The sequence below is a fragment of the Arvicanthis niloticus genome, chromosome 18 (genome assembly GCF_011762505.2).
Source record: "Arvicanthis niloticus isolate mArvNil1 chromosome 18, mArvNil1.pat.X, whole genome shotgun sequence".
NCBI lineage: Eukaryota > Metazoa > Chordata > Mammalia > Rodentia > Muridae > Arvicanthis > Arvicanthis niloticus.
This window is the reverse complement of record NC_047675.1, coordinates 20,637,173-20,781,351: the sequence shown is the minus strand read 5'-3', so window position 1 is coordinate 20,781,351 and position 144,179 is coordinate 20,637,173. Positions and strand designations below refer to the sequence as shown.

The 144,179-nt window shown below is 41.5% G+C and overlaps 2 protein-coding genes across 5 annotated transcripts; both read left to right on the top strand.

Annotated features, from left to right (window-relative positions):
* Positions 1–74,419: 74,419 nt before the first annotated feature.
* LOC117723036 (carboxylesterase 1E-like) lies at positions 74,420–99,673 on the top strand. Of its 3 annotated transcripts, none has more exons than XM_034522399.2 (14): positions 74,421–74,630; positions 77,813–78,017; positions 80,271–80,418; positions 82,647–82,780; positions 85,912–86,065; positions 87,953–88,057; positions 88,722–88,826; positions 89,979–90,017; positions 92,734–92,874; positions 94,121–94,201; positions 94,463–94,610; positions 98,066–98,197; positions 99,067–99,139; positions 99,318–99,673. In XM_034522399.2, exons 1-14 carry the CDS (start codon positions 74,579–74,581, stop codon positions 99,487–99,489), a joined length of 1,689 nt encoding a protein of 562 aa, XP_034378290.2. In that variant the 5' UTR covers positions 74,421–74,578; the 3' UTR covers positions 99,490–99,673. The 3 variants fall into 3 exon arrangements, with proteins under 3 accessions (XP_076771740.1, XP_034378290.2, XP_034378289.2); XM_034522398.2 differs by having other exon boundaries at positions 74,423–74,630; positions 77,810–78,017; XM_076915625.1 differs by lacking the exon at positions 92,734–92,874 and having other exon boundaries at positions 74,420–74,630; positions 77,810–78,017.
* A 5,828-nt stretch (positions 99,674–105,501) lies between these two features.
* LOC117723035 (liver carboxylesterase 1) lies at positions 105,502–143,405 on the top strand. Of its 2 annotated transcripts, XM_034522397.2 has the most exons (14): positions 105,502–105,658; positions 108,928–109,132; positions 110,395–110,539; positions 112,825–112,958; positions 114,616–114,769; positions 116,276–116,380; positions 117,074–117,178; positions 119,418–119,456; positions 122,758–122,898; positions 124,618–124,698; positions 125,646–125,793; positions 135,713–135,844; positions 137,218–137,290; positions 139,936–143,405. In XM_034522397.2, exons 1-14 carry the CDS (start codon positions 105,604–105,606, stop codon positions 140,117–140,119), a joined length of 1,701 nt encoding a protein of 566 aa, XP_034378288.1. In that variant the 5' UTR covers positions 105,502–105,603; the 3' UTR covers positions 140,120–143,405. The 2 variants fall into 2 exon arrangements, with proteins under 2 accessions (XP_034378288.1, XP_076771739.1); XM_076915624.1 differs by lacking the exon at positions 119,418–119,456.
* The last annotated feature ends 774 nt before the right edge of the window (positions 143,406–144,179 follow it).

Sequence of the window (144,179 nt, the reverse complement as noted above, 5' to 3'; positions counted from 1 at the left end):
AAAAGCTACCAGAGGCAGAGAGCATTGGAGTAGGACTCAGGAGGTTCCAGGAGACAGAAGAATAGGGTCAGAGAACCAAGAGAGAAGAGAAGACCGTTGGTGACAGTTGAGATGGGGGAAGCTGAGAGGAGCTACAGAAGATAGTTAGGAGACAGAAGAAGAATCCACAAAGAATGTAGTGAAACGAAGGAAAAAAAAAATCAGAAAACCTACATTTAGAGCTCAACATGGCAGGGTATTTTTAGGAAGAAGAAACATTAAAAAACAAGTGGCTACCGAAGTGGCTAAGCAGAGTGGGAGGCTTGATTTCAAGTCACAAGAGAGGAGGGATGGATACTTGGTTTCAAAAAGCTGACAGGGTGTTTGCTGAGTCTCTCGTGACGTAGTCTTATGGTTTTTAGCTGCAATTTTTTTTTCCTTCCTTCACTTCATTTTGGTTATTTGGTTTATAAAAGACTCGTGGAACAACTAAAAAAAAAATGTGAGTAGAATTAGTGATGCTTGGGACTACTATTACTAACTACTACTACTAATAATAATAAAACAAGAATAACATTAAGAAAAAAGAGAACAAATAGGTTCATTCCCAGTGACTGAACCAGAGAGAGGGAGTTTCCCCAGGTAGAAAGAGGGCAAGGACCTGTGTTCAAGGGCAGACAAGTCAAAGAAATGAAAAGGCAGGGGATGATCCAGATGAGACAACCCTTTACAGGAGCCAGGGCTAAACTCACAGCGCCCTTTGAGGACAGGCAGTCCTGGGGCACAAAATCACCGACATTAGTTTTACAGCCTATGCCTGCTAATGGAGATAACCCACAGGGTTATGATGAAGTAGGATGGCGATCTGTAGAAATGACGATGCTAAGATGTTTTAAAGAGGTGATGACATCTTATGGGGGTACCTTATGTGGAGAAAAACAAACTCTGAATAAATGGGCTACTTAAAATAGAACTATTACCCAAGACTAAGGAGGTTGGGAGCAGCTATATTAGAGGACTGCCTCAGGTACAATGATTGTCATGGTGGAGAGAAGAAGCCAGGAGTTTGGAACAGTGCAATAGAGTCAGGGGGACTCTTATGAGGGATCAGTTGATGGGTGAAGGTGTAGGACCATGAAAGGACAACATGGTTTCTGGTCAAGCACTGGCTAGAAATCGCCTGACACCCCAGGTGATTGCTAAGGGTGGCATGCATTTCACCATGTTCCCAGACTCTAGGCTCCTGACAGGAGACAGCAGACCTCCATAAATGTGTGCCTTCCAGTCATGTAGGACAAAGCCCTCTAGCTCCTCCACAGGTAGAGGGCATGACTACAGGACAAGGAGCCTCAAGACAGATCTCCATATTAATGAGGTACCTAAAGGCCAGAGGGGCAAAGCCAATTAATCATTCCTTCCCCGACCCTCCTCCTTGCAAAAGGTATTTATTTAACCTCAGGCCCATCTTGAAAATAAGGGGTTAAGTCTCATCCAGTCTCTGCCATGACAAAAAATATCTTAAGACCATAGCTTATTTCTCTTCTTTGGTACCTGCTGTGGGGATAGTGGAGAACCTTTCCAACTACTGGTCTGCTGCCTAATCTCCCACAGAAGACCGCTGCATGTTCTCAGCCATAGAGACCACCAGCCACCCAACCCAAGCAAGCAATTCCAGCCAGCCATGACCCAGCCAAGGGAGTCACAAGTGGAGTCCCCACAGCTTTACATAGCCCAGTTTTCACCCAGTGCCATCATGGAGTAAACACAGTCAAATTTCTGCATCTCTCTCCCCAGGAGAGGCCCTAGCCATGTGCCAAGACAGAGGCAGAACCCACACATCAAACCACATGCACACTATAATCCAACATGAAGGTTGTTATGCTGTTATACAAAAGAACAGGTTCAGTTTGAAAGCTGTCATTTAGCAGCTTTAAGAGCTTAGGACAAAGTTGAGGAGTCAGGAAAAAATTTCACCACCTCAACAAAAGTTGTATACAAGGCTCAGGGGAAGTGTTCATTGATATTTTTTCCTTCCTTCCTTCCTTCCTTCCTTCCTTCCTTCCTTCCTTCCTTCCTTCCTTCCTTCCTTCCTTCCTTCCTTCCTTCCTTTTAAAACAAAGATTGATCTCAGCAGTAATTAAAACCATATCCAACCCTGTAGCAAGGAGCTGTTCAGAGAGACTCTTGTATTCGAAAATACAAATTCAGAGTGTAAAAATGTTATTAGGTTGCTAAAGGCATAGATATCATTCATGGATGAATGAATAGAGAATACAATATTGGCTCTAACACATACCATGCTAATATGTCAAGTTATAGCTAGAGGTCTTCAATATTAAAAGTCCTGGTGTTTTAATTTTGGGAAACATGGACTTTTGAAGCAAAAATGTGAACAAGGCACCTCTAAGGGCAATAGTTTTCCTAAATATAAACCAGGAAGAAGACCTAGGCTTCCAGGGGTGTGCAGTTGATGTGGCAAGGGTTAGCTACTTGCCGAATGAGTGAAGAGTTATTCAAAACAATTTCTAACCATCAGGAAAGAAAACTGGGGGCCTACCTTGAGGCCCTGCAGCAAAAAGTACATGCAGTTTCCCACTTGTCAGCTAGGAAACAACAAGCAGGCAGAAAAGCCTCAACCAAGTGTTGCAGATCTAATGCACGCTAATGCAGGGAGTGCTGTTCCAGATATGGCCATAGATACACATCGTACATTGTCCCCCCAATTCTAATGTTATAAAATAATTACTAAAGTCTATGGTCCTTTGCCCTCAGGGACAGTAGAAATGACCCCGGGAAGGAGCAGTTTGACTTCCTGAAGATTCATTGTGCATCCAGGAATTATAGATGAAGTTTGTAAAGGAGAAATTAAAATAATGGCTTATGTAAGAAGAGAGATGCAGTTTAACAAAGGTGATAGGGTTGCTGGGCTGTTGCTGTTTCCCTACATCAAAGGCAAAGCTGCTCCAGTAGAAAGACCAGGAGGGTTTGGAAATGCTGGAAAATGTGTTCTAGAAAACAATTGTTAAAGATCAGAGGCCAAAACTAAAGCTGCAAGTGAGCAACCTTAAAATAGGTCTGGTGGATACAGGAGCTGATGTAACTAGTGTCTCCCCAAAATCTTGGAATTTAGAATGGCCACTTTAAAAGGTTGATACCCAATTTGTAGGGATTGGAAAGTTATCTCAGATGAAACAAAGTGTGGGATGGCTTAAATGTGTGGGACCAGAAGGTCAAATAGGAAAGTTAAGGCCTTAGGAGGTGGACATAGCCATTACCTTATGGGGATGATTACAGCAGGGGAGAAGTGAGATATTTCTTCAATACCAAGGACAATCCCTTAAGTAAGGGGTGAGATGGAAGATGCTTCTGGGAAAGGTATTGGAAAATGGCGTCTATGCAGCCTATCCCAAAACAGGACAGACTATTCTGAATACCACATCCTGCATGCCCAAGTGAGAGTGGCAAGCCAAAGGTTCACAGACCTGGAGTGGAGATTAAGAGACTTCAACAAAGAACTCCAGAACATAAGATGCTAGAAGATTTGAAAGTCCAGGATTGTAAAGATTCAAGAAGCAGTATCCAAGTCACAGGAAAGAGAAGCATTGCTGTTAGGTTTTTATTGCAGTTGTGCATATGCTACTGGGAGAGGAACAGAAAGATCACATCAGACACCTGAGAACTCTGGAGAAGCCATTGGAAAGAATGGGGAAGCAGCTTCAAAACTGCATAATTAGTAGCTAAAACAAATGGATATGGGGTAAGATTTATTTTATGTGCCCTTCTATTTAAAGGACTCTGTGCCCTTCATTGTCAGTTGCCTCGTGGAATTCTGGGAACAGGCAAGGATTTATAAAGGCAGCAGATGCTGAGAGTTAAGGGTGGGATTCAGGAGGTTCCAGGAGACAGAAGAATAGGGTCAGAGAACAAAGTGAGAAGAGAAGACAGTTGGTGACAGTTGAGATGGGAAAGCTGAGATGAGCCACAGAAGATATTATTAGACAGGAGAAGAGCCCATGAATTACCCCCAAAGAAAGGAATAAAAAGAGAAAAAACAAAACAAAACCTACACATTATCAATTGTCATTTAGTCACTAGGTTTCCCTGAAAACAAAAATATTTTAAATGCTATAATTACTTTGATTCAGTAAGGCAAATATAAAAATGGAGCTATACTGACTATATATTGGGTCATTTTTACAGGAGAAAAGTGGATGCTTTTGCAACCATTTTAAGAAACTCTTGCTTCGTGACTGGAAGCTCCTCGGAGTCACCTCAACAGAAGGGATTGTGGGTTTGCACGTGGAACCATTAGAAACTTACTTTTAAGACAAGACCTTAAAAGTAAGTCATGGTAAGTCTTGTCATGGCGAGGAGTGACACTCTCTTTACCTCAGGAGATGGGATTAGATGGCTGCATCATTATGTCTCAGCCACAGTGTAGATATTTGTTGAAAGAATTTAATTTTAATGGTTCATGTGGTCAGAGTGTTCAGTTATGAGAGAAAGGAAACAGCTATGTAGGCAGTGCTTGTGTCAAAGGAAACATAGCTTAGCTTTTCTCTTGATGGCTTTGATCTGTGATAAACACACACAGAGTGTCAAAAATATAAAAGCAGCCACTCTTGTGACTGTCTTCCCCAGATGTTGTAACAACTAATCTTCTGCATATGTTGTGTGTTTACGTTTGCCTTTCAATGATGGGACACAAGCAAGTCGTAATAATTCCCCCCTCCCCCCCGTTGCTGTGATAAAGCCCTGATCTTTCAAAAGCAACTGATAAATGAGAGCTTCCGTTTGGGTTGCATGTGACAGTCCCTCATTCAGTGAAACCAAGGCAGGACCTGGAGTCAGGAGCCAAAGTAAAAACTCTGAAGGATCTCTGCTTGCTATCTTTCTCCCCATGGCTAGTCAGTTGGACTCTATACTCCTCAAAACTTAATTTTTTAGTTAAAATATACTTATATCCTTTATCCCCTTCCTTCCTCCTACTCTGTCCATCCACTCAAAAATTCATGTCCCCTTCTGCTTTTCTCTCTCTGCATATATGTATGTACATATATATACACATATATATAATATATACATATTATGAAAAATATGTAGCTAAAACCTTCTGGATCCATTTAGTGTTGCTTGTATGTATATGTTTTTAGAGCTAACTCAAAAGCATTGGATATTGGATAATGAATCAGGGAGTTCAAGTCTAGGGAAGACTAATTCCCTCTCTTTCTGCAATCCTTGAACACTGCAACATTTCATCTCTGGCCCAGGGTTTGTGTTGCACAATCTGTTATATTGTGCTTTTCTACATCACACATCAAGGAAATGTCCCCATAGTCTTACCCACAAGCTAATGTGATGAAGGCGATTTCCAAACAAGCAAACAAACAAACAAACCAAAAAAAAATTCTCTTCACTCAAGCTTGTATTAAATTGAAAAAGATAAGCCAGGACCTGAATGAATGCTACAAAAAGAAAGCAAGACCCATTAGCTTACAAATTCGGGGAAGAAAGACTTATCTGCGCTCATAAAGGGTTCTAAGGTCTCAGTCCATCTTTAGCTACCTGGAGCCAGTTCCTGACTGTTTACTAGGAAGTGGAGGCAGAGAGCCCTACAGGAAGCAGGCATAGATAATATACTGCCAAGAAATATCCTCTCAGCTCCTACCTTCCGATTGACAGAAGCTCCTTAAACAGTGGCCTTGTTCAAGGGCTAAGATTCACTATCCAGATAGACACTGTAGGAAACATCAATTCAAACGACGGGACTTCAGATCAGAAAGAAGCATCTCTGGGGTTCTCTTATCTCTTCTACAAAACATACACTGACTTCCAAAAGAGGTGCATTTAAATAAACAACACAGGAAGACAAGTATGCTTCTGACCCGTAAAGAAAAATGAATAATCTGTATCTTGTAAAGTGTCAAAGACAAGAAACTAATGTTCCTGAAGACAAAGTGCAGAGTTCACCAGAAATACATCAAAAGCGCCAAGTATCTAGCCCCCTTATTAAAGGGATTGCTCACCACAGCAAGCTCATCCTATCTGCTTTAAGTCTGTCCTTGAATACCCTGTCACCTCCCTGTTCTGTGTCATGGGTGGTTCAGTGGAACCTTCAGGCATTATCTGTGTTCTGAATTACTGGAGAAAGAACTTATGAAAGCTGTGGAATGGATTATGGAACATTCAGGCCACTTTGAGGTTGAACAAAAATACTCATCAACTTATTCTAGCTCTGTACCAGTAGGTAGGGCATGGCAGGTTTTGACACAGTAGGTAGTGTATCTCCATAGTAACCTCGCATGCCCACTGTAGGAAGCTGTCTACAAAAATATTAGAGTTAATATTACTTAAAAGTTTCCAGGATTTGTAATGGTTGTTTTATGATGCCTAGTGTAGCAGTTGAAAATACTCTGAGGCTGCTGATATTGAATATTGAGGTACAGAGAAGATTCTATGGGTGTTTCAGTTTCTCCTATCCAAAAGCAAAAAATTGAGTCAGGAAAGATTGATTTTCAGGAAAATTTTAAGTTCAAAAGAGTGAGAGGGGACAAGGAGAGAGCAAGATAGACTTTAGCAATTCTAATGGCCCCAGGGTACAAAGGATGGGGTACAATCAGATTTGGGGTTCATTGGCAGATCTCTCTCTCTCTCTCTCTCTCTCTCTCTCTCTTTCTCTCTTTCTCTCTCTCTCTCTCTCTGTTTGTGTGTGTAGAACTGTCTTGCCGACACATGTGCATTCCAGAGATCTGTGTCCAGATTCACATTACACCACAAGGTTATACATACCTGTGATTCTTCAGGGTGCCACTCTGTCCTGCAATCTTGAGCTTCCCTTACAATCCAGGATCGAGGAGGCTTCCTCACTAAAGTGTTCTGTCTTTGTGTCATGGGCTCAGAAGATAAGAGCAGTCATTGACTGGCAGATGTATGAAATGTTCCCAGCTCCACTGAGGAATTGTGTCCTGGGTATCTGCTTGCCAGGACTCTCAGAAAGCCACGTGATACAATGTAAGCAACATCAGGAAGAAGATCATGCAAAGTATGTTCAAACAGCATAAAACCTCATTAAATAAAAATTTCATGAACACAAATGTAAGGTTATAGAAAATTAAATTCAAAATTTTTTTTATCTAAAATATATTATTTTATACTTGGCAATACTGACACTAAATATCATTAAATCCATATTAATTGTGTGCATAGAATAGGAGAACATTAATGATGAAATAATATAATTTCAGCTCAATATATACAAATAAATTACATTTTAATTAAAGAGAGCTTTCAATGGATTTCCTTTAGAAGAAACAGTCAATAAAGCACTCAAAAGGCTGAGGCTTATGTTCAAGGAGTCCTGGGTGGAAAATGCACACTTAGCATGATCTTTTTAGTTCTAGTTAATGATGGGACTTGAAATGGCTGACATGTAATACTCCTGGCTGGAGTCAGTCCCAGGTCACATGGTCAGAGCTCAATGATACTGGAAAACTCCTGTAGTGCCCCACATTGGGCAAACAGCCTGGCTTGCTATAGAGAGTGGCACTGGAAGTGACATTCCCTTCAAACAAGCTGTAGAAAATTAAACATTAAAAAGAGCTATAAAAAAAAAACCAGTTACTGACAATTAGCTAAATCGTATACAAGAACAGCAAAATTACAAAAGAAAAAGGGAAAGACTGAAAGAAGAATCCAACATTGATCTTACTCACAACTAAACTACTTACAGCAGGATGCTCGTGACCATGTTTTGCTGTGTGAGTTGCATAGTTTCTACCTTTGGGGGGGGTCCACATATATCTTATAGACTCTTCAGATGGGGCCCTTCCTTGCTCCACATTAGCACTGCATAGAGGAGGGTGTGGCACCATCCACTTTTTGCGGACCAGAACCTGTTTCAAAGCTCTTCCACCCACCCAGCCTGAAGTCCTTGGCCACAGCCATGAAAGACTGCGGAACAGCCTCAGCATCCAGGTGGGTACTGCTACAGTAAGGGCTTATGCAGGATTCCCATACCATCTTCTCCCTAAACAGAGGCGTGTACTATGGAGAGGTGGTGAAGGGTTGGCATCTAGAAATATAATCTGCATAGTGACAGGTAAATATTCCACAATTATCCCATTCGGTGGTGGAGGAATCTCCTCTGCTGTTATGCTGTATTATAGAAAATATTTAATCTCAAATCGGTGTTTCTACCCTGCCTCCGATTGTTCAGTTCCCAGGTAAAAGACACACAAGTTTTATATTTATAATAAGCCTTAATCAGCACTACAGCTGGGCAGATATCTACCCTCTAAGCTATTAGTATCTACTTCCCCACCAATCACCCCGAGTTTAACTAGCTATAGTCCATTTGGGCTGCCCTTAACTTCAATTGGCTAGCCCACATGGCCGTGTTTTCATGACTCACCTAACCATAGTGTCTTCTCCCCTTTCAATCTTCTTCCTCCTCCTGTTTCTCTTCCTCCTCCTTCTCCTCCTTCTCACCTCCCCTCAGACCCCAAGCCCAGGAACCCAAACTTCTGCCCAGCTATGGCTGTAGGTATGAGTGATCATCATGCGGGATAACTTTGGGAGCAAGGACACATAACATCACTCGTATATGTGCAGATTCTCTCATTCCTGGGAAGGGGGCAAGCAGGCCTTGGTGTTGGTTTAGCATCACAATACATAGCAAAAGGACCAAACCTTTTCATCACTGTACTGCTTCCTCTTCAAAGGGTTCTGCTCCACATTCCTTCTCGATTTGCTCTCATCCTGCAGACAGTGGAAAATCATCTGATGGACATCAGGCCATTTCTGTCCCATAGAATCCAGGTAGACAATACTCTTCTTCTGCAGATCAATCCCAGCAGGCTCCAGTAAGCATCCAGGTGAGTGGGCACCAGAAAAAGTTCCTTGAGTTTGATGTCTTTCCATGAGATTCATGTAAAAATTGATGACCTCATCATTGAGCCACTGGGAGTCCTGTGTCCGCACGTCTCCTCACATAATTCACGGTTTGAAAGCACAGCTCAAGATCTCATCTTGTGGCCCTGGCCTGGTGCATTTCTATTCTCTTTTTCCATATCTGTTGTGACATCAGAACTGTGGTCCAGCCCTCCTCTCCTTGATCTGAGGACACCATTGCTAACACTGTAGAGATTTGGGTCTGGCTTATTCCAGAAAGTCAGCCTGGCGATGGTGTCTTCCCTTTCTCCTTCTTGATGTTTGTTTTAACTCTCTGTTCTGGATGACAAATTTTCTGTTCTGTATACCTCTATTTTTGGTTGGTAACTGATCTTCTCTTGGGACATCACAGTCTGTTTTGAATAAAACTGATTTGGTTCAAAACTGTGACTCTGACCTTCCACACAGCCTTTAGTGTTCTTTGAGGTGTCCACAAGGCTTGAGCGAATGCTACAAAGGTCACACCTCACAGGATCACTGGGTTGAAAGTGTTCTGATAACCTTTGGCATTTTTCGTTGTTTCTGAACACCTTCCTCATGTTGTAGGTTTGCTTGCTTCCAGTGGATGTTCTTTGTTTGATGTCCTCTTGATGGCAGGATCATGTGGAGATGTCTTATCCATACTGGACATGTTTGTTCCAGGTCAAAGAATTCAGGCTGAAGACCTCAGAATTTCTCTTTATCAGAATAGGTCACCTTTGGCATTGGTGTCAGTTGGGATATAAAGATAGCTGGACTATGAAGACAGACGAAGATGACAGTACCAAAGTGTTCCTCTCAGCTAATATTTTTCAATCTAGTATTTTTTTTTAAGGTGGCAGTGCCCAAACTTCACAGAGTTTTCTACAGTTCAGCCTCTGTAGACTCTGAAATTGTAGAAACCACAATCCATGTTGGAGACAGTCCCCTGAAGCCACCAGACGTTGACAGCACAGCCAACACACTGGGGGCAAGCCTGCAGTGTGTCTCAGCTGTTGCCCTGTCTCTGGGCTTTCAGGTTCTGGAGCTGGTTATGATGCAGTTTGATACATCATAATATATAGGTGAGTAGAAACCCCTCCCACCTTCATCCTGGTCAAAAGCTCTTAAGGCTTATTTTTATATCTTTCAGGCTCCTGTTCATCTATGCCTGTTCCAAATGTTGAAGCAAACCCATAGTCAATCAGAATTCAATGGGGCTGCAGTGTAGCTCAGTCTTTAGAAAGGGAGAACGTATTGGGAACAGTAAATTCACTACATTTGTCTGAAACACAAAGCCTAGGGTAAAAGGGTTGGATACTTTGAAGGATTTAGACAAGTCTCTTTTCTCTTCAGCTGAACAAAGTAAGATTAGGCTAAGATCTACCTGTAGATGGATCTAGCTTTGTGATTTACTTTAGCAAAATTATAACACAGGCAGTACAGGTTCGTCTAGGCAGCACCTAAGGGACAATGTCCAATTCATCTTATACCCTCTTTCTAGCTCCTCGGAGGACAGACACCGAATCAAGGTGAACCCCAGTCAGCTCCACTCTGTGTGATCATCGGCCCTGATGATATCAGTGGAAACTAAGGTGATACACTTTTGATTAGTTGGGTCCGTTGATGCCTCATGGCAACCTACCCCATCCCATGACTCTTGACTGTGAGGGAAGCATCTCCTTTCTGTCCAGTATGTTTAATTGTAGCAAACAAAACATCACTACTTTTCCATGACTTGAGTTTCAGGATTTCTAGCTTTAATAGATAGATGAAACTTGCCTGAAAAGAAGATGTACCTGGTGTCAATGTAGCTCTTCCCGATATCCTTAGTAATAACTAGAAGGTTACAGCTCTAAGACCTAGTTGATACATGATCTTAATCAACAACCAATTATATAACAATAATGGGGTAACTCATTATTGGATATCGTAAGCTTTGTTGAGAAAGAAAAAAATGATTTTTGACTATACTGAAAATCACAAACCATGAATGCAATCCCTTGGAAAAATTCAGTCAAAGGAAATTACTTAAAACACAAAGCTGGTGTGGTGAAGCCTGTGATGTACTGATCAGGCTGAGGTAGAAAGATTTTCTTCAGAGTAGTCTCAAGTAGACAAACAAGAGAAGTATTAGGTGGTAAGCAACACTGATGCATTGCAGTTTTTGGAGGACAATGCTTTTTAAACCCTCTTCTCAGAATTCTGTAATCTAGAGATGATACATGCTGTAGTTTGGCTTGGTGTTTTGGAGGTGCTCCTGACAGTGGGAGTGGGTGTGTATCTGACTGCTTGCCTGCTCTTGGGACATCTTCCCTCCTACTGGGTTGTCTTGCCCAGCCTTAATGTGAAAGTCTGTGCCTGCTATTACTGTATCTTGCTGTGCAGTGTTTGGTTGATTTCCCTGGGAATCCTGCTCTGTCCTGGAAGGAGATGGGTGTGGGGAGTGGATCTGGAGGATAGGGATGCTGTAGGGATCTGGGAGGAGTGGAGGGAAGTATAGCTGCTGTCAGGATGTACTGTGTGAGAGAAGAATAAATCATTTTTCCCCAAAATGTAATAATGTTCCTGGGACAGTTTCCATATTGGAAAAGTGACATTATGCCACACATCACAATATAATTAAAAGAAAAACCACAGAGGCTGAAGTTGTACTTCACTTGTAGTACACTTTGACAAAATGTAATGTTTTTGTGTTTAGCATGTAAATGCCACATGCAATCTCTGGCATCATCAACTCTCAAGAAAGGGCCCAACTTTATGACTGGAGCATGACTTAGTGATATAGAGTTCTCCTCACATACAGAGAAGAAAGGATTCACACCCTAGTGTGAAATATTGGAACTTCCAAAGAGAATGGATATGTGAGTGGGCACATACACATACACACACATGTGTGCACACATGTGCACATATGAACACATACACAATCAGTGCCCTCTCACCACACACACACTGATCAGAAGACATCAGAAAGAAGGGAACAACCAACCATAAACAGGAAATTTCAGAGTGACTTGGCTTGAAATTACTTGGCAGTCACACTTGATTCAAAACTAAAATTAAATGCACAAGAAAGAGCAAAAATAATAGCAATTGATCGCCTGGAGGAAAAAGACAATCGGGCACAAACTCCTCAGGGGGCGGAAGGCTCACAGCCTGCCCGTCCTGCTGATTTTCAGGAGTCTAGATTTGAACATGAAGGGAATCATGTTCCATAGCTTATGTTCCAATATTGCATCCAGTCAGTAAACATCTGATGAACACCCACCAATACAGATCGTTCTTACGCGACATAACTGTACAAGTTTCAAAACAGGAGCAGGTCTGGCTGAGATGAAAGGAAAAATTCAGAGCCAAGTGTTTGCTGTGACTGGGCTGTAAGGGGCACCCCTGTAGTTGGAGCTTTCTCAGTAGCAAAGACTCTGGGCTGCATTTCCTCTTCCTACCAAAGTATGTGGATCCATGCTCCAAGAGGTCTCCATCCCGCCTACATCGCTGCCATTGAACTGTTTCTAAAATAAGACAAGGCAGGCAAGCTGGGCTCCTCTCTTACCCTAGAACCATAAAGGCTGAGGCTGGAGGTTGCTGAGTCAGATGCTAGCTTGGGCTATGGAGCAAGTTCAAGGCCAGCCTGGATTACATAATGAAATCCTATTTCAAAATTAGTAGATAATGAAAGAAAGGAAGCTGGATCAATTTTCTTCGTGTATACATTGAACTCATCAGAAGTGAGTGAGGTCTTGTGTAGGAATGGCAATTACAATTGCTGACACCCTCAGTTACTTATGAAAGAGTCTCCTGCAAATACCATTGTGTTACAGGTGAATGTCTATTCATCCCACTGCCATCGACTGGATACCATGTATTCCCTGTAAGATCCTGAACTCCATCTTTCCTGGATGCCCTGAAGCTCTGATTTTCCATTGTGAAGATGCTTGGTGATAGACTTACAAGGTTATCTTCACCTACTTTGTTAGCCTGTGACCAATGTTTGATCTCACTTGGAACACAGAGGGCTTATATCTGTTTCCTCTCACTGAGGGACATTTGTAAATCTCTCAAGGCAAAGAAACTCTCAGAAAACAGTGCATTAGAAGGCATGTGCTGTTTATTTTCTTATTGAAAGATGAGCCTAGGGTTCTATCAACCTGAAATCTCACTCATTTATTTTAAACCTGTGTTCATGGGATTTCAATAAAACATGTGTTTTATGGAGTATGGAATAGAGGTTACCCTTTAGAGAAACTGGTGAGTATCTATTTCTCATTTCACAATCTACTGCATAGATTTTAGTGTTTAAATCTCAGTTATTATATGGTTTTTACACTATGTATGTATTTTAAAAAGTTATTATAAAAATTAGTCCTATGTTGGCTCTATCTAATGAGTAATAAAAGGAGCAGAGCTGTGATTTCCTCCATATTATATTCCCCAATATAATTCTAGTTTTAATAAATTTATTTGAGCATTTAGAAAATAACAAAATGACATGGCAAAGGATGGGAAGAGGAAGAAGAGAGGGAGCAAGAGACGGTGAGGAAAGGACTATCGCCCTGACAATAAAGGCTGGGACAGTGGCTTTAAGGGTGTTCATCAGGTAAAGGTACCTATAATCTGAGTTTACTACCTGGTACCCACCCACATGGTGGAAGGAGATAACTGACCCCTGGGGATTGACTTCTGACCTCCAAGTTCATGCTTTGGCATATGTTTGCCCACAAGTAGACACGTATACATCCACACAAAAGAAATATATGTAAAATATATTTCATGGTAAATCAGGAGAGGTGACCCAGTGCTTAAAAGTGCTGCTCTTTCAGAGGACCCCAATGTGATTTTTAGCTTCAACTTGGCAGCTTAGAACCACCTTTTCTAGGAAACCTGGACCTCTCTTATGGATTGAGCAGAAAGCCTGCCCCCTATATTTTTATTTATGCAGGTAAAATATTCATAAACATAAAATTAAACCTTAAAATAAATAAAAGCTGGGATTTGTCTAAGCCAATATTCTTTCTCAAAACAAAACGAAACTGTGCATCATAGAACTAAGTAAAAAAAAAATCAGTATTTAAAAAATGTTTTAAAATTCATAAAACAAAGTCAGGAAAAATATAATAAATAAAAGTTTAGTTGTCCTTTGAGAGAGGCTTTTAGAAATGTTTTAATAAACTTCCTTGCTTGCAAAACTTGCATGACAGAACAAACTTGCAAACCCCATGTCTTTAAACGTGCTTGTCGATGCTTTTATCACTTTTCAAAACCTAGATACATGACTATGTATATATAAAAGCTACATAACATATAGCTTATAAGTGTTGAAACTTCATATACTAAGCATAGTTTGATAATTGCAAATCAAATTGTAGGACCATTGAGATGGTTCAGGCTGCTCACTGGCAAACTCACCCACCCCAGTGCAATCCCTGGGTCCTACAAGAGAAGAGGAGAGAACAACGTCTCCCAGGATGTCCTCTGACTTCCACATGTGTGCAGTCACTGCACACCTAACACACAAATACAGGAATGAACTGCAATAAACTCTTGAAATTGAAGCAACCCTTTTAATATTTTATGCACCATTGAGCTGCAGTACCTCTCATTATGCAAATCAGGCTGGATCCACAAGAGGGCGCATTGGTACCACCAGAGAAGAGCCAGGCCTGTCAGCTTTTCCTGCCTTCCTCTGTGACCCAAAGGGAGCTTCTTAAAGCAGAAACTACAAATGCTGTCTGGACCAGTGGGCTTAGCAATGAGAATCCTCCCTCCCTCTTCAGCCTTAGGAGGCTTGTATACAAGATTGTGGTGATATTCTTGTAAGTATTCCTTTCTTCTTAGAGCTGGTGAGAATAGTATGTATTGCTTACTGAAAAGTGCATCTGTGTCATCAACATTTGATTACCACATGGACAGCGACACAAAGCAGGGGGCATTTGTCACAGTCATGGGCAAGTGTCTCAGCCCTTCAGTAGTTTAACTATTTAAGCAACAATTGTAATTAAGTGAAAACAGTTGGTACTGCATTCACTACCACACATTGATTAGATCTTTATGTAAATGGATTGGAAGTCGCTTCATTTTAATTGTCATATTTAACAGATGAAGACCTTAAGGCTCTGGTGACGTTTTCCCATGAGGCATTATGCTGAGCAAGTCAGGCCCGTCTCTCTCACACTGTTCCACATCTTCCAGGCACTGAAAGGAAACTTTCATCATTTGATGACAAACTGCCATCAACAGAAGTACATTCATGTGGACCTTTAGCCAACTGCATGTTAAAGTTAAAAGAAGGTGTGGTTTTAGGCTCCTTGGATTGGTGAAACATAAAGTTCAGTTGGTAAGGTTGGACAGTAGGTGTCTTCAAGCTCTGCTTTGGAGCCTGAGGTAGGAGAACCACACTGGAAAATAACTCAGTACGTGCAGTGAAGGGAATGAGCCGTGCTCCCTGCAATCCCCAATGTGGTTCCCTTCAAGGGGTACCTGGGAGCCCTGAGCCTCCTTATCCCAACCAGCTATCAACTTCCCAAACAGCTATCAACTTCCCAAACAGCTATCAACTTCCCCTCCTGTTAGAAGCTCTGCCTATGCACAGAAGGCAGCAAAAGGGAACGTAGCCCCAGCAGCATCCTGTGAACCAGCAAGACTGGCAGTAACATAGTGGTACCCAGCAGGATGGAGGACAAGGTGATATTGCCATTAGTAGACAACAAAGGAAGGTGGCCAGCGTACACAGCAGCGTAACCAAATCCCCCCCCCCCCCCCGTCATTCTGAGAACAGGTAAAGAATCCAAGGGTGTTCTACATAGGAGGAACAGTGAACTAAACACAGGTTTAATCTTATCCAGACCTCTAAAGCAGCAATTTTTAAATTGCTACAAGGGCAGTGGCTTCAAACACAAATTCATTAACTTAATTTTCAGAGATCAGCAGTTCACAGTGAGAGACAGTGGGTCAAGGCAGATTGTGACCAGGGCTGGGTGTCCGTGGGAGAGCCAGCCCATATCTTCCTGTTTCCAGCTCTTAGTGGTCTTGACTTCCACATGCAACCTCAATACCCCTTGACCTCACAAGAGAACACATTCTCAGTGTGAGGCAAGACATTTTCCCTCCTTCCTTTTAGGACAAACTTGCAAAATAAAATGGGACAGGTGAGCAGGGAGAAAGAGCAGAATTTCTAGTTCTTAGATGTTTTGTATGGAATAGTGGTGGATAGGCTTCTCCTAGAAAGGGAAAATGACCATGCTATTGTGTTCGAAGAGGCATTTGCATGGGAGCTATTGTACCACCCAAAGGTTTGTAGAGTTGTAGGAGAAGCAAGGAGACACAGTGAGAAGCTGTGGGGAATTCTAAGAAAGCTTTGGGGATGTGGAGTGAAGTGTGAAGGCCGGTGTTGGGTGAGAACTTCTTTGTCCTGTTGTGTGTGTTTCTCAAATGCTCACTGTCCTCCCAAAGTGCTCCTTCACTGAGCCACATTTGTGAGAGACACACAAAGAAATCTTGTTAAAATCCAATTTCCACAAGTGTACATGTGTGTATGTGTACACAAGTGAGTGAATCCTTGTTGTAAGTGACTTTAGATCTATGCATTCTAAGTCTTACCAGTGTTAATGATACCCAAAGGTTAGACTTGCCAAGGGTTTTATGCACATGATTTCACTGTCACTGTCTTATCCTAGGGAAAATGTCTTGTGGGCAGGGGCCACCCAAGCCACAGGAGGAAGAGGGTGGCAGCTGTCTCTTGTGACTTTAGTACATGTTCACATTCTGAGCTCAACTGACCAAGTCTTTCAGTTGCTGCCCCCCAGGCTAAGTGTCCTAGCCAGGCCTAGAACTTAACAGGGAACTGTTAAATCACAGCTCAGCTCAGCTGTCTGAATAGAAGTGAGGGTTATCTTGTTGCTCTTGTGCAATGCACTAATTCTCTCTCACACACCCACTTCATCTAAGAATTTCAGATCTTCTAGACCTGATTCTGATCTCTTAAGTTGCAATCAGAGAGCCATCTGGGGGTCCCCCAAAGGCTGACTAAACAAAGATTTCAGATTGTTAAGTGTGTCCTGAAGCAAAAGCTCTAAGATCTAAGGATATCATGTGCTCTGCACTTGACCTCCTCTGCCTATCCAGAATGGTCTACAGCTGAGGACTGGCTCCACTAATGGAGTCTGGGAGCAGATGGGAGATGGGCAGTCCTGTAACTGAACTACAGCCAAGCCAAGCAGCCATTCATTCAGAGGCAAAGGTTTGTGAGGGGAAGATGTTAGGACTCCTCGGAGAAGAGTGATGTTAACAGTGACATCTAATTCACAACCGACCACTCCAGTCCCACTCTTCTCTCTCTCTTTCACTGCATTACTCTACCAGTGCCCAATTCCCTTTACTGAGAACACTGGAGGGAAGGGCCTAGAACTGCACACGTATGCCATTGTATGCCAGTAGACATGATAGAAATGTGCAGCTAAATGCCAATATAAATGACACATATGATCACTTTTTACGTGTGTGAATGTGTGCACGTGTACTCGTGAGTGTGTGTGCAAATGTCTTTGTGAATATACAGGCCTGGCGATCCTCAGGAACGGTTCCTCAGAAAGTTTCCACTGTCCGGAGAAAGCCATTGTTGTAATAGTCAGACCACAGTCTGTGAACCACTCCAAAAAGTCCCTTAAAAGCACATCTATAATCTACTTTATCATAACTATTACATATCTATGTATGTATGTATGTATGTATGTATGTATGTATCTATCTATCTATCTATCTATCTATCTATGTATGTATGCATTTGTCTATCTTCTTCATTCCATATTTCTTGTGCTCTTCCCAGCCTTGAGTAGTCTGAACAGACCTTGTTTGCCACACAGGACCTTAACACCTAGGTGAAGTCACTGCTTTGTTTACACTTGCAACTTCCTGCAAGAACTTGGAAGAGACTGCCAGCCAGCCTGCTTTGCAGCTGGAACAAAGGGTGGGTTCCGTGGGGCTTTCCCTATATAAATGCAGTGCTGAATATTAAACTTTGAGCCTTGATCAGAAAACTGTCTTGGCTCCGTGTTTCTCTCACCCCTCTGTCTCCTTTTCATTTCCAGCCCCCCTTTCAGATGAACCCAGGTTGTTCATGGCCACAGGCGCCTATGATTTCTGTTTCATTAGAGAACCCTGACTAGTACAGTAGCCTAGGCTGGCCACTGACCCAGGCAATCCCTCTACCTTGCCACTCTCAACTTTAGAGATTATGGGTGCAAGCCAAGCACATCTCCATCTTCTTACTAATTTACATCAGGGACTGAAATTTCCTTTTAGCAAGACTGCAAATCCACCTCCAAATCCTAGTAAGCATGTATGTTTTATATTCCATGTGTTCTTCCATGATGAAAATGAGATGTCTCAGGATGTATAAAACGAGGAATGAAATCACTGAAAGCGTCCTGTGTTATGCTGACACTAAACACTTGTGAATACCTGTGGCGTATACAACATGCAATCCAGTGTAGCTCCAATCAATATTAATGCTAGTGGTGGTCAGGGCTCTGGGTCAAGTGCATTCAGGTTCTTGGTCTCTTCTTCAAGAATGAAATACAGGCAAAGGAGCAAAGATTCTTTACTGGAAAGTCCAGTGACAACATAAACCAGAAGGAAACATGCTGTCGGCAGTGACAGCAGGCTACAGGAGCCAGGGTCCTCAAACACCCCAGTTATGCTTTGGGGCTTCTCTGAAGGGGTTCAGGAGGAAGAGTTTATGCTCTCTTTAACAACCTCACGTTTCCTCACAGGGCACATATCTGTGCACAACTGAAGTCTCACACCACACCTTGTGTCTCTTAGGAAAGGGAAATGCAGAAGCAAAAGAAAGCCAAGGCTGCCTTCACTTCCTAAACATGAGACTCATGTGGCAAAGAGACCCACATGTGCTAAGGAGCCGTCTGTCACAGTTTGCTCTGGGTTCTTACTATTCCATCTCTCATTCTGACCATTGAATTGCAGCTGACATTTCTGGCCTGACCTAATTCTTGCTTGTTTCCTTTGAGAGTGAATACCATCTTTTAAAGCCAAGAGATGAGATTTAATAAATTTCCATCTTATGGGCTCCTGGATCGTAAAATATTCTGACTATGCTGTGCTGCAGACACATGGAAGCCATGGTAGGATACTAAGAGCAGAAAATGACTGTCCTTGTGAGAGGCTCACAGGTGCAGATGTGGGGAAGTTACACATATGAGATGGGAGAAGGCAGGTCTGCTTTAATTGTGAACCGTGCAGCAGGGAAACAGCTGATTCTGAGCACACTCCTGAATCCCTGACAGAGCAGCTTCTAGTCACACGAAACGAGGCTTAAAATCCTGGGCATTTTAGGCACCTGATTTAGATACCTACGTTATACCTGATGTAAACCTATTTCCTCCCCATGTACAAATGCATATGTATCCAATGTTCACGAAAGTGCCTTTGGCTCCTGGTGGTTTGCACATGCATACCCTCCCAGGAACTATCTGGATTCATGAATGGAACACACACACACACACACACACACACACACACACACACCAGTTAATTTTAATATGCCTTGTCTAGCTCAAAGGCTGGGCAGTTCCAATCCTCCTCATAGCTAACACACATTTCCCTCCTGTAATCCTGGCTTAATGCCCTCTAATTCTATATTTTATCTTTGTTGTCCTGGCTCCTTCTGAGTGGCTTCATAGTCTTTGCTACCCAAGATGCTTCTGGGCAGCCCTTCCAGGGACCGCATTCCTTCTCACCTAGATTTTGGATGATTTTCCATCTACAGCTCTAAATCCCAGGATACCCTTCCTTCAGAGCAGAAAAACAATACTGCCCTAATTTTGAGGGCAACTGGGCCACATAGCAAGACTCTTAATATTACAAGACCAATAACAGCCTAACTAACTAGAACAGGTTATAATAATGATAGTATGCACTTGCTGTGTGCAGAAGCTGCTGTTGCTATTGCATGCCAGTGCTGACTCTGGTACTGAGGGTGGTCTCGACTCCTGGGAGGAAGCAATCATTCTTTCTTAACCTCTAGACAGCTTCAACTATAGGCCTGTGGTGGTTTGAATGAGAATGGTCCCTATAGGCATTTCCTCTTGAATGATTAGTTCTCTCTCTCTCTCTCTCTCTCTCTCTCTCTCTCTCTCTCTCTGTGTGTGTGTGTATGGATTCAATGGATTCATGTTGTCTCAACCTGTAAGCTCTCAGCTGCTGCTCCAGCCTCACATCTTCCTGTTGCATGTTTGCTGGGGGCCAACACTGGCATGGGTGAAGGGGAAGAGCTGCTTCTTCTTTCTTTTCCTCCTGTCGGTTCTTCTTGAGGCAGCCCCTATGCTACTGTAGCTGACCTGCAGTCAGTGATCCTGTGGCCAGAAACTGGCACTTGCATCCCAGCCCTAAGACCAGGAAGGGGTTAAGTAAATAGCCTTGTACTATCCTAAAAACTTCTGAGGGTAAGAGACTGCAGGCTAGGGTGATTAATACCTGCAGCCTAACAGCAGAGAATTAGTCAATGTGGCCTTTGTTCTATCTCAGCAGGAACTGCTGGGCTCTAACTTGCTTCTGCTAGTCTGAGGTTGCAGGAAGAAAAGACACTTTTAAAAGTTGCTATAGAAAACTTATAGTCTCATAGCCAATCCTGGCTATTTACTTTGAGAGAAAAGATTTGAGTGGATGGTTTTCAGGTGACATTCATTCTAAAGCCAAGAAAAAAGCCAAGTTCAGAACTAAGTGTTTTAGTTAGGAGAGATGACAGAGGTTCTGGTTAGTTAACAATCAAAACAAGGACTATCTTGTACCTCAAATTTGGTACAAATTGTTATAATTATGCTCTAATTGTATTTTTGAGAGAAAAGTTTTATTTTAACAGGAAGGGTGATATGTAGGAGGAGCTAAGATGAGAGAAAGAGAAGGAGTAAGGAGAGGAGGAGAAGAAGGAGAGGAGAAGCTAGGTGAAGAGAGAGAGAGAGAAAGAGAGAGAGAGAGAGAGAGAGAGACCCCCGCCTCTCTGCATGGAGGCAGATGTTCACGTGTCTCCACCAGTCAAAGATAGTTGATATATCTAGGTTGGGTATTGAGTTACACTTCTGATTGAGCATTATCAAACTTATAAAGCCTTTGATTAACATTTTAAAAAATTGTATAAAAGCAAAAAGGAAAAGGGTCATGGGATAGGAGTTTTCTAGGGAGGGGAGTTGGGGAAAGGGGATGGCATCTGAAATGTAAATAAAATATCCAATAAAAAAAAAAAGAAAAGAAAGTTGCTATAGATTTATTTAAGTGTAAAAGGTATCCTATGCAGCTATCTGAGGGGAAAGGTGGGGAAGTCCTGAGTGGGGAAAAGGAAAAGATGCTAGCAAAGGAAGAATTCTAAGGGAGAAAAATTCTAGGCAGGAGGAAAAGAAAAGGAAAGGACAACCGGCTCCTAACTAACTAACTAACTAACTCTTTGTCTTTGTTTTCAGTACTTATGCATCTTTCAGAGTACCTGGTCACATGTTACAAAGTTCATCACAAGTTCACACCAAAATTCAAATCATAAATTGAAATAAAAGTCTACAATGCAGAATGTTTACATGAATATCCATTAGGAGTAATTATCTAGCTAGACATCCATCACCTGTCTAGTTACACAGGTTCACTGAAAGTTTGAAACTATAACTTAAGAAATTAGTGAAGGACAAACCCAGGCAATATTTTCTCTTCTGTCCTGGTACCTATAATAAATCATTAATTCCCTTTTAGTGACCCTTAGTTAATTGTTTTACAACTTCTTGGAATGTGCTCTGAGCAGGAGAAAGTCTGGTTACTATCTCTCTTGGGCAATTAACTGATGACACTAAGGAGACTGGCAGAGTTCTCATTGCAGTTTTGACTATGTGTGAGCGATTTAATAGCAGTCCCATTATAAAAGAGCTTAATAATTATTGATATAATTTTAGGAATTCTTATAGGATCATCATTAAGACTTAAGAAGTCATCTATTTGTCTACATAGTATCACTGCAAGACAGTACATCTTCATGGATCTGCAGAGATCTGCTCCAAAGGGGTATGCTATTGTGTAGTGATTGTTGTATAATAATAATAATAATAATGGGAAAAGCATATTAATAGCAGGAATCTTTCCTAAAATCAAGTCTCCACAGCCTTGCTGGATGGAGCACACTCGTCGCAGATTATATAATAATCTGAGGCAAGCATTTTAGGATTATCATCTGCTAATTATTAGCTTGTCCCATTATGGCTGCTGATTCATTTTCATCATCAGAGTGGCCATGGCCTCACCTTCTTGACTCTGTAAGCAAGCTCCCAGTTAAATGCTTTCTTTAATAAGTAGCTTTAGTCCCATATTCATAGAATAGAACAGCAACTAAGATAAAGCCTAAACCAGAGGCCCTTCACAACCCAATGTTCAGTCTTTCTCCTGGTATCTAACATCTTTGAGTCTATTAGGCTAACCTTGGCAACCATTGGAAAAGAGCCTGGTCAGAGCCCACACAGAAAGCATGTACTCTCAAGTTCAGTTGGGTCTCCCAGTGTAGGCCCCTTAGAGAGCCCCAGAGGAGCAAGGGGGACTTATGTCCAGGGCATGTGCTGCAGGGTGCATGTGGGGAGAGTGGGTGGTGGAGTGAGTGGGGAGTGGTGTTGTGTTTGGATTGGCCACAAATGGCACACATTTCCAGGAGGAGTCAAGAGTGGTAACCAGGGTGAGGGCAGAGACGGGATCAGCTCTGAAGCGCTGTCTCCTCTGCCCATAAGGCCCCACCTTGCCTAAGTCCTTCTGGCCAGCAGCAGCCATTATCCCCCTGCCAGAGAGTCCAGCACGTTCCCCCAGCACTGAGCAGCCAAGGGGTGGGGGAGGGGGGGGAGCCGTTCCAGGTGCAAATGTCGTTGAGGCCACCATGGAGAAGCAGCGGCCATTGCATGGCTAAGAAAGAGCCCTGGTGCCTGGCAACAGAGGATGCCCCTAGCTCAGGCTCTATAAACAATAATTCCACAGGGACTGAACCTGGCACGTCCAAGCGCTGCTGCCCTTCGAGTCCTGTCGAGCGGACTTGCGTGGTAACTGCCATCCCGTTGGTCTACCGAGCGTTGACAGAGGTGGTAGCATCCCAGTCAGATAGCAGGCAAGATGGAAGGTGGAGGCGGGTGATGAGGCGCCGTCTTCTGGGGGGGGGGGGTCCTCAACTATGGTGCGCATTGCTGGCTGGATCCCATTATTTGCCCGGCAGCCATAGAGTAGGCATTCTGGAGACATGGCCACCACTCTCTGGCCAACTTTGCATTGCTGTACTCCTGGGCTGGAGCTCCGCTCACCAGTGTCCATGGGGGCTCAGCCTGGAGCATGGTGCTAACACCTGGCTTTCTGTAACTGTTCCTCTTCCTCCTCCTAACCTTCTTGCCCCTACCAGGAGTACTGTCTCTGGCTTCTGGGCAAGAGGAAGTACAACTGTCTGTCTCTCCAAGGAGATTTGCTGGTGAGTGCCTGAGAGAACTCGCCCATTGAAATCAAGTCCGGAACAGCTGGAGAATGTCCACCCCAAGCTGATTTAAAAAAAAAAAAAAACAAAAAAAAAAACAAAACCCAACAGGAAAGCTGTAGGAAAGTCAAGACAAAGGTAAGGGTGGGAGCAGCTGCCTTGCTTCTTTCTGTGCTTGCTTGTTATTGTGCTCCTGGAGTTTAGTGTGCGACTTGCTGTCTGTTTTGGCTGAAGGTGGAAAGGGGAAGGCTCCGCTCTAGCCGGGTCCCCAGGGCAATTATAAGCCACTCCTAACCTGATCAGACCCACCGGGCCAGGACCTCAGGATGCTTCCCAAGGCTGGATCTCCTATCTCTCTACCAGTGGGACAACTGGCTGGAACTTAATTGCCTTCAGCTGATGATTTACTGGGGAAGGAAGGCAGAGCCCAGAGTTCAGTTCCTGCCCAGTCGGCATCATTAAAGTCGTCCATCATTGACATCATCCTGTTAACGGGAAAATACTGTCACAGTCTATTTAGCTGTGGAGTTCTTTTGAAAGTTTGAACACTGAGTGGTCAGGTGCCTCGTTGTGAAGGCTGTTTCAGACGTGCACGCTTTTCACTGTTACATTATTAGTAGAGCCAGTCCCTTTTTATAAGAAGAGACTTTCTGAATAAGTTTCTGAATAAGACTTTTCTGGCATAAGTTAAACCTATTGTGACCGCTGGCATCTGGCACCCCCTTTATAGCTGGAATCCTTCACACCATCAGGAAGAGAATGCTGTATGATGGCCTGGTGAGCACCTGTATCTGAAGTCAAGGTTGAATACGTGAGTAAGTTCGTTCAGTCCTTTCACATAGTAGCTAGCGAAGGAAACCTAATTAAGGTAGATTAAGCCTTTTACTTTCTGTGCTTCTTTTTAAGAAGTTTTTTTTCCCCTCTAATTCAAGTGTTTCATTTTGCACTGGAGTTTTTAATAACCATCAATGTGTTTGCTGACACGCCCTCCTGGTGGACGCACATTAGTCTGCTTGCTTGTTCGTTTGTTTTCCTTTGAGTTTGGCTAGCGGGATGGGGATTTTTCTGAAATATTCATGGAGGTCACAGAATATGGTAATTAGAGTAAAGGAATTACAATTAATTAAAGGAATTAGAGTAAGCAGAGCCGTGAGTATCAGATGTTGCCAGTGTCTTAGAAATTCCCACACTTGTCTCTCTGGGGGACATACCTCTTCTTTTCCCACCTTTACCCAACAGTTTAGAGCTTAGTATTAATCATTTGTTTTCTTTAAAGGTTCGATATGGTTTTGATAGATTTTTTTTTGTGCCTTTGATACATAACATGTTGATATATGAAGCATATGGAGTCCTTTAAATGTGTACTATTACATCAGTGTCCTGATCCATCTTCCTCACGCATGCTCATGTGATCTCTCTGATACTGTTTTCTGGTTGTTCTTATTACAGAGAAGGCTAACCACATGAGTCACACAACTGTAATTTCTGCAGTTGGGAGCCTAAGTCAGGGTATTGTTAGTTTGAAGCCATTCTGTGTCACATATCCAGACCCTCCAAACCCAGGGAGAACAAGAAAAGGATGTTGACTTTGTATTATTAATCTCATATTTGGCCACTTTGTCAGTCTATTGCTATTTTGCTGGGACTCAGAAAATGATACCCCCAAGTATGGCCACCTTGGATTCTGATAATCATCCATTTTAAGTGTAGAGAAAGGCCTTCTGACTGAGAGAAGACACCTTCCCAGCAGGACTGATGATGGAATCCATCAGCTAGGCAAGACTGGATTTCTAGAAAGAGGCTGGAAAGCTGTCCTCTCAGATGCCCATTCAGATTTCTCATCTGGTCCTGAGGACTTTCCAACAGACTTTGTCTACATGAGAGGACGATATTTGTTCATCCCTGTATTCCTTTCTTCATGTTACCCATAGCTTGTAGTGACCTTCCACTTCCCCAATCTTTAATTCCTGTCTGTTACCATAGATTACTTTGTTTATTCAATCTTTCTTAAATGCATAGATTTTGTTTATAATTTCCATGCTATGTTTTTTTCCTTAAGTATATTAAATTCTGTTACAGCCATGTGTCACCCATTGTTTGATGCTGGCCAAGTAAGCATTAGATGAATTAAACTATAACCCCAGGCTTCAGAATAAACATGTAAAAATTTTGTCACTCAATGCAGACTGCCTTCACTTTTTAGAAACAGAGATTCTGATAATATATATATATATATATATATATAATATATATATATATATATATATATATATATATATATCTCTTTAAGGTACTGGAACCATTTCTATAACAGTACAACTTTTGAAAACTGACTTGAAGAAATAGAAAGTATAAATAATCTTATCACAATTATAGTAGATTTTGTTGCCCAAGTGAAATGCCCCCATGCTGGGTATTTTATGAAGAATAAACAGTTATTAAGCTCACAATTGTGAGGGCTCAAGAATATTTCCTCCAGTGAGGAATTCATGAGGAATACATCAGCATAAGGAAACAGAGAAATCTGTACAACAAGACATCACACTGTTAGATAGACAGACAGGATTTCCCATCTTTGTTATAACCCTCTCTTAGGCACCAACTCAAGGCAGGTCCCATATAAAAGGCTCTAGTGATCTCTCAGTTCTAACACCTCTGTGAGACACACGGCCACAGTGGGAAGCACCTTTGCCTTCTGTATCTCATCCATGCAGCTCTCATGACTTTTCTTGTAAGCCTTTTCATAGGCTTAGGTTTGACTGCTCCTTTATGTTCCTCTACAGCATTACAGACAGTGGGTGGCTTCTGACTGGTGATGTGGTACAGAAAGTGGTATGTTTATAGACATGGAGAAGATACTCCTACATTTTTGTGCCCCTTCAAAGGTCCTATGCCCAAGCAATGCAGAGTATGGAAAAGAGCCTCCTCTTGGCTGCCTGAGGAAGGGAGTCTCCTCCTGGTGACTTCAGGTCAAGATGTAGAACTCTCAGCTCCTTCTCCAGCACCATGTCTGACTGGACACTGCCATGCTTCCCACCATGATGATAATGGACTGAAGCCCTGAAACCGTAAGCCAGCCCCAATTAAATGTTGTCCTACATAAAAGTTTTCTTGGTCATGGTGTCTCTTCACAGTAGTGAAAACCCTAACTAAGAGGGGTGCCTATGCTCAGATATGGTAGGACGCCCTACAGGAAGGAAATTTAACCAGGTTTATACATGTTTAGTGGAGTGTAGTAGCTCAGACCACAGGCTTAGGAGTTAGATGTCTAGGGTGGGCCAGTTACTTTGCAGTTATTTAACTTTGGTTAATGTACCTAATCTGATTTTGCCCCATTTTCTCTGTCATTAAATTCATGAGAATAATACCTTTTTTTTTCCAGAGTATTTTTGTAAGAACAGTGTTAACAACAAACTGGTTAAGTACACAAAATATGTGACTGCCTTATGAGCTAACTAACCCTGGTCCTGGAAGCAAAGGTAACATTCTTAAAGCTACATAAAGCTCTGTGAGAGAGGAACTTGGGGATAGGACTAGAGTATCTATCCTCTATGCTGGATGAGGTGGTGGGGCAGGAATGAACGGATTGACTCCAGTGAAGAGATGGCCTTAGTATAGATGTTCTCAAACTGAAGAAATGTGAAGTCTGTTCTATCCTGTCTCATGTGTGTAACAAGTTTAACCTCTTTTCTTTCATCTCCTTCCCTTTCCCTCCTTCCCTCTTCCTTTCCCTCTGTCTTCCATTTCCTCTCCCTGCCTTGCTTCATTTCCTCTCTTCTTCCAGCCTCCCTAATAAGAAAACCAGAAAAAAAAATTTAAAATGTCCTCACCTTTGTTTATGTTAGTATATTCTTATATTTAAATTTATGTTTTACTTTGACAGCTTTAAAACTACAAATGATCTTTTTCAGGCAGTAAAAAATTTCTACTACAGAAAATGAGTGAGGGCTAAGATTGATTTTTCATTAAAGCCGCTATGAATAGCGGTATCGAAGCAGTTAATTCTGACATACATATTTGATCCAGAAAATGGCTTAAAATTTCATAGTTTGTTAACCATGGTATCTAGGACACCATCAACACTATCCAAACCCTCTATAAAGACAGATAATGAGTTAAATTTCAAATAAGAATTAGTTTTCCATACATTACCACCCGAGATTCAGTCTCTGTACTTGTTGACTTGGAAACTGAACTAAAATATTTAAATGCTATACTTACCTTGATTCAGTAGGACAAGGATACAAAAAATGGAGTAATACTGGCTATCCTGAGTCATTTTCTGCAGGAGAAACATGGACACTGTGTACCCAACTTCCTCGGAGAGTGTGGAACGTGGATTGAGACGTGGGAAGATCATCAGAGCCTTAATTTTAAGACGAGGTGTTCATGTGTAGCTTGGAATGCCCTATAGATGTGGCACTGTTACCTTCAGACCAGAGAGGTGGGGTTATGGACCTGCAGCACTACATCTAAGCCACAGTGAGGAGGACTTAATTAAGTGAAATGACTTAATCGCAATGGTTCACATTGCTGTGCTGCTCAGAGTAATAGAAGAAAGGAAACAGGTGTGTAAGCTGTGCATGTTCCTAATGGAACATGGCTTAGCTTTCCCACTGATGGCTTTGATATGTGCTGCATATACATAGAGGATCAAAACAAACAAACAAACAATCAGAACCTGATAGCTGTGTCTTCTACTGGTTTCGAAACAACCCATCTTTTGCATATGCTGTAGTGATTATTTTTTGCATGTCAATGACAGGATGTATACAGAAGCAGATTGTATTAATTTGTTTCTCTGTTGTCATGATAAAACTGACTACAAACAATGGGAGAAGGAGAGCTTTTATTCGGTTACAGGTGACAGTTCATCAACCACAGAAACCAAGGCAGGAGTCTGGAGGTGGGACCTGAAGGAAAGGCAGGACTGGTGCTTGAGGTCTTGTGCCATATGGCTTGCTCCAGTTGCTACTCTCTGTTTTGTTTTTTTTTTTTTAAACAATTTTATTTTTAATTAAAATATACTTACATTTTTTTTTTTTATCCCAGTCTCCCTCCAACCTTTCTCATCCACTCTCCCTGCATTCACATCCCCTGGCATTTTATTAACACTGCACATGCACACATACATGCATATATGCATGCATGCATGCACACATGCAGCACACACATACATTAATATGAGAAAATTATGTAAATAAATCTGTCTGGGTTCATTTAGTGCTGCTTGTATATGTATGTTTTTAGAGCTAACGAAGAAACACTGGATACTGAATGACCAATTAAAGTGTTCATTTCGAGGGAAAACTAATTCTTGTTTTGATTGATTGACTATAGTCCTTGATTGGCTATAGTTTTCCCCTCTATAACCCAGGAATAAACTGCCGAAGGTTACTATTGCTCAGTGCACTGTGCTTTCCCACATGAGTTATCAAGGAAATGCTCGCACAGACTTTCCCACAGGCTAATCTGATGGGGGCAGTTTCTCAATCGAGTTTCCCTCTCTACATAGGAGACTAACCTGTGTTAAACTAAAAAAAGAACTTCAAAACCTCAAGTGAATGGTGAACAGGAAAGCAAATCTAACCAGCTCAGCAGTTCAGGGATGAATGGCTTACCTGGGTTCACAGGGTTCTAAGGTCCATTCTGACCTGAGACTTCAATTACAACGGTTGACTTTGAAATGGACCAGGAGGCAGAGATGCACACAGGATCTAGGCATGGGTAGTGTATTCCTAACATACGTTACCAGGGGTGTACGTTCTACACCTCGCCTCTATTTCCCAATGTTGTGAGAAGCTTTGAACCTAGTGCCACTCTTTCATGACTAAGCGTGCGCTACTCAGACAGATCCTATTGGAAACATCACATATTGAGAGGACAGGGTTTTAAATCCTGAACGGAAAACTGTGGCATTCCCTCATCACGTTGACAAACAACACACTGGCTTCCAATAGTGGTGCGTTTCAATAGCAACACAGGAAGACATGTTTGAACCTGACCTTGAAAGAAAAACATAAAGGCTGTGCCATGTACACTGTCATTGACAAAAGGGAAATGACCCTGAGCACAAAGCAGTGCAGGGATCCCCCACCTGACTCACAAAATGCTCTAAGTAGCTGGGCTCCTTTAGGAAAAAGGGCTGCCTCATCAGAGCAAGCTCATCCTATTTGCTTCTAGTCTGCTCTTGAATAACCAGTCACCTCCACCTTCTTTCTCACAGGTGTCCCACCGGAAGCTTCAGGCTCATCTCAAGGATGGCTGATATTTGTTGTACTGTCGAAGCAGGCAGACAATGCTCCTTTTCTTTTTTACATAGGTCTATTACCACCAGATTCCAGTGCACATCCAGATGAATCGGTATCAGAGTAAGTTCCTTTGCAAAGCGTTTTACTGCCTGGGTCAAACAGGCTCTTCATGCTCTTGTCGCTTTACCGTCTCTCTCGGGTTTCCAAATGTCTCCTGCCAGTCTGGGCTTGCCAGCAGCCCCCCACACTTTAATCTTGTGTAAAAGAAGGCTTTAAACATGTGAATTGCTGGGTATCCCGATTTTTATTAGTCTCTATGAGAAGATTCATGTGAAAATTGTGGAACTCATGTTTAAGCCATTGGGTGTCTTTGAGTGTCTGCATGTCTCCTTGAGTGATTTGAATTTGAAGGCAGAACATAAGTTCTCATCTTGTGGTCCAGGGCCTCCAGAGCTTCGGACTTTCTTTCTGTATGTGCTGTGACATTTTTTTTTTTTCCTTTGAAAAAATCTGTTGGTCCTCAATAGCCTTTTCCTTGGTCTCAAGTAGTGGTTTTGAGAGGTTTTTGAGGAGGCCATTGCTGACACTGTCTATGCAGATTGTGCCTGTGCTTTCCTACAAAGATGGGCTATGGGCAGTGTCCCCTTATTTTCACAGTTTGTCTTCACTATCTTCTCAGTATGAGAATTGTTCTCTTCTGAATTCCTGGTTTCACTTTTGACTGCCTTGTGTAGCATTCTTGTGACATCCCTGGCAGATTGTTTTGTCTTGAATGGTATTGTTTCTAACCTATGAGACTGCCACACAGTCTTTGATATTTCTGTTAGGATCCCCCATGATGATGAGAATTGTTATTATTAATTTTGAGATATGTGGTGGTCAGGGTTCATATGATCACCAGTTTAATCAACCTTAGTAACTTCTCCTGGGGTGTGACTGAAGACCCTCCTCTGTGTTGTGGTAGAGGCACTTGTGACCATGCACAAATGTCACCTCATTGCAGCATCTCCCTGAGGGGCTCACCATGCTTTTGGTGCTTTAGTATCTCTCTCTGGTTTCCACGTGTCTCCTGCCAGGCACTTTGCAACCAAGATCTATTTCACCTTGTTCCTATTTCACCATTGTACAAAGTTCACCCGACTTTTCAGGCTGCACACAGGCTCCTCCCTCATCTTGGAATTTCACTTTCCCTGAATTTTTTGGCTCAGGGATCCATGCTGCTGGTTGCAGTTGCCGTGTAGAGTGACTACTTGGGCTGCCTCTGTTCACATGCCAGCCGACTCTTCTGGTACAGCCTTCTGATTTCATATCCAAAGTGAAGGCCAACTGGAATCTTGGTTGGTGTTCTTGTGTTATTATCCTATGATGGCCAAAGGATCTCTTAGTCCAGTAGGATATCTCTTATCCACAATGGATGTGATGATTCAAGGTCAAGGTCATAAACCACTGGATCAAGAGCTCAGATTTCCTCTTTATCAGTGGAATTTGCTCTTGGCATTAGGTTTAGTCAGAACCCGAAGTCAATTGGAGATGACGAATCAATGAGGATTTGTCCAGTAGTGAATTCATCAATCTAACCTTATCTTCACGACTAATCCTACAGTAAAATTCTCCATAAAGTTCAAGTGTTACTTTTTCTGTTGGGGGAAGAAATGAGGTTCCAGAACACAAGGAACCTCTGTAGACACCAAAAATGTGGAAAACACACTGATCTTTTGGGCTAGTATTCTGAAGACACCTCAGATTGGCATTGTGCCTAGTTGCAAGGGAGGCCAGACTGCTGCCCGATTCAGCTGATGTCCTGGCTATGGGCTTTCAGTTTTCATAGCTGTTTTTGATGCAGTCCGATGCACCATTGCAACATTCTATGAGGCCGTGCTCACTGTCATCCAAATCAACGGTTTGTTTCCATATGTGGAGTTACTGTTGGCCTCTTTCTGTTCTAAAGGCTAAGGAAAACCCACAGTCTATCAGAAATCAAGGGGAGAGACATGTAGCTCTGTCTCCAGGAAAGTATAAACTATTGTATAAATAGTTTTATACAATATAATAAAATATTTTTACTTTATATTAATGTATAAAGTAAAAACATCTCATTTTCCTCAACTGTAGAGAGTAAAAAATACATCCTGGGAGGAATTTATACTCATGACCCTTCCCCATTGCTGAACAGAAAATTATCTCAAGTTACATGTTTTCTTTTTTCTTTTCAATTTTTTATTTTTGTTGAAAATAGACTCTTTCCTAGTAATCTTAAAATAACGACTGTTGCAAAAAATATTTCATTGCCTCAGCCATTCGTAGAAGGTAATGGCTCCCAACATTAAGCAGAAGCAGGCTAACCACTAAGCTCTTTGTATGAAACACTTGTTTGCTTGAATGGCTGAGGCGCCTGCTGCTCGTCCTGTATAAAGTCAACCCTTGCCCACACCCAGACAGCACATGAGTTAATGTAACTCCTCAACATTATAACTTTGTGGATTTTCATCTTTATAGTTCTTGAGCTAACAATAACGGGGGGCTTATCTAGAATATTCTCTCTGATTTGGCCCTAGCCAGTCTCTTTTTAATTAAAAAAAAAGTCTCTAATTTATTAAAACCGATACTTGAGTCAGACTGGAAACTCTGTAACCTACCCCAGACCTTCAACATTTGGAAATGCCAGTGAGATCTGGGCATTGGTACAGAAACTGCCAGGTTTTTTTGTTTGTTTTGTTTGTTTGTTTTCTGATCAGCCTTGGCTCCCCTTACACTCTTGGCCTGAGGGCCAATAAATTGGAGAGGCTTAGTCCTTGTGGGACTTACATGGATGTACCCATTGCCTTGCCTTTAAAATCTCCACAGAGTTCAGGTATTGCTTTTTTTGTTGGGAACCTCTACAGAGGTTTTAAAGCCCCCTTGAAGGCTTCCAACCTGGGGGCCAAAACTTAGATCGGAGAGGCCCAGTCCTTTGGGAAGGGACTGGTAAGTTCCCTTTCTTGGGGCAAAGGAATCTGAGAGGCTCAGTGTTTAGGTGATCCATTGAGAGATTTTTCAACTCCAAAAATTGTGAAAAGATGCATCTGAAAGCCTCTAGAGCTATAGGTAAGGATTTTGTCTCCTGTAGCATTCAGTAATGAGACTTGTAGCAAGCTGGGTGCAGTGTTACTTCCTGAGGCCAAAGAACCTCTAGGATGCTGGGGACACTGGGTCTTCCATACCCAATTCTCGAGGAAAGGGAGGGTACCAAGTCCTAGTACACTGTCTGCTATTTTTCTGTTCTGTTTGTTGCATCATTTACATTTTTTTGAATTTGAAGTTGTGGGTCAAAAGTCTTCCAACCATGACAACCAATGAACCTGATGGAGTCTCATTTTAAGGACTTCCAGAGAAAAGCTTAGGAGACTGGAGAACAGTTCTATGTTAGGAAACTACTTGCTTTTCTCTGTCTTGATTGGTCTTCATTCCAGGTAGGCTGGCTAGCCCTAGTCTTCTTTAAACTTTCTTTTATTTCCAGAGTGCAACATATAATACCATTATTAGTAAACCAGGGCATCTGGACATACTTCCCTTCCTTCTAGCCTGGACATTCCTGGTAGAGGAGTCCTCTCTCTTGATAAGGAAGTAGCAGCCAAATTCTCCCCCTAATGCCAGCATTTTAACTTCAGAAGAAACAAATGAAACCAGGGCTCAGGACAAAATCTGGCTTCAAGGCTTGTCAGCCCTGTCAGATGCAAAGGAAATGCCGCCACCCTGCTTGCGCGTACTGTAGGTCAGAAAGTGGGACTGGCACTGGTGATACTCCTTAGCCTGGCTCCCTTCTCCCTGGGTCAGTCACCCTACACATGGAGGTCACTGATTAAATGGGAAATTTTCCCTCTGGAGACAATGCTAAGGACTGCCCACACTGGAGCAGGTTTCTTCATCATTCCCTGTCTCCTGGTCATTTTCTTGTACTTCCTCTGGCCCCCCAGTCTCCCTCCAATTTTCTTTCAGAAACCTCATCCCCACCCACTCTCACAGAAAGAGTAATAGAGTTCCCCAGGACTTCCTCTTCAGAGGCACAATCTGTCAACCACAGAACTGACCTCAGTAGGACATGTTTCACTTGTTGCTCCCCAACATGCTTCTCCAACATCTCTTGCTACAGGTGTTTTTCCCCTTGAGAGAGGCTCTCTCGTGTGGAGAAAGCCCAGTGGGATTAGGATGACATGGGAGAAACTTGCTAGCTGTTTATGATATATTTTTCTTTCTCTATTAGTGAAGACCTATATAATTGGAAAAACCAAATTCTCCGTCTCAGAAGAGCCCCAGCGGTGGTTTATTATTATTATTATTATTATTATTATTATTATTATTATTATTATTATTAATGAGAAATAGTGTTTTACAAACACAAGCCTACTTGGGCAGCCTGTCAGCAGCTACTTCATCCCTGAACCCCCAACAAAGAAGAGGAACAGAGTTCAATGGGAACCCCAGAAACAAGTCCTGGGATGTGATGGAAGACCAACCAGTGACCTATGGTTATCTAAGAAGTTTTCCCTGCCAAACAGCAGGATTGGGACCTGAATTCTGGTGAAGGTAGGGAGTCTCTCAACCACTTTTGCCAGACTTTGTTGGAGGGGGGTTTGGGGTAACAGCCAGACAGTCTACAAATTTCTCTAAGGTAAACCAGATAACCCAGAGTTCAGAAGAGTCACCATCCGATTTTTCTGCAGCGCCCCCTAGAGGCCTATGGGACTTACAGCCAGATTGACCTGGAGGCCACAGAAAAACCAGAGGCTATTAACGTGGCTTTTGTTTCCCAGGTTGCATTAGATAGATATTAGGAAGAAAATTCAGAAAATAGAAGGAGCTAAAGAACCAGTATTGACAAAGTTAGTTATGTTATTGTTTCATGCATAAACAATAATAGGAATACCCCAGAGGACCCAGACTAGGAAACTAGCTGGGATTATGTTGGCAGCAAACCGTGGAGAAGGAGCTCGGCTTTTAGGGTCTGCAAAGGAAGGCCAAAAACCGAGGGAAGCAGACATAAGAAGTAACATTTTTAGGAAAAACTAGAGTGCACAGTGCAAATAGATAGGACATTGGAAAGACCAGTGCTCAAGATGTAACTGACGTGTGCACTCTGCTGTGAAATGGGCCACCGCAAAAATGAATGCCCAAGTCTAGAGCACAGGTCCACATCTATGCTTAAACTAGGCCCAAGCTGATGTGTTGCAGACTCTGACACCACACCCAGAGCCCAGGGTTACTGTGAAAGTGGAGAGAGGTGGGCTTCCCGAGAGGTGAGCTCCCGGAGAGGTGGGTTCCCAAAAAGTTTCTGGTGGATGTGTGAGACATCTATTTATATCTAAAGTGGTAGGCATGTGAATAAGAGAAAAATCGTCAGTAAAATGAGGAGATGGCAGTTCTCAGATCTGCTCCTGGACCACCAAAACAACAACCTCCAAAACAAATCCCCCCTCCAAAAAAACCCCAAACGTGTTGACTTGGGAAAAATGACAGTTGTCCACTCTTTGATGGTAAAGCTTGCATGTCCAAACCCTCTACTGGAATGTGATCTGTGCCACAAACCAAGGGTAGAAATACATTTGGAAAAGAATGGTGTTATAAAGAGTACTAAATTAACATGAAATTCTGACAATCATCCCACTGGAGGAAGAATATATCCTACTAAACAGCCCTACTCTGGAGAAAGGGTCAGACTTGTTAAAAGACTTACAATAAAAATTTTCTTCTGTCTGGGCTGAAACAAACCCACCGGTACTAGCAGCCCACCAGCTCTGCCATGTGGCCCTGAAAGGCTACATTACCCCTGTCAAGGTAAACCAATGTCCTATGACATGATGAGTAGAACAGGCACTCAAAGACCACATTGCTGAAGTGGCTTGAAGCTGGCACACAGGTCCTTTGCTACTCCCATTGGAATACTCCATTGCTGCCCATCAGAAAGCCTGGATTAGGTAATAGTTGGCCAGTCCAAGACCTTTTGGAGATGAACAAGAGATTGTAAGACATTTATTCAATAGTGCTAAACTTGGATACACTTCTGAGTTCACCCACCAGAAGGCGTGTCTATATTGTGCTAGATTGCAAGGATGCCTTTTCTTACATGCTTCTGGCCAATTGATATTTGCCAATTGACATACGGAAAAAAAAGACCAATGGCCAGTTGAAAGAGACTAGATTGCTTCAGGGTTTTAAAAATTGATCAACTTTGTTGGATGAAGCCCTCCACAGAAACTTGCAAACATTGACTGACTGTCATACTCCTGCAATAAGTGAATGACCTCCTTCTGGTAACGGAATCTGTGAAAAGTTATCTTCACACCACAGAACAAATATTGGAAACAGTGCAACAACAGGGATAACAGGTCTATGCAAAGAAGGTTCAGCTCTACACCTGTGAGACACCATACCTGAGGTATGAACTGTAAGAAAATAAGGTTACTATCACCCTCAGAATCCAGGCAATTACTCAGCTCCTTAGCCCGAGACAGAAACACAACTCTGGGAGTTCTTTGGGTCTTCAGAATATTGTGAGCTTTGGATACATAGATTTGCTGAGCTGACCAAGCCACTATGCTTGACTACCTGGGGCACTGAGCAAGACTTTGGCCCATGTCCAAAAGAGAAGCAGGTTTTCCCAGTGTTGAAGTAGACTCTGGGTTTGGCTCCAGAATTAGCACTGTTTGACATTACCAAACCATTCCACTGTTTGTAGATGAGAGGAAAGCCATGGCCTGGGGGTCTTAACACACAAAAAATGAGGACCCTGGAAGCAGCTTGTTGCCTATCTCTCTAAGAAGTCGAATCAATCTGATGTAAGCACCATGACAAGCATGTCTGAGACCTATAGCTTCCAAGTCTTTCTAACACAGAAAGCAGACAAGGTGACTCTGAGGCAAGATCTGTTGATCATGGCTGCATAGGAGGTGGAAGCTCTCTTTGGAAGCACGCTGAACAAATGGATGACTAATTCTCCTATAACCCTTTACCAAAGGCCTTGCTTCTAGACCAGCCAATGTCATCAATCAAATGTCATCACACAGCTAACCTGAATCCAGCCACTTTACTGCCACAAGCAATGATGCCACAGTCCAACATCACCGCTTCCAGGTCCCCACCACATTTCAGGGATAGAGGCAGGGTGTGACTGCAATGTTCCATGGACGTGACCATACATGGTAATGTCTTCATGTGGTAGTAGTTTCATCCAGGAAGACACAAGTAATGCCAGGGCAGCTGAAGTGACTATGAGCTATTATTCCCTTTGAGTGGAGTCCCTTCCTCTAGGGACTTCAGCTCAGACAGCAGAACTTAGTGCACTCACTGTGGCTCTCAAACTGGGAAGAAGAAACTATAAGTATATATACTGACATAGAAATAACTTTCCACTGCACATATGCATGGGACCATTTACCTGGAGAGTGTCCTCTTAATAGCAGAGGGAAAGATACCAAAATAAGACTAAGATACTGGACCTGTTAGCTGCAATCTGGGGACCAAGAAGGATGGCTATCATCCATCGTCTTGTTCATTATAAAGGATATCCATTAGGGACAACTAGAAACAGGATGGAGGACAAATTAGCCAGAAAGGCTGCCTTAAAAGGAGCAAATGCCTGCTGTCCCAGAACTCATCCTGCCAAGGTTGTCTTAAACTAATTGATGAAAGGATAATGCATCCATGAGCACGGGAGAGACATTTGGTGCATTGGCTCCATGAAGGGACTTACCTGGGAAAAGCAGGTCAACTGACCCTGTAAGGAAAGGATTTTTTCCCCCACAGGAATGAACCTAATGATACAGGAGACTGTCTGCAAACACCAAGCCTGTAAACAGACAAATGCTTCTGCTGGTAAGGTGCCAGCCACCCCAGGGATTAGGAAACAAGGCTTAGGACCAGGAAGATAGTGGAATGTAGGTCTTACCGAAGTCAGGCCGGGACTATACAGATACAGTTATTTACTTGTCTTTGTGAATACATTTTCTGGATGGGTAAAGATCTTTCTCATCAAGACAGAGACTGTTCACATCACAGCTAAAACTTTGTAGTTAGATAATCCAGAGGTTTGGACTACCATTGTTCATATGAGAGGACAGAGTTAGCCAGAGCCAGGCTGACTCCATGACAGGCTTCAAACAGGCAGTTTGGGAGACTAGACCTAAGTTTCTTTTTCCCAGAAATGAGAATCTGGATCCAGGGACCTGTAGTTGGCCAATCATAGCCACGGGCAACTTATCTGAGGACACCTTGTCATCTGGCCTGAAGTAAGAATAGGTAGCTAGAATGAATAAGCAACCCCTAGGAAGTCTCCAGAGCCTAACCAGTTGTAGAATCAGTCAGACCCCCTAGAGATAGAGCCAACCAGACAAGGTAAAATGGCACATACCCCTCCCTGGAATTCCCCTAACTGATAGTAAAAGCTGGGCCTGCGAGTCTTCTAGGAGTCTCCATTCCCAAATGAGCAGACCCCTGCATACAGGAAATTCAGCTGAATAAGTGCTCTTTGCTTTTGCATACTATTTGAGTCTGGGGTCTCCCTTCAGTAACTTTTAGACCCTAACACATAGTGTCAGACAACAGGCCAGCCTTTATATCTAATGTTACTGAAAGTATTTCTGGGAATCAATTGGAAATTACATTGTGCTTATCATTCTCAATGTTTAGGACAGGATATATGGGATCATAAGGAGACTTTGACTAAGTTAACCTTAGAGACTGGCAAAAGATGGGTGGGGCTCCTTCCCTTTGGCCTCCCTAGGGTTTGATATACTCCTCATGTAAAAGAACTGAGTCCACTGGAAATTCTTGTTGGGAGGCCTCCTCCCATCTTCCCTCAGATAGCACTGGAAGCAGCTGCAGAAATCACTAATCATCAATAGCATCAACCTGTGGAGGCCTTGCAGCAGACTCAGGAGGCTGTAGCCTTCTCAGTTAAGGCTTCTTTCCAGAGCAGCCTCATCTACACCCCTTCCATCCAGGAGAAAAGGGGTGGATCAATAGACACTGACTTCGGCATTAGGACGTTGCTGGAGGGGACCCTATCTAGTCATTATGCACACCCCCACTGCTGTCAAGGCAGACGGCATCTGCACCTGGATCCAGCCCTCGAAAATCAAGTTCATCATGGGGTGGAGGTTGGGGGGAAGGTGGCTTAGTCCAGAGGAAGCCAACAGTCCAGCTCCAGAGAGCTAGGCCTTCGCCAGGACCTGAGGGGATCCACTAAAGATAAGACTGACACAGGTTTTAATCTAATTATGTTATAATGTCTAATCGTTGCCTTCTGTACTGTCCTGGGATCAAACTGGAAAGCCCCTCTATCCCTTCAGATGCCTGTACCCCTCATAGTAAGTTTACAATTAGAAACAGCTGGAGCCACTCTCCCTGAAACCAACACAGTGGCAGACACTAACTACAGAACTTAGGAAAGCAGATATCCCAGAAAAGTTTATCTGTATTGGATAACCTTTGTAAAGGCTGTTTGTATTGGAAAGGTCTATTGCAAAGCTAGAGGAACATTAGACTCTTCAGCTGAGGTAGTATTGCAACATGGTAAGGCACTTGATCTGCTTTCTGCAGACTAGGGGAGTTACAGTGTGACCTTGCTTCCATGCAAACCATTCAGGGATTGTGGGAGATAATTTGGCGATGCTTGGGAAATGTCTTATAGAATGGGTAAAGACTCTGCATGGAGGAAATGAAGGGCCCCCGATTTTATTCTCAGGTTCCTCCTGGCTGATACCTCTGTTGTCAGCTGTTGTACGGCCTTTAGCCCTTTCGGTTCCTACAGATTACTGTTGGTCCCTTTAATACCATAATTAGATATATAAATTCACACTTAGGAGGCGTTACACTAATCATTATCAAATCCCAATATGGACAGGTACCCACTGCAGAGTCAGTCAATCCACTGTTTAAGGGGGAGGTAGAATATGATGGTGAAAATTATGCAGAGAAGTTAAATTTAATGTGCCATGCTTGTAGAACAAAATTGTTGTTAGCTTGTACAAGACATGAGGAAATTGTTCTGACCTTGAATGCACTCTGTCAGTTGGCCAGAGATGGAGCACTTTCTAGTACTGCTGGGTCTGTATATTTTAGTAAGTCATTTTTTTTGAACATCTGAGTAATATCCAATTCTGTAAATCCACCTCATTGTCTCTGTCCAGTCTTCAGGTTAGGGTCATTCCTAGTCCAACTGAGTAATTTAGAGTTTAAGATTAAAAAAAGACCTGGAAAACAACAACTCTCAATTAGCTAAAACTTGTGACCAAGTACAGCAAAAAATTAAAATGAAAACCCGATGACTGAATCCAATCCAATGTTCCCACTGTTTTCAATGCTTCTCATATTGACAAAGAAATAAAACTTTAAGACAACACATTGGTGAACTTGTCTTATTGCATAGGTTGAACAGGTTCTAGTTCATAGTAAATGCATACATCTCACAAATGGCATCTTACAGAATGCAGCATAATTGACCAAAATGTGTATCCCAAAACACTTGACACTCATGATAAAGCACAAATGCTTTCTCGGACAAAGCAATCATTGCTTTTTTAGTGCCCGATATCAAGGCCAGACCTTTTCACTCTAGGACTGTGATTCACCCACACCTGGCAATGAATTTTAATCAGCCATATACGATATCTCTTCATTGCACATCCACATCAAAACTAGCAGAGTAAAAACATGGCGAGTGGTCTACACTGAAGGACTTTGTTTAACACTGCTGTGTTTGGCATCCTCCAAACTTATTTGCCCATTAAGGAGAGGGGCCACATATAGATAGGTGATCAAGTGTCCATTACAAACACCGAGGAAATCCAGGCATCATATGTGTTTCAATAAGACAATGATGCTATAGTTTATCTTCTACTTATCAATGAATCCAGTGGTCAACAAAGGAGGCTGTGTGTTTTAGTCAGACTTTTTTTTTATTGAAACCAAGAAAAAGGTATTAGCAAAGGGTAAAAAAATGTATTACGATATCTTCCTTAAACCATAGTGACGGTGCTACAGTGAACTAGTACAGTATATTTTACATTGCTTTTGCATGATTTCCTTCTTCACACCAACTTACCCATGTTAGCTTTGCCCCAGGTTTGGGGGATTGGGCCAGCTTGTGGATTCCCACCATGGTAAGAAACAGCCTGAGGTCATGAGCTCATCCTTAGCCAAGTAGGATGATGAGAAACAGTGCATCCTGGGATGTTGGACCTGAGTGGTGCCTCATCCCTGAGTCCCACTGCTGGCTAGCTTCCATGCACAGAACTCAGGCTCCAACCTCAGCCTGCCCCAGCCCTCCCAGTCTCAGCTGCTGCCTCATACCCTGGCATAAGGATGCAGGCTCCATCCCCACACAGCCTTTCTCAGGTTTCACTGCATCCCCTATAGCCTTACATCTTCTTCACTGGGAAGGCCCCTGATAAGGACATTTAAACCCACATTTAGAGAACCACAAACTTGCATTTCTGGACTAAGGTCCTGCAGAATGAAGCCTAGTTCTGCTTGGGGACACTTCCTGACACAGGTCCAACCTTATGCCCTCATGCTCCACCTAGCACAGCTACAACATACTTCGACTTAACCCCCTTAGCTATCTCTGCTCAGATTTGACTTATGGCCACTCACCACCATAGGCACATGTACCACCATCCAAGACACAAGCTCTCTCTGATCAAGTACCTGGAGCCTTGCACAACGAAGGCCTTCTACATACTCATACACACTGTACCTAGTCCCTGGAAGAACTAACCAGACTTAAACCTAGGCACAGCCTCTAGGATATTCTGGACCCCATTCTCTATAGATCCACCTAAGATCCAGCTCTCTAGGCAGCCTCCAACAAAGGCCTGCCCCTCTCTCTGTCTCTCACACAGGATTCTCCAAATAGGGCAGGTTTGTTGAACTCAAGCTAGCTCCAAGTATAAGTTCCTGTTTTGGGGACCCTGAAGATCTTGCCAGCCTTAGGGTGTGAGAATGTGGATTAGAAGTGAAACTTCCACCATACAAGTCACCCCAAGGGAGACCTGAAGATCATCTCTCTGATCGCTGCATCTTGCAATTTTGACTGCCTTCCCCATCCATATAGACTTGCATGGTAGCAGTGAGAACAGTACTCCTCATGGTTCCTGAAGGCACAAACCTCGTAATTTTGTTCAACACAGAATCCCCAGTGCCTGAGGACAAGACCTACTCATTCAAGGGAGGAGTGAATGTGAACATTCTTTAAACAAACTTAAGGTACCATGATTAGGAAACATGTTGGACACCATGAATGTCACCTAGTGACACAGACATAAGTACATACCTCAGACTAAAAAATATTTAAAAAATTAACTGTGTGTCTATGTGTGTGTGTGTGATTTATGTATATGCGTGTTTGTGTGTATGTGTGTAGTGTGTATATGTTTTGTGTGTGTGTGTGTGTTTTATTGTGTGTATCTGCTTGCTTTCCACCTTAATTTTTTAAGACAAATTCTCTCCCTGAACATGGAGTTCAGCAACATGGTCGGTCTGTCTGTCAGCAAGATCCAGGCCTGCTCCTCCTATGCACTAGGATTCCAAGAGGATGAGCCTTTGTTTTTATTTTTATTATTTTTTTTTATGAGAGCTAAGAGTCTGCACTCAGGTCTTCATGCATAAAGAGCAAGCACATCACTGCCTGAAGCACCCCCCCAGGCATCAAACATTGTTTTTGCTGCTTGTGTGGGCCACAGGGTCTTTGTCAGAACGAGCAGCAACATTCGATGCTGTTGCTTCACTTAGGCCTGTGTGGCTGGGCTACTCTTTCTTGTGAGTCCAGTTTGCAGTTGCTCTTCAAGTTGTGGGGTGGTCCTCGCAACGAAGAGTTTGTGGACATGAGGACGCTTTCTACCCCCAAAGTAGAGTCCTCAGTGTTTTTCACCAAGTTTCCAACCTTTGATAGCAAACCATACGTTCCCTGAACATGCTTTCAGGTCCAGTGCTGACCTCCGGATGACAACTAGCCCCTTGATAATGAGAATTATGTAAATGGAGGGAAATTTAGGTATAGAAACAAGTGATGGACCAAAGTCACAGACTTTGTCCTGGGCTAAGCTTGAATGAAATCCCTGTGTTAGTAATGGATTCTGTGCCCTTCCCATTACAATTGTTATCACTGGGCTCCTATAGCCTTATTGACATTAGCTGCATACACTAACCAGATGACTTGACTCTGACTCTCGTTGTTTCTCATATGAAGGGCATTAAAGAGTGCAGCTGTGGCACTGACAAGGCTTTTGTTTTTAGATGTGATAGTTATTAAAGGCAGATTAAAGAAACCCCTACAGCATCAGCCATCAAGGAAATGCCCCACAGACATGTCCAACAGGCTAGTCTGATGGAGGCAATTCCTCAAGGGAGGAGGCTCCCTCTTCACAGATGACTCTAAACTGTACTAAGTTGAAAAAAGAAAGAAAAACCTGAATGAACACTGAACAAGAGAACCAAACTCATTATCTTACAAATTCAGGGAAGAAAGACTTACTTAGGCCCACAGCGGTCTGAGGTCTCAGTTCATCCTTGCCTGGGAGCTCAATTTCTGACTGTTGACCTTAAAGTGAACCATAAGGCAGAGATCCCTACCGAAAGCAGGCATGGATAATACACTGTCAAGAAACATCCCCAGGGATATAATTTTCCACTTAGGCCCTATCTTGCATTGTTGTCAGAAGTTCCCAAAATAGTGTCACTGTTTAAAGGCTAAGATTCACTATCCAGATAGACCCTAGTGGAAACATGATATATTCAAATGACAGGATTTAAAACCCTAAAGAGACATCTGTGGCATTTCCTTATCATTTCTACAAACATACATTGACTTCCAAAAGTGGTGCATTTAAATAAACAACATAGGAAGGTAAGTATTCTTCTGACAAAAAAAAAAAAAAAGAACACCCTATAAACTGTCAAAGACAAGAAAGGAATGACCCTGAAGACCAGAAATTCATCCACAGTGCTAAGTAGTATCTGGCCTTCTTATTAAAGGTATTGTTCATCAAAGCAAGTTCATCCTATCTGCTTCAAGTCTGTCCTTGAATACTCGGTCATCTTCATGTTCTGCAGCAGAGGTGGTTCAGTGGAACCTTCAGCCAGCAGCTGTATTCTGAATTACTGCAGAAAGAACTTATGAAAGCTTTGGAACAGATTATGGGACATTCAGGCAACTTTGAATTTGCAAAGAAAGCACTCACCAACATATTTTGCTTTTGAGCCAGTAGGTACTGCATAGTAGGTTTTGACCCAGTAAGTTGTGCGTTACCATAGTAACATTGCAGGCCCATTGAAGGCAGCTGTGTTCAGATTCTAGAATTAATATTGGTTGGAAGTTTCTGATGTCTGTAAAGCTTTAAAATACTTACATGTAGCTCTTGAAAATAGTCTAACACTGCTGATACCTGAATATTGAGGTAGAGAGAAGATTCTTTGGGTGTTCCAGGTTGCCTTGCACAAAAGCAAGTAATTGAGTGGAGACAGATTGATTAGAAACTGGGGAAACTAATTCAGAGAAAAGGGAGAGGAGAGAATAGCAAGATGGACTTTTTGTAACTTTAATGGCCTCAGAGTACTAAGGATAAGGACTCTTGTGTCACACCATTCATTAGCTTTTGGGTTCATTGGCAGATGTGATCCCCTCTAGTGTGTGTGTGTGTGTGTGTGTGTGTGTGTGTGTGTGTGTGGTATACTTGCATGGGTGTGCTTACCCATGCATGAGGATTCCAGAGATCTGTGTCCATATTCACATTACATTGAGATCATACATCCCTGAAACTCTTTACAGTGTTTGTGTTCTGCAATATCAAGCTTCTTCTACAATCCAGTATAGAGGAGGGGTCCTCACAAAAGTGTTTGTCTTTGCATCAAAGGCTCAGAACAAAAGAACAGTCACTGACATGTGGCTGTATAAAGAGTTTCCAGCTACACTGAGGAACTGTGTCCTGGGTATCTGCCTGCCAGTTCTTTCAGAAAACTTTGTGACACCATGTAAGCATCATCAGGGACAAGATCATGCAGCGTATGTTCAAACAACATTAAACATTAAATAAAATCTTCATGAACACAAATGTAAGAACTACAATAAACAGAAAATTAAATCCAAACTTCCTTGTGTAAAATATATTATTTTATAATTGGCAATATTAACACTAAGTATCATTAAATCTATATTGTGTGCATAGGGTGGGAGAATATAAATATTAATGATGAAGATAATTTCAGCTTAATATATACAAGGAAAGCATATTAAAAAAATAGCTTTGAACTGACCAGTTTTTGGAAGATAGAGTTTAGTACAATACTCACAAGACTGTACAAGGAGACCTGAGTTAAAAATCCACACTTAACTTTCTAGTTACTTCACTTGACTTCAAAGAGTAATATAGATCGTTTTAGTTCTAGGCAATGATATGTCTTGAAATGTCTGACACTTAACACTCTTAGCCGGACCCAGACCCAGGTCACATGCTCAGAGTTCAATAATACTGTGAAACTCCTGTAGTGCCCCACATGAGGCAACCAGCCTGACTTGCTGTGGAGCCTGGCACTGGAACTGACATTCCCTTCAAACAAGCAGTAGAAAATTCAACTCTAAAAAAGAACTGGAAAACAGCTACTGACAATTAGCTAAAACATATCCAAGAACAGCAACATTATAAAATAAAAAAGAGAAAGTCTGAAAGAAGAATCTAACATTGACCTCAGTCACAAAGTCCTTAAAGCAGGATGCGTGGGAGCATGTTTTGTTGTGTGGGTTGAAAGCTTCTAACGTGTGGGGGACACATATATCTTATGGATTGCTTCAGATGAGGCTCTTCCTTGTTCCAGGTTTGTACTACATAGCAGACCGTGGGGCATCACCCACTCTTTATAGCCCAAAACCTGTTTCAAAGTTCTTCCACCCACCCAGCCTGAAGTCCTTGGCCACAGCCATGAAAGACTGCAGAACAGCCTCAGCATCCAGATGGGTACTGCTACAGTAAGGGCTTGTGCAGGATTCCCACACCATCTTCTCCCTGAACAGAGGTGTATGCTGCTGAGAGAAGGTGATGCGTTAGTCTCTAGAAATATAATCTGTATATTTACCAGTAAACATTCCACATTCGCTCCCATTTAGCTGTGGAGGAATCTCCTCTGCTGTCACGCTGTATTGATTCCACCCCAAAGGGTTCAGATCCATATTCCTTCTTAATTTTCTCTTATTCTGAAGATACTGGAAAATCATCTGAAGGATGTCAGGTCCTTTCTGTCCCATCGAATCCAGGTAGACAATACTATTCTTCTGTAGATCTATCACACCAGGCTCCAGTGAGCATCCAGGTGACTGGGCACCAGACTAAGTTCCTTTGCAAAGAGGTTAACTGCATGGGTCCATTTTTTTGACTGACCTGTAGTCGCCACACTTTAATTTTGTATAAAAGAAGGTATTAAATGCATGCCGTACAGGGTGACCTTGAGTTTGATTTCTTTCCATGAGATCCATGTAAAAATTGATGACTTTGTCCCTGAACCATTGGGTGTCCTTTAGTGTCTGCCTGTCTCCTTGAGTCATTTGCAGTTGAAGGCAGAACTTAAGAACTCATCTTGTGGCCCTGGGCCTAGCTAAATTCTGATTTCCTTTTCCATGTCTGCTGTGACATCAGGGTTGTGGTCTAGTCCTCTGCCCTCCTCTTGGTCTGCAAGAGCCTTTTCCTTGACCCCAGGTATTGAGATGCTGTTGATGCTACCATTGTTGTTAGTGTATACTCAGATTTGGATTTGGGCTTCTCCAGAAAGTCAGGCTGGGGGTGGTGTCCCCCCCCTACCTCTTTTGTGTTTTGTTTTATTGTTGTTGCCCTTTTTTTTTAATGTTCATTCCTAATCTCTTGGGTTTTAAGATGTTCCTCCTCTGAACATCTCTTTACTTTTGGCTGGTAAGTGTTTGGCTCTTGTGACAACATGGGCAGTTTGTTTTGCCTGGGGCTGAGTTGCATCAATTCATCTGCCATTCCACACAGCCTTTCATGTTCTTTGTGGTGTCCACAGGGCTTGTGTGAATGCTGTGAGGGTCAGAGTCCACAGAATCACCAGGTTAAAAGTGTTCTAACAACCTTTGGCATTTTTGGTTGCTGTGCTTCTGAGCACCCACCGTCTTCTATGTGGCAGTATGGGTGCCTGTTAACCTTGCCATCATGCAAACACTTCACCGCAGTCACAGACTCTTCTTGGAGGGCCTTTGGCACTCTTACTGTTCTACCTGTAATCAATCCTTTTCCTGGGATTTTCATATCTGACCCTTGCCAGGCTCTTCACACCTAGGCTCTATTTCACCCTTCAACCTGCCATTTCCTCTTTTGACCTTTAGCTAGATATTCAGAGCTCATTGTGTGCCGTGCTGCTGATGAGGTCGCCATGTCTATTTGTTAGGCACCATAAGAACCTCGCCCCAAGATGGCGATGGCCACCCGAGGGCCGAGTGATAAACAAGTCCTTATTAGGTGTGAAGGCTGTGCTTCAAGGTGGCCTGATCACGAGCCTATGGAGAGATGATACGTGGCATGAGTTCATGGGCTCCTGACAGGGTTTATAAGCTGCGCCCGGGAAGGGATTGCGGGCTCGCCATCTTGACTACCAACTGCTAAGCATCCTGAGTAAACTGCTGTGAGAAGGAACCAGTTGTTCCGTGTCTTAATTCCTGCTGGACAGGGTTGGCACGGCACATCTATTTGGATTGCATTTCCTCAGGTACCTGCTATTTGCTGTGTGGTACGGTCTTCTGACTTCTGAATCAAAGTACATCTCAGCAGGACTCTCAGTGGATGCTCTTGGATTGCTGTCTTGATGGCTAAAGGATAATTTAGTCCCCATGGAGGTGTTTTATATACACTGGATATGTTGGTCCAACCTGGATCACTGGATGATCACGAACTCAGATTTCCTCTTTCTCAGTGGAGGTCACCTTTGGCATTGGGGTCAGGCAGAATGTGAAGCCAGATGGCCATGGCAGCTTCACAGAGTACTTGGCACTTGACAAATCAATCAATCAATCTAATCACGTGTGTAAGGAGGCAGTTCGCCAGTCCACCTACAGAAAACTCCGTAGAGTTCAAGCACTGCCTTTTATGTTGGGGGAGAAATGGGATTCCAGGGTACAGTGAACTTCTGTAGACCCTGAAATTGTGGAAACTGGGGCTGAGTTGCTAGTAACCTTTATAGCCAGTTGCCCAAAGAAAGTAGACTTTGGCAGTGCAACCAAGCACTGGAAGCAAGACAACTGCATGCCCTGGCTGTTGCCCTGGCTACATACAATTTGAGGGACTCATCATGACAACATCCTATGCTTAGTGGTGACCTTGTTCATCATTATCCAAGTTAACGGTCTTAAAGTTCCTTTCCATCTCCTAAGTTCTTGTTGGTCTGTGGTTCCAAAGGTTGAAGCAAACTCAAAGTCAATCAGAAGGGAAGAAGTATTGGGAAGAACTGTAGATTCACTACATTTCATTTTTTTTCCCCTGAAACAAAGTCTAGGAGAGAATTTTGAATCCTTGGCAGGATTTATACACATGTCCCTTCCCCTCTACCAAACAGAGGATTATATTCAATGATACATTTTATCTTTCTTTATTTTTTGTTGCCTGGTTTTTTTTTTTGAAAAGAGAGTCTTGGGATCTTAAAAATTGTTGCAAAGTATCCAAGTATTTCATTGCCTCAACTATTCCTACATGGCAATGAATCACAAGATTAAACAGGCTAACTCCTTAGCTCTGCCTTTGTATTAAATGTTTGCTTGCTTGGATGGCTGAGACACCTGTTGGACATGTTACAAAACAGAGCCTTGCCTGCATCCAGGCAGGATATGAGTTAATTTGACTCCTCAAATTTATTACTTTGTGGCTTTTGCCTTTATAATCCTTGGGCTAACAATAGCCTGGACCTTGCCTAGAAAACTTTCTGGTTTGGTCCTGGCTAGTTTCTTTTTAATAAAGGGCTTCTAATTTACTAACACCAGAACTTGAGTCAGACTGTTGAATCTCTGAATGTCCCCAGATCCACAACATATATAGATCATAACAGAATCCCAGAGCCCTAGCATGATTCTTTGAAGTGGTCCCTCCCAACAGGTCACAAGACACTGGAATAGTTGTAAAGAAAAATACCAGAGAGGCTGGGGTCAGCCATTGCAGGTTTGGAGCAGCAGGGTTCTAGTGGAAGAATGAAGCAGCTCACAGGGGAACCAACAGAAGGCGGTATTAAGTGGTCAGAGTCTCCTAGAGGAGAGGAACTTACGTGATGTATGTACCATCTCCCATCTGCACATGACCAAGGATTGCTTTATGAACCCCTTTTCGTAAAATGTCCAGTAGGTGTTGCAGCCATCCAAGCAAGCAAGCATTTGATACAAAAGCAGAGCTTAGGAGTTGGCCTGTTTAATATGCAGACAAGATGAGCAGCCTAGAGACTGCACGTACAGAAAGCACATTTGTATATTGGTATTTAATAAGCGGAATGACTATGAATGCAGAACCTCCTGCAGGCTAGGAATGCAGTATCAAAGCCCTATATACCAAGCCCTTTGATAGCAGTGTGAAATAAAAAATAGTGCTTTAAATAGAACCCTCCCCACAAACATTTTAAATCTCATTCATTTAAAGCACTGAGTCATCTGTGAATTTCTCACAGTCCAGCAGGTGGCAGAAAAACAACAGAGAAAATTTACAAATTTCCTGCACTCCTGGTGATAACCTCGCTGAACTTAGAATAGAAATTTTTGTAAATATCTCAACACACACACACACACACACACACACACACACACACACACACACACACAGAGCCTTTCCTCTGTAGCATTTGAAAAGGGAAACTTTATAGTCTATAACCTGAAAATTGATGGACAGAATAGAAGCTAGGGGCTGCAATTTTGTTTTTTATTTAATTTTTGTACTTCATGGTGAAGTTCTTGAAGAGGCCCAGCTAAAGACAGAGAAGAGTTTGTCTAAGGTTGTCAGTTCCCGCTCTTTTCCTGATATCCTTTGGTCTGTGGATCCTTTGCCTAGTTCTGTAACTTAATTCTCCACTCTTGGTTACTAGTCTGAGCCAAAGCCTCTACTTTCTCCTTTGCTTTCTCGTGGGGAGAGGTGGAGAGAACTGGCTCATGCTTGGACCCTACACCTGTGACACTGCCCTTCCTGGTGATGTTGATGTAAATAACCCAGCTTCATGATGAACTACTTTCCCCAAATCTGAGACAGAGCCATTCAGACATGGTAGCTGTGTCCTGATAAATGTGTGTTCTATATGTGCCTGCTCTTTTTTACCCTAGAAAGGGGAGGACTGGAGTAGAAACCATATCATAACACTTGGTTGTGTCAAAATATGATAGGCTGAATATGTAGTCTAGTGGCAGAGTGTTTGCCTAACATATGCAAGGGCTAAATTCAATTCTTAGATGAACTATTCACCTAGCTTTATGAATGGGCTGGGGTTCGATGCTGTATGTAAGGTATGCATAGGACGAATGCTGATCAAAAACAGTGTGGTGGAAATACAGCCATAAATATACAGGGTAGTGAGGGTCAGTGCAGCTGCCGGCATGCTTTGTTCTGTTAACATTATCGAAGGATAGTCAAGGACAAGGAGTGGGGCAGCTTTTATACATTGACCACCCGGAAATACCTCTCCTATTCCTCCTTCCTCTATTTCTTCTTTTAAAAATAGGAGACATTAATGGCGTTTTTATTCTTTGAGAATTTCATACCAAATATTTTTGACATATTGGTTCTTTTCTCCCAGCTTCTCCCACCTCCTTACTGTCCACTCCAATTTCTTTGTCTTTCTTAAAACCATGGACTTGAATTTCTGTTGACTGACTACTAACCCTGGGGCCAGTCTAGGAGTGTAGTTGATATACCTAGTAATTGCTCTATATCAGTTACTATTCTGTTGCTGTAATAAAGAAATGCAAGTAAGGAATCTTGTAGTAGAGTGTATTTGGGGCTACAGTTCCCGAGGGTTAGAATCTATCATGGTAGAGAGGTAATGGCAGCAGTGAGCTCACACCCTCAATCACAAGCACAAAGCAAACTGGGTGAGTCTTTAAATTCTCAAAGCCTTTCAGTGCCATGCATCTTTTTAAAATGTCATGCCTATTCAACCTCCTCCCAAACACCAATGAGCAAAAAAGTGTTCAGATGCCTGTCTTAGGAGAATATTTCTTAGTTACAGCATCACAAACTTCATTAAGGATAACTGATTTTCTGTTTCCAAGAAAAGATCAATTATGAATAGCTTTTTGGCTAGGAATGGGACTTCACGCCCACCTCCCACCCCTTCTGTGCTGGGATTCTTGTCTAATTTGAGTCTGTGTAGGTCTTGCCTATGTAGCGGGCTCTATTTGAAAAAGTGGCAGCACAGCTTGGCTAGCTCCCTGGCTGCTGCCATGTTCCTGCTCTAGATTCCCATACTAATGGCTCAGAGATGCAGATTGGGAGTGCCAGCCTGAGACCCATGAGACATTAGCGTGGCTGCTGTCTCCGCAAGTCAGCTCTGTGGACCCCATGGTTCTAATCACAGCTCTTGGGTCAACTCCACCACCCTCATGCTTCTTATCTTAGAGCAGAAAATAACAGCTATCCTCTCGGTACCCAGTAGAAGTAAGACTCTTAATGCTTAAAGATTATCCAATGCTTTATATATCAGCAAATACTCAATATACAAGATGCCCACACAATTAGAATTGTTAACCCAATATCTAACATTTTGATATGAGTAGCTACCCAAGACTGCTAGAGACCTGTATGTCTTCCTCCATTTTGCTTCCCCTCCTTCTCCCCTCATCCTCTTTTCCTCCTCTCCTTCCTCTTTCCTTTCTCTTTCCAACTCCCAGCTCCACCTCCTCATCTACTGCCCAATCACTGAGCTCCACTGCAAATACAATGGGCAGGAAAAATTTCTGCCACATGCCTATGCTGTCATAGTCCCTGTGAGTTCATATGTGCATCTGCCCTGTTGTGTCTAGAGAACGCTCTTCCCTTGAAGGTGTCTACAATATTTAGCTCTCGAAATCTCTTCCTGCTTCTGTAATCATCCTCGAGTTTTGAGAGGGGGAGTATGATATGGATATCCCAGTCAGGACTGAACATTCCAAAGTCTTTTATTCTATGCATAGTGACCAGTTGTGGATCTATGTGCCAATTACAATCTACTTCAAGGAGAACCTTTTCCAATGAGGGCTGAGTGACGCACTTGTCAATGGGAGTTATTTTATTGCTATGTTCCTATAGCAGAATAGTTTTCTTCTGTGGCCCTTTATTATTGATCCTCAAGTTCTTGACCTCACTGATACTGTCATGTATGGGCTGCATACTGTGGAGCAGGATGGGGACACACACACACACACACACACACACACACACACATTGTTGTATACTCCATAACGTTTGTGCCACTATTGTACCAGTAGAATATCTTGCTGGATAGTTGTTGTTATAGATTGCAGGGCTTGTGGCTGGATGAGCTTAATAATTACTTGTCTATTAACGTGTAGGGCACTATTTAACACGATTAATGCCAGACAGTAGGAGTGAAGCTTTCGGTTGAATATCATCTATATTTCTTCATCTTCTATGATGTAAGTATGGGATATATTCAGCGATAGGGTTTTGCTATCAAATTTTAGAAGATAACTAACAAGTATTGGTAATAGTTTATGAAGTTTGTGAGGCCTATGAGACCCCATTGACAAACAACTCAATGTAAGCCATCTATAAACTGGATTTTTAAATTGGTAGCCTATGGTGTCTAGTTGGAGAATTTTCCACACATTATATGTTAACTCCACTTGAATACCTTTTATATATGTATACATTTTAGGAAGCATCTACAGTGGTAGGTTTCCATAGAGATACTTCAAACAGCCTTTAGTTACCTCTCCTCATATTTTCTTCTCTACTATGTCCTCCCACTCAACTTCTAGAAGATCTAGGTTCAATTCTCACCACCCACATGCTGTTTCACAGCCATCTGTAACTCCAGTTCCTGGTTATCTGATGCCCTTTTCTGGGCGTTACAAACATGAGGCAGGCATACACATGGTGTATAAAAATATAGGCAGGCAAAAATCCCACACATGTACATTAAAAAATTTAAAAACCAGTAACTTAATTACTTGAGGATTTCATCCATAAATACTGTATTAATACCATTTCCATTCCTTCCCCCAACTCCTTGACTGTTCTCCAACTCCCTCTCAAATGCATAACCTCTTCTTTAATCATTATTGTCATATACACTCATTGATTTGTGTGTGTGTGTGTGTGTGTGTGTGTGTGTGCACATGCACAAACCCTCCTAAGTTCATTATCTGTTGCTCATGTCATAATGGGCGATCACTTGGGATTAGATAACCATCAGGGGAGCTGATCCCTGAAAAAAACACATTCTCCCTCTCTCAGCGACCTGTAGCTCTTCATCTAGGGGTGGGGCACTATAAAAATTTCCCCATGTATATATGTATGTTCACTGGTATGGCTATCTGGTATGGTTAACTGGTATGTTCTAGACATGGCAGAACTTTTCTGTCATGTCTAGAAGATGAGATCTTATAGTTTTTGTTCTTAACTTCTGGTCCTTATAATTTTCCTGTCCCTCCTCTGTGATGTTTCCTGAGTTTTACATTGGGAGTTGTGCTGTAGATTTAGATGCATTGATGGTTGGGCTCTTAAGTCATCTGTTCTTTGTACTTTTCCCAGTTGTAGATCTCTATAGTAGCCTCTGTCTGCTTCAAATAAAGAAGCTTTGGTGATGGGTAAGAGCCATGTGTATCTATTGGTATGAGGATACAGATTTAGAACACAGTTAGGAACTATATGAATTTAGAAAAATGGCAATAGTAGGTTGTCTTCTTGGGTATATGACCTCTTTATCCCTGGGTATTTGGCTAGTTTTATAGTAGCAGGCATGGATTACCACAACCTGAACAGGCCTTAAGACCAATTAGAAAGTTGTTTGTTATTTCTAACATATGTGTCCCGATAGCACCATTGGGATATCTTACCAGGCCAGACATTGTCATATTTCTCAAGCTTTGTAAGGAGGCAGGACTACTGATTGCTTTTATCCCTTGACAACTTACATAGCACCTTCTATTTCTATAAGAGATAGTGAGGGCTTCTGGGATAGTTCCAGATAAAACCTTCTAACTCCTTTGTAGTAAGTGTATGGTGTATTTAACAACAGATTTTTACCTTCAAGTTCTGGAAGGCAATGATAATACCCTATATTGTTGTTGTAGCCTCTTTTTCCTGTTATTATAACAGGAATAACTATTTCAGGCTATGATCTTCATGAAGAAAAGAGGTATTGGACTCACAGTTTCCAAGGTTCAAAAGCATGTCAATGTTACCTGGTGGTATCTTCAGAATACCTCATAGCATATAGTGTTTTAAGGGTGGAGGCATGTTCAGAAGAAACTAAACAATAGAATAGGAAGTCAGAGACATGGGAGCAGTTAGACTTACAGTAGCAATGTCTTATAAGACTTGCATTACTCTCTTCCAAGGATGGTATTCCCAGTGACCAAATTACGTCACATTGATTCCACCTCTCAATAAACCATCTTGGGTTTGAGCCTCCAGCAGTGAACATCTGGGGGAACATATTCAATCCAGGTGCAACCAACAGCAAGCATGATATGACAAAAGGCAAGTGCATATATTTGACTTTCATATATAATAACCAGTCCATGTCTCTTTTTATAATTATACTTGAATCTCTATTTACCACCTGGATTCTTTATGCATAAGAAGTAATTTATCTAACAGATGCTTTTAGGTAAATTGAAGTTGTATTTCTGTCAATGCATATGCTAGAGCCTCAATTTAAATAATTTCTATATTTTATAATTTATATTTTATCCTATAAATATAATTTATATGGCTGACAATAATTTTATCTTTATCCATCTAATTTTCTTTACTGGCTCATAAGTTTTTAATGCTTGCCAGAAATGTATCAGCTTTTAAATAAAACATATGCACATACATAATATTTATTGCATGTCTTGATGGATTCTCCCAACTATTCACCCTTGTATAATTAGCATTTGGGTCAAGGAATAGTGTGTGAGGTGGGACAAAATGTCTCAGTAAAGATACCAGCATTCACTTGTTTCCCTAAGGGATAAAGAAATGGGTGTGTAACTGCATGGTGAGATGAGTGGCCAGAAAAGAATCCTGGAAGTCAAGAACAGAGAGATGGAGGCTGGTGAAATGTGAAGAGCTGATATACCAGCATAGAAAAAGAAAGAAACAGGGTGACACAGTGCCACCATGGTCAAGGGAACAAAAGGGGTGTCTCTCCTGAAGGGTGTGCTGATTAAAGAGTGGGGTTCTCAGACAACTTGCAATTAAATATATATCCTAAACAAACAGGAGACATAATGTTTGCATGGCAGGCTGGCATGCAAAGAGAAGCAATCTTTTCAGCATGATGCACCCAGGAATCACCATTCATTCATTTATTCATTCATTTTTTTTAAATTAAAAATTTACATTTATGTTTGCTTGTTTAGTGTGTGTGTCTGTGTGTGTGTGTTGCACAAACATGACTATGTGAGTACATATGGTTATGTATGTTTGCATTGAGGCCAGGATCATCTTTCCCTATCACTCTCCATGCTATGACCTTGAGGCAGCATATTTTAATGAATTGGTAGCCCACTGTCTCAGTATCACCATTTCTCAGTGTTAGGGTGGGTCACAGGCATGCACAGGCACACCCAATTTCATGTGAGTGCGAGGAATTAAAACTCCAGTCCTCTTGCACACAGAGGCCTTGCATGCAATATCCTCTGCATATTGACCATCTCCCAGCCCCACTGGAGGACATCTTGAGAAATAGCCATTGTTTAAGTAAGTATGGCTCTAGGTATCAGAAATCCCCACAGATTCATGTCTTGGGACTTGAGAGCCATTGTATTGCCTTATGTCGGTGGATGACTGACTACCTTGCAAAACATCTTTGGCATGCAGTGATGACTCAGATTTACTTGCTGAGAATTTGATAGTATGAGGGAACCCAAGTAACATAGAGAAAAGGAGAAGGCAATATCCTTTAGAAGCACTAGGTCCTGAGTCATGCAGTCTAGACCAGAAGCATGACAAATTGAATGTAGTTTTGAGCTATGTCAGGATGAAGGGTGCCATTGTGACTTTCGGCTGCTTCTGTTCCAGTGTAGCACTTTGTGGTCCAACTACACCCCATTGACCCTTACTCAGCAGTGCCTCGAGACCTGCTATGACTCCAGACTTTTCTCCTCTAAGGTACACAATCTAACAGGCTTCAGAGAGAATCCATGCCTAGAATAATCACCATCCTATGGTACCTCATCCCAGCAACAACTAGAGAGGGCTTTCTGCTAGCTTTATCCATGGCTTACTGCCACCCAAAACCTGTTTGGTACCATAATAAAATGAGGAGTGAAAACGTCTGGCTTAGAAATCTGGGGAAACGGGATGGTATCTGAAGTGTAAATGAAAGATCTAATAAAAAAAAAAAAAAAAAAAAAAAAAAGAAATCTGAAGAAAAGTTTCGTTCCTCACAGGCTATGCTCATCTTTTGTTTATTCAACATCTACATTGAGGGCATCGCTTTCTATATAATTTAAAAGGTGTTATTTGTTTAGTTCTGTACATCATTTTGAATTGGGTTATTCAGGTTGTTGGTGTCTAACTTCTTAAAATCTTTGTACATTTTGGATATTAGCCCTCCGTTAGAGGGCTGGTAGTGTTGGGGGAGGATCCTTTCTCAATCTGTGGGCTGCTGACTGGTTTTATTGACAGTGTCCTTTGCCTTACAAAAGCTTTGCAGTTTCATGAAGTCCTATTTATCAATTGTTGGTCTTAGAGCCTGAGCCATTGGTGTTCTGTTTAGGAACTTGTCTCCTGTACCAATGCATTAAGGGTATTTCCCACTTTCTCTTCTATGAGATTTAGTATATCTTTTTTTTTTTCTTGAGGTCCTTGATCCACTTAGACTTCAGTTTTATGCAGGGTGGTAAGTATGGACCTATTTTCATTCTTCTACAGGTAGACATCCTGTGAATTCATCAGCAAGAGAGGAAGCTAGAATCTCACTTAGAAAGGGGAATAAAATAGTCATAAAAGGCAGATGGTGGGAGGAAACTGGGAGGGAGGAAGGATGGTGAGGGGAATGGGGAGAATGGGGGGAATGGGGGGTCAGCATCAGGTATGGGGAAGGACAGGAGAGATGGATTGATGGGCATGAAAATGAATAGAAATCTGCAACTGATGGGGGTAAAAGCGTGGGGTCTATCTCCAGGACAAGACAAGAGATAAGGGAGGCACCCAAGAATCAACGGGGGTGACCTTAGCTGAGACTCACTACATTGGTTATATGGAACCCGAAGAGACCACCTCCTGTAGCCAGACAGGAACCCCAGTGGAGCTATAGGAACACCAATCTACCCACAAAACTTTGAACCCAAAATTTATCCTGTCTACAAGTCATGTAGGCACAGGGGAAGAAGCAGAGAATGGCTGGTCAATAACTAGCACAACTTGGACCCATCCCATAGGCAAGGACCAATCCCTAACACTATTAATGGTACTATGTTATGCTTGCAGACAGGAGCATGTTCTCCTCTGAGAGGGCTCCACCTGGCAACTAACTTAGACAGATAAAGTCACCCACAGCCAAACAGTGGCTGGAGCTTGAGGAGTCTTATGGAAGAATAGGAGGGACAACTATGGGCCCCAAAGGGGGTAAGAACTCTACAGGAAGACTAACATAGTCAACTAATTTGGACCCTTAGGGTTGGGGAGACTGAACCACCAACCAAAGAACATACACAGGCTGGAACAAGGGCTCCCTGCTCATATGTAACAGATGTGCAGCTTGACCTTCATATGAGTCCTGAACCACTGGAACAGGAGTTATCCTAAAGGCTATAGCCTGTCAGGGTCCAGCCTTGACACAGGATCTGAGTTCTCAACTGGAAGCAGGGATATCTGGAAGGTGCATAATAAATATGCACAGACTACTTTTGGGGTACAAGCTGACCAGCAATTTTGTAAGGCTTTAAGTTTCTCTTCTCTCTCATTCTCTATTTTCTGTCTCACTCATTCACTTGCAGCTTGAGGCTGCACACACTCTGCATTCTCCTGCACACTCTGCTTTTCTCCTGTGCACTTTTCTTTTCTTGAACTCCCATACTCCTACGCACCTCTGTGCATTCCTGTTTCACTCTTACATATACTCTTCACACACATCTCACACACATCTCACATACACTTCATGCACTCTCCTTTCACTCACACACACACTTTCCATACACACCTCACATTCTCTCTTCACTCACTCTTCACATCCTCTTCTCATTGTCTCTCATCTTTTTCTTGCTCCAGTCTTTTATTGGTACTCCAAAAGCAGATAGAAAAAAAAGACATTGTATAATCATTGCCAAATCAAATTCAAAAGAATAACCACAACCCACAAAAATTAATAATTAAAAATTTTCCCCAAAGTTTCAAGCTTTCCTATTTCCAGGCCTGTAGCCAAAATAATAATAATTGCAAGCTCATCATTATTTAAACTTTAACTTTTAACTTATTATACTTCAGAGCTCAGAGCTCCGAGGTCAGCTACTTGCATTTTCCTCTGAAGCTCTAATGATAAATGACATGGGCAAAGTTGCCAGGCAGTAGCCAGAAAGAATCAAATTAACTTTTAACTCCGTAGTTCTGCTAATTTTCTGTTTGTGTATGTTGCACACAATGACTATCCTAAGAGTTCCAGTGTTTTGACACAGTATAAGATTTTACTAATATAAGATTGTATGTATTCTATACTTCCTTCTCTAGAAACCACTCTTAAATGTGCAAAATTTATTTCATAACTTCAATAGATTTTTCCTTTTCTGGGGTCTCAGTGTTGGCTCTATTTCATTTTCTAATAATTTCTTTGCAAGTCAAGCATTAATCTGGAACTACCATTGTGCACTTATTGTATTGTTTCCAAGATGAGAACACACAGCATGAACCTGGGCCATTAGGACTGTGCTGTGCTGTGCCCTATGCCTCAATTTTTAAATTGTTTAAGAATCATTACATCAAAGAACATCTAGCTTCACAGAATTCACCAGAGCAGAAGGAGAAAAAAGTAAGAAAGTAAAATGTAATAGCATAGTTATGCACACAAAGGCCGACTGAAAAACAGTCATGCACAAATGAAATCTATACAACTGTTGTCCAGGGCTAGGAGAAATGGGAACAACTGTTGTTTTACCAAGAGCTGCCATGGGCTACTGAGATGTCTCCATCCCTGCCTATTGCAGGCAGTCCCTGTCATTGTATGCTGTCCCCAGCAGTAGCCTGTGTATGGGATATGTTCTAGCTGGGCTACGTTGTCTAGCCTCAGTGGGAGAGGAAGCACCTAGCCTCACAGAGACTTGAAGTGCCAGGGTAGGGGGGATAGCTAGGGGTCCCTCACCTGCTCAAAGGAGAAAAGAATGGGGGATAGGAGATGAGGAAAGGATTGTGAGAGTGACCAGGAGGGGGCAGCAGTGAGAGGGATAAAGTGAATAAGTAAAAAGTTAAAAAAAAAATTGCTGTTTCTTTTTATTTTTTATCTTCTTTTTCTTCTCCTTTGTTGGTTTTGTTGTAGTTCTAAATTTTATTTTTATTTAAAAATATTTCCTATTGCAGTCCTCAGAGCCTCACGCACAGTGAGTGGATTCTATGCCACTAAGCTACAATCACATGATTATATTGTATAATCACATGATATGAATTGTATCCAGCTTCAGCAATAATTCAGTCTTGCTTGCCTCTGGTGAACATTTCAATTTAAATAATGGAGAGACAGAAGCCTGAGCCGTTGAACTATTAGGTAGGTGCAAGTCTAATGGGCTTTACACATTGGTTGTCTTTGAAGTTTGACATATTAAAAATCATGAAAAAGTTTTGTTGGTGTGTTTGTGCTCATGTGTGTGCATATGAGAGAGAGAAAGAGAAAGAGAGAGAGAGAGAGAGAGAGAGAGAGAGAGAGAGAGAGAGAACAGTATGATTGAAGCATGCACACACATCCTTTGAAGCACCTGGATCTGCATCATTGTCTCATCAGAGGGCATCTGCTTAAATCCTGTATGGTTAAAACTTGCTTAGATAATTGAGCCTTAGTAGGCCAACAAGAGTCATTCATGTAAAGGAGATGCAGAGTGCAGAACCCACTATATGCTCAATTAAGGATCTGGAGGCCTCAGAATAAAGGAGACTGTGCAGTCCAAATTCTAGGCTGAAGGCCAGAGAAGTTCAGTCTCTAGAGAGTCACTGATGGGAGACCATATTAAAAGAGGCTGGAATCTGATGTGCACAGCAGCAATAGAATCTTTCTGGTGGGGCTTGTGCAAGCTAGTGGCCATTCTCTTTGTCCACACTGAGCCCATGTAGACACACACTCTTTTGGTTGGTGTTGCCAATATTCAAAGTAGGTTGTTCCTGGTTAGTTGCTTTCTGTAAATACCTGCAGGGCCATATGCTGAAACAGACTCCACTAACCTCCTAGGTATCTTTGAACTCAGTCAAGTTGAACTATGAGAGTCATCACTATACACAGGAATAAGCCTAACTAAGGAAAGGAAAGGAAAGGAAAGGAAAGGAAAGGAAAGGAAAGGAAAGGAAAGGAAAGGAAAGGAAAGGAAAGGAGTCTATAATGTCAATTTATAGACAATGAAAAAGCAATTGAGAAAAACACTAGACAATAGAAAGACATTCCATGATCATGAATTGGAAGAATTAATCTTACGAAAATGGCCACCCTACCAAAAAGCATATGTAGTTTCAATGCAGCTCCAATAAAAATTTTAGAGCCATTCCTCATAGTCACAGGGGAAAAATCTAAAAAATTTATATAGGAGCAGAATACTCTTTGGATGCAGGAATTAGAAAAATCTATTTCAAGCTAACCAGAAAACTCCTCTAACTTTGCATATTTCAAAATAAATTGTCAACTTCAATGCCTGTCTCAAGTCTGCTTTGGGGGAAACCCAAACACAGAGTTGTTCTTGCCCAACAAGAGCAACTTTTTGTTGGACATAGGCCCATTAAAAGATTATAACAGTAAAATGAGGTCATAAATGTGGTCACTAATCCAATTCAATTGATGTCATTATGGGAGAATTTAGTACATAAAGGGGACCACTGGTAAAGTGAGCATAGAAGGTCTACCACATTAGAGTTATAAAATCCTAGTGTAAGACAATGAAGGAAAGCCATAAGAAAACCAGCCTTGCTATGGCAGCCCATGAAGAGTGACACAAAAATACAATCTTTTCTTGTTGGCTAATTGGATATGGTTTCAGGGCATGAGTAGAAGAAGCCTAACATGGCACAAACACTGAGTAACAAAACTAGAAGCAGAACCCAAAGCATCTGACTCTCATCCTACACTCGTGGCAACCCCTTATTTTGCTTAATTAGGTAGGAAAATGCCCTAACTGGCAGCTTTCTCATAAATTAAAATAATTTGTTTAATTATATTCTCAGTTCATGGCCAAAGACAAGGAGGGAAAAGCTCAGGGCGTAGAAGAGTCACAAGAGAAAGCAGAACCATAGAGGGGTGTGTTCTCTTCCCCAAGATTATGTGGCAAGCCTGCTCTTGTCCAGATCAGAACAATATTGATAACAAGCAGGATTGGCAACCAATATGCAAGTGCCCTTTTGCTACCTCAAAGACACCCATCGGCTCTTCTTCAAGACCACCAGGCTTGGCTGCTCTAAAATTTCTAGAGTCATTAGCACTAATTGTAGCCAATGTAACTGGGTGTGGAGCCTGATAATGAGAGTTAGGACTTAGTGATGGAATTAGAGTCAGTTTATGGAGATGGTCTACTCTGCCAAAGATTAGCCCAGCCAGAGCTCCTTACTCCTTACTTTTTTTTTTTTTTTTTTTTTTTTTTGGAAAGAAAGTTGGTCTTTAAAAAAAAGAACCCTATAAAGAAGCTTAGGAGACAATCTGGGCAGTTCTCCTACTGAGACATGAAAGCCACTTCTGACCAAAGTGTGGGTGTTTTTTTTTTTTCTTTTCTTTTTCTTTTTTTTTTTAGAAGGAGTAGCAAAATACTCAACCAGAGCTCTCAGGGTCTAAACCTCCAGCCTGAGAACAGAAAGGAAGGGACTCATGGCTCCACTTGTATAGGTAACTGAGGGTGGCCTCGTTAGGCAACAGTGGAAGTGGAGGGCCATGTTCCCCGAAAGATTGGATCCATAGTGTTGGGGAATTCGAGAGCAGGGAGGCCGGATTGGGAGAATGGTGGGAGTACACCCTCATAAAAATTGGAAGAGGGGGTATGGGATAAGGGGTTTTGGGGGAGAAAGGAAGTAGAGATAACAGTGAAAGGTAAATATGTAAAATATCCAAAAAAAAAAAAAAAAACCCAGATAATGGGTCTGGAAAAAAAAAGATAGTTTACTTATTTCAAACGATTTTCAAAGGTTTCCAGGAGATGCTTATTGGCTAAGATCTTATTTTAAGCTCTTTACAAAAGAATTTATGTCTCTGTTTAATATTCTCAAGAGAGATGCAAATCCTATTTTCTCTCAACTATTAATAGACAAAAGAGGAGTAATTTTACAAAAAGTAGAAGAAGTTCTCATTAATTTATATATTAAATAGATTGATATAGATTGACTAATTGTTGGCTGTTTTATAATAGTCCTTTGATAAAAGAAATTATTAATAAAGAATTATATTTCTTTAAATAGTGTCTTCATGACTCTCTGAGGGTGGAAGGGGCATGCCTTGTTTATTCTTAACTTTCTAAAACTGAAAGCTCATGGCAAATCTGCCGCTGATTGCCTCTGGCATCGCTGAGACCAATAAAAACTAAGCCACATGTGGAAGAACCCTTTTACTCTTAAATGGAATGGCCAGGACCCAGTTCCTACATGGGGCCGAGGATTGATATGCATGTTTGATACCATAGAAGGCACAGCTAAATGGCCACCAAAAAGATTAATGAACTAAATAGTTACCCCCACAAAACCAGGCCCAATTATAAATAAGATGAATAACAATTGACATCCAGGGAAGAGAAATTTCCCTGAGAATTCCCTTCTTTTTTCCTTTCCAGATAAAAAATTAATCACTGGTGATGTCTACTGTTAGGATTTCTAATCCTGATGCTGGCTTCCGGACTTATACTACTCAGACCTCCAGTGGGCCTTTGACAAGGATGTCAAACAGCTAGACTGACATCACTAATCTGAAGAAATCCCTCATTTTGCTGTCTGATGCAATCCCCCCAAATTGCAAAGGACTTTATTGGACTTGATTTTTCTCTTTACAATAGAAAAGACTGTGTACAACTCTAGACTGTGTACAGCCCTTAAAGAAGAATGCTGCTTTTACATAGACAAAACAGGGATGGTTAAAGAGAGCATGAAAAAGGCCAGAGAAGGTCTTGAGAAAAGACAGAGAGAGAAAGAGAAAAATGAGAGCTTGTAGAAGAGGTCTTCAACCTCTCCATGATTGTTAACCCTACTTCCTTCCTTTGTGGGACCATTAATTAGGTTATTTTTGCTTATTTCCTTTGGTCCCTGGGCCTTAAATAGGCTGACTAACTTTGTGAAACAACAGATAGATAATCTGATAGCAAAATCTATTCAGAAACATTATCATAAATTAGCTATGGAGGACCACAAGACGCTAGATGAGGATGTTACTCTATCCAGGGTGCTCCCAAGTCCCATCTCCACCCAACCTAAAAGAAGGGACTTCTGCCCCTAGACCAAGCAGAGAGGGGTCACCCAGAACCCCCTCTGTCTGGCAATCTGAATTCTTGCTTAGGCTGCGAGGCTAAGCACTGCAAGGGAATATAAATAAAAGTTAAAAATATGTTTCTGGGTTCCCTGAGGGACAAGCTTGACTGCATAGGGGTTGATGTCAAAAGTATCCCCTCTCCAGGAAAAAGACATCGGGACGGGTATGGCCCTCATGCTTCACTGGACAACGACAAGAGGACTGGAGCCATTACAAGGTCACCTTTAATTACTGGAGGTCAGGCCTCTATCCCCGCCTTGGCAAGATTAGAATCACCACAGCCATTCTATAATTAGAGAAGGGAGGAGATGTCAGGGACAGCCCTGCTTATATACTGAATGCCTAAAATCAGCCATAAGCCTAAAATCAGCAATAGGCCTGACATACATGCCTGCTAACAAAAAATCTTGGGTCTCTATGGAAAAACACTGAAACAGATGCCTATAAACTATTGTAAACAGGCAGCTTCTGTGGAAATCTACCAGCTTGAGTAGTTATAGACCTTGTAAATAGGCAGCCTTGGCAGATAGTACCAACTTAGATAAGGACAAGTGAAGCATAGGCAGAGTCATAGTGACCTGACCTCTGAACCTTTACCCAGCTGATACCTTGTTCTGAAAGATATCTGTACTCCCCCTGAACATCTCTGCTCCTGTGTCATCCCCTTCCCTACATCCTGCATTTTTGTGTTTATAACCCCTGTGTTAAAAAGTTGATAATAATAAATAAAGACAAAAAAAGAAAAAAAAGAAATGAAAAGAAAAGAAAGGACACACAGTGTTCCCCTGGCTCTGCTGACTTAGCTACTGACAATCCATTTTCTTGTTCTCAGAAATACTTTGAATTATAAAATGTTATTGTGGTTTTTGTTAGTATGCTGGGTAAAATAATTTTTATTGATTTCATTTTAAATTTCAAAGTTTGTAGTGAGTTAAAATGTCCTTCAACATAATTATAGGTCATATTTATTTTCATATTGTAAAATGCAAGTTAATCTGTTGAACATTTTTTAAAAAATGGATTCCTTTTTGAGAATTTCATATATGAGCACTGTATTTACATAATTTTTTCTTTCTCTCCTTCCTCCCACTCTTTCCAACCCCCAATACTGTCCAAATACATCTTATTTAATTATTGTTCATATATGTATGTATATATGTATACATGTATAAGTATGTATGTATATACAAATACTGATAAATAAAGTGTTTTCGGGAAAAAACAAAACAAAACAACAACAACAACAAAAAAGAAAGCCACTTCCAATCACTTAGCACAAAGGTGCACGCACCAATCTGCTAACCATCCTCCGTGCCCTAGAAAGCTAGCTTCTGAAGCCTGGAAAATGAAAAGCATGGGGAGCTTTCTTAAGAAAACGCCAACATACATAAAACAGCTATCATAATGCAGAGGAACAAATTGTTTCCCACACAAATGTGGAATCATGTGACCACTTTTGACAGTAGCTAGTTAGCAAGTAGAAGCAGCCTCACCTAGAGCTTTTCTGGTCTTGGATGTAGCCCTCTAAAGCAGTTCCTGGCCCATGAGTGCTTTGTAGAAGTGATGGGTGGGGCTAGGGTGTCCAAAGCCTCATGTTAGATTTTAGAGCAGGCTAACAGGTCTACTTTCCCCATGTCACTTTAGCTGTAAGCATCATATCTTTCGGTTATGTGTCTGTTGATTGAGATGTTTTCCTTTAAAGACTCTTGTGTGGAATCTTTATGACTCTATGATATGTTGAGGAAGAACCTAGAAAGTGGCTGTGACTTCTAACATTTTAACATAAAACAACACAGTAGGTGTCTCCAAATGACTCTGAATTAGCTCCACAAGTGGCCCCCACCCACTATGTTGTTCCACATTCCAGTGGAGTGCACATATAAGAACAGGTCTGAGACAAGGGCAAGCAGTTTTTTACGGAGTCTGCTTTACTTACTAGACATGAAATTAATCAGGGGTAGATTGTGCAGAGCACTGGCCTGGGAAGTCAGGAGCCTAGGAACATGCCATGCACCTTTGCAGACCCTTTCTGAGCAGAAGGATCTGTGGGAGGTACTATCCCATACATCATCCACCCTACCTTGATGAACACCAAGTCTAGAGTATTACTTCTTCCAGGGCAGAAAGATATTGCCATATTTCTGGAATTTGTAATATCCTCATTTAACTCATAATTTTGTCACTGTGAAATTTGCTATGATGCAAATGAATTTGCTTTCACAACCCTAACACAAACAAACAAGTGCAGAATATTTTTAAAGGAGGAATATATATTAATATATATGAATGAATTTATTTATCTTGACATGATGTGTGTTTATACTCACACACACACACACACACACACACACACACACATATATACATATAATTTCTGGATAGGAATTTGTGGATAATGTTTGTGTCAGGGATACACACACACACATATGTGTGTGTGTATGTATATGTATGTGTCTGTGTATGTGTGTATATGTTGAGTGGCACTGAATGTAGGCCTTGTGCATATGAGGCAATTGTGGTACAATTGAAACTGTGGCATTCTTAATTCCTTAGTCTAGCATCTTTATTTATGATTTCTAAAGTTCTTGTGGGTATTGAACCTAGGCAAGAGCAAAGGAAAGAAGCAGACAAGAATAACCAGGAATCTTACAGGGCCCAAGACTGAACGTGGCCTAGATAGCTTTCTCTGAGGCTCCATTGCAAGCAACTGTAGCCACAATCAACCTTATCACAAAGGGCTGGACAATGTGCTTAGTATGTGTGTCAAAGCAATAGGACAGATCTTACCTAGTTCACAGCAGTCCATGACACAAACATTGGCCACAAATTCCTATTAAGAACTACTATTTACTATCCATAAACTTTACACTGAGAATTGCTTCACTAATAGACAAATAATGATTTAGAGTGTCTTTCCATATCATCTAAAAGATTTTATGTAACTCTAGGAATAAATGCAATATCATTCAATAATAATGAGCTTTAATTTAATTCATAAAAGCCTGATGGTTAAGCCAGTACGGCTTTGTGAAACTTCTTCAGCCTTTGAATGTAAAGATAAAAGGAAGATTAACAAAGTCATGTAAAAATTTAGATGCACCAAAGTTAGGTTGAAATCTAACCCGAAGAGGGGTTCAGTGAACTTGAGTTGCAAATTATTAGATTTGTTCCTATGTAAACAGAATGACCTCACTATAGACAAAAGCTGAGAATCACCAGGGTTTATGTTATCACCTAAAGCAGCCTGCCACATCTCTCCATGACAGTGGAGAATATTTAGGGGATTACAGGGTCCATTAAAAGATGCCTTATAATTTTAGAGTCTGTGAACATTGAGCCACAGCAAACAGTATATGAACAAGTATCCTGTCAAGATTCAGCATCACTATAAGCCCTCTCCAGAGAGGCTGTGCTGTGGTCCATATTGTATTCCTGGACTTTAGAGCTTCTAGAACAGTGTCCTCCATTACAGTCCACCCACGATGAGTCAGAGGAATAGCAGACAAAGCTACTTGCCTTGCTTGCTCTTGCCTCAGCCCTGTTCTAGTCTGAAATCTCTTAATCTGAATAAATTAATAGATATAGAAAAGCTTGTAGGGTTAAAAGCATCCAGGGACACCTATGCTATCCTGTTCTCCCAAGTTCTTAAGATTCCAGGTCATGTCCTAGGGTTTTCTCTTAAGGTTGTATGTTCCACACAGGAATCTATAGACAGCACCTCAAGGAAAAGGAATAATACAGATTAATTCTCACTTAAGGGGAAAGACATATGTATCAACTGTAGCCAGAACGACACTGGCAAATTAGGCTTGGTGAACAGCTTTGTGATCTGGTGTGAGGCGTGGACAAACCCTGCTTCACCTGTCATGTCTGCTAAGTCATCATGAGACAGGAAACCTACACCTAAGTGCAGACAAGCTTCGGGTGTGGCTACCTGTATTTTCCAAATTCTCTGGAGGCACAAGTGCACCTGTGATCCAACAATGGACACCAGGACAATCCACTTGAATCCTTTGTATTTTGTTGAGAAAGCACTGCACAATCTTCATAAATTGAGTGCCAGGGCTGCTTGCAAGTTTTCAAAGGCCAGTTGTCTAGGGCAAACAAAATACTCTCTCTCTCTCTCTCTCTCTCTCTCTCTCTCTCTCTCTCTCTCTCTCTCTCTGTCTCTGTCTCTCTGTCTCTCTCTCTGTGTGTGTGTGTTTCTGCATTCATATTCTAGTTATCTGATAGAGCCTTGTTGCTTAATCTGTGTGCATTTAGATACGGTAATATGTTTTATTAAGGCACTTTTAAGACCAAATTTTATTTGTAGAAAAAGTCAAAGGGAAAACCCAGCCCAGGCCAGTCTTTGGCAGAGTTGATCATCTTCAGGAACTGATTCTGTTCTCTCAGTGTGGAACTGTACAACTTGTCACAATGGCTTTAGTGAATGCTAATGAACACCCACTTTGGAGCTCTGAATGTTCCTTTGGGGTAAGAATTCCTAGGTGTCTCTGGGGTGGTGATGGGCTGCTTCCTGGATAGTGGTTGCCCAATTTTCTGCTTCAATATTGGTTTGGTCTGAGGAAGAAAACACAGCTCTCTTGGCTCCTGCTTTCTCCTGTGTCTTTCCTAACCTCTCGGCCCTTCTATTTTTATCTTTAGTTACAGAACTGTCAATGTGAATGTGCACAAAATCAAAGAATTTGCCTTATGAAAAGGCTGCAGCCAGGGTATCTTCCCCCTGTCTTAAGCAAGATGAACGGCAGCCAAGAACCAAGGAATAAAAGCCAGATTTTGCAGGTCCTGTTACAGGCTTTGATACTGAGTTTCTTGTTATTTTAGGAATCCTCTATACTCGTAACAGGGTTTTACATCTCACTGGGCAACAAAGAAAACACTGGGTTGGGTCTCTGTGCCATTGTTTTTGTGCTACCATAATAGTTTAGTACAAACTAGGTGTTGGAGTAAGAATTTCCTTCTTTTTATTCCTGGAGGCTGCACATTGAACTTCAAGTCGCCAGCAGGTTAGTTTTCCTTCAGGCCGTCTTCCTCGTCTTCAGCAGGGCACATCTTTCATATCTATAAACATGGCTGGACCACTATGCACATCTGTCAGTGCTGTCATATTGAATTCCCTAAGTCCCTCCCATGATGACATCAGTCAGATTGGATTGGTGCCCACATCCACGGCCTTATTTTACCATCCTAATCTTTAATGGACTTATGTCTAAGCATAGTCACAGACTGAGGTTTGTGGTAGCGAGTAGAGCTTTAGCAGATGAATCGTCAGGTATACGTATATCAACTTTTGGATTTTCCCTGAGCAGATTTGAGATAAACATTTAAGTAGAAGGGGAGTATGGAATCAGGTATGGGGAGAGACAGGAGAGAGGGCCAGAGGGCCAGGAGGATGAATGGAAATTTGCAGCTGCCTGGCATTGGGGGTTGGGATTGGAGGAATCTCGAGGAAGTCCCAGAGACGCAGGATTGGAGAGGTTCCCAGGAGTAAATACAAATGACCTTAGACAAGATGCCTAACAGTAGGGATATGGAACCTGAAGAGGACACCTCCTGTAGCTAAGCAGGAACCCCAGTAGAGGGAGGAGGATACCAACCCACCCAACAAACTTTGGACCCAAAATTTGTCCTGTTTAAAAGAAATACCGGGACAAAGATGGAGCGGAGACTGAAGGAATGGCTGACCAATAATCAGCCCAACTTGAGACCCATCCCATGGAAAAGCACCAATCCCTGATAGAATTAATGATACTCTGTTATGCTTGCAGACAGGTGCCTAGCATAACTGTCCTCTTAGAGGCTCTACCCAGCAGCTGATTGAAACAGATGCAGATACCCACAGCCAAATACTATGGAGGGAGGTCGGGGACTCTTATGGAAGAGTTGGGGGAAGGACTGAAGGCCCTGAAGGTGATAGGAACTCCACAGGAAGACCAGGAAAGTCAACTAACCTGGACCCTTGGGAACTCTCAGAGAATGACCCACCAACCAAAGAGCATAGATGGGCTAGACCCAGGTCCCCAGAACATATGTAGTAGATGTGCAGCTCGCTCTCCATGTGAGTCACCCAACAACTGGAGTGGGGGCTTTCCTGAAAGCTGTTGCCGGACTGCAGAATCTGTCACCTAACAGGACTGCCTTGTCTGGCCTCAGTGGAAAATGATGTTCCTAAACCTGCAGAGATTTGATGTGCCAGGGTTGAGGGGGGATATCCAGGGAGGTCCACCATCTCAGAGGAAAGGGTGAGGGGAATGGGGGAGATGGTGGAGGGACTTTGTGAGAGGGAATTGGGATGGGGACAGCGTTTGGGATATAAATGAATGAATGAATGAATGAATGAAAAGAACAGTGGTAGAGATAAGGATGAGAGTTAGAGAAAGGAAAGTGGCCAAGGCAGAGTTGATTATGCCATTAGCTATTACTGAGTGTGAATGAGCGAAAGCACTGGGGGAAAATGTTTTCTTCCAAAGTAAGTTAGGCGGAGAGGTGGAGAACAAGAGGCACACATACATCAACTCAAGTCACTCACCACCCACACATTATGTCAGGTGTTAGAGGAGATTGAATCTCCAAAGACTAAGAGCCATCATGAATACTGTGGTATTCCATTAAGGGTATCACTGAAGTGAAGATGAGTTCCTTAGAAGGTGGAAGTCACTTAAGAGCCCTGGGTTGCATGGTTTCAGGAGGGCAGCTACTCACAACATCTACTCTAGCATTCTCGCTCTAAGCTCTACAACAGAGGCTGTGGGGATATTTGTATATCTGCTAAGATGGGGGACTAGACATCTGTAGCAGGATGGTTTCTTGCTGGGGCTACATTGTTTGCAGTAAGTACGGTGATGAGGAGGAGCTAATGTGGGAGGAGCTAACGTGGGAGGAGCAAGGAGAGGAAGAGGAGAAAGAAGAGGACTAGGAGGAGAGGGAGAGATGTAGTAGCCATGGAGAACTACGGATCATCAAGAACAGTCCTAGGTAACAAATTTTATCTAAGGTTAGGTATTGGGTAACAACTCTAATTGCGTAGGCATCTTGTTAAGTGAGCATCTCCAAACATATAAATATTGGATAATCTTTAAGCATAAGAGTCCCCTTTCTACCGGGTACCACATGGATGGCGGGATGGTCTGGGCTCAGCCAAGCATTGTGGACAGCGTGGTGGATTGGCAGAGACAAACAACACAATGAGTCTCGTGGGTCTAGTTGTGGCACGTGTGGCCTGTGGCTGCTTCCGGCTGTGGCGTGCTTGGCTTCTGGCCACACAACATGGCATCCTGAGCTAAGCAAAGCCACATCACCACCAGGATACATGGCCTGCGATTTTTGATTTTTTTTTTTAATATTACCCACTACAGACATCAACGTGCCCAAGCTCCTATAGTACTGCATGCAAAGTATTTGCATTCTGCCTGTATCTTTCAGGTTGTCTATTCAAAAATGTGTAACAGCTCAGATACAGCTATTTAAGTTTTTCTCATATGATGTCTAAATAGTTGTGTACCACAGGGCAGCTATTATCCAGGTACAGCTTAGGGACACAGGCTCCTGCTATCTTGTTAACTCCCTTATCCAGTAACCCTAACAGCTGTTGCCTCTGGCTGATTGTAGGGAAGCCAGCATGGAGGTCAGCTATCTCCTTATTGCATAGATAAGTCCTCTGATCACTTCTACTCTGTTGGCAATAGCTTATCTCACACCAAGACAAATCAGCCATGTGACTCTTGGCTGTGCAGGGCTTTCCTAGGAGAAACTACACTGGCAAGAAAGAGAACAGAACAGGAGGCTTAACTGTTCCTCTGTCATCTGGCCACTGCTCCTCCCTGGAACCCCAGGACTCCTGTTTCCAACCACTTGTCTCCTCTTATAGCTGCCCCCATGTTCCATACATAAATTATATCCATCCTTCTTGGGATCCCTAAGGTAGAGGAGAGGTTACCAGAAAGGTTTGTGTGGGCACTTTGACAGGGAGTTGGGTAGGAGATTCCTGGAGAGGTGAGACTACACCCCAGGATCTTCTATATGTGTGCCTAGCAGGTTCACAAAGTTGCATCCCCTAAGATATCCAAGATCATGTAATCATGGTTAAGAGCATTGAGCTACAGTCACACAGGTTTGTTCAATCTTCTTTTCCTCCTACATGACATCTTTTCTTGGGCCAGTCCCTCAGCCTCACTTAGCCTCAGGATCCACTAGTGTGAATCGCACAGTTATTCTGAACACTTATGTCTTGGACACAAGTGTCTGAACACACAGTTTTCCACACTGCAAGCTCTCACGAAGTATTTGGCAAAAGAATGTGAAGGTGGGTAAAAATTAGGAAATGTAAATAAGTTAAAATCACAGTGTTAGAGTCAAAAGCATGGTTGTTTGATTATTAACGTAGTAGATACAAAACATCTGGAGTGTTTGCAGTGCAACTGCAGATATTTACTGCTATTTAAAACTGGCCAGCTTATACATTATGTATCTACAAGTCTCCAGTTCATGAAACTATAATCTATTTAGAATATTAGTTTTAAATTGTATAATTCAAGGCTCAGGAGTCATTGTAGGGGTGGCAGGATTGTAAGAATCAGAGACTGAGGAAAGACAATGTGAAATGCTGTCTCCTTGAGATGGTAGCATGTTCCCACTCATGAACTCACAGCATCTGGGGTTGCCTGCACTGAACAGATACAAGGGGAAGCCAGACAACACTCTAGAAGGAATGGGAAGATGGCCATGGGTTCCTACCCCTAAATGAACTGGACAGTTGATGGATTCTGGGGGAGGGAGAGTCAGTTTTCCTTAAGGTTGTGACTTCAGTGATGGTTTCGTGCTGAGGAGTATATGAATAGCACAGTTGGACTCGGTGGGTTTTTTGAAATAAACAGAGGACATAACTTGAGGGAGTGAGGAGGTGGGAGTGGATCTGGGAGGAGCTACAGGAAGAGGTGGGGGATGGATATGACCAAGATACATTATACAAAGTTCTAAAAGATAATAAGTTGCATTTTAAAGTTCATAGTGTATTCTATACCCATCACTATCTTACCCAGTACATTTTCCATTAAATGTAATTCTGGGGAGTTTTCTTCACCTCCTTTTGCTCTTAAATAACTGCAGGGTGTTACGAGGCCCACTCTAGCACAGTTTAGCTGCAAAATAAATGATACAGAAACCTGGTATTTTTATTAACAATCTGCAAACACTAAGCTGGGCAAGTTCTGAGCTATTCTAACCAGACTAGGCTGCCTACTACCTAGCCACATGTCCCATTACCTACCATGTGGTCTTGCCCTGGCTCACTCTGGTCAACGTCTGTTCTCATGACTGTTTTCTCATCTTGACCTCATGGAGAATCCTCCTGGTCCATCTTCTTCTCCCCTCTCCCTTTTTCTACTCTTCTGACTCTGTCCTTAGGACGGCCTGACTGAGATGGGAAATCCTCCTCTATTCTCTCCTCTTGTCAAGCTTTTGGCTAATCAGCACTTTATCAGCCAATCAGAGGTGATGGAAAAGAATCTTTTCACATCATTGTTACAGGAGATTCTCCAATACTCATGACAATGCCAACATCCTGATTGTAACCAGATCTCTGGGGACAGCAATCAGCATCGGAATACACAGTGCACAAAACCACCTTCCCAACATTTTCCTCACTCAAAAGAAAAGGTATAAAACCAAACCATCATTTTTTTTCCGTTAGCACTTGCTCCTCATTGTTCCTTTCTTTTTGTCCTTACCATCCAGCATTGTAAAGTGCTCTTACAAACAATATTCAGCATAGTGCATATGATACCTTTTAGTTAGTCTTTCACTGGGGATATGTCAACTTTTTAGCCATTACAAATGCCAGTGCTGTTTATATAGAAGGTTTTGTATGGCTGGCATTTTCAATTATTCTGAGAATATTCCTAGGCCTGGGGCTTTTGTGCCTTGTGGGAAATCTAAAATGAGTTTTTAGAGAACAGACTGTGCCCCAAAGCAACCATGATAATCTATGTCTTGCATTTTCCCTTCACAGTAGAGCATGTCTGTATTTCTGTGCCAGCACCTCCAGACTCTCTACCTTGAGTAAAGTGTCAGCTGTACCAGGGTGTTTAAAGTAAATCTCTCCTATAAGGCAATTGGAAACATCATTAAAGAGGACCTGAGTCATTGTTTTGCATCATCAACACTTTGTAAAGGAGCCCTTCCCTGGGGTACCCTCATGCTGTATCCCTCTTCCCTCTATGTTGGATCTTTTACATGCACTGCAGTCTCTCAGCTTTTCATATGTTTTGTCTTCTATTCAGAAGGTTTCTTGAGAAAAGGGTCTGTGCCTTGGAATCATCTTCCCATCTACAACAGCTTTCAAGGGCCACTCATTTTGGTAACCGAAGTGTATATGAAAACAATGGACAGACAGATAACAAGAGCCAAGGATTCAGGGAAATGCTGTTCATGTGATGTCAAGGTATTCTGTATCTAAATGAAAAGGCTAGTGAGTTCCCTGACCTTAGTTGTGTGTGAAACCAGGCAGAGCCATTTGGCAGGATTATTGCAAAACTAATTTAGACTCCACTAAGGAGGCTGGATGAAATTTAAGATTACTACCAAACTTGAAAAAGGCTAGGAATGTCAGCCCACAGGAGCTAAGGGATGTGTTCTAAATTCTGTGATGAGCAGTTGTGAGGCTGTGGGATTTCACCAATTCCTAATTTATCACAAGGATTCCCCAATCAAGGCTTCATCACTCTGTCTAAAAGTGTCTGTCAGTCTTTGGGAGGCTCACAGAGCACAGAGGTGAGAATGTGTGGCAGAGAAAAATTTGTGAAGAAAAAGTGTTGGATTAGTTTCCAGTTGTCTGTAATCTGAGATTTGAGTCATGGCTGTTCAAATAAAAGAGGGCAAAATGTGGGCGTGTGAACCAAGTTAAGCCAGGTAAAATCTGTGAGGAGATGTAGCTTAGGGATCCCACGGAAAGCCTGGGGAACTTCTTAGAAGAGGGAGGGATTTCTGTCATCATGGGTTTTATAATTGTGCTTAGTGGGCAAGATAACTGGGTGGGTCCTCAGCAAAGAGGTGGGACCAGTATTATTCTCCTTTATTAGAGATCAGAATTGAAGACTCCACTCTACTGCAAATCTGTTTTTCCATGATGTGCCTCTACACTTTGATTCTGCTGTCCCTGTCAGCCATGGCATTGGGTGAGTTCTTTCCAAGAGAAGTCAAAATACTTGCTCTAGGCAGAGGTAGACAGAGATGTGTGGAGAACAAAGGCAAGATAGATCTAATTCTACAAGGCTTTCACTCTTTTGACCTTGGTAATTTCCCAGGGACTGGACATTCTGGATCAGGAGAGGATAACTGAGACCCAGCACTGCAGGATGGTGCAGAAGGCAAGGAGACAACCCAATGCCTCACACAGAGCAGCAAGGACATCTCGGTTTTCTTCCTTTACTGGACTGTAGGGAGGAGTTAATGGGTTTTTGTTTCTAGAGTGCATAGGCATAGGGTGGTCGTTGCTTGAGAGGAAGCATAACCAAGAAAGTGTAAATAGGAATTGACTTCAAATGGAGTGGGTTAAAAGAAGATTTGAGATATGGTCAGGTCAACACATCAGGATCTAATGACCATTTGAAAGGCATTTATTATTAGAGTTTCCTAAGGTAAGGGATACAGAACTAGGGGAGAGGCAAAGAAGAAGCACCAGGCTCAGTAAGGAGACACAAGAGTAGAGAGTCTTAGGAAATTGCCCTTTAGGATCTATTCTGAGCAAAGAGGTGAGGCAGCATATGTAGATATAGGATTTGTGTGAGTTGCAAGGGAATCCAGGTAACATTGTCTACTTTGACTGTATGGTGTAAGGTTCTAGGTGATAACAGCAGAGAAAGTGGTCCATGCTATGAGAAGAAAGTGGTTAGGGTGCTGACACAGACCTGATGGATCTTAAGAATGGTGGTTCCTACAGGGAAATGGGGTCTTATAAGTCACGGCATCAGGCACAAAGATTAAGTTCATGGTTAACATATAGTATAATATTGAGTCTCAACATATAATCTTTCCCTTTCATCAGCTGGGAAATTAGGCTCACAAGAACACGTACCCTCCCCAAGGTTTTCTGGAAATTCATGTTCTGGTCTACCTCTGGCTCATGAATCCAGAGCAAGTACACAGCCATCAGGGACCTGACATCCTCATCCTTTCTTGAGTCTGTATTTCTTGTATATATAGGAAAGGAATTGCCTAGAACTGAGTGTAAACAACTATAAGGGATATGGAGAACATATCCCTGCTTGCTGCCCTGGCAACACTACCCCATTTCCATTCTTTGGAGATTCATTCTTCCAAATATCTTTGGTCCATCTGTTAAATGTGCATATTAACAGTCACCTAGCAAGACTTTGGGAAGTATTAAAAGCACTGGAATATGAATCTGGCAAACCTGATTTGTCCAATATTTGAGCATTCCATATAATGTAACTGGTATCAACTGTTGGTAGCATTCTTGTCTCCCTTCCTCATTATATAAAGTAAACACACTTAACTCTGGCTGCTAATGGAGGAAAGTTCATTACTTAACTAATACATCCCATACCTAAGTGATTTGTAACTAGACACTCAACAATCTTGTTAATTCCTCCTCTTGTACAGCCCAGGCTTCCATGGTGCATGTCTTCCTGACTTCACTCTTACACTATTCTCACTCTAATCTGTAGTCATGCCTGGTTTTTATCTTTGGCTGTCTGTTCATTTTCACCTCCTGTCTCAAGAGTTTCCAATATTAATGGATCTTTTCTCTATAAAACTCATCTCAGACTTGAATGAGGTTAGTCCTGATAATCTGATCACCTTAAAAACACACATTATCAGCTGGGCAGTGGTGGCACACACCTTTAATCCCAGCACTTGGATGGCAGAGGCAGGTGGATTTCTGAGTTCAAGGCCGGCCTGAGTGAATTCCAGGACAACCAGGGCTATACAGAGAAACCTGTCTCGAAAACAACAAACAAACAAACAAACAAACAAACAAACAAAACGAAACACACATTATCAGTTAAAGGTCATTAAATCAAAACTTTATAAATCTGATATCAAATGTACATCTCTACAAAAATCTTCATTTGGTTTCAGTTACAATAATTAGAACAGAAAAAAAGACAACCAAAATGTACAAATTATAGAGTTGGCTATTGAAACCCTATGTCATAAATACTATTTTATAAGGTAATTTACTGTGAAGACTCTCTAGGGCCACAGACTATTTTTCTATGTGATAAATCTGGAATTTTCTTTTGGGTACATACTTTTAAGGAGTTTTTCACCCGCATCATCTGTGTCTAAACGGAAACAATGTGAAGACAAGAGGAACCATGTCTTATGAGCAATACTCTGACAACATGACTATTAACCAAACAATGAAACATCAGGATTGCGATGGGGAAGTATATGAATGTTCTTCTACCTCTTGAAGAAGGACCATGTCAGTCCCCTCAGATCCCAAAGCAGGTAGAAGGAAGACAGACACGGAAGCTTCAAGAAGATGAGGAAAGATTGCCTGCTTTGCAAGAATGGAGTCAATGGTTCAGACCGAGCTTGACATCCAGTCTTTTTACATTTAGTTGACATCACAGGAGTCACCAGGATATTTTAGAAGATCATTGTGTTCTTGGGACCAAAACTGTTCCTGTTGCATACTACTTCATGGCACGAAAGCTAATGTCCCCCTCATCCCTGACTTGTACCTGCTCATCCTAGATTATCTTACCCTTCCTGTGCAGTTTCTCTGCCAGAAGTCATATGCCGCCCTTCCTTCTCAGTCATGCCCTGTGTTGTCTTGTCTTACTTTTATTTATTCTTGTGTAGTTATTTCCCAGCCTTTCATCTCTTTTAACTTACATCAAGTGCCAGTTCTACCCTAGTAGCACCAATCAGAAGGCCTCCCTCTTTCTTCCAACTCCCATGACATCATCCTGGTTCTCCTAAGAGGATACACCTCTTTCATCTCAGCATTTGGCCGACCACTCTGATAGAAGGAATAACTTCTTGTTTGCTCTCTCACCCAGTGTGTGTATCTCTGTCCAGGATCTTATTGGATAAGAGTTTCTGAAGCCTTCTAAGAGGCAAACAAAGGTCCTGTATATTTCAGTCTATTCTCTTTTTACAATGACTTTTGGCCAGATGCTTTGGTAGCTCCAATTTCAGATTACTTTTTCATTAGGTGCTCTGAGATAAGGGCACTTTCTTTCTTATGTCAGAAGCAAATGAGTCCTATAAAAATTCAAGTGACTTATTCCATGCCATATCTTAAAAGTGTCCAAATCCACTTAGAAAACAGGTCTGACCTTTCCCTTCTGATGAATTTATGTGTCCTGTCTTTATCCAGCAGGGCATCCATCCTCACCACCTGTGGTGGACACCACTCAAGGCAAAGTCCAGGGGAAGTATATCAGCATAAAAGGATTTGAACAGCCTGTGGCCGTCTTCCTGGGAGTCCCTTTTGCCAAGCCCCCTCTTGGATCCCTGAGGTTTGCTCCACCACAGCCTGCAGAACCCTGGAGCTTCGTGAAGAACACCACCTCCTACCCTCCTATGTAAGCCACTGGGATGGTTTGGGACCTCTTTCTGTGAGGAAATTTGTATCTGAGCAATACAGAAAGGAATTTAAACAATTCTCTGACCTACTATACATTGTTCTGGAGTCGCCAAGAAACATTTCAGAACCATTATAATTTTCTAGAGACCTCTGTTCAGCACTCATCATTGAACATCTGTTGTGAGCCAGGCATGCTCTAATATAAAGATACATTAAAAAAAACAAACTAAGACTCCTAGAATCATTGAGCTGTGTCTTAGTATGAGGGAGAAGCAAAAGAAAGCACAGACATTAACAAATAAATGTGGTATGTTAGATTATGATGCATAAGGAAGAGAGATATTTCTGTGCTATCTAAATGCTTTCTCTTCTTGGCTCAGAATTGATAGGGAAATGGAGTAGGGAAAACCTTTCTCAGATATGTCTAGATGCCCACACACAACCTGAACAATGGTGTGTGTGCCTCAATCATCCTCATCAAAAAAAGAGATCAATGGTTCCATATGGCTTTCTGGCCTCCCCCCAGAGCACTCAAGATACTCAGAGATGTCAGTTCAGATGTTATTTCTCCTAAGTAAGGATGTCTGAGGATACCCAAGATTCTACCTCTGGCTGTCTTCTTTCCTTTTGTAAATAAAAAAAATTAATGCTTTGATCTCAAATGTAATACACGAGTGCTAAAGACAGGTTAGGAAACACACAGAAGCAACACTAAGCAAACAAAAACTATATGCAATATCCCTATGCCAAGAGAACTGTTATTATAGCATTGACCTTATTTTCCAGTTGTTGACCTGTTTGTTGTCTGTTTCCTAAAAAAATGGTTCATATATTTGGATGGCATATGTGGCCACCTTGCTCACTGGTGCTGGCAACAACACACTGTCACTAACTGTCATCTGACATCTGATAGCAGCCCCAAATTCAACACTGAACTAAAATTTATCTACTTACTCTCTAATGTGTTGCCATTAAGTTGTTTTTGATGTTCTTGACAGTATAAATAACACCATGATCAACACCTTGTGGTTATTAATTGCACATACTGATGACTTCCAAGAAAACACATTTCTGAAGAATGAATAAGAGCTTTTTGTTGAGTGTCTCTCCATAAAGATCCACATCTACCTGCTTCTTCCATGGATGTATGAAGCCATTCATTTATAAGCATCTGCCAGTACCTGGACTTATTTAAAGAATATTTTGTGGGCACTGGAGAGATGGTTCAGCAATTAAGATCACTTGCTAACTTTTCAGAGACCAGAATTTATTCCCCATCACCCACATTGGGCGGTTCATAATTGGCTATAACTCCAGCTCCAGAGCATGCAATGCTGTCTTCTGGGCTCTGTGGGCACCCCTACCCAAATGTATATACTCCCACACTGATACGTACATACATATACACATACACACACACATACACACACCTATATATATATTTAAAAATTAGTAATTTGTGACTTTTGAGTAAACAAGATATATATATATATATATATATATGTATATATATAATATTTGGATATATATATATCAATAACAAATATATATATATATATATATATATATATATATATATATATATATGAATTGCTATTTCTTTTTTGTTTGTTTGTTTGTTTTGTTTTTCGAGACAGGGTTTCTCTGTATAGCCCTGGCTGTCCTGGAACTCACTCTGTAGACCAGGCTGGCCTCGAACTCAGAAATCCACCTGCCTCCACCTCCCAAGTGCTGGGATTAAAGGCGTGTGCCACCACTTCCCGGCTATGAATTGCTATTTCTTTGAATGAAAATATAATAAATAGAACAACAATAAATATAATTTAATATTAAATGGTAGTGAAGTTAAAATTTCCCTTTTTTGATATTTGAATTATTACTTATATGAGTATTATATCCCTTGCTTTCATTGACATAAGACTGCCCCCAGATAATAGAAATATAGACATACCTTTTCTAGCTTCACTTGGAAACTTCATCCTGGCATTTAGAGCTTTGCTGTTTCTTTTTTTTTTTTGGAAAAGGGAAGGTACCAAGCTTATCTCCATCTTCAGGATGAAGAGACTGATACAGTCCTAGGATTCCCACTAGTATATTTTAGATACCCTCTTACTGATTGCACTTACATCATCCAGTCCAGTTAAAGCAGCTTCATTCACAGGGGCAAGCCTCCAAGTACAATGCTGGGCTTAAGGTGACATTTCAAGCTTTGGTTTACATGAGCATCTGATGTTTTCTTTCTCCTTCTAAGGTGCTCCCAAGATGCAGTGGTCGGGCAGATGGTCAATGACCTTATAACAAACAGCAAGGAGAAAATTCATCTCCAGTTTTCTGAAGACTGTCTCTACCTGAATGTTTACACTCCTGTTGACTTGATGAAGAATACCAATAGGCTGCCAGTAAGTGAGGGGCCCACTAATGTTCCAGTATCCAGATCTCTGTGCAACCAGAAGGCAACAAAGGCATCTGGGCACAGGGCTCCATAGGGGCACCATGGTCACCATGGTCAGACTGATATAAGAGTTCATCCCACCAAAGGTTTCTCTGTTTCACTCTTCCCCAAAGACATCAGACTTGCTGCCTGCCTAGAACTGCATCTTGTTTTCTCCATAATTTCTTATGTTACTAAAAAAAATTACTTTCAGGTATTATATTAGAATCTGATCTCAGAGCAGGTAAGACACAACTTACAGTAAAGTTGGTAGTAGAAGCAATCTTAGAGAAAAATGAATAGCCCAAGCCTTTCTGTATAGTTAAGAAAACTGAGGCTCACGTAGGGAAGAGGACACACAGAAGGGGTGACAGGACAAGAGCTTAGGTCTTCACACCTGTGCTCTTAGGCAGGGGCTGGCAAGGGAGATGTGGGCCGCCTTTTTCCTCACATTACTTAAGATAATTTTCACTGCTGGGGGAAACTCTCATGGTCCTGTGATGGCAGTGTGGAGGGAAGAGTCTGGAGCAATTTCATAAACACTTTTCATGTCCTTTGCTGCCTACCTGTGACTGTATTGCATGTAACTCTTTCCCCTCCCTGGTTGCCTTTGGCACATGCTGGTGGCCTAATGAGTCAGCATTTCCCACAGAAATGAGGAGGCCAGGGTAGGGCAGTCTGCCAGCTACAGGGCAGAGTCCTGGGGACAAGCTACTGTAAAAGAGATGATTCTTGAAGTTGAAACAGGGTGTGAGTACCCACCCAGTCTCTCAGAATCTTCTAGGATAGGACTCAGAAGTGCAGGAAGAGGCTGTGATCTTGAGAACAGTATTTGCTCCTAAACATGCCTAGTTTGCCCAAGGAAATGAGAACAAGCCTCATTCCAGCTCATTCATTTGTCTCTACTATGAACTCAGTGTGTCTATGCAGTCAGACTCTTGACAGTGGAAATAGGAACATGAAATATTACAGAAAACCTTGCCTTTCAGGTGCTTGTCATGTGATCTGTACACATGCATGCTCACACACATCATAATATCTTGAACATGTAATTGCCCACCCACTGTTGAACTCAGTCCTTACTCAAGGTGAGCTTGATTTAGTCCTTCCATGTATGGAATCAGTCCTATAGGAGGAGAAATAGAAACTCTGGGAACATGGGAGTAGGTCACCCCACGAGCAATGCACACAGGGCTTCAACCTCAAGGTCTGGGTTTGAATCCGTGCTCTTCATTTCACTTGCTGTGACCATGTCTACCTGCTCAGCTTCTCATCCTCAAATAGGGTTTTTCAATGTAAACACTCAGCGATGACTGTGTAGCCAGTCCTGGCTCAGTAGGCAGAACAGCAGCAGCAGTGAACCAAAGAGAAGGGAGTTGTATTCTTCCTCTTCCTTAGTGCCTTAAAGTTGTAGGGGTTCTAATTCATGTCTAGCACCAGGTTATTGAGTTGTGGCCATGAGCGGCTGGGAGCTACATTGTAGATAATCATTTCAAATTGCTCAGCACAGTCTTGCTGAATAGTTCGTGTTATTTTTTTTTTATTAGCAACGTTATATGAACGTACAAAATATTTAACGTCATACATTATAGCTTTATCTCCTCTCCGTTCTATGACATGTGAGCTTATTAAATCCAAGAGTCATCAAGAACTATTGTATGCCCCTTCGGCCTCCAGTGGACTCACAGTCCTTGGTGTGTTCTAGGCATTCAGGTACTTATGGAACTGAAGACTTCCTGGAGGATGTATATGTGAAATTAGTAGGATGGGGAGGACATGAAACAGAGAGAACATTGGGAAGGGGTCCCGTTGAGGATGTGTGGAGCTTGAGACAATCATCATTCAGGCACATTAGTATTATCAGAGCTGAGAGTAAAATTTGAATACTGCCCCTTGCTGATTTTTAGACATCAGAATGGTGTGCTGTTTGAGAGGACATGACATCCCTTTGTTTCCCATGGTAATGCCCTTCCTTTGGAAAGGCGTGAATAGACACTGAACAGGGAGGGGGTCTATAGGAAAAGTGGAAAATGATGACTGTGATCACCCCCTGAGCCTAGTTAGGAAAGGTGTGGACAGAGACTGCCTTCGAGTGGTGATTTCCCCCAGTCAGGGTATGGCTAAGAGAGCCAAGCCAGAGGACATATGAGCTTTTTCTACTTCCTATGACAGGATGGTTCTTTTCTTGCTGTCCAGGTGATGGTGTGGATCCATGGAGGTGGACTGGTAGTAGGCGGAGCATCTACCTATGATGGACGGGCCCTCTCAGCACATGAAAATGTGGTAGTGGTGACCATTCAGTATCGCCTGGGCATCTGGGGATTCTTCAGGTAGGAATTTTTGGCCTTCCAGTTTCCCTTATTAGACCTGCATTGGTCTTTTCTAAATGGCCAGCATACCTGAAACTGGTTGATGGTAAAGAAGATAGATTTATTTAGTTCATAATGCTGATGGCCCGAAGCTTAAGACTGGGCCATTTCATCAGAGCTGAGTGGTGAAAAGCTCTACCTTAGAATGCATTAGTGGAGGAAATGAAATTTAATCTGTGAGCTAAAGAGGAAAGCACATGAGAAGACAAAAAACTGCAGAGAAGGGAGGGGCAGGTTAATCTCTTGGCAGCTTTTAATTGCTATGTTAAACATCATAACCAAAAGCAGCTTGGGAAAAAAAAGGGCTTTTTGGAGTACACATCCTAGTCATAGTTGATCACTGAGGGAAGTTAGGGCAGGAATTTAAGGAAAGAACTAAAGAGACCTTGTAAAACTGCTCCTTACTGGCTTGCTTTCAAGGCACACTCCTCTTGCTTTTCATATATCAGAGGACCACCCACAATAAACGTAATTCTTCTAGGTGGGGTTTCTCTTGTCCCAGAATAATGACAGGACATTACTATGCCTGTTCTAGCCTGTTTCAGCTTCCAAATAAATTAAACACAGACCTTATATTTTTATTAACAAGCTGCCAGCACTGAGCTGGGCAGGTTCTGGGCTATTGTAACATGACTAGGCTGCCGACTACCCAACCACATGCCCCATTACTTGCCATCTGGTCTTGTCCTGGCTTGCTCTGGTTCATGTGTGTCCTCATAGCTGCTCTCTCATTATGACCTCATGGTAAAACTTCCAGGTTCATCATCTTCTTTCTGTCCCTCTCTAACTTCTTTTTTCTTTGGACTCTCCTCCCCAAGATTAGAATTGGAAGTCCTGTCCTATTCTCTTTTCCTGACCAGCTATTGGTTGATCAGCACTTTATTAACCAATCAGAGGTGATGGCAAACAGTCTTTATACCTCATTGATATAGGAGATGTTCCAATAATCATGACATTAACAATGCCCAGACTACAACCAGATCTCTGGGCACATCAATCAGCATCTGAATATATTGTGCACAAAACCATCCCCAAACAGTAGGCTGGGATCATCCCCCTCCACCAGACATTAATCAAGACAATGCCTCCATGGTCTTGCCTATGGGCCAATCAGATGGAGGTCATTTGTCAATCGTGGTTCCCTTTTCTCAGATGACTCTAGTTTGCATCAAGTTGGCAAAAAAAAAAACAACAACAAAAAAAACAAACAAACAAAAAAACAAACCTATAAGCACAGGCACCATCTCACTGCCTCAGGAAGAAGTAACCCCACCTCTCTGAGTACACGGATCACCAAAAGATTCCAGTGTGCCCAATGACCTAACTACCTTCCACTGGGCCTGACCTTCCACATATTCTATCACTGCACAATTCTGTTACATTAGGGACCAAGGGCCCAGCACATGAACCCTTATCTCATCAGTCATGGCCAAACCATCAAAAAAGCATTAATGCTGTCATTCTTCATTCTTTGCTAAGTTTCTTCACAAGGTTCCCAGTTCTTTCTTTCTTGAATCCCACTTCATTCTCCAGCCACACCCATCCACTTCCTTCACAGCTTCCTTTCAGGATGTGTACTCCAGCCACCGAAATGATGCTTACGTTGTGAGACTCCCTCTTCATCTTGCTGCCTGTTAAGTGCACGTCCCATTTTTACCTGCACGACTCAGATCACCTCATTCCTCTGTGGCAGGCACGGTACCAGCGTGTGGCAGGCGGGTGTCTAACTGACCACACCACCAGGCTGTTCTCAAGGCCAGTCATGGCCTCTATCTGTCCTCATTCCACGCTCATGTAGCTCATCTGCACCAGCCACAGACAATTAGTCTGTGAGATGGACCCATTTCTGGCTTTGGCCACTTCCTTTTCTCTCTAGTTGTTGCTTCTCAGCCCTTCCACTCTCTTCCTTCAGGCTATATGGAATATATGTTAGTATATATAACATAATATATAATATGATAATATATAGAATATAATTATTAAATATAATAATATATAATATAATTATATGCAACAATATATAATATTATATATATGTTATAATATATGTTATATATCCCTCTTTTCTAATTTCAAGAGTGATCCCAGAAGTACTTAACAGAGTTCCCTGTTTGTAGTCTTCACCTCCCCTTTGAACCCCAGGCACTCCTCTTTAGCTAACACCTTGTCAAAATTATTCCTCACAGCAGAGACCTTAGGTGTTTCCCATAAGGTCCTCTGCATAGCTACTGGAAGCTCCAACTTCCTGGGTGCTCCGGACAAAGGCCTTGCAAGTTACCGAACTCTTTTTCTCCTGCTCCCACATGCAACATGCAGTCTCTTCTACTAATCAGAACTCCAAGTCTCTGGCCTATTATTATAACTGATTATATTTTATAAACCTGTAAATTCACTATGAGAGTGTTCCACAGAGGGGTCTGAATGCTCTGAGAGACAACTGAGTTATGTTAGACCTCTGCACAATGTTATTTGCAACAATACAGAAACCCTATCCAGGGCTCCTGGTCTCTGGCCTACCTGCATTTCACAGCCAACACCCTCATACTCTTGTTCACACAGCCTTGGCATTTTTGCACATGATGCTTCTCCTAACCCAAAGTTCACTCATTAGATACCAATAAGGCCTAGACTCATTTTATTTAGGTCTATACTAAATGCCACTGTCTCATTAAGGCCTTCACTGGCCTTGAGAAATGAATACTCATGACCTCATGACTTTGCTTTTTGCTTTTGTCTTTTTCTTTCTGACTTTTTTTTTTTTTTTTTTTTTTTTTTTTTTTTTTTTTTTAGTGGCATGATGTACCCTCCGAATCTGTTGGTTTGTGGTCTGCAGTGTAAAATGAATGTAGTTGGAGTTTGTCTCTTTGTTTCCCAGAAGTACAATCAGATGGATGATAGATACTTAGTACATAGTTGCTAAAAGAAATATTCAGAGCCCAACAAAGATCAATGTAGGAATGAGAGGTAGGGGAAGTCCTCTGTGTCAGGCATCAGAGCATAGCATAATTCTGGAAGTTTCACTGAGGAACCCTAGTCAATCGAAATCCTGGGAGCTTTGATTTTCTATTTACCTCCCCTTTATTTTCTTTCAGCACAGGGGATGAACACAGCAGGGGGAACTGGGGTCACTTGGACCAGGTGGCTGCACTGCATTGGATCCAGGACAACATTGCCAATTTTGGGGGCGACCCAAGCTCTGTGACCATCTTTGGAGAGTCAGCAGGAGGTGAAAGTGTCTCTGTTCTTGTAAGTGTTTCTGAAAATCCATGCTTAGAATTCGGTGAGTTTACCCACGGAATCTCTTGAAGACCAGCCATCTCCAAGGGCCACAGGCATCTTTATTTTCAGTGCAGGAGTTCAGGAATCTACTCAGTATGCACTAGATGGTGAGGGGCTAAGGACCAAACTTACACTTTGGTGTCCAGAAATTTCAGTGTCCAACTTTGTGTTCTAGAGCCACAAGCATTTCAGTTGCAGGAACTGACAATCCTAGTCTTCTCAATTGGTTGATCCTCCCCCGTTCTTTCTAATCGTTTAGCATTAAGACTTGGCACTTATTTTGGAAGTAGAATTGAGTAGAAACCACAAAAGAGGAAGAAGTAGCTTCTAAACTCCAAGACAGATCTATATGCTATGACTCAAGTGCTGAAAGCCAGCAGGGAACTCTGAAGTGGTCCCGTGACTTGTCAATACCCAAGAGGGAGGGCACCTGACTCTGGAGCACAGGGATGGGTTTTTCTTGGAAGGTAGGTGAGAAGAGAAATGTGTGGAAGGGAGATGGGCAAGACCTGGTAGGAAATGAGGGACACAGATGCTTGAAGTTTTAAATGTGTTGCTGATGTAGGGAGTGGAACTTAAGGAAATTCTAAGGAAAGCTACAGAAAGTTTTGGGGGCAGTAAAGACCCTACTAACTGATAACTCACAGAGTGAAGGTGTCCATTTCTAGTCAGTCAGTCTGTCTGTCTGTCTGTCTTCCTACTCTCTCAACCAATCCACAAATCTACCAACCTATGCATCTATGATCTATCTGCATCTAAGAACCAATAAATCTATATATCTAACTATGTCACCTATGTATAGTATCTATCTGTAAATCTACCATCTCTCCATTGGTCTATGCATCTATTTATGATCCATCAATCCTTCCTCATCATCTGTTGTCTCTATCGTTCTTATCATGTCTCTATTTTCTGACTCTATATAATCTAATTACATTCATTTCCTACAGTTCCTGAATAATGTAAGGTGATGTAAATATCTCCCCAAAACATTACTCACTTACATAACATTGTGGTCTATAATTGCTCACTTTTCCACACTAAAATGAGAAATTGCTTATTTACCTGATATCCTAATATAAGGATATTGTTTTCATTACAAAATGTCCTATGTTAATCAAATATCTTTCTGTCCCTCTGGTCACTTCACATCCCCCTCCCTTTTATTTCCTGCCTGCCCCTCTCTTTTTCATTTTGCTGTTAGTTGTCCCATAAGCTATATCCTCAGCCCTTTCTATCAGGGCCCCCTTTCTTAGGATGAGGTCTGTGTAATAGAAATTCTATGGCAGAATTTGTGGCTAGCTGTTGCTAAAACTGTCTTCCAGGTAGTTTTGATTATCATGATGGCCCTGGCCATGTATGTTCTGATTTGCTTCTTAGTGTATGCTCTGGTCCACTACACTGAGGTTTTGTGTGGAAATCTAAGATCCAAGAAAAGGCTCAGAAGCAGGCAAGGAAAAATGAGGTGGGTTCATTTCCACAGAGCATTGCAGTCTCTAGGTGAATGTGTAGGCAGGAGAGAAGATAGAAGCAGCTTTAAATTGCAACAAGCAAAGACAAAGAAGACATGAATTTGAGAGAGTCAGATAGATGGATGGACAGATAGACAGACACACACAGAGAGAGGGAGAGAGAGAGAGAGAGAGAGAGAGAGAGAGAGAGAGAGAGAGAGAGAGAGAGAGAGAAACATAAGGGGGAGTGGTACATAGGAATGGTTGGAAGGAGGATTGGGAAGGGGGAAATTATGTAATTACAATTTATGTAATTATTCTAACTATGTAATTACAATTATATAATTATTACAAAAGGGGCATGTATGTGTAAATTCTTTCCTCCACTTCTCTCTCCTGCTAGACATTGTCTCCTCTGGCCAAGAACCTCTTCCATAGAGCCATTTCGCAGAGTGGTGTGGTCTTCACTTCTGGTTTGTTTATGGAGAATGCCAGTTCAGTGACTGAAGTAAGTTCCACCCTGGATGACTTCTGTGTCCTTCCCTCTGATTTCCTGGGGCCTGGTGGGATGGGGGAGGAAGCTTTCTGCTTAATGTGATTCAACTCAAGGGATTCTTGAAATAAGACTCATTGAATGGGAGGGGCTTTTCAGAGTTCATGCTAGCTGTACTCTGAAGGTATCTGACCTATCTTCCTATAGATCACATTAAGAATCCTTGCAGTTCTGCAGAGGTTATGTGTGGAGACTGTATATCCTTGGAAGCACACTGCCTGCATTAGTTCCTGTACAGTGGGCACTGGAAACTGAAGCCAAATGGCCAGGAAGTGAGAGCGTGGATCTGAGCTAGACAGTGGGATCATGGATTCTTGCTCTTCACTTGTCTGTACCTGGCTTCTCTTGAGATAATGTATTTTAATATTTTACTCATTTTTAAAGTTAAAAGGGAACAGGATGAGATAGTAAGTGATACATTGATATATAGCATCACAATTATAATTAGTAACAGAAGCAACAATTCATGGGCCCCAGAAACCACATCTTCTGGTTTAGAGTGTTTTCAGGAAACCCTTTCTGTCTTCAGAAATGGTGCTCAGAGCAGGACCCCTGTCTGTATCGGTGGAAGGTACTGACATTGCTCTTGACATAGGTAGTTGCCTGTTATCTCTTGCAGCAAATTGCTGTTGTTGCTGGCTGTAAAACCACCACATCTGCCATCGTTGTTCACTGCCTGCGCCAGAAGTCGGAGGAGGAGCTCTTAGAGGTCGCACAGAAAATGGTGGGTGTGTAGTCTAGTGAACTTCCTCTACAGGCTTGCACACAAGCTGCCATCTGACTCTAAAGTGTCCAAGGCTAGTCTTTGTATTTATTTATTTATTTATTTATTTATTTATTTGCTGGTTTGTTTGTTTGTTTACTTTTATTTTCACTTACTGGAAGCAGTATCAGTCATTGATGCCAACAGAAAGTTTTGTATTTATTTATTTATTTATTTATTTATTTATTTATTTTCCTTATCTTCCCTCCCCTGAGACTCTCCCCTTATTTTCTCTCATATTCATGGTCTTTCTGTAATTGTTGGTGTGTGTGTACATGTGCGTGTGTGTTCTGGAATGGCTGTCATCGGAGACACAATTTTCTCTTGTGAGAGTGTACTTTTTTCCCCCCTGAAGCACTGAGCAGGAAAAGGGATAAGCTGAAACAGAATCCTCAAAAGTAAATAATGTCTTAGTATATGGCTGGGTCTGTCTGCTCTGGAGATGTTATTGAGACTCTATTCCTGAACTCTTTGTTTTTGGCTTCCCATTGAAACATGCGTGTCTTCCGGAAAGAGAAAAATTAACAACACTCTACATGTACATCGTATCTGCTTAGAAACTGTCTAGCACCAACACTTGAACAATCATTTTGGTTTAAACTTTGTTGGACTGAAACAGTTATGTACTCATTTTGAACTGTCAGCTGCATTCAGGGATACAGTAACTCAGCTCACATTCAGATGCCTGAATTTATGAAGTGAAAGTAAAGAATTGGGAAAGGAATAGAAGGCTCATTCTACCCTGCTAGTTTATCCCACACCCAGCTAAACCTCTACTTCATGCTGCTGCATCCTCTTCACCTTTTTTTTCCAGAAAATTGGGGCATTGTTGCCAAGGGGGATCACTTATTGGGATGGTTGAGGGAAGATTCGGGTACAGGCAAGCAGACATTTTACCCAGAGCTCCAATGACCCTGACTCTGGGTTCCAGGATCTGTTGACTTCCTGCTGCCGTGCCCCCCTCATCTTGCTTCACCTTGTAACATACAGAAAGCACAGAATGTAGGATTCTCTTATGTCAACCACAGAGGAACTAGGAGCACAGCCCAAGTTCCAATGATCAGACATTATATCAGGAAGGTTGACCACCATAATCTGCCTTTGTTTCCACAGAACTTTTTTAAGCTTGATGTACAAGGAGGTACCAAAAAGGTAAGGATATTTTAAGATTTTCAACCTTGGAGTGATAAATTTTAATTAACTACAGTTAGTAGAATTCTCATTGGTGGAAACAATGAGACGCTGTCTTGTGTATGCTGTTTGAGGTGCAGAGCAGAAATTCACTTGATAGTTAACACAACCAAGGAGAACAGAGGTATGGTTGTCTCTACTCTCCTGACTGCCAGGTCAGTGAACAAATCAGGAATTCTCTATTTATTTCTCATTTGCATTTCTTGCTCAAAAATTGACCCTGTGAAAAGAGACAACACTAGAACTTTTCACTATCAGAAGACTGAGATTAATCACTAAGAGCCTCAGGAGCCATTTTTGAGTACCAAAACCCTCTCAGAGGGAAAGGGGACTCAGGAGGCTTTTAGAGAGGAGCCTGTGGTGTCAATCCTGAGAATATCACAGAGTATCTTATATCATGGAAGCTTCAACAGGGCCTCCCTATCTCACTCCTTCTCCTAGCAGTGACCAGGGTCTGGAGAAATTAGTTATGCAGCATCGTACACTTTTGTCCCTTTCATTCTGTGGCAGGATATGATTTTGTGCTGGGAAAATAGACAAGATATCTGTCCATCTTGGAGAATTTCATCCTGGAGGATGAGGGTGAAATAGAAAAAAATATTGAACTATATTTTGGGTCTTGGTCATGGCTCAGATAAAAGATAAATTGGAATATGGGGACAGAATTGGCCAGTGGTTACATGTAGACAAGGTCCAGAGGATGGCTTCAAGAGCTGAGGTCATCTGAGCCAAACTCTGGAAGAAAGAAACACTCTGTCATGACACCTGGAGGAAGAAAAAGGTAAAGGGGCCTGTTGCAGGAGAAAGTGTGTGGAGGAGTGATAAGGAGAAGAGTAGGCTTGAGTTTGGGGAGGAACAGAGACTCAAAGGGAAATGGTCACTGGGAGGTTTGGGTTGTGGTGTAGTGTAAACGGGGAGGTGTCCAGAGTACTCTGTATGGACCAATGACATGGTGAGTTTGAAAGTGTTTTTTTCAACTATATGGAAGGGACAGAGGAGATGCAAAGACAAACTTGGAGGTCTCTCAGAGGAGGCAACATAGGCGAAGATCATGGCAAATTCTATAAATGTCAGAGAAGTAGGATGGTAAAGGAATAGCTGAGAGGAATTACTGTTGGATGCTTTATAAACTGTAAAAAGAGAGAGGGAGGAAGGTTGCTCCTGACTCCGTAACTCAAGCACTTGGCATCACACCATTGCCTTCAGCACCCTCAAAGTGGACAGTGCCAATGACTATGGTTCTAATAGACGGTGAAGTTAATGCTATCAAAGGTGTGCTACCCAACTTGGTCCTTGACGTTTCTTTCTTGAATTTACTATCTCTTTCTCACACCACCATTTCCTGTCATGGCTTGTAGCAGTATGAGGCGTAACCTGAGGAACACAAGATAGACCATGTAAAATGTAAAAGCCTGAAAAAACTTACAGGGAAAATATTCTTGCTTTCTCTATAATTCAACTTTCTGTTACTATCATAAATACTCTAGATAAGCAACTGGTTAAGGAGCAGAGTTTGTTTTGGTGGGCTGTTTTGAGGCTTCTTTCCATGGTCAGTTGGCCTTGCATCTTTGTGACAGAAGTAGGAAGGGGGAAAGGATGGGATTCCAAGGTCAGCTTCAAGTTCACACTCCTAATAACCTTAACTTTTATACTTGACTCTATTTCCTAAAGACCCCACCTCCCACAAGCAGCACCACCTGGAGAGCAAGACTACAACACATGGGCCTTTAGAAGATATTTAAGATACAAATAATAGCGCCTCCATTAAGTTAGATATTTGGAGTACAAGAAAGTCAGAGGTGTGCCAGATGTACAATGTGCCCTACTGTGTAAACACCTTTCTAAGCCCACTCTAAAATGTTCCTCTACTCATGGCTCAGATAATTCTGGAATTAAACCTACATACAGCCAGAATTATTAAAATAGCCTCCAAAGGTGGGGGATGATATTTGCCTATCTGAGGGTAAGGCCTTTCTGGGGAGTGGTCTTGTGGTACCTACAGTGTGTGATAAAACTTGGGAAAAAGTAAGGAGCCATCTAAACTTGTGGATTCACATGTTTAAAATTCACATAAGGGTGGCAACTCAAAAATCATCATAGCATGGAGCATGATTGTGAAGCTGAAGAAACATAGCATTATGTGGCCCAGAGAGGGAGGAATAGCAAGTCCTATAGATTTTTATATCCACTAATTCTTTTTTGTAAACTTATGTGCCATTAAATAGGAGCTCACACATAGCATGTGAACGTTGGCATTATTATGGTAAGAGACTCAGAGTAAATGCATTATGTATTTCCCCTGAAGCAGTGACTTGGGATTCACTAATTCAACACTCACTACAACCTTACAAACCTAACTGTAAGAAATAGTGAGGACTAATTCTAGGTAATGTGCTAAAACTGAAATTTATGGTACATGTTTAATTTGAGTTCAGGATCTCCCTACCCCTTCTTTGGTACCATTACTTTGCTACAGACAGATGCTCTTAATCAGATCTTTGTGACTCTAGGCATTTAGCTTCCTTATAATGACCCTTGTTTCTGTGGTCACTGTGAACATAGCCATGAAGGTCAATGTTCTAGTCACAGTCATGGGGTCTATGTTTGAGCTGCCCACCTAGACAAGCATAGCAGGAGATGTGGATAATTTCTGACACTGGGCTGCTCTGTTTCCCAGAACTATCCTTTCATGCCCACTGTGCTTGATGGAGAGGTGCTGTCAAAGGCACCAGAAAAGATCCTGGCTGAGAAGAACTTCAACACAGTGTCCTACATCGTGGGAATCAACAAACAAGAGTTTGGTTGGATTCTGCCAACGGTGATCATAAACAGAACTGTTAGACAGATGACCTTCCCCCTCTACCAATCATTCATCCAGCCTGTGCACTCATGAGTTCTTTGTTCAAGCCATGCTTGGTATCTAGGACAGCTGTCCCTATTAGTATGAGTGATTCTTTGATAGAAACATTCTTGGACACCACGTATCTCCATTGAAATGGAGGCCTGGGAATGTGTTTCCCTTGCTTTTTCCTTAATGAATCTTGGAATTCCCAAGGCTGGTTGTACTGTAGAGATAACAATTGTGTAGATGAAATAACCAAATAAATTAAAAAAGGAGTTAAGAATTCAGGAGCATCAGGCTGGGGCACACAAAGATCCACTTGTGCTTGGCCTCTTAAGTCTCAAGGGTGCTTTCATTGCCTCAGGGCCAGTGTTCAGAAAAGTGCTATAACTGAGTTCACATTTATTTCTAATAGGCAAGAAGAAGTTTTCTTCTTTAAAGATTATAGATATCACTTAGAGTGGTTAAAACAGAAATGTAGGAGGTAGACATAGAAAAAGCCCTAAATGGTTATACAGCAAGGCAGGTTTGACTCAGGGATACAGTGGCAGGGAGGGAAAGACCAAACATGACCTGAACTCAAGTCTCTGACAACAATGGTGGGTTGATGGTATATAATTGCTGCTTTCTATAGTGACTTACGTAAGAGAAGCGTCAGGGGCAAGTCTTCCCATCAGTGGATTTCCCCTGGAGAACATGTAGTTTTGTTCGAAAGCATTGGGCTCTATTAGGCAGGCATAGAAGGGTTTTGTGGTGCCTTAAGTTGCTGAAAAAATGCTGAATCCAGGACTCTGAGAGTAGAGACTTGGATGGTGTCAGTGCATGCAGAGAGTTTTGTGGCTCTTACTGGAGGATTTCAGATATCATCAAAGAACCTGGCCATAATGGTTGTAAGGGTAACTTTCTTAACTCAGCAGAGTTTGTAAAAACTCAGTTTGTTCCTCTATCTTTAAGCTCTCTGCTTCTACTATACCTTTGTCTAAATAAATGTTCTTCCACTGCTCAGAGGAACAGTATTGCCCTAGCCTGATAAATAGGTACCCAGATGCCTATATTTATTTTCTTGAATTTATATATAGATTTTTATCAAACTCATGGGAGAGTCATATCTACTGCTGAGCAACTAGAGCCTATATCCCACAGTGGGTAGGATGGCGTTCCTGGTTGTCTATTCCTGTTAATACCTGAGGACTCACAAATACTTAACTCTTTTTAAAAACAGATAATGGAATTTCCACCAACTGATGTAAAACTGGACAAGAAGGTGGTCTCACTGCTCCTGAGGAAGGTGGCTTATTTCTTTGTAAGCATCTTGTGATTTTCTGGTAATTGGCTGAGGGGTTGGCCCAGATTATAGAGCATTTCAATTTCAGAAAAGACTGACACTGTGGATCTGTATATTTTTTCCAACTTTCTGATTCTATCACCTCAGGAAGGATTTATATGGGACCCAGAAATCTCACAATTAACCAAACCTCGATTGGCTAGAAAAACAAACAAACAAACAAACAAACAAACAAACCACTGCTGAGTTGGAGGTGGTCACTTTCTTAATCCATTTCAGAACATACCAGAGGATGGAATTCCAGTTCTCATTGAGAAATATTCAAGAGGCACAGATGATCCCCTCAAAAACAGAGTCTTGCTCCTACAATTGATTGGGGATGTAATGTTTGGTGTACCATCTGTGATCATGTCTCGTGGACATAGAGGTGAGTCCAACATGTTGGATGGCAGCTAAAGACCTACCAACTCTGATCTCTAAATATTTCACCTCCTAGGATAGACAGATGAAAGAGTTTTGTGGTAAAGGCCTTGGAGTTTTGGTTCAGGAAGGGCTCTGTTCTGCTCAGTTCTTGTAAGTAGTGGACTCCAATGGCAGAATGTAAATGTGAGCAGTTAATTGATGAGTTGATCCCAGGAAAGGTCACCGATGGAGATGAGGAGTGGACAGGATGGAGATGGAGGCCAAACAATGATGCACACTGCTAAGCACATGCCCTCTGTGCATTTGATGCTGGGGCACTCTGAGAGTAATCAGATGATAGGTCTTACTTAGGGTTATTCTATCTGAGCAATGGGGGAGATACTCACCTACCACTGCTCACTCGTCATTGGTGTGCTTTGATCTGCTGCACACATGGAAAAAATAGTTTATAGTGACCAGGGAAAACCTTGAGGCAAAAGGTCTCCTAGTGTTACCAGTAATGGACATAGAAGTCAGGTCTTTGCCCAGACAAAATGACTAACATAAACATGATGAGGGAAGAGAGACTTATTTGGGTCAAGGTTTCAGTGTGTGATGAGTAGACTCTACTGTTATGTCCTTGAGGTTGAGGTGAGACTCAATATCATTTTGTGGAGCATAGTGGAGCATGAGTGTTCATTTCATGGCACACAAGAAGTAAAGAGAAAGAAAGATTCAGGATGTGGTCAGTCAAGCTATATTTCCAAGGACTTGCCCCTAGTGACACATTTATGTTTAATATGTGGAAATGCTGTTTGACGTTTGTTTGCTGATTTCTTTCCTCTGCTTTAATTTCACCCCATTTACTTATTATTTGTAAATACTTTGGGAGTCTATAGGGTTTCTACTGTAGAAACGTGCTGTCCATGAACAGTGTTGCACACACAGCTTTTCAATTTGGATGCTTTCTTTTTTTTTTTTTTTTTTTCATCAATGGTTGAATTAGACTTCCAGCCCCGTGCTGAATCAGAGGCATGTGCAAGATAATCTTTATCTTGTTTCAAGTTTTAGAGAAAAATTCTTTTCTTGTTGTAGACAATGTTGGCACTGGGAGTCTTATATATTGCCTTATTATGTTAAAATAAACTCCATCTCTCTCTTATTTGGTTAACATTTTATTATGAAAGTTGAATTTTATCAATTTTTTTTGCATGTAACAAGGTGAATGTTTTTGTCCCTCTGCCCCTTTGTCTATCTGTAACATGATATAGCACAGTTCCCATGTATGTTAAACTGGTATGTATCATAAGTGTAAGTCCTGTTTGACCATAGTAAATTATCATTCCAATATGTTGCTAAACTGGTTTGTTGGTATTCTGTCAAGTATTTTACCATCTATGTTTATTAAGGACCTTGGTATAATCTTCTTTTCTTGTAGTGTCTTGTCTTATTTTTAAATCTGTTTTATTATGTCTTCCTGGGAATGAAACTGGCAATGTTCTGTTGATTTTTTGAATAAATTTGGTGAGAATTTGAGATATTTGGTTCTCCATTCTTTAAATATTTGTAACTATCCTTTGGGGGAAGTCATCACTTTTCTTCAATGGAAAACTTTATTCACTATCCCAAGTTCATTTATCATTAATCTCCAGATTGTCTGTTTCTCCTTAGTTCAGCTTTAGTAGTCTTTATTGAACTAATAGCTCACCTGCTTCTTCCTGGTGACCCAACCTATGTTCTTACAGTTATTTGCAATAATATCTCATGATTCGTTGAGTTCTCATGGCATCTGGTGTAAGGTCTCTTTCATTTATGATTTTCTCTATTTTATTCTCCTCTGACGTTTTTGGGTGGCGGGGGGCATGAATCTAGTTAAACTTTGCCAATATTTTTTATCCTAATAAATACAAACCAAAACTTTTAAACCCCATACTCTCACAAATCTGTTTCTCTCTGTCCATGCCTTTCTGGTTATTTAACTCAGTACCCCAGACATTCTGGGTGAGCATTCTGCCATTAACACGTAATCTTTGTCTGACCTTCATTTGCTCCCTTCTCTAGCGTTAGGCTTAGTTTGTTCTAGTTCCTGTACTCACACCACACACTTCATGTCTTTTATGTCAGAACTCATATCATTTTGTAAGGACAATTTATTTCAGCCATAGATTATTTGTTTTAACTATTATTGTTAGTGCTATTTTTATCTTTTAATGTTAGGACTTGGAATCCACTTGCCGCACGCATGATTGTTACAGCTCTAGAGTATCCCAGATTCTATTTAAAGCTTTGACATTTGTGCCAACAGGTTTCATGTTGCTCATTAATATCTTTTTACATCACCTTAAAAAACTTTACTAATTTCTATAAGACATGTCTATAGATGCTTAATTCCCACATGTATCTCTTTGTTTATTTCTCCATTATGAATGACATCCTTACATACTATGGTATTTCTGAGACATGAAAGACTGATTATTCCTTCTCTGCATATATTTAAATTTTAATAACTTCTACCAAAGAGATCCCTGCAAAACCATGTTTGTTACCACACCGTTGACAGAAAAGAAGTAGAACTAGCCTAGATATTCAAAAATGGATAAATGGGGTAAATAAAATGTGGTATATCCACAATGAAAGTTTATGAAGAAAACATAGTTAAGATATTTTCAAGAAAATAGGTGAAACAGAAAATCAGGTTAAGTAAAATAAAGTTGACATAGGAGACAAATATGGTGTATATTGCCCCCATATGTGGGAACCTAGATTTAAATTTTTATGTATGTGTGCATGTGGGGAGAAACTAGATAAAAATAAAAACAAGGATAAAAGAGAAGGTGTTAAGGGAGAGGAAATAAGGAAGAGGATGATATTATACATGTGTCCTAAAAGTAGAATAAAGGGTATTGTCAGAAGGAAGAGGATAAGCAAGGAGGTAGAATGGATATGAAGTTGGGCAGTGGGGGAAAGAAATGAATCAAACACAATATGTATACATAGGAGTGAACATAGCAATGAAACCCATTACTCTTATGTTAACTTAAAACAATTAAGTAGCTAATTAACTTTAAAATGTAACATTATTAAGTATTTAAACAATTATAAAAAACACTTTCAGGCAAGCACTTGGATTTGCCTAGCACTCCTGGAAATGAGTGAGCAAAACATGGGAATGCTCAAAGCCAGTCTGAATGGAAGACACTCAGGAGACTGTGGATTTTCTTGTGCACAAGTGCATTGCCATCAACACCTGTCTGGTTTGGTTTGGGGTGCATTTTCTTTATTAACTTTTATGTCCATGAATGTCTGACTCACATTCTACCTCCACTTGCCCTTGTTAAGCAGCTGCAAGCTCATACAGGTGATTCACTGAAAGAGTTCTGCTTTGCTGATGACCAGAGGTTCCTTCACAGGTAGAGACCTTTATACCATCCAAGTACATACCTAATAACATGAAATGTATATGAATCCATGTCTTCCCAGATGCTGGAGCCCCAACCTACATGTATGAATTTCAGTATAGCCCAAGCTTCTCATCAGAATTAAAACCTGAGACAGTGATTGGAGACCATGGAGATGAAATCTTTTCTGTCTTTGGTGCCCCAATTTTAAGAGGTAATGGTGTTTTGAACCCTGTGTTCTTGTGATTCCAGTCGGAAGTGGCCTTGAGAACATTTCTCCTCTCTTAATTTTCATTCCCCAACTCACAGTAACAGGAATGAGCTAAACTGTCAAGTGCCCACCCTTTCTCCCACTCCAGCATACACGAGGAAAGGTATATATATACACAGAGACAGCGAGTCATACTTTGCATCAGGATGTTGTTCACTAATATAACTCAGAGAAACGAGTCACTGAAGTTCCCTCACTTGAATACACAAATGCTACTGTTTGATTTCCCATTTAAAATGACATTAGAGTGTGAATTAGGATAAGGTCAAGCTGTTGCTGACTATGGGTCAGATGTCATGTGCATGAATCTGTCTATATGCATACTTACTTATCTAAAAGTTATGTTTTACTTATATTATAGTTAATAATATAATATTTAAAGAAATTCTTTCATAAACCTCTTTAATACCTGAACTCTCAGCAGTTCATGTGATTTGGCCCACTTCAATGGCTGCTGAGGATGCACCTTGGGCATCTACACCAATTAGATGTGTTTTAGGATTCTTTTTTCTCTAATTATATATTATTAAATGATATATGATATGTAATGATATTTAATGATTATCATATATGATAATAGATAACAAATATATAACATATAACATGTAACATATAGCAAATATATAATATATAAAATATAATATAAGATATATGATAAATATATAATATATATTGTATATACATATAGACATATACGTATATATAACAGCAACTCAAAATGCATTTCATATATATAGGTGTATATATATTAATATATATTATATGTTATACACTATATGTTACATGTTATATTTTTATCTTATTTCCCATAGAGGGTGCCTCAGAAGAGGAAATTAACCTCAGCAAGATGATGATGAAATTCTGGGCCAACTTTGCTCGAAATGGGTGAGTCTAGTACAAAGACCTTGGGCAAGATGGAACTCCTGGGAAGGGGTAGATTTTAAAATTTAAGTGATCAAATCCCACCTGTGGTCACAGTGTTCTGACAATGGTGCTTCTGTATTCCTTGTTGTGCAGAAGTGACACAGAAACTTTAAGACATTCTGTTTTATTCTGTTCCCAGGAATCCCAATGGTCAGGGGCTACCCCAGTGGCCAGAGTATGACCAGAAGGAAGGGTATCTGCAGATTGGAGCCACCACCCAGCAAGCCCAGAGACTGAAAGGGGAGGAAGTGGCTTTCTGGACTGAGCTTAGGACCAAGAAACCACCACAGACAGAACACACTGAGCTATGACTGGGGAGCTCTGCCAGCCTCAGGAGACCAACAGAGTCAAGACGAGGATACTTCACAGAAGATGTTTCTTGGTCAAAGATAACTTTTTGAGAAGATGGAGAATTTTGTCATAGTGATGGGCAGAGGCAAAGGAGATGAATTATTGTTTCTCAGTTTGGACAATAAATGTTATTTTTTAGATCAACTCAGCATCTTTGTCTCCACCTACCTTAGACTGAAAAAGAGATAGAAAGAAATATAGAAAGAAACAAATAGAAGGAAACTTATAGTAGAAAGATGCATCAATGTAGGGGCTGTGGCTCAGCAAATAGTTACCCCAAATTAGCAAATGTTTCAAGAGTTCAAGTGCAATGTGAGCTTTGGCTCACCGTCTACCTCCAGTTGGGAGATATCACCAAACATGAGAAGGCTTCATGAGAATGTACTAATGTGTCAGAGGTGATGTGTCCTCTCGCTTGAGTATTTAAGATCCCCAGTGACTACATACTCAAGGAGGAGTTTACTGCCACCATTATCTTCTCTATGCTCATGCAAAAATTGGAAGCAGGATTTAAGACCTTAGAAAACCCATCTGTAGTGGTGTAGGCTTTGCTCAGACTAGAACTCTGATGAATGGTATCCTACAACCATTGGAAAACACATTATTCTCTACATCAGGGCACTAGCAAAGAGCTACTGGGGTTTAAGGAAACAAGAGGCCCAGAGAGAGTGGTAAAAACATCCTGGGTGGAGATTATAAGCAATCTCTATTGTTAAGGAGGGACAACATCAGTGACAAATTCATATTTTTTGATATTTAGGAACACCACCCCATGTTTGAAACCAAGCTAATACTATATCAGCCACTTTTGGTGCTGCCTTTAAGTGATTAGTTATTAAGCATCAAGTTGGGGGAACACTCTGTGAAGAGCAGGTCTAAAGTTGAGGGTTGAGGAGACATCCAGGCAATCTCTAGAAACCAGCCCCCACAGAAACATTCTAGAAGAGCAACAGCCAAGGGTCATCACTGGAAGATTTAGTGGAGATGTCTCAAAGTCTTCCAAGGTGACAGAAGGACCCAAGCCTCACTCACATCTTGTATTACATTTTTTTTATTTCCCCGGCATGTATGCACGTGCCTGTGCATGCACACATACACACAGAGCACATAAACTTAATAAAAGTATGTATTTCTATATTTATACATTAATACTTGTTTCTAATTTTCTATACATGATGTCAAATATTAAATATTTCATTGCAAATAGAAAAGGGAAGAAAAATCCTTTAATAAGATAACCAACAGTTCTATTGAGTAATAAAGCAGGTGTTAGATCCAATAAGATAGAAATTTAAAATAAACATCAGGAACACTCACATGATCCTGAAAGTATTTTCTGCAGAGACACAGAAAGTGTAAGAAAAAAAAAGGAGTCCTTTATGAATCTTTATGAAATTTTCATTAATTAATTTATTTATTCACAGCCTCTTTCCTACTTTCCTCCCATTTCCCCATTCCCCCTCTTCTCTTCAGAGAAGGGGAGGGCTTCCATAGGTTCCAGCCTGCCCTGGAACATTGAGTTGCTGCAGAACTAGGTGCATCCTCTCTCACTGGGGCCAGACAAGGCAGCTCAGCATGGGGAAAGGCATCCAAAGGTAGTCAACAGAGTCAGAGACAGCCCCAACTCCAATTGTTAGGAGACTCACATGAAGATCAAGCTGAACATCTGCTACATATGTGTAGGGGCCTGTTGAGGCCCAAGCTCGAGTCCCTGTTCGGGCGCCAAAATAATGTTGGGGACCGCACTAGCCCCAAATTGGGGCGGCCAAAATAAATGTCTCAGCCTGAGCAAAATATTGAGGCCTGGGCCGACCCACGTTTGGGCGGCCACTGTATCCCGGCCCAAGCTGCTGCTCCAGTCTGTGGGTCAAGGTTCCAGCAAGAGCGAGGGTGACGGCAGATTCTACCTAATGTCTGAGATTCGTCTCTGATGATCCCTCTATAGTCTCTGATCTCCGTCTATATTCTCTGATCTCTGGTTCTGTCTTCTATCGTCTCAATTCTGATCTGTTCTGTCTCTGCCTTTTATATGTCTCACTTCTAAGCCACGCCTCTAAGTTACACCTTTAATCATGCCCTTAGGTCTTGTCTCTAACTCTGATCTCTATACTTCTAAGTATACTATTAAGTCACACACCTTTAATCTCACACACCTTTAATCTCAAGGTATCTAAACCAAGATTATCTAAGTGTTCTCAGCTGTTGTAGGCTATTGTAATTTAAATCTCATGTCAGGGTATATGGCTCAAGATGGCTGCAAAGCTGATAGCTGCTTTCTGCTAAAAGTCGGCCCCCAACAGGGGCCCAGGGCCAGCCATTGCACATTCTTTGGTTTTTGGTTCAACCTCTGTAAACCCCCATGGGTCCAGGATAGTTGGCATTGTAGTTCTTCTTGTGGTGATCTTGACCTGTTTGTCTCCCCCGATCCTTCCTCCAACTCTTCCATAAGATTCTCCAAGCTCTACCTAATGTTTGGCTGTGGGTCTCTGCATCTGCTTATTTATTTATTCATTAGCTACTGGATGTCTCAGAAGACAGTTATGCTAGGCTCCCATCTGCTACCATATCAGAGTATCATTAATAGTGTCAGAGGTTGGCTTTCTCTCCCATGGGATGGGTTTCAAGTTGGGTGAGTCATTGGTTGGCCATTCCCTCAATCTCTGCTTCATCTTTATCCCTGCACATCTTGAAAGCAGGACAAATTTTAGGTTGAACGTTTTATGGGTGGGTTGGTGTCCTGCTCCTCCCACCAGAAGTTATACCTGGCTGCAGGAGGAATCAATATATCTTACTTTAAAAGACTGTATTCCACAAAATTGGAAAATCTAAACCCAATAGATGATTTTCTTGATAGATGCCACTTATCAAAGTAAAATGAATATTAGGTGATCAATTTAAATAATCCTACAACACTTAAGGAAATAGAAACAATCATTAAAATATACCCCCTCCCCCTAAAAAATCCCAGGGTCAGATGGTTGTAGAGCAGAATTCTACTAGACTTTCAAAGAACAGTTAACACCAAATACTCTTCAAACTATTCCACAAAATAGAAAGAGAAGGATTATTGCCAAACTCATTCTATGAGGCCACAGTCACCCTCATATCTATGCATTTTTCTAGATTCTTTTTCATTGATTTTTAATTCATGTGTTGATTATCTACAAGAATTTCCTTCGATTATTTTGTTTTGTGTTTGCTGAGAATGACTTTATAACCTAGAATATGATCCATTTTAAAGAAAGCCCCTTGGGCCACAGAAAAGGATATGAATTCTATAGTTCTTGAATGAGACATCTTAGGTGACTAATAAATCATTTGGTCCATGGTGGTTTAACTCAGAAGGCTCTTGACAGATGATTTATTATTGTTGTTGTTATTATTATTATTATTTTACTTGTTTGTGTATGATCTATCTGTTGATAAAAAGAAGTATTGGCATGAAACACTATATTTGTATGTGGACATGTCCATCTCCTTACATCCAGTAATGTGTGGTTTATAAAACTGGTGTCTACCTGCATTTAAGCCTGTATTTACTATTGTTATATCTTCTTTGCGTTTGTGCTTTTAAAAATATTTAGAAACTGTCTTCATCTCTTCAGGTTAATTTTGACTTGGGGGTCTACTTTGTCAGACACAGCAATGGCTAATTCTTGTTTCCTGCTTTCATTTGTTCAGTAAATCATTTTCCGACTTTCCTCTTTCAATGCCTATGTGTATTTATTAGATAGTTGTTTTTTCCTATTTGATATGAACATTATTTTTTTACCCTCTATCTTATTCATCTTAAGAGCCTGTTGGCTTACCAAGTTGAACATACTTAAGTTTTTCTTGTTCTCAATTGTTTAATCTATTCCTCTCACAAAGTTGATTTTTCCTGAGCTCCTGTATTGTTTGTGGCTGTCTTGTCATTCCTCTGTGTCTAGAACTTCTTGAAGTATCCTCAATGCTGTTAGAGTTGTCACAATTTAACTTTGTGTTTGCCATAGAAGGTCTTTGGATCTCCATCGGTTTTGAAAAATAACTTGGCAAATATGGGTAGCAATTATTTGCTTCAGGGCTTAAGTTATACCTTTTGAAGCTTATTTATTTGTATATTGTTTGTTTGTTTTGTTTTGTTTTAATTCTAGGCTGTCAGTTAAACAGTGTGGTGTAATTCTGTTAAGTTTGGCTTGTTAAGTAAGTGGACACTTTTTTTTTTGTAGGCCTTTAATGTTTGTTCTATGTGCTGTCGTCCTCAGTGGTTTACCTGTGCTGTGAGGTGGAGGAGTCCTTACCATGGATGTTAGGAGTTCTGAATGCCTCAAGTCTTGTATTTATAGAATGGTGTGTGTATGTGTTTGTGTGTATGTGTGTGTGTCTGAGAGAGAGAGAGATTGAGAGATAGAGATAGATGCGTAGATAAAGAGAGAGAAAACGAGAGTTTGAGAGAGAGGGGGGGAGAGAGATGGAAAGAGAGAGAGAGAGAGAGAGAGAGAGAGCGAGAGCGAGAGAGAGCATAACAATAGCAAAGGGACTATTATAAATGAGGAAAAGATCCTTGGAGAGGTGAGATAATAGAACATCTTGAAGGCTGGACTGATCCAAGGCTTTTTCTGAAGCCCTGATGTATAGAGAAGAAACATAGCTCTTTCTCTGAACCAGGAACAAGTTTGACAGAGCCAGTAATAGCCCGAACCCAAAACATTCAGAGCTTTTCCCTGGTGTTGTAGGAGAAGGAACACATTTCCTTATCTAAAACTAAGAATGTGCTTAGCAGAGCCAGTAATGACTTGGATCCAGAACCTTGTGGGAGATGTGGCTTCTGATCCTGGGAACCCAATTCTTCCCTCTATGTAGTGCTATGGTTTTCAGTTCCAAAGCTACTGTGTTGTTTGTCTACCAATCTCTTTTGATACCCTGTATCTCTCTTGTGCAACATCACTTTATTAACTTTCTGCTGACTTTGTCCCATTGTATGATAGTTTCTGCTGGCTCTGTCCCATTTCTCCCCCAGGAATAGTGTATAAGATGCTGCACTTCTTAATAAATTTGCTTGGCATAAGACACCGCTCGTGTAAGACTTCTTAAGGCCACCTTTTCTATCTTCTTAATTCTGAAGCTCTGCACCTTCTTTCTCAGGACTCTGTCATTCAAGAATGATTTGCTGGTCCAAGTCAGAAACCCACATGACACATAAGAGGTTAGCCAGTTAGGAGGAGAATGGGGACAAGCTAGAAGGGTGTTTGAGGACAAAGTGAGAGAAGGATGAAAAAGAAAAAGGATTTAAGGCATATTTATGAAACTGACATGATACTGCCTACAAACGATTTTAAAGAAGATACTGTAGACCCTTAGGCAGAACAAAGGCCTAAACACATAGCTAAATTAGAAAGTGATGCTCCATATGCTACCTTGGTTACATGGGCGTGGGGTGTTTAGCTGTCACTGAAGAAAAACTACATTCACAGATACCTGGGGGTGGGGTGCACTAGGCCTGCAGGTTTCCTTTCCCAGTTTCTTTCCTGTAGGAAATTGTGGTTAATGTTTGAAGAATGAATGGATAATGAATAGACAGATGGTTAGACTATGGAGGGATATTTACTGTGGGAAGACTCTATCTGCAAACCCCTGTTCTTTGAAGTAGTGAAGCTGAGATGTTTGAATGTATTGATTTGTTCTAAAATTTCCCATTGTTTGCCAGAGATACCAAATCAAAGCTTTTCTCTGCCTGAAGGCACTTACCTGCTGTGCTAGTCTCTGCCTTTGGGAGAACACTGAGGTTTGAATACCAAAGGGAGAAATATTATGTAAGAAGTCTTTGGTTAGTTCATGAACTTCTGTTATCTGAGAGTTGGGCAATGGCTGTTCAAATCAGTGTGTGTGTGTGTGTAAACTCTAGGTGGGTGTGGCTAAGAGGTCCCATTAGGCACATCCAGAGAGTTCTTGGTCAGGGATTTTCATCTGGTTATTTTATGCAAATTGGCTGAGTGGGCAGGATTTCAGGCACAGATTTATAGCTTCGGGGTAGGATTGGTGCATTATCTCCAACCACCAGACACCTCACTGGACCACACAGCTACTCCTCTTCCATGATGTGGCTCTGCACTTTGGGTCTGATCTCTCTTACTACTTGCTTGAGTCTGGGTGAGTACTTCTGGGTACACATTTGAAATTCTTTGTCCTGGGCCTTGGTGAATGCAGATGCATTCAGGGAAATTAAAAACGGATCCTATTTCTTAGAGATGTTTGCCCTTCAGACAGGGACAGAATACACGAGTAACTCTAAGCTGGGTGCTTTGTAGTTTTATGTCCTTGAGTGAGGAATTTAACTTTGCAGTGCCTGTTTCTTCCCCATTGGGTTGCAGTCCAGTGCAAAATGAATAATGTCCTCTGTAACACTCTGAATTCTGGCTGGTCTAGGGGACATATAAAAAGGGAGTGATTTAAAGTAGAATATATTCACAGAAAGTTTGACATGTAGAATTATCCAAGAGCTGTTGCCCACTGGAAAGATGATTTCTTACTGAGAATTTCCTGAAAAGGGGCGGGACACATCAGTGAAGTAGGGCAGAGGGAGATGCACTGGTTATTTAGAAGGCCGAGGCAGAAAGGTTGCTGATGTCAAGGGTCTCTGTTATGGTTTACCCTCAAAAGAAGAGAGGGGGCAGGAGAACGTGGTGTAGCCTTGGCCAGTTGGGATAATTTCAGGGGATTTGAGGATTTAGGGGCTGGGTCTAGTTTAATAATACATAATTCTGGGTGATCAAGACAGGTCAGTGGCAGCACAGACTAGAAACCCCAGATAAAGTAGCTGGCTGGTATTTGGTTCTGGAATTGTTGGACCCTACGGGTGACAGTTGAGCCCAGTGCCTCAGTGGTCAAAGCAGATATAATAAAGAAAAATCTGTGGTCAGTACAGGGGCACAACCTGGGACTCTTGGCACCCATTTGTGCTACTCCAAGGAAGAAGACTGAGGCTTCCAAGGGAAAGGACTTACTCAAGGTCTCCTGAAATCATATCTCACTCTATTTCTAGCACCAGAATCTATAGCAGTGCTTGCCTGTTGAGGGCCATGGCAAGCACTTGTTGAAATTTCTAGACTTTCCTTCTGTTTGGCTGCGTGACACCATGAGAAAGTGGGAGAGGGGAGGAAGAAAGTGGGAGGCAGAGGGAGATAGGGTTCAAATTTGGATAGGAACATGTCTATACTGCTGACTGCCTTCACAAAGATTATCTTCCAGTCTGCTTGAAATTCCTGTTTCTTCATCTTTATTGTGACCTTGATAACTCCTTCTTAGCAAGGCCTTTTTTTTTTTTTTTAAAGGAGCTTTGGTATGTAGGCCTAGCATTCAGTGGGTGATCAATACTTGTGCACACTCGATATTATTTGAGCAGCAGGTTTATTCTTATTTATATTCCCATCCCATAAGTCCAACGCTCTATCCAGCGTAATCTAATTTCTTCCCACTTCATCTGGGTAGAAAATACTCATGAAATTACATAGGCCATACCTATTTCTGTCTGACTTCTCCTTTTCTTCTGGACTCTTGCCACCCCCCCACCTCCCTTTCCCTTGGTCTTTCATCTGCCACCACCCTGGTAGGTGCTCTCACCCAATTCCAGCAGTCTCTGTGCGTCACCCTGCTCCCTACAATATATAAGTCCATCATGTGTGCCCTCGAGCTCAGCTAGTGAACTCTACTTAATCCATCACTGACCTCCTTCCAGAATTGGAATTCTTATGTCAAGTGGCATCTTCCTGCTCAGAGATCCTCCAGCTGTACCTGTCTTAAATTTTGCTAGCAACAGTCACATGCTTTTCTATCCTCTTTCTCTTCAAGCCTTGCATATAGTCAAGCATCAAGCCAACCTTTTAAAGTTTCTCACATACATCTCCAGATTTTTGCATAACTCTTTCCTCTAATTATAGAAGAGTCTATTCTAGCATAGATCCTTGGAAGTCACACAAAATACCAATTCTGTTACCTATACACATTTCAACATCTTTGTTTCTCAGGAAAAATATCTCATTGGGTCTGGTGATCTAAAATCAAAGTGAACAAGCTTGGTGTTTTTCCCTTAGTAAACCAATGCATGGATATGTTTTTATAACATAGTTTATAGCATTATCGGCTACTCTTGATAACAGACACTCTCAAAATTATGATGGGTGTATGGCATTGTTAAATCATTGACCTTGAAGGAAAAACATCACAATAAAAGTATCTTAAGTTAGAGATCCACAGCAGGCAGAAAGAGAACAAATGAGAAACTGGGGAGATGAGGGAAAGACTCTGTAGAACAAGAACGGAGCAGAGCCAGTGGTTATGCAAAGGCTCGGTGCCCAATTCTCTTCCTCTGGATGATCATGTTTAAAGTTATGACACGACTATTCTAGAACCTTCATGATCCTATAGCTATTTATTGTGTTAATTTGCCCACTACATAAAGCTCCTTGGGCAAGGATTCAGTGTCCTTTCTTACACATACCCAATGACGCAGGATTATTATTCTCTACCCTTGGACTGACCTTGTAGTATTCACATGCCATTTTCTGTTCCCAGAAATGCCCTGCATTGTTCTGTCTCTAGTTCTCTGTGCTCAATGCTTCTTCTTCATGTATTCCCAAACTTTTCATCTTCCTTCTCTGTTCTGATGTTCTCAATGATGACACCAACCAGAAGGCCTCATTTCTTCTAATTTCTGTATCTTCTTTTTATCCTTCTCCCAAGTCAGAACCTCTTTATTACCTGAATGAAGTGTGTCTGCTGTCCTTCTCATGAGGTCAGCCTCCCAAGAATAGGGCCAATGTTGGTCATTGTCTCATCCAGCACACCGCTCAGCACTGGGATGTACATAAGTGTCTCTAGCGGTGTCTAAGAGGGAAAGCAAAGGTTTTGTTCATTCCCAATGGGCTTTCTTCCCAACTACTTTGACTGGATGATTTTATACATCCAATTCCAATTTTCTCCTTCCACCATCCTTCTAATATAGGAAGAAAATTTCCTTCATTTTATATGAAAAAAGCCATGGCCTAGAGGGTTGAGGTAACTTAGTTAAGCTCATATGCCTACCAATGACAAAGCTTACCTAGAATCCTGCACTGATCTTTCTTTCTTTCTTTCTTTCTTTCTTTCTTTCTTTCTTTCTTTCTTTCTTCTTCTTTTTTTTTTTTTTTTTTTAGTATAGAATAGAATTTATTCAGGGCATGGGGAGGGGGCCCAGGAGGGTAGTAGAGGCAGAGAGAGACAGGAGAGAGAGAGAGGAGAGAAGTAGAGGCTGGCCATGAGCACATGGAGAGAGGGGGAAGGGAAGGGGGAAGGGGCGAGAGGACAGAGGGATCAAGAAAGCAAGAGATCAAGTGCACTGACCTTTCTGTCCTGTTCCATCCTCATTTTCTCTTGTCAAACAGGATATCCCTCCTCACCACCTGTGGTGAACACTGTTCATGGCAAAGTCCTGGGGAAGTACATCAGCTTAGAAGGATTTGAACAGCCTGTGGCTGTCTTTCTGGGAGTCCCCTTTGCCAAGCCCCCTCTCGGATCCCTGAGGTTTGCTCCACCACAGCCTGCAGAACCCTGGAACTTCGTGAAGAACACCACTTCCTACCCTCCTTTGTAAGCCAATGGGCCCTTGTTTGGAAACCTTGTTCTTATAAATTGAACACCAACTTCATGACTGTTTTAGGTGCCTTTTTATTGCTGTGTAGACACCTTGATCAAGGCAATTATAGAAGAAAGAGTTGAATGGGGACTTACAGTTTTAGAGGATGAGTCCATGGACATCATTTCAAGGGGCATGGTAGCACTCTAGAAAGCATGGTGCTTGAACAGTACCTGAGAGCCCACATCTTAAAAAAAAAAAAAAAAAGAACCATAGAGCAGAGGTAGGGGAGCTAACTTGGAATGGCATGCACTGTTGAACCCTCAAGCCTACCCCCAGAGACATACCTCCTCCAGCAAGGCCACACCTCCAAACAGTTTCACCAAGTGGGTACCAAGTATCCAAATGCATAAACCTATGGAGGTCATTCTTATTTATGTCACCATACTGACAGTCCTTGGGGCAATTGTCTAATATCTGTGCCTCAGTTTTTTATTCTATAAAATGGAGGTGATAATAGATGTCTGGGGTTGATGTGGGCCTTAAATGACTTTTGTTCATTAAAAGTAAATGCTTGAACACTCGAAGGACTCAATAATTGCCCCCTGTTCCTCTCTGCATTGAACCCTTAAGTTCTCCCATCAGGGCAGTCATCAGTGATTCCAGGCTGTGGGAATGGTAGAATCTTAGCAGGCCTGGCATTTGGAGTCCCAGGTCCCAGCCTAATAATTTAGGTAAATTATTAGAAGAAAATAATTTACCCAAAGTGACCTAGCTTATCAGTGGTTGAAGCAGAATTAAAATGTAATTTTCCTAAGCTTGCTTATAAAACACGATTCCTGACCTGTGCGGTGTATGTGTTTGTTGTTAGAAGTTGTTCATTGGCTGATAAAAATATCTCAAGGATAAGAACGTGTTCTGATGGAGTACATCAGTCTGTAGCCCACTCTAAAAAGCCCAGCAGAGGCTTGGACATAACATCTGTCCTGGCTATGCAGGGGATGCTATGTTGAAGGACAGGCCAGCATTTGAGTTCTTCTTTCCTGGGCTTAGGGTAACCAAAGAATCTGGGAAGGAGAAAGGCACCAAGCCCTTCTCCCTCTGCAGAGTTAGAAGGCATTAGAGAATTCAAAGTTTCCACGAGGAAACACGCAGACCCCCTTACACACTGATATCAGCTCCATTACCACGCTCAAAGCTGATACAAAGGTTGAGCTACTGACAGCATGTCCAGCTTCCATCTGGTGGAAACTCAGGTGTTCTCTCTCTTTTCCAGGTGCTACCAAAACCCAGAGGCAGCACAGACAATTGCTGAGCTCTTCACTAACAGAAAGAAGATCATTCCTCACAAGTTTTCTGAGGACTGTCTCTACCTGAATATTTATACTCCTGCCGACTTAACAAAGAACAGCAGGTTGCCTGTAAGTATGGAGACCACTGGGCTAGACTTGTGGGTACCAGCATCTGTATTCTGTGTGCCGCAGGAAAGGGACAAAGGCAGCTGGGGGCAGGGCCTTTATAATCCAGGACTTAAGTATGGGTCCAAGGCCTGTTAACCACCAGATAAGCAGTCTTTTTCTGCCTGTTTGTCCCAGAGCATTAGAGTTTTGGTGGAGGCTGCCCTGAATCTGAGAAACAAATTTTAACCTTCCAAACTCTTTTATACTAACACTGACAGTAGCCTCAAGTTTCAGTTACTGGATTGACAACCTGATTCCAGAGCAGCTAAGACATAATTTCAACAAACTTACTCTGAAAACACACACACACACACACACACACACACACACACACACACACACAGAGAGAGAGAGAGAGAGAGAGAGAGAGAGAGAGAGAGAGAGAGAGAGAGAGACATGCTCACACTCAGAAATTATACAGTCTATGTGATAGTTTACATAAGGAGAAACTAAGGCTCTGGTGAGGAAAGCTAGGACACACAGTGGGTAGGCAGGTCAATAGCCTGGGTCTTTTAATATTTAAACCTGTGCTCTTTGATAAGGCGTAGCAAAGGTAGCTGGAATGTCACCTTTCTACCCAACGTAATAGTGATAACTTTCATTGGCCTGAAACAAAGTTCATCGGGGAGGAGGGTGTGGGAAATTAGAGGTACTCTTTTTTGCCTTTTGTCAATAGTGCTGGATTTTATTGTGGGTCATTGCTATCAGCAACTGCCTTTGGCACAGGCTGATGCTGCAATGAATCAGCATTCTCACGTAAACATAGGCCTGAGCCTGGGCAGACTGCCATTTGTAGGCCCTTGGTTGGAAAGGGACTTTGGGAAAGAGGCAATCTCTGGGGTATAACAAGTCAAATGCCAAAACCCGCCAGTCTCCATGGACAGGAGTAGGGAGAAGAGATTTTGAACTCGGGATTACTGTTAGAGCCCACACCTGCTTCCTAAGGCCCAGGAAGACAGGAACAAATGTTCATTCACTCAGACTCTGATTTCTCCATCCATTTCTTGTGTACTCAGTGTGTCCCAAGCACAGCCATACTTTGGGTTAGAGAATGCAATGTTATAAGCCACTCTCACACAACCCTCCCTGTCTTAAAGGTCCTTGATATCATCAGCCTAGACTTCCAAACTGCTTGGGTTTGAGGGTAGGGGTGATTGCTCACCCTCACCGGACCTTGTCTCCAGCTTTCATGAGATGACCTTGTCTTAGTTGCTACTGGAGGTGGCATAGAACCTGCTTGGGTGGGCCAGGGTGCAGGGATTCTGGGAGCCTAAAGGCACAAGACCTTCTATTTATGGACAGAGAATGAAGAGCCACAGGGTCTGGGGTTAAATTCCTCTCCTGTCCTAAGTACTGACTCATTGTGTTGTGACAGTAGGATGCAGGGATCAGGAGCTCAGTGAACAATGCTGGAGCCATGTGGTCCAGTCAAGCCACTACCACATTTTATTCCAGGTAGCCAAGTGTTTTTGTTTCTTTCATGATGCAGTGGGCATTATTCTCGATTCCATATAGTGTCTGTTTCTTTGGTTCATTGCACTTCTTGGTTCACAGTACTCATGATTTTTTGAAACAAATAGGATTTTGTAAACTCTCATTTCTTCTCTGCACTATATGTTCACACACACACAGAGCAAGTTTTTTTTTAACCTTCAAGTTTTAGCAGTTGTTGGTATGCAGTGGGTCTTCAAATAATGTTAACCCAGGTAGTAAAGACATCTTGGAGGGAATAGAAGCAAACTGGACTTAGCAGGATGGGAGGAGTCAGGTGTGCTGAGGGAGCACTGTAGAAGTGGGTACCATCAGGCTGCTGTGTTCCTCATCAAATAATCACTTACCAATAGAGAAGTTCAATTTACCACTGAAGTGTCAGTGGTATGAGATGAAGTTGTAGTTTAAGGGCTGCCTCTTGCTTTTATGTCCAGTTGCCTGAACAGTGTAGGCATGAGGTCATGGGCTTGTGGGGGAGAACAGACCTCCTTGGCGTCCCCATGGAGGTTTTCTAAATTTACCATCACTGAAGGATGGAAATGAGGAGAAATACTGGGGTGGTGGGTGTTAAGGCTGATCTAAGGGAGTTGGAAAGAAGAGTGATTACCTATTACAGCCTTTCTGGACAGTGGTGTATTTTGAGTGAAGTCCTCCTTGAGCTGAAGTCCAGATGCAGGTGACCAAACTAGATGACGTCTGCAGTCTTTGGAATTCTGTTACCTATGACTGACCTGTGTGATTATGTTCTTGTCCAGGTGATGGTGTGGATACACGGAGGTGGACTTGTGATAGATGGAGCATCAACCTATGATGGACTGCCCCTTGCTGTCCATGAAAATGTGGTTGTAGTGGTCATTCAGTATCGCCTGGGTATCTGGGGATTTTTCAGGTGATATATTAATATTCCTCTCTACACATCAGTCTTGAAATAGGTCAGTTTCTGTTACTATAACAAAAGCATGAGACTATGACATTATATAGAGTTCAAACTTGCTCAGCTTATGTTTGAGATGTTAAAGTCCAAGACTATGGTTACATCAAGGAGCCATTGGAGAGAGCTCTGAGGTGTGTTAAGACATGATGCTAAAACAAAAGTAGATCTGAACATGTAAGTAGATCACCTGGCAAGGCAGAATGTCTAGGAGTAGGAAGAGACACTCTCCTTTTTGTAAAACTTACATAGGTGAGAGACAAACATTATATATGTGAGAGAACTACATTAGGTCTATCCCATGGCTACATCTTTGGGAACCAAATAACTTTCCCCTGGGCTACAGCTTTCCCAGGTCCTATTACTGGCAAATGCTGACACAACATAGATCAGGACTCCCACAATGAACCATTAGTGGGTAAACCATGTGTAAACCCTGGCGATTAGTATGAGTCCTTATTTTAACCCCATCAAAGCTCCATGTGTAAAACCTGATATTATTATATCTAGCTCCAGTTATAACCTGCTTTTTGGGTACTATAACTGTCCTTTACAGAGCCCAGAACATTTGGTAATATAGATTAAGTCGTTTTGTTTCTCTATACAATGCTTCTGTGTTATTTATAAAGACACAGGTGTCCTTGCTAAGGCCTTTAGTACTTATTCTGATGGTGTCTTATACCTACTACACTTATACTCTTGTTCCCCCTCCAGTGGCCTTTGTATCTATTGTGTTCCCTTAGTTGCACAAAACACATGACCTGGTTTGTTTTCTGTTGCTGTGACAAAACACTCTGATGAAAAGCAACTTAGGGAAAGACAGGATGTATTTGGCTGATACTTTCAGGTCCCAGCATATCATCAAGGGAAGTCAAAGCAGGAAATGTATCTGAGACTGAAGCAGAAACCAGAAGGGATGCTGACTCTTGGCTTTCTACATGATTCATACTCACCTATCTTTCTTATGTAGCCCAGACTCACCTAAGTAGGGATGTTGTCATCCATCATGGGCTGGGCTCTCCTACATCACCCATCAATCATGATAATCCCACAGACAGAGCCACAGGCCAATCTGATCTGGGGCACCCATCAATCGAGTTTCCCTCTTCCCAGGTGAGTCTAGACTGTGTTACGTTGGCAATAAGAACTAACTAGCACAATACATATGCATGATTTCTTTGGGTTTCAAGTAAGTAACAGTGTCTCTATGATGTCTTCCCTTGTTATACAATCTGAAGTTCCTCTCCATAACCTCGCTACTGCCTTCTTTTACCCAATTTTGTCTTTCCACTGTCATTAGATTCTGTTTCCATCTGTTGGCCTGTGGTATACAGCAAGAGCCAACTATAGACAGAGGTTTCATGTGTTTATTCTCAGAGGTGCTGTACATTTTAAACCCTGGTTGTAGCTATGGTGGCTCCTGACTACACAGTTCCTGGACAATGAGTAGAGAAGCCCTCGCAGAACACCGATGTAGGGATGAGCAGCAGGTGAACACTCTTATCAGTGATGCGGAGCCCACCTTATTTCAGAAAACTTACAGAGAACCCAATCTCCTTCTAGGTCTTAGGATGCAGCCATAGCATCTTTACCTTTATCCACTGTTGTCTTACAGCACAGAGGACGAGCACAGCCGGGGGAACTGGGGTCACTTGGACCAGGTGGCTGCACTACGCTGGGTCCAGGATAACATTGCCAACTTTGGGGGCAACCCAGGATCTGTGACCATCTTCGGAGAGTCAGCAGGAGGTGAAAGTGTCTCTGTTCTTGTAAGTGTTCCTGATACCAGAACCCTTTGCCTAGTCTAGATGTGGCTGCCAATAGAACCTCTTAGAGACCAAACCAGTCCAGCTTTGGAACTTTTGCTCTCATGACCTGGATTCAGGCTGACTCTACTTACTGCTCAGCATCAGATGGTGAATGGCAAAAGATTAAACTTTCCTTGGCTCCTCGGAAGCTCAGAGCTCAGTTTTATGTCATGGGCCATAACAAACACTAGTTGTAGACTGCACTATGCCATTTCTCCACTTCTGACTTATTTGAATTCTCTTTATCTTTGTTAATCAGACTAACATTAGGGATGATTTGTCTTACAAAGTGTTGGGGATAAACTCCAAATAGGAAAGGGAGAGGCCATGAGTATAATTGTTTGGTGCTTGGGGTTATCTACACTATGAAGGGACCCAAGCACCCAGAACAGGCAGAGGTCATTGGATGGTTTTTCCATGCCCAGGAAGGAAAGTGGCAGTCTTTGAGTCTGATGTGGTGGGATATAACATAGGACTAGAGGGCTTTGAGGTGAGCTACAGAAAGCACTGGTGACTTCTAGGACCCCTCCAGCCCCTGTAGAGGTGAACAGAGGATCAACCCTATTACTGCATTGTTAAACACACTAAGTTCATATTTTGATTGTCAAAGGAAATGTTCACACTTTTAAAAGTAGAGATAAAGGAAAAAGATAAATAAACCACAAGATGCTGTGTGATGTTGTGTGTTTATAGTTCCGTTACTCGGAAAGCTGAGGTTTAAAGGTTACAAGATTAAGGTAAACCTTAGCTAAAAAACTAATTCTTGCCCATTTTGGGCTATTTAGCAACACAGAAAATGTTTTGTTAAATAGGAAGAAGTCTTCTGTAGTATTACTATGCATATATATAATATATTATATATTAATATTATCTATTATATATTATGTTAATTATATTATATCACATTAATTAATATACATTATTTATTATATTATTTTATTATAATATAAATGTATTTATATTATATTGATTATATAATACATTATATAATATAATATTAATATATAATATACATATATATATATATATATATAATTCCACAGTGAGAATAAAACATTAATTACTTAATCACATTGGAACCTTGAAGTATATATGATTGTAATACTATGAATATCAAGAGGACACTTATTTTTTATGGGCCTTCATGATCACTTTTCTTGGGATAAATTCTGATCAATATAGTTCTGAAACAGAATATATGACTAAAAATTGCCATATTGTCTTGTTGGTGGCTTAATTATCGAGAAAGGCTTTTACCATTTTCTTTTGTTTGGTTTTTGTTTGGGGTTCTGTCTTTACTGTGCTGAGGGTCTCTTGGAGATCCTGGGTCAGGATACTTTTATGTCCCCAGAACTCCAGGGCCCCAGTTGAATGATATAGCAGCAAGACAGGTGGACAGAACCTTAAAGAGCAAATGAGTCTGGGATCACACCTTTGGCTGCAAACTCTTCTTCTCTCCCTTGCCAGGTGTTGAGCCCACTGTCCAAGAATCTCTTCCACAGGGCCATCTCTCAGAGTAGTGTCATCTTTAATCCTTGCCTGTTTGGGAAATCTGCCAGACCCTTGGCTAAGGTAGGCATTACCCTCAAACAGCTACTGGACCTTTTAGTCTAATGCCTTGGATCTTTAGCAGTCTATCTTGCTGCAAGATTTAGCTGAGGTGCTCAAGGGCTATCTGAAATAAGAATGAACTAATACGGTGGGCTGATGATTTATTACCCACATCTAAAGCACATTCTACATGTATTAAAGGTTTCATGTTGAATATGCTATCTAGTCATCTAGCCATGCTGCACACATTTAAGCATATGGGAGACATGGTCACCTGTGCATGTCATACATAAGCATCAACCTCATATATGGGTAATGGAAAGTGAAACTCGGAGATAATGAGCATCACAGCAAACACTAGAGGTGAGGCTTAAAACTAGACAGTGAAATTATGGATTTTAAACCTTGAATCTCCAACAGCCTCTTAAGAGACATTTTACATTGAAAATATTCCTCACCTCCTTCGTGTCCTGGAAATTGACATTGTGCCCATTTCATCAAGAAAGGTAACAGAGGCATAGATATTGAGTAACCAGCTTGCACCTCTGGTAGAGTAGTGATAGCGGTTACACTCTGGTACCCACTCTCTACACTTGTTCCTTCAGATTGCATTCATTAATACTCTGTTGCTTTTAGAAATCAGGTATGTGCTAGGATCCACTTTCTGCATGGAGGGAGGGAAAGGATATGCTCTTGACCCCTGATCTTTTACAGAAAATTGCTACTGTTGCTGGCTGTAAAACCACCACGTCAGCTGCCATGGTTCACTGCCTGCGCCAGAAGACAGAGGATGAGCTCTTGGAGGTCTCACTGAAAATGGTAAGTACGCCTAACCTCGAGTTTCCCACCCTGTGTATTTATTTATTTATAGACAGCATTTTAGATAGATCTCTACTGGATTAGTGAAAAAATAATTAATAGAATTGATTATGAGGATGAATAGATCGATGGTCGGTGGATGGGGAAATGGATATTGTGTTGCTTAGTTTTCTCATCTTGACACAGACTAGAGTCACCTATGATGGGGGAATGTCAGTTGTGAAATTGCCTCCACTAGATTGCCCTATGGCCATGTTTGTGAAGTCTGTTGATTAATGATTGATGTGGGAGAGCACATTGTGGGAGATGCCTTCCCTGGATAAATGGTGTCTATAAATAAATGTTTAATTCTTTTATTTTTAATCTATCTAATATCCATTAATCCTCCAGCCAACCTGTATCTACATACTTTTACTTAGACCTTCAAAACAGTGGTCTATAGGTTTCCCTTGGACCCCATGGAAGCTCTCTGGCACTATGATGTTTCTGCTTGTCCATGAACTGAGCCATTGTGGGCATAGGGTTTCCTTTGTCAGGCTTATGTAAGGAGATCAAGGTGTTAGAAGAATTAAGACAGGGCTATTTTCTAATACCCAGAAAATAGGCAACTGTTTCAGCTACTATCCATGTGGCACAGGAGGACTCGGCTTGCACAGGAATAGCAAGTCACTTTGAGGAATCCGAGAGAAAAGAATCCAAGATCCAAGAATATTCTACAATATTTAAGATCTTGTAGAAGTGTGCTCATGATTATCTATCGGTCACAGCATGCATTCACATGCACTCATGCACATGAGTGTGCACATACACACAACTGACTCTTGGATGATGGCACAATTTACAATGGAGGCACTATAGGAATTGCTTCCCACATGCAAATGAGCCCCGTTAGCTAGAGTGCTGTGGTGCAATCATTGTAGTCCTTACAACAAAGAAAAGTATGGGTTACAATGATTTTCAGTGAGCTTGGTGGTGTCAGTTTTCTGAGTCCAGATGAGAACCCTGTTTGGTGTCCACTGAGCAGAATAAAAATATGCATTATACCAGAATCTCTAAGCAATTGGAATGTTCTGAAAAGATGCAGTAGACCATGGTTATACCCAGATGCTCTGAAGATACTTGTGAATTTACCAACTCTATTATTCAATTTTCTGTTATCTTTTTTCCAGCATTTCAAAGTCACATCCTATCTGCTTAGAAGACAGTTTTTCCTTTATTTAAGCAGTAGGTTTAGTGTAAACTCAGTTGGACCAATATGGTTTTACCAAGATTTCTGACTTACGTTGAAGTAGACTGTAAGAAAGGTTAGATGCCAAAACAGGTCCTGGGAAGATCTAATGCTACATTAAATCAGACAAGGGACCAGGTGGATTATACCTGAGAAGTGGAGTGTAAGATGTGGTTGGAATCTTAGATCTTCCTTAACTGCTTCTTATTCTGAGAGAAATGATGCCCCAGATCATGCCTTTCATGAAGCAGGACAGAGGGAAGGGGGAAAATGGTGGAGAGGCTTTCTGCTGTTCCATCCCAACTGTAGCCTTATCTCCTGCACTTGACCTCTGGATGCCCCCTACCACCACCTTGACCCAGGTTCCAATGACCCCGAATGGATCCCAAAGCCTGTTTCTCTGCTGCCACCACCCCAGAATCATCATGATCATCCCTGTGCCCATTTTCAAAGGACCCTGACTAAGTTAAAAAAGTTGTGATAAATAATCTCAACAACATCAACAACAACAAAAAAAGCCAACTTTAGGGAGAAATTGTTTGTTTTAGCTCACAATTCCTAGGTATAGTCAATCATTGTAGGGAAATCAGAGGGGTTGGAGCTTGAAGCAGCTAGAATATCGTACCAACAGTTGAGACAGAGAGAAATGATTGGATACATACACCCTTGCTTATTGTGCCCAATTATGTACCCTTATACAGGACTAGAAATGATGCCCCCTTCAGTAGTCTGGATCTTTCTGCACCAATTAAATTGATTAGAATGGACCAATGGACAAGCCCACCACAGTGTAGATGCTACCTTCACTGAGACTCTCTTCCTAGGTGGTTCTGAATGGTACCAAGTTGACAATTAAAGCTAACCACCACAGACCAGGTATTAGGTTCTCTTGACCAAGGAAGAATCAGGAGAGACAACCTAATACCTCTGAGGCCAAGCTCAAGGGATCAGCTTTTGTACAATGAAGTTTTTTCCCCCATCTTCAATTTCTCTGCCTTTTTTCCCCCACAGAAATTTGGGGCTGTTGATTTTCTTGGAGACCCCAGAGAGGTAAAGTCCTTTGTTTTCCGAATTATGGGTTCTTATAATTCTTGTAAGTCTTCATATTAAGGAAGAATTCTCATTTGTACAACAGTTCTGTTCCTTGTGTGTACACTGCTGCAATTCAAAGAAAGCAAATCAGTTGTAAGGATTATATAGCTAGAAGAATCAGAGGTAAGATGACCTGACTCCCAGTTTATGGCTCCCAATCAGCAACCTGGTATCCCCCAGAGGAACCTATCCCCTTATAAGTCAAATTTTCTGCTTTTTATAACTCTATAAGAGCAGTATGCACCAGAATTTTCCATGCTCAGGAGACTGTGATCTAAGGAGCCCTGGAACCATCAATAGGAAGCACAGGTATCTGAGGAGACATAGGTTTGATCTGGTGTGAAGCGGGAGACTTTAATCTTAGTGCTGAGAACACCACTGTTGTAGAAACTACTTAATCCTAATGTGGGGTTCCTTCCCCCTCTATATAATTTAGTTCCCAGATAAAACACACACATAGCCTTTATATTTACAATAAGCCTTAAACAGCACAAGAGTTGGGCAGATATCTATCCTCTATGCTATTAGAACCAACTTTCCTATTGATAACCCTGAGTTATTATTTACTATGTTTCATCTGGGCTGCTCTTAACTCTAATTGGCTAGCCCTCAGGGCCATGTTCTCTTGAACTCACCTAATCCATGTCAGCTTCCTTCCTTCTCCTCCTCTTCCTCTTCCTCTTCCTCTTCCTCCTCCTCCTCCTCCTGTTCCTCTTCCTCCTTCTCTTCCTCCTCCTCCCCTTCCTCCTTCTCCCCTTCCTCCTCCTCCTCTTCCTCCTCTTCCTCTTCTTCCTCTTCCTCCTATTCCTTCTGTTCCTCCTCCTCTTCCAACCAACAAGCCTGGGAATCCTAAAACCTTCTTAAGTCTCTTCTGCCCAGCTACTGGCTGTCAGGTATTTTTATTCACCAATCAGAAATAACTTGGGGGCAAGGTCACATAATGTCACATGGGTCTATGTGTGGACTCTCTTGTCTTGGGTGTCTACACTTAGCATTACAATTCACAGCAAGACCAACCCTCAACTCACCACCCTCTTAGCACCAGCCAGAAAACTCTAATGGTGCCCTCCATCTCATCCCTCCTGCTTTTCCCCCTCCAGTGCTGGCCAGGCGATCAGTTATACAGCATCTCTAGTCAGATCCCCTCTGCTACCTCCCTAGGGATCTGAGCACTTCTCTGAAGGGTCCCATGAGAAAGAAATGAGTCTTTCAACACCCATAAAAACTGCAAGAAGCACTCACTATGTGGCGGGATGTGATTTAGGAACTGGGATGTGTCAATGAAACAGACAAGTTGGTTTTTTTTTTTAATTGTGGTTTATATTTTACATGGTTTATATTTTCATGGCTAGAGTCATGGTAAAGACAGTGGGAACTGGATAGCTGAATATGGTCAGGAGGTGGCTTGAATGGTTGGTAGCCTCTCAGTGGAGTTGTAAAAAAAAGAAGCCAGATGTTTGGAAACCTGGAGATTGAAGTCCCTCTCACAGAGAAGAGCTTCTGTAAGTGTCTGCTGTACAAGACCAGTGTGTTTGGGGTGGAAATAATTAGGAATGAATGAGCCTGAGGCTGGGTAGGTAGTAGAGGCAGGAGGTAGAGTTGGTCAATGAAAGGTTTGAACTGTGATTCAGCATGAGACAGGAGCTGTTTGGGGGACTATGGACAATAATATAGTAAATTTACTAATGTCTTTGACTAGAGTGTGATACTAGACTGCAGGAAAGGGACAGCTTGAGGGACACTGGGACAAGAATATCCGGGCATGGGCAGTGAGGTGGCGATATATTGTTGGAATCTGGAAACTGTGAAGGAATATCTCTATCTGACCAGGACTTACTGTGGATGTATGAAAAGACAAAGGAAGGAGGCCCAAGGTTTCTCTCATCCAAACAGGCACAGGGGAACAGCAGCAAGAATCCCAGGGGACACTGGCAATTGCTTAGATTGTCAGAGTTACTACTGAGGGAGACCTCCTCTTGGATCCAGTTCAACCTGGTTTTCCCTCTGTCTATCTCTTTTACTGTTTTCCCATGATGTCACCAGACTTACTCTTATGAATATAAGAGATGCCAGCCATCTTAATAACCTGACCATTATTTTTATAGGACCACTCCATGGAGTGGGTCCTATAAAACATTACCGAGTGCCAGGGATGTTCCAGACATTAAGCAGATGATGTAGTCTGCCCTTCCCTCTCTGTGCATTCCTCCAACCCAGGACTATTTGAAAGTCTCAGAAATAGCCACACACTTGATACTTTCTTTCTCCATAAGGTCATACCCTGCTCATTGTTTGGGATGTTTGTGCACAGTGCCCAATAAAGAGAGCACATGATGCTCTGCTCTGTGTGGCCAGCATGTATCTTCTTTCAGAGAAGCTGCTTCTGTTGTCTGCTCCTTTACAGCCTTTCTGCACTGCAGTTTTCCTATGGCAGGAGTAATTGTAGAGGTTCTAGTTTCTATTGTCAGCCTGTTGGAGGAGGGTTTGGCCCTCCTGTGCATCGCTCAGATATAGAATCAAGTCACAGACTGGTCACCTTGAGTGATAAATTATAAATTTGATGTGTTCTTAATACTAATTATTTTTAATGGTACAAATTTAGATATGCATTGATGGATATCATCTACTGTATTCATGTCCCTAATCATACGTTTTGTGTTTGGGAACTCACTTACTTAGTCAAACACCTCTGCAACCCAAAATCATCACTTACATTATCCTGGCTATCTTCACAGTAAGTGTAGAACAGGTAATGCCAGGTTATATTTGAGCCCCAAAAGAAAATACTTTGTCTGCTTGCTTGTTCTCTTAAACTCACAATTGTCTTGTTTTGGGTCTATTTAGTTCTACATTTAAGAATGGTACTTTGTTGGTTTTTAAAATGGTCTTTGTTATCCTGGGTTTGGCGATAATTCTTGGATACTAGTGGGTTTAGCAGTTTGTATATAACAATATCCTAGTTCCTCCTTACCAGAGTCTATTAAAGGTTAGCAATGCAGAATTAAAAGGCAGGACTCTGTCAGCCCCTCCAGTATCTTGACTTATTGTTGATATGGTCTGCCTTGTGTGTGTTCAGTGTGGCTTATAAGTTATTGATAGAAATTGTTGTCTAGGGGAAGGTGGTTTCACATGCCTCTCATCTGTCTCCCAATACTTCCTGCCATTCCAGCATGTTCCCCGAGCCTTAGTAAGGGTAGTATACATATCTCGCTCATGCCTGGGCAGGACAATCACAGACATTACATTTTCATCTTCCTAGAGCTATCCCTTCCTCCCTACTGTGATTGATGGAGTGGTGCTGCCAAAGGCACCAGAAGAGATCCTGGCTGAGAAGAGTTTCAACACTGTCCCCTACATGGTGGGCATCAACAAGCATGAGTTTGGCTGGATCATTCCAATGGTGAGATCATATGGCCTCTTTTATAGATGTACTCACAGTCCCGACCATCACAATCCTGCTGCTGCTCCCAAGTCTTCCTTCTACTTCCAGTTTCCTTAGAGACCATGAGAGGTGCCCCATTGCCATTAGTGGGCATTTACATAGTTGCCCAGAAATCCCAACTATTTTCTGGTAATTTTATTCCTGGCAACCTCTCTCCCCAAACACTAACTTTTTTTTTTTTTGAAAGTTTTCAAATTCATACAAAGGCTGGCAGGGCCAGAGATAATATCTGTGCAGATAGAACAACTGAGGACTTCTACAAAGGAGAGGGAGCTGGGGTGCAGGGGTCAGGCATGGCTTAGCAGCTTCTACCTTCGATGTGAACTTTCAGGTACCATAGATTTTCACAGGTGCTCTTAGGTGCCCCATTGCTGAGATTTGGAGACAATTCAGTGAGTTAGTTCTGAAAGTCAAGAAGGACATTTTAATATGTTTTAATATGCTGTAGATAAAGTCGAACACTGAGTAATTGAATTAGGAACTTTTAGTTCACTTCTAATAGTATGACAGACACAGAAAAGAGAAGGTGTGGCTTGAGTTCGATCTAGGTAGGTTTCAAGGCTGGGAGCTCAAAGAGGCTTTCTGCTTTGAATGGCGAGTCTGTCACAAAGCTATTGAATTTAGTCCATGCTCTCTCATCAGGACTAAAAGTTATAAGTTACAACAAAACTCTCACCAAAGTGAGTCCATTGTCCTCCACAGTGGCCACAAAGAGGATCAAGCATTAGCTCCTTCAGATGTTGACATTTCCAAAAGGTTTCAAATGTCACAAGCCAATTTTTTTCTCAAGTCACCATCAAAGGATGGCCAGTCTGCCCATCATCAAGTTCAGGCTGGGAAACTGAATAACTTCCACTGAGTGTCCTGAGTGCTGTCACGCCACGGTATGACCACTAGTTGCTAGAAGTGTGGTAGAGTCCTCAAGTCTTTGCAGGAGTTTGGATGAGGTGTGGACTCACAGATGCCTCTACAATTGTGTTGGAAAAGAACTTCAGGGATCACAAAAAGTATACAGCCACATGGATGATTTTGGCTTCTTCAGTCACCTGAGACTGTGGGCAAGGGCTTGAGTCTTCCATCCTGAACTCTCACATTATTCTACTGACCAAGATGTTACTTCATTCTTGTGTATGTGTTATATGTATTATGTGTATTGGAATATATGTATTATATGTATTGGAATATATATATATATATATATATATATATATATATACATATATACATATATATATACACACATATATATGTATATATGTATATATATAATAGGCTTTACAAAGACTATATTTGGATATATGTATATATGTACTATATTATTATATATAGTATATAATATATATTTACAATATATACTACATTACATACAGTATACAATGTATACTGTGTATGAATATATAATATATTTAGTACAAATATAAATAAAATATTTTGTTTGTATGTGATACATATTATATTTTACATGTCACACATACACACACACACACACACACATACACACACATATCCTTGTACTGTTCATTTGTCACATTGGTTATTTTTTTCAAACATGAAATCACACAGCAACCAAGACCCAGTGAAGAAGCTTCCTTCTGTATTGATTTGGTTATTTATCTGTTGGGTTCCTCCTGTCATGTCTCCACAACTCATGACTGTTTATAAACATTTCTTTAACAGTTTTTGGGCTTCCCACTCTCTGAAAGAAAAGTGGACCAGAAGACAGCTGCATCCATCCTGTGGCAGGCCTACCCCATTCTTGTGAGTGTTGAGGGAAATCATGGGAATTGGTTGAAAAATAAAGAAGTTTGTATGCTTTCCCAGAAACACAGACTTAGTCAATGGTTGAGGAAGTACTTAAGATATTGGGCTCAGCCTGACTTCCTTTCTCAACTTTCACACCCTTGGAAGAAACACACTTTTGTGAAACACATTTTTTTGTGATTTGCAACCTTCTCTGCTGGTGACTGCAGGCAAGTTCTTGGGGAAAGTTTTTGAAAGCTCATAAGCCAAATTGGATGGAGGCATAAGATTTACATAGGTTACTATGAGGAGGTATAGCCAATAGGGGCACCATGGTAAATACAGATTTTGGGAATTCTGCTCTTCTGATACACAGGCTTCTGTTATCTGTAGATCCCTGTGTGTCCTGGGCCCTATAGAATTAAAGAGAAGTTACTTAGGTGAGAATCTTATGACCTGAACCCTTTTCATTTTATTTCCCAGAAATATTTTATTTTGAGGTTAATTTATTGGCTATTAAAGGTGCCCTTTCCCAGAAAAAAAGAGAAGATAGCAAAAATTGCATTTCCCTTGAGGTCCTAGGGGTGATGTGTGTGTGTAGCAAGAAAAGTGCCTTTCTTTAAGTACCTAGCTTGAGGTATCACCCACTGGAGAACAGTTTTAAAGCCAGTATGTGACTTCAGTCACATGGACTTTTGTCACTGAAGCCAGTGGGACATTAATGATATATTGTGGAAATCCCTAACTTCCAAATTTAATCTTAAAATCTACCAAGAAAGAATGAACCTAAATAATTTTTATCATTCTTCTCTGTACCACATTCTTCTCCAGAAGTTGCCCTCTTTTACATTCATTGCCAAAACTAGAAGAATTTGGCATAGCACTCAAGTGACACAGAATCAAAGAATCCCCAGAAAAAGCCCTCTTTGCAGTAGGTAAGGTGGCTACTTTCTGGTTAATTTCAGAATATCTCTGAGAAGCTGGTTCCGGAAGCTATTGAGAAGTATTTAGGAGGGACAAACGACCCTGTTACAATGACAGACCTGTTTCTGGACTTGATTGGAGACGTCATGTTTGGTGTCCCATCTGTAATCGTGTCCCGTAGTCACAGAGGTAAGGCTTGAGAATGGGGGAGGAACGTAAGACTCACTAGACAAATCTCTAACTTCTTCCCCTCAGCATAGATAGATATGAAGTCTGCTGAGGGTCAGGTATCACAGGCTGGCTCCCTATGGCCTGTAATGTTTATTCTTGCTTCTGCCAGCAAGTGTCTATGAGAATGAAGTTCACATGCAATTTAATCTAGGAGGTGATCCCAGAAAACACTCTAAAGAGATTAGAGAGTAAAACTTGGAAAAGATTAAGGCCATCCTGGTGGTCAGCCCACTGAGCCGCTTTTGTAACGCCAAGAATTACACTTTGAATATGCTGTTGAAGACTTTTGCATCTATGATCATAAAGGATATTGGACTACAATTTTATTTTCATGTAGTTTCCTTGTTTCCTTTTAGCATCAGGATAATGATGCTCTCAGTAAAACAATTTTACAGAATTTTCTCTCCTTTGAATTGTAGAGCTTTTGGGGAAGAGTCTAAGCATTGATATTTCCAGGCCTTCTCTTTAATTTGTGGTCTGTTTATCAGTGACATTGCAATAATCTGGGCTTTTGCATTGATGAGGGACTTCTAATTACAGTCTCAGTCTCCTTACTCCATATTGATCTGTTCAGATTGCCTTTTTTTCTTGTTTCTGTCTCTATTTGTTTTATTAAATAAAGCACCTATTTATCTGTTTTAATCATCATTCAGTTGTTCAAGGTGCTAAGGTGCTTTGTTCTGCCCCGATATAAATCGGGGAGAAATTCTTCAAGCATGGGGTTTCTGTTTTTTGTTTTTGCAGGTGGAGTCAACAGCAGGGGCAGCCTCCCATCTTCTAGTCATGTGCTGTTGAGAAACAGCATGAAACCCCTGTAGCTCTTACATAGGTTCTAAAAGCCAATATTATCTATCCAGCCTTTTGTTGTGTTGCTGAACTTTCTACAAAAGCAGCAAGCAGGTGGGCTTGGTTATCTAGATTCCTCAGCTGTTAACAGCAATCAGTGTTGCAACTACTGTGTAGGTCCACGAATAGGAAATTCCTTAGCCCTTAATATAGGCCAGTGTCACAACTCTAGTGTTGGACCAAGGGTCTGAATCTTTTAACCCCAAACTCTCAATATCCCTTGCAAAATCTTTTGTCACCCAGGATCTGCCGCATCCTTTTCTGATCTTGTCTCTCCACTGTCTCCTGCTATTTCTTCTCCCACTGACTGTCTTCCTGGCTCTGTTCTTCACAAACTGTTCGGCTGCTTCTTTAGCATCTGGAGCTTTCAACTGCTCTGCTGGCTCTGCCATTGCCTCTACTGTCCATCATTCGTTTCTTTGTGCTACAGTACTGCCCACACTGCTGAATTAGCCAAGAGAAGAGATGCTCCAAACTCTCACATTAAACCTGATGTTTCAGTACCAGGGGAGAGATCAACAAAGAGCATGTCTCAGCTATAGCACTAATCCTGAACAGCATACACCCAAAGGAGAGGTATTTGTGTCTAGGGGGTCTTTTGTCTTTAGCTTTAGTCACAGCAGCTGTCTGCTATGACACCAAGAGAACACAGGGGACATATTTTGAAATGATAAAGGCAGTATTTAAGAAGCCCACTGTCAAATTATTATAAACAGAGAAACTCAAAGCATTTCCACAAAAGAGAACAAGTCAAGGATGTCCCCTCCCTGCCTTGTTCAATATCTATTTGGAGTCTTAGCTAAAGCAATAGACAAGTACTGGAGATAAACGAGACGTGAATAGGAAAGGAAGAAGTCTAAGTGTCCTTATGATGGCAAGATTCTGAATATAAAAGACCTTAAAGACTCCATTAGAAACCTCTTACAGCTGATAAGCATAAGGTTTTTTGAAATTGAACTCCAGTCTTCAGCCTTGGTGACAAGCACTTTGCCTCCTGAGACATCGCGTTAACCAATACGCTAATTCAAACAATCTATACTGAGCTAGTAACAGTGTAACTTTGGTTAAGTATAAGAATGCTATACCTTTGCCCCTCCACATATACCTTCTTTTAAATTAATTAGTTGATTAATTAATTAATTAATTCACTTTCTATTCCAATCACAGCCCCCTTATTTTCCTCCAAGTCTTACCCTCACATTACCCTCCTCCTTCACTGTCTCCTCAGAGAAAGGGAGGGCCCTCATGGGTACCAACTGGCCCTGGCACATCAGCTTGGTTCTTGTCCATGGGATGGGTCTCAAGTTGGGCCAATCATTGGTTGACCATTCTTTCAATCTCTTCTTCATCTTTATCTCTGCACATCATGTAGGTAGGACAAATTTTGGGCCAAAGATTTTGTGGGTGGGTTGGTGTCCCCCTCCCTCCACTGGAAATCCCACCAGCTAGGGTCACCCCCATAGACTCTGGTCCTAGGTCTCTGGCTCATTTCAAAGATGCCCCCTCCCACTGAATTGTGTTCTCTCTCTCAGTCCTCTCTCCCCATCATCTCCCATCACTTTCCCCCACCCCACCCTCTCTCCCACCCAGTTCCCTCCCTCCATCCACCTCTGATATTTATTCTGTTTCTCCTTTCGAGTGAGACTCGAGCATCCTCCCTTGGGGGGTCTCCTCATTACTTAGATTCTTTGGGTCTATGGATTGGAGCATGGTTATCCTGTAATTTATGGCTAATATCCCATTATAAGTGAGTACATAGCACATGTGTCTTTCTGGGCCTCAGCCACCTCACTCTGAATGATATTTTCTAGTTCTATCCATTTGACTGCAAATTCTTGTTTAATTGCTGAGTAGTGTTCCATTGTGTAAATGTACCACATTTTCTTTATCCATTCTTCAGTTAAGGAGAACCTAGGTTGTTTCTAGTTTCTGGCTATTTCAAATAAAACTGCTATGAACATAGTTGAGCAAGTTCCTTGTGGTATGGTGGAACATATTTTGGGGTATATGCCCAGGAGTGGTATACCTAGGTCTTGAGGTAGAACTATTTTCAATTTTCTGAGAAATCTCCAAATTGATTTCCAAAGTGGTTGTACAAGATTGCACTCCTACCAGCAATGAAGAAGTATTCCCCTTAGCCCTCATCCTTGCCAACATCTTTATAGTTCTGATATCAAGATTTACATCATTTGGACAGACACCATAATTTACTATAACTATAGATGATAATATGTCTCATCTTATCATCATTGATATAATTTCTATTGACGTGCATTGGCACTGCACAGGATAAAATTGTATTCACATTTCAACGGAGAGTGCCCTGCCTGTGGCTTGCTTTATTCCTAAGTCTTTGATGTCTCCTGATTCATGTTACTCTTCATTATCTTGACATGTTGGCTTAAAGAACAGTCTTTAGCCATTCCTATGAGGCAGGTCTAGAGGCAAGGAGTTCCACAGCTTCTGACTGAGAGAGCTGCTATGTCTTCCTCACTTCTGAGGGGCCCCTGTCCTGAGCAGAGGGCTCAAAGCTGGGGTATACTTTTCTCCAGCACACTGCCTATATCTCCCTGCACTTCATGCCCATGAGATTTCCTCTGAGACACTGGATATAGGTTTGGTCCTTCCTTGATGGTGAAGCTCTCCTCTGTGATGTTCCTAGGGTTTTCCTTTCTCCTTGATGAATAATACCATTATTGCTATGTATCTTGGCTACAATCAACTGATGGCTGCTGTGCTTCCTGACCTGATGTGGAAACCTAGCCCAGGCTGGGAACATTTCCTATTACAATCTCTTGAAATAAAGCCTCTGTCCTCCTTTCATTTTTCCCATCTTCAAATCTTCATGTTCAAATGTTTAGCTTGGTGACAGCATCCCCTTTGCTTTGTTTTTATTTTGAGTGTTTCAATTTGTAATTACCAACACATGAGTCTCACCTTCTTTCCAAATCTCACATTGTGATTATAAGAAGTTTAGAAATGTCAAGGGTTCTGCAAATAGTAATACAAATGTCTTGGATAGCTTGTGTGTAAAATGTAGCCTCTTGTTCATGAATGATCGCTGCTGCATAGCTGAAATCTGAGTTCTCTTCTAAAGCAATCAATGGGCAGAAGCAAGATTAAAACCCTATTTCCAGCAAGTTCTTCTTGATCTTGAAACATCTGTTTCAGAGTCACAGAATTATCAAGTTTACAACAAGGGAAGCTGTGAAAGGTAATTATTCCTCATCCTATGCAAGAACATACATCATTAAAAAATTGGCCAGCTGATATATTAGGATGTGATGTAATGACAATAGCATATTAAATATACACAAAATTATTTCAAATGTGTACATGTTTACCATATAACATAATTATTAATATATAAAGACTTGTACACCTACACAAACACACACCATATATGTGTGTGTCTATCTATCTATCTATCTATCTATCTATCTATCTATCTATCTATCTATAACATAGCCTATAAAAGAGTGGGACCTTTCTCTGTGTAATACTTATGCATTTTATTTTGTTTTGATTTTTCCCTCTTCTACAAATTGCAGTCCTCTTACTATATCCATGGGGGCAAAGTTGTAAACATTTGCCACCAGGTTGATGTGCTCAACTTTCCCATCTTAAAGTCACTGTTCTGTGGATATTCATTCACTATTGTGAAGATTATGAGGCTACCTTCCATGCTGGGGCTTTATGAGCTAGTACATAAGGAGTGAAGATTGGTGACTCCACTAATATTGCAATGGCATCTTGACCCATGTACAGGACTCTGTTGGTGAGCATGGAAGACAAAGGAGCTGAGGCAAGGAGATGGAAGTTCACCTTGCCTTGGCACTTTTTGTTTGTTTGTTTGGTTGGTTTGGTTTGTTTGGTTTTTGAGACAGGGTTTCTCTGTATAGCCTGGGCTGTCCTGGAACTCACTCTGTAGACCAGGCTGGCCTCGAACTCAGAAATCCACCTGTCTTTGCCTCCCAAGTGCTGGGATTAAAGGCGTACGCCACCACAGCCCAGTTGCCTTGGCACTTCTAATTTACCATTACTTTATCACATTAAGATTTTACACTTGGGACAAGCACACAGCTGGATATGAAATATGAAACCTCCAGTTTCTGCATGGATTATATTTTGTTGAGGTTTGGTCTTTTGCTATGTATTGTAATGCTAAATACTGGCCCCCAATCCCTGATTGGCCCCAAGGATAAGAGAATCTGCATGTAGACCCAAGTGACGCTATGTGACCTTACCCACTAAGTTATTTCAGACTGGTGAGTAAAGATGCCTACAGACGATAGCTAGGCAGAATTGGGATAGGTGGGGCTTGGGGCACTAGGACTTGGGATCTGAGGAGAACCACGAGGAGAGGGAGAAGAAGGAGAGAAAAAAAGATGCCATGAGTTAGGTGAGTCATGAAAGCATGACCATGAGGACTGGCCAATTGAAGTTAAGAGCAGAACAAATGGAACATGTTAAATTATACTATGGGGTTACTAATGGGGAAATAGATTCTAAGCTTTTTCTCACTTTATTAGATTCAGCATATCTGGCTTTATGTGGCAGTCCTTGATCTACTTGGACTTGAGCTTTTTACAAGGAGATAAAAATGCATCAATTTGCATTCTTCAACATGCAGTCTGCCAGTTAGACCAGCACCATTTGTTGAAAATGCTATGTTTTTTGCATTACATGGTTTTGTCTTCTTTGTCGAAACCAAGTGACTGTAGGTGTTGGATTTATTTCTGGGTCTTCAATTCTATTCCATTGATCTACCTGCCTGTCTCTGTACCAATACCATGTGTGTGTGTGTGTGTGTGTGTGTGTGTGTGTGTGTGTGTGTTTAATCACTCTGTAGTACAGCTTGTGGTCAGGGATGGTTATTCCTCAGAAATTCTTTTATTGTTGAGAATTGTTTTTGCTATCCTGGGTTTTTAGTTATTCCAGATGAAGTTGAGAATTTCTCTTTTTATTTCTGTGAAGAATTCAGTTGGAATTTTGGTGGGGATTACATTGAATCTGTAGATTGCTTTTGGTAAGATGGCCATTTTTACTATGCTAATTCTACCGATCCATGAGCATGGGAGATCTTTCCATTTTCTGAGGTCTTCTTCAATTTCTTTCCTTCGGAGACATGAAGTTCATGTCATATAGATCTTTTACTTGTTTGGTTAGAGTTACAACAAGATACTCTATATTATTTGTGACTATTGTGAAAGATGTTGTTTTCTTAATTTCTTTCTCAGACTGTTTATTCTTTGTATAGAGGAAGGCTACTGATTTATTTGAGTGAATTTTATATCCAGTCACTTTGCTGAAGTTGTTTATCAGGTGGAGGAGTTCCCTGGTAGAAATTTTGGTATCGATTAGGTATACTATTATATCATCTGCAAATAGTGATACCTTGACTTCTTCCTTTCTGATTTCATATCCCCCTTGACTTGTTTTTGTTGTCTAATTGCACTAGTTAGAACTTCCAGTGCTATATTGAATAAATAGGGAGAGAGTGGGCAGCCTTGTCTTGTTCCTGATTTTAGTGGGGTTGCTTCAAGTTTCTTTCCATTTAATTTGATGTTGGCTGATGGACTGTTATATATTTCTTTTATTATATTTAGGTATGTGCCTTGAATTCCTGATCTTTCCAAGACTTTTAACATGAAGAGTTGTTGTATTTTGGCAAAGGCTTTTCTAGCATCTAATGGGATGATCATGTAATTTTTTCTTTGAGTTTGTTTATATAGTAGATTATGTTATGGATTTTCATATATTGAACCATCCCTTCATCCCTGAGAGGAAGCCTACTTGATTGTGGTGAATGATAGTTTTGGTATGTTATTGGAGTAGGTTTGTGAGAATTTTATTGAGTAATTTTGCATCAATATTTATAAGTGAGATTGGTCTGAAGTTCTCTTTCTTTGTTGGGTCTTTGTATGGTTTAGGTATCAGTGTAACAGTGGCTTCATAGAACGAATTAGGTAGTATTCCTTCGCTTTTTATTTTGTGGATTAGCTTAAGAAGTATTGGTATTAGGTTTTCTTTGAAGGTCTGATAGAATTCTGTAATAAAATCATTTAGCCCTGGGTTTTGTTTATCTTTTGTTTTTTTTGTTTGTTTTGTTTTTTGTTTTGTTTTGGTTGGAAGACTTTTAATGACTGCTTCTATTTCCCTGTGGGTTATGTGACTATTTAGATAGTTTATCTGGGCCTGATTTAACTGTGGTACCTGGTATCTGTCTTAGAAAATTATTGATTTCATCTAGATTTTCCAGTTTTATTGAGTATAGGCTTTTGTAGTAGGATCTGAAGACTTTTTCAATTTTCTCAGTTTCTGTTATGTCTCTTTTTTTATTTCTGATTTTGTTAATTTGGATACTGTCTCTGGGCCCTTTAGTTAGTCTAACTAACCATCTTGCTGATTTTCTCAAAGAACCAGCTTTTGGTTTTGTTGATTCTTAGTACTGTTCTCTTTGTTTCTACTTGGTTGATTTCAGCTCTGAGTTTGACTATTTCCTGCTGCCATTTTTTTTTTGTATGTGTGTTTGCTTTTTTCCCCTAGACCTTTCATATGTGCTATTAATTTGCTAGTGTAGGATCTCTCCAATTTCTTTATGAAGTCATTCATTGCTGTGAATTTTCCTCTTAGTACTGTTTTCATTTTGTCCCATAAGTTTCAATAGGCTGTGTCTTTATTTTTGTTAAATTCTAGAAAGTCTTTAGTTTCATTCATCATTTCTTTCCTCACCAGGTTATCATCAAGTAGAGAGTTTCCATGAGTATGTGGGCTTTCTGTTGTTTTTGTTGTTATTGAATACTAGCTTTAGTCTGTGGTGATCTAATAGAATACATGAGATTATTTCAATCTTCTTGTATCTGTTTGGTTTGTTTTGTTTCTGATTATATGGTCAATTTTGGAAAAGGTACCATAAAGAGCTGAGAAGAAGGTATATTCTTTTGTTTTAGGGTGAAATGTTCTGTAGATATCTGCTAAATCCATTTGGTTCATAATGTTAGTTTCACTGTGTCTCTGTCTAGTTTCTGTTTGGATGACCTGCCCATTGGTGAAAATTGGGTATTGAAGTCTCCTACTGTTATTGAGTGAGGTTCAATGCCTGTTTTGAGCTTTAGTAACTTTTTTTTAAAACAAATGTGGGTACTCTTACATTTGGGGCTATGATGTTCAGAATTGAGACTTCATCTTGGTGGATTTTTCCTTTGATGAGTATCTAATGTCCTTCCCATCTCTTTTGATAGTTTTTTTTTTTTTGGTTGAAAGTCCATTTTATTGGATATTAGATGTCTATCAGTCTATTTTATTGTATATTGGATATTAATGGCTCCTCCAGCTTGTTTCTTGGGACCATTTGCTTGGAAAAATTTTCCAGCCTTTTAGTCTGAGGTAGTCTGTCTTTGTCACTGAGATGTTTCCTGTATGCATCAAAGTTCTGGATCTTATTTAAGTATCCACTCTGTTAGCCTATGTCTTTTCATTGGAGAATTGAGTCCATTCATGTTGAGAGATGTTATTATGTTTGTGTGGTTCTCTTCTTTTGGGTATGTTGTGAGATGATTAATTTATTGGTTTTCCTTGGGTGTAGTTTCCCTCATTGTGTTAAAGTTTTCCTTGTATTATCATCTGTAGAGCTGGATTAGTGGAAAGATATTGTTTAAATTTGTTTTTGTCATGGAATATTTTGGTTTCTCCTCTATTGTGATTGAGAGTTTTGCTGGGTGTAGTATCCTCCGCTGGCATTTGTGTTCTCTTAGGATCTGCATGGCATCTGTTCAAGATCTTTTGGCTTTTAGAGTCTTTGTTGATAAGTCTGGTGTAATTCTGATATGTCTGCCTTTATATTTCACTTGGCCTTTCCCCCTAATTACTTTTAATATTCTTTCTTTGTTCTGTGTATTTAGTGTTTTGATTATTATGTGATGGGATGAATTTCTTTTCTGGTCCATTCTATTCAGTGTTCTGTAGGCTTCTTATAAATTTATGACCATCTCTTTCTTTAGGTTAGGGAAGTTTTCTTCCATGATTTTGTTGAAGATGTTTTCTGGTCTTTTGAATTGGGAATCTCCACCCTCTTCTATTCCTATTATCCTTAGGTTTGGTCTTCTCATTGTGTCCTGAATTTCCTGGATCTTTTGCTTTAGAAGCTTTTTGTATTGTGCCAATATCTTCTGTGTTATCTCCTATGCCTGAAATTATCTCTCTTCCATCTCTTGTATTCTTTTGCATCTTTAACTCCAGATCTCTTTCCTAGATTTCCCATCTCCATGGTTGCCTCCCTTTGTGATTTTTTTCTTGATTCTATTTCCATTTTTAGATCCTGGACATTTGTGTTCAATTCCTTCACCTGTTTGATTGTGTTTTCCTGTACTTTTAAAAAGGGATTTATGTGTTTCCTCTTAAAGGTCTTCTACTTGTTTACTTGTGTTCTCCTATATTTCTTTAAGGGAATTATTTATGACCTCCTTAACATCCTTTATCATCCTTATAAGATTGGATTTTAAGTCTGAATCTTACTTTTGGGGTATGTTAGGGTATCTAGGGCTTGCTGTGGTGGGAGAACTGGGTTGTGATGGTGCCAAGTGACATTGGTTTCTGTTGCTTATGTTCTTGTACTTGTCTTTCAACATCTGATTATCTCTCATGTTAACTGACCTTGTTGTCTTTAACTGGAGCCTGTCCCTCTTGTTAGCCTGATGATGATGGACCTCCTTGAGTCAGGATGTCTCTGGGTGTGGGAGGGAGTCTGGAGCTCCCAATCTGCAAGCCTGGTTATGATGGACCTCTTGGGAGTCAAGGACTTCCTGGGAGTCAAGCTGTCTCTGGATGTCTGCGTGGGGGAGGGTGCTAGAGCACCTGATCTGTCTCCTGGTGCAGATGTGGAATGGAAGAATGATGTCCATAGCTTTATTAAAACTATGTTTATTTCTCTCTCAGGTGAAGAATGTAGTTAAGCACAGGACCTAAGGCTGTGACACCATCCAGGTGTGTATCTGATAATGTAACTGTACACGTATCCTTGTCTCTACAGATGCTGGAGCCCCCACCTACATGTATGAGTATCAGTATCGCCCAAGCTTTGTATCAGACAATAGACCCCAGTCATTGTTAGGAGATCACGCCGATGAACTCTTCTCTGTATGGGGAGCCCCATTTTTAAAAGGTAATGTCTCTTTTTGGCTGTGTCCTTGGTGATATGAAGCCTCAGTTTGTGTCTTGTCTTGATGGCATTGAGCGAATTTCTCCTTTTAAACTGGCTTTCTTTATGCTTTGTGACAAGGGTCAGCTATAGGACAGTCCCTAGCCTCTCTCCTTCTTTAACACACATGATGGGATTATGTTAATCTGTGCCCAGGGATAGTCATTCTTAAAGTCCTGACCTGTGACCCTGGTAGGAAAGGTGGAAGGTCACCACAGGCCCTGCTTTTGGGCAAGAGTGCCAGTATTTAATATATTTAATATTCCTCTCATAAGTATTACACTGTGAGTGTAGCAGGGTGTGAGAAAAATTTCTAACCTTGAATAAGGTCTATCATGTTCCTACCCACCATGTGGAGATATATATATATATATATATATATATATATATATATATATATACAATGACATATTTAGGGAACCTTTCACAAAGGCCTCAATACCTTACTTTTCAACAGTTTAGCATACTTTGTAAGCCATGTCCTTCATAGCATACCAGTGTCTTTGAGCATCACTCAGTCGGGTATCTACTTGGTATCATTCCAATTCTGATTGCTTTCAGATTCTATGAAAAAGTATATGTGTAAGAGGTAGCCCTAAGGGCAAGCAACGCTAGTGGTACATCTAGGGAAGTTGAGTGTTGTTGCCATTAAATCCCAAGAAGGAAATTCCAGGCAGGTGAGCATGACAAAGAAAGACAGAGAATATCTATAATATTCCTCTTGACTTTAAAATGAGGGCACACTCACCAAGATCTTCTTAAAAGAGCAACAATACCAACCAACCAGAGCTCCCAGGGTCTAAACCACCAGCCTGAGAGCACATAGGGAGGGGCCCATGGCTCCAGCTGTACATGTAGGGGAAGAGGGTCTTGTCAGGAGTAGGTGGGAGAGTAAGTTGTTGGTCCTGTGAAGGCTGGATGCCCCAGTGTGGGGGAATTTGAGGGCATGGAGGTAGGAGTGGGTGCGTGGGAGCACATCCTCATAGAAGCAGGAGGAGAGAAGATGGGATGGGGGTTTTCTAGGTAGGTAGGGAAGTGGGGAAAGGGGATAACATCTGAAATGTAAATAAAATATCCAATAAAAAATTTAATAACAAAAAGTCAGGTGTTTGACTCAATGACTATGTAATAAAGGTCAAAAGTGCATTTCCCACCTTCAAATAGTAACCAGGCCTGAGTCTATTTATCTTCAAACATCAGGGTAGACAGGACACATGCACAGTAATCCATTCATAGACAAGATGGCATTTCTTAAAGGTGCTCAGATTCAAATACAACTGCTTATTAACCACATCTTAAATTAAGTAGCTATTCTTTTTATTTTTTCTTCATCACAGAGGGTGCTTCAGAAGAGGAGATCAACCTCAGCAAGATGGTGATGAAATTCTGGGCCAACTTTGCTCGGAATGGGTAAGACAGGTGGCTATGAAGCCAAAGCTGAAGGTGTGGTGCAGTGAGTTATACTCGTGAGGAAGGACTAGTTTTCTAATGTTTGAGTGATAGTCCTTCTGTCCCTCTGATTATCGCTTTCTAACAATGAGAACTGGGTTCATCCAATTTGTATTTATGATAATATTTGTGATAGTTCAACATGAAGGAGAGAATGCGAATTTTGGCTCAGACTGGGGATTTGGATCATTTTGCCTATTAGCTCTTGTGTTGGAACAGAACATCGTATGTGAAGCATATGGTAGGTCAAAACACCTTACCTCCTGTCATTCATGAATGGAAAGAAAGGGACAGGATCCTACTGTAATCCTCAGTGGAAAGTATTCCGTGATCATCCTTCTCTAAGTCATACTTTATTACTTTTCTTCCAAGTCCCAATGGCACTATCGAGAAGAGATCAAAGCTTCAACCCATGAGCATTTGGGGTAGTATTAAGCTCTGAATTATAGCCTCCTGCCCATGACTCCCAGAAGTTCAAGCCCATCACAAAAACTCATTTCCACAAATCCCTAGCTTCTCATTACTTTTAATACTGCTTTGACATACTAGTCCAAAAACTTCCCAGTTTCAGGCAAACCTTTGCTATGAGAACCCACACAACAATAAAGTAACATATTTCTAAGATACAAGGAAAACAACCAAACATTGCTGCTCTACAGGGAGGGACAGGAGAATGGCAGTGAGGAGCTAGACTAAAGCAGGTCCAAAATCCAAGACAGAAGAATTTAAATCCTAAATCTCCCCATGGAACATCCAGGAATCTATTAACAGACATGGGCTCTGAATTCTGGGGCATGTATTCCCCTAAAGACTCAATTCCTACATCCTCTGTAGCTTCTCTCGGGATCTGTGGTGGTTTAAATACGAATGCCCCCGATAGGCTCATATAGTTGAATGCATAGTCCTCAGGGAGGAAAGCCCTTTGCTTGGATTAAAAGGATTTGTGGGTATGACCTTGTTAGGAGAAGTGTGCCACTCAGGCTGGACTTTGAGGTTTCAAAAGCCCTTGTTAGCCCAGTCTCTCTCTGCCTGTAGATCAATATAGCTATCACTCCACTACCATGCATACTGTCATGCTCATGCCATGACAATAATGTACTAAGCCTCTAAACGTTTACTCAAAGTCCCAGTTAAGTGCATTATTCTATAAGATTTTTTTTTTTTTGGTCATGGTGTTTCTTCACACCAAGAGTGACTAAGACTCATTCTGCTCTGAATGAGTCTGAATGTTTCTTAGGTTGATGTTTTAAGCCATGCCATTTATAGCTTACGAAGGTCTCCATCAAAATGTAACTTTACTCTCATAGCTTCATGCATCACGTGCTCTCAGGGATGCTACCTGAGACATCAAACCTTCTACACACTTGGCGATTGCCCATGCTTTCACTTGAAATCCAGATAGCAACCTTGATGGACATGTAAGCCTTGCATTTTCCTTGCCTACAAAATCAGTGCAATGTGATGATGCCGACTCTAGCTTTCGGTGGAGTTAGGCTCTGAGGGCCATTAGCTATAAATCCACTAAGAACCTGAACATAGGGAAACCCATATAACATACTGTAGATAAAGAACAGCTAATGCTAATATCTCAAACAGTGTCTTTGAAACAAGTGATACCCTTGTAATGGGCCATCTTGCAGATTCCTGAGACGTCCTCAGGAATATGTGCTCCTTTCATCTGTTCAGAAGACTTGCATCTTCATTGGCCCTACTCTTAATTTTGAAACACAGAATCATTCAAATCTTTATGCTGTTAGTGTTTTCCTTTAAATTTCACTGTAAATCAAATTGAAATCAACAAAATATACCCTAACATTGCCTGAAAGCTGTGATGTGTTTGAACAAGCCCATCAGTTATGCAGTCAACTGTCACTGCAACCAGTCTATCAAGAAAAGTCAGGCATGGACAAATGTAGACATAATGAACACTAATTATCTCTAATCACGTTCCTCACAGAGGCTTCATTGCCCTCTGAAATGTCACAGGCCTGGCTTCCTTGTCTTCTTTCTTTTTAGAACCCACTAGAATCTAGAATATTCTGAGTTTACTACAGCATGCTCTCAGAACTTCCAAATTCCTTCATAAACCAATTAAAACGTATTCCAGACTACAATGACAACTTAACCCCCTTCTCAAAAGCATTTTAGATGTTAGATTTCAAATGCTTTGACAAAATGCCCGAAGTCCACTCACTTAAATGGATATTGTATTCTAGCTCTGAGTTTCACTTGGACTTTTCATTTAAGGCTTGTGATGAGGCAGAGCATCACATAGTCAGGAACCCATGACAGGAAGGAGTGGGACCCCAGCACTATCCATGGCCTCCAGTATTTGCTCCTTCCACCTACACTCCACCATTTATTCCACTAGATTCTAGCTCAGTACCAACCTGTAACACATGAGGATTTGCAGAAAATGCAAAATGTAAATCATAACAAGCTTTGAAAAAAATTATGCCAGGAGGTGGAGACCTGTCCATCTGATTCCATCTGATCTGCGGAAGGTTATAGGCTTCTTGGCAGAGATAAGCCAGGGCATCTTTGAGTATCTTTAAGTACCATAGAAGCAGCAAGTTTTGGTGAATTTCTCTTTATTCTGTTCACAGGAACCCTAATGGTGAAGGGCTGCCTCACTGGCCAGCATATGACCAGAAGGAAGGATACCTTCAGATTGGAGTCCCAGCACAGGCAGCCCATAGGCTGAAAGACAAGGAAGTGGATTTTTGGACTGAACTCAGAGCCAAGGAAACAGCAGAGAGGCCATCCCATAGGGAACATGTTGAATTGTGATCAGGAGGCCCAACCAGGTTTAAGCATCTGGAGCTAAAAAAAAAGGGGGGGGGGTATTTATTCATCAGATATTGTTTCCAAAATCAATTGTGTGGTATGCTGTGCAAACACAATAGGGAGAAATATTTGATTTTATGCTTTCAAATTTGGAGATTTTGTTATTTGGTTTTTGAGACAGGGTTACCATGTAGCCTTGGCTTTCCTGAAACTCACTCTGCAGACAAGGCTGGCAGTGAACTCAGACACCCACCTGTCTCTGCCTCCCAAGTTCTGGGATTAAAGGCATGTGACACAACTGACTGGATATATGCTTTCAACTTTTTTGTTTGTTTTGTTTTTGTATTGGATATTTTATTTACATTTAAGATGTTATCCCCTTTCCCAATTTTCCTCCCACACCCAGAACCCCGCTATCCCATCCTCTCTCCTCCTGCTTCTAGGAAGATGTGCCCCCCCACCTACTCCCACCTCCCCACCCTCGAATTCCCCCACACTGGGGTATCCAGCCTTCACAGGACCAAGGACTTCCTCTCCCACCTATGCCTGACAAGGCCATCTTCCCCTACCTATACAGCTGGAGCCATGGGTCCCTCCCTATGTGCTCCCAGGCTGGTGATTTAGACCCTGGGAGCTTTTAATGACATCACAAAACCATTCCCTTAGAAATCAAACTTTAGCTCAAAATGGATTTATGTGTACTAATTATGTTTACTAATGATGTTTTGCACACTGTGTACAGTTTACCCTTGTGTTATTCAAGTGCTCATTTCTCTGCCCTCATGTCTTGTTTTATTCTAGACATGGCATTGTAATGCTTATACCAAGTATTTTCTGTCTCATGTTTGTGTGAACTTTTCTTACCACTTATTCTCCGCTTTGTCAATGCTGATCACCCAGTGGCTGAGCAGAATAGAGAACAGGGTGGGACATCTGCCAACCAGAAGAGAAGGAGAAGGAGGAAGAGGAGGAGGAGAAAGAGGAAGAGAAAGAGGAAGAAGAGGAGAGGAGGAAGAAAAGAGGAGAGAGAGAGATGAGGGGGCTCAGATTAGAGCCATGAAGAAGGAGACAGAAGATCAATAATAATATGCAAGTATTATGGGATGGGCTGAGAGGTAGCCAGATTAGCATAGAAAGTAAAGGTAGATTATTAAATTGCTCAGCTTTTGAGGTGCAGTTTTAAATAATATTGATTTATCCTTGTGATTATTGGGGACCAACACAAAGTAAAGAAATACAGCCACTGGCTTAATTCACTGCTTACATTTATATTAAGAATGATTCATTTACACAATAGAAAAGGGAGCATTGAGAGAGGTTCAACATCATGAGATGCCACCTCCACAGGAGGTGGATAAAAGATTGGCTGTTCCAATGTCTTAAGAAAGCAAGCATACTGTGGGAGAGGGGAGATGTTGTTTTGCTACTTTTTCCTGGGTCCAGTGGCAGATTTGGGGCCCATAAAGCAGGAATGGGGACAAAGGAAAGATGAAAGACAGCAGGACAAACACTAGGTCCTTTATATTTACAGCCTTACACCCATGGAATCATACATTATATTCAGATAAGAGCATCAGCAGGCCACAGTCTCCTCCTCTATAGACCGGGGGTTGTGGTGCATATGGCCTTTTTGAGCTGGCTCTGCTTTGTAGTGTTCTACAGTGGACATCTGTAGGTTCCACATGTGTGGACATGTGGACATGAGGACATGAGTGGTTCCACACTGTTCGAGGTTATTCTGACCATATCACACATTGTCTGCTTTTCTTTTGAAGTCCATGCCAAGGTTTCTATGAGCTAATAATTTGCATTCGGTGTGAAAGCAGAACCAGCATCATGGACAGCCAATGTCTGTCCCCAAATGATGAAGCAGGCAGGTCCTTAGAGCATAGTTTTAGGAGCTCCTTAGTGCTTAGGTGTCAGCATGCAGGGAAACACAGCCTCTCCCTTTCTCATGACTTGTATGACGGGACACTATGGAAATTCTATTCTCAAGGGAACATATTACATTCCCGAGAGCAATGAGTGGGATCGGAACAATTCCTACAATGCCCACAATGCATTTTTTTCCTCCAGATGAAAATGTGTGGCTTAATTTTTAAGTCTTTAATCTTGTCATCTCCCACGGTTTTCTTGTTCACAACATTTAATGGACTTTTGCTGTCACACTGCATGCTTTCTTAATGCATTTTTGGCTGCTGGCTCTCAACTGCAAGCAGAGCTAACAGCTCCTAGCAATAACCAAGGTCCACCTGAATGCTGCTCTGTTGGAAGTTTCCACGACCAGCTTAATTAAGCCCCCTTTAATTTCAGTCACAAGCAAAGTCTCAGGCCAGGAACACAGTGTAGATGACTTCTTTGCCAAAATAAAATAAAACTAGCCTCTATTAGACATTTCCAAAGTTTTACCTTTAAAACATGGCATTATTTATGGAGTTCACACTCTAGTACTAGGCAATCAGGCTACCAAAAGACAAGCAACAATGAAAAAAAAAAAAAAACCAAAAATCTCATAATGCTTGAAGTAAGCTTAAAATTTGGCTATCCTCTGCCAGATGCCTTCAGAGTAACTCCACAAGCCTCCCTATGCCCATCAATTTATCCAATACTTTAGTGGTGTGCACATGATGACAGGCTTGAGATATGGGTAAACCATGTCCTACCTCATACTACACTTAGCTTTATTTACAGCAGGGTTGGACCATGTGGAGAACACTAATCTGAGAAATTGAGAGACTCAGTGTCTATCATCTAGCTTTGCAGACTTTTTTCGAAAAGATAGTATGTGGATGGGTCTTTTGGGAATTACATCCCCTTGCCATGGCTTGTCACCATACATTGTCAGTGTAGACTACATTGCCCTGTTTCTGGAATCTTCACTTGTCTCAGATTGTCACATGTTTTGGCTATTGTGAAAGCTACCAGAACACAAATTAAGTCACTTGTGTTCATTTCAAGCAAGCAGTAATGTCAGGAGAGTTTTAAGAAGGGAACCAAGAAACATCGAAAAGGAGTCTGTCAAAATCACAGCCTTTTACAAGTGCCATTGTAACATGCAATTAGCATATCCTGAGAGGATTCTAGTGTGGCAGCATCTATTCAGAATTGAACCAATGTTATTGATCCTTGTAGTCAATGAATGTGTTTCAAAATAGCATTTTAACAACAATCCTGTTGGTTTTGACTTTTAAGTTTCCTTTAGCCAGCAGCCTCCAACAATTTCTATGGCATCTTATCCTACATCACAATGTCCCATGTTTACTCCCAAATAAAAGCCAGCATTCTTTAAGCTTCTGCCTCCCTCCATGTTTTTATTTAAAGGCTGACTCCCATGGACATACCATCTACATCATTAGAGTTCTGTCAGTTCATTGAATCTTTTTTCTGTAAGATGCTACTTCAATAAGGAGCTTTCACACTATTCCCATATGTAGGGCCTTCAAAGGAGTCTTGGTTTTGGTCGAGGCACTAGCTGGAAAGCCCGGAGACCCAACAGGTGTCCATTGCCTGTAAGGGATGGGCATCTATTTAGCTGCACTCCCAGAATCCAGGCTCCTAACACATGGCAGAACTCCATTGACTGTCACTGTTCAGTCACATTCAGGGCAATGCAGCCCTGCTCAAAGAGCACAGATAGAGGGCATGACTATAGGCCTCAGGCCCTAGAGAGATTTACATACTAATGAGATTCCTGAAGGCCAGAGGGCAGAGCCAATTAAGCATTCTTCCCCAGCCCCTCCCCCTCTCTCCGTCCCTATTTAACTCAGGTTTGCCTTGAGTTGCATATCGAGATCCATCACCATCTGCCATGACATTAAAGCCTGTAACAACCCATAGACTTTCTCTTGTCATTGGGGCCATGTCATGAGGTGCCGTGGAGAAGTCCTTTAATGAGCTGCTGTAGCCACAGCAGTCGTAGTTAACTTCCCTCCTGGAGGAACCCTCAGCATTCCCAGCCACCTTACCCACACCCATAAATGGAAGAGATATATTAATTACAATAATTTGAAGGTTGGCATTGAAAAGTGTCACTTTCCTAAAACTATATAAACAAATAATATTA

What these genes read in the sequence shown, in the direction of transcription:
- LOC117723036 (XM_034522398.2), top strand. Translation starts at nt 74,579, where the DNA reads ATGATGTGCCTCTACACTTTGATTCTGCTGTCCCTGTCAGCCATGGCA. An exon ending in GGAAGGTGGCTTATTTCTTT is followed by an intron (nt 94,202 to 94,462) that starts GTAAGCATCTTG and finishes AATCCATTTCAG; the next exon opens with AACATACCAGAGGATGGAAT. An exon ending in TGGTGCCCCAATTTTAAGAG is followed by an intron (nt 98,198 to 99,066) that starts GTAATGGTGTTT and finishes TATTTCCCATAG; the next exon opens with AGGGTGCCTCAGAAGAGGAA.
- LOC117723035 (XM_034522397.2), top strand. Translation starts at nt 105,604, where the DNA reads ATGATGTGGCTCTGCACTTTGGGTCTGATCTCTCTTACTACTTGCTTG. An exon ending in GTGAAAGTGTCTCTGTTCTT is followed by an intron (nt 114,770 to 116,275) that starts GTAAGTGTTCCT and finishes CTCCCTTGCCAG; the next exon opens with GTGTTGAGCCCACTGTCCAA. An exon ending in CGTGTCCCGTAGTCACAGAG is followed by an intron (nt 125,794 to 135,712) that starts GTAAGGCTTGAG and finishes TTGTCTCTACAG; the next exon opens with ATGCTGGAGCCCCCACCTAC.